Source organism: Scophthalmus maximus, chromosome 18 (assembly GCF_022379125.1).
Source record: "Scophthalmus maximus strain ysfricsl-2021 chromosome 18, ASM2237912v1, whole genome shotgun sequence".
In the NCBI taxonomy this organism is placed as follows: domain Eukaryota; kingdom Metazoa; phylum Chordata; class Actinopteri; order Pleuronectiformes; family Scophthalmidae; genus Scophthalmus; species Scophthalmus maximus.
In genome coordinates, this window is record NC_061532.1 from 4,542,898 (window position 1) to 4,651,945 (window position 109,048).

The window sequence follows — 109,048 nt, forward strand, 5'->3', positions numbered from 1 at the left end:
GTTGTGGATGTCGGCGGGTCAGGTAGATTCACCCACGGAAGGGGAATTTGACGTGGAAACATTTCATCAGGGTACAAACGATAACCTCAGTGTTTGACATGAAGCTTGGTGAGCCCCACTCGCTTCGGTTGTCAGAGGTCCAGTGTGCAGAATCTAGGGGAAGCTATTGTCAAAAATGAATTGTAATATAATGACTTTTAATTCGCACATGATCAGGTAGAATCATTGCATTTTCTTCACCATGAGCCCTTTATATCGGCAGGGAACGCAAAGCTGAATCATACTGCTGACATCAACGACTGTTTTTGCCCCTGATCATTGGTTTTGCTTGTTGGTTTGTTGTTTGCCGAGCAGGATTAAAACTACCAAACAGATTTCCATGGAACTTGGTGGCAGGATGGGACATGGGCCAAGAGAGAGCCCATTCAATGTTGGCGTGGATCTGGACGCGTCCCCACGTTTTTAGACATCTCCCCTCATTTCCCAGGGAACAATTCACGAATCTTCATGACAAAAACAATCTGGTATATTTAGGGGACTGATATCTGTATGTGCCCTTTGGTGCAGCTTGATTGAATGTATTTATCTTTACCTTGACCTAACCACTAACTTGCTGGCTATGTGTTAGTCAGTCACAACTCCATTAGCTTTTCTCTATCTCCCCTCCACTGTTTAACCATCTTACTCAACGTCATCCAATGAAATAATAGGAAATATAAATAAATCTCTAAGGTAACAAGCAATTAGCAAATGTATTAGTTCATTTGCTTGATCTCTAAGAGGACGCTACATTTACAGTTCAACTACTGTTTATTAACTGTCTAGCAATAACTGCTCTTTTGTGGAGAAGTCAATACGCAGTAAGAGGAGATGAATAATAGTGTCTGGTGCAACACAGATAATAAACTACAAAGGTTTCTCTCCAGCACTCCATCCCCCCCAAAGGCCGTCAGCGCAAAGACTGGCTGCTATTGGTGCGCGGCACAAACGGTCAAAGTTCACCAAAGCTTTGAGCAGATTTACTTTGGCCACGCGAGCACATCCACCACTGACACAAGTCCCTGGGAATTCACGGAAATCAGCGCCAACTTTGCCAGTGTAACAAGCCCTTCAACCCCGCCAGTCACCTAGAATTGACCGTGCCGAACACGAGAACGTCTACCAGAACCCTGGGCGTCCAAAAAGACCTCAGCCACTTCAGTTCTTTCACAGAAAAACGCACACTCAACGTGGGGCTACACACAAATTCAACTCAACTTGTGAAAAGAGAAAACATCGGAGCATTTTTGTGATGTCATTCATACCACTACACACCACCCCCCGCCATCTCTATCAGCTTCTGGGAGCAAAAGTCACCACTTCAGCTCCCAGTCGTACTGTTTTTGTATTTGTTTCATGACATGGGGGCCTTTTCCTCGGTTTCTTCAACACGGACCTTTTCTGTCCGGATCTAATTTTCCTCCACATGATGTCAGGTTCAGCCAAAGGCTCGGCGGCGCATCTTTGTGTCCATGTGTGTGAGTCAGTTCATTCGACACATGGTGGAGACCTGGGCACTGAGGACTGTGTGGCCATAGTAGCAATGCCTGTGGTTGAATGAGGAGTTTGACAATTTTTCTTATTTGTCAAACGATATCACAACTCCTGAGCCCTGTCAATCAATATTTCAAAACAACCTGGCTGACTTGCTAATATTAAATAGGCAGCTTGCTGATAAATGAAGCAGTGCTGGTGTCAGTTGGACAAACACGCACAGTAAATCAGCGGCGGGTCTGTTATTAACGTCACATTATGTAACTCAGAAAGTTCATAAAGACATTTCAAGCAGCCACTTTCATCGGTGTACGCTCAGAGCAGTACTTTATGATTGCAACACAATCATAAAGTAAAAGTAAAGGCTGTTTTATCGAAAGTATTGCACAATACTGATTACATTATAATCATTTTAAGATGCCTGTTGTACATCATGTCAATAACTTTTGACACATGGCTAGTTTATGTCTGTTGAGTAGTGTGAATATTGTGGGAAGCGATGATGGAAACGAAACCATCAGTAAAATAAAATCAAAAAAACTGCGCCGAGTTATTATTTACCATCATTACCAGTCAGTTTGAGAGTGACAGCAGGATTGAGTTTTAATAGCTGGGCTAACAATTCCATATATCAATTGGGCCTTTAGGTTTTCAATGTTTTTATTACGCTGCCTCTCGAGACTGGGTTGCACGAGTTGGAAACAAAAATCAAATTCATTTTGCAAATCAAACAAGGTTCCATTGAGATCTCATTGGATTTTTCTGTTAACAAAATACACGAAAAGAGTTGGACATATGGCCTTTTCACAAGAAGCAGGAAACCATCAAGGCCCACACACTTTCAGTCATCCGAGGCAGTTTAAACAGAGTCATGGAGCAATGTCAGAAATATCCGGTTAAAAAACAAAACGCTTTTGGACTGACGATGTTGTTCGTGGCACTGACGCCAGACGGCATCACGTGGTTTCACTGAGAAAACACGATGAACGCGATGACGGGAAAGAACAGGCTTTGATTCAGTGAGAAACAATTCAGGCACGCTTTCGGAGTCGGTGTGATCATTAAAAATCAAAACAAGAGAATAAAAAAAAGAAACCTACTGGAACCAGAATGTCCCGGATTTTCGTCGCTGACGCTTTGTTAGGATTACACATGAAAGTGTGTGTCACGGCACTGGACCACATCCATCATCCATGCCACCCGCCGGTGGGCGTCCCGGCAAAGGTCATAGTCTTCAAATTCAACATTCACTACCCAAATAAATACTGTGATTGCTGCAGCAGCGTGAAACAAAAGCTCACATCCCACTCCACCCCGTTCCCTTCCACCACACCCCTTTCAGGGGGAAACCGAGGAGGCACTGACACAGCGGTGAGCGACCCACCTCCGAGACTTGTCCACAGTTCCTCGCAGTGTCATAAATGTCCTGTGATCCCGGCGATAAGTCAGTTCATCAGGTCCCCACATCACAGCAACACAGTGACGTCCCTGTGAACATGTGTCGCGTCTCCCCGCTTCAACGGCTGAGTCACTCCTGCGTCACTCTGGGAGGGAATCAATCGGACGTGATCACATTCTTTGAAAACTGCTCAACCAGGACTCCATCTGGAAAAACGAAGCAGCTCAAAGAGTGAGAATACACACACACACACGCACGCACGGACGCACGCACGCACACACACACAACCGGTTCGGTTTACGTAATGTGAAGGCCCGGGTCCCGATTTGCCCCCCCTGCACCCTGCGGCTACAGGACGTCTGACCAGCTCTCCTCTTCTTCTTCCCACTTCCTCCTCTGCGTCCATTCCCCCCCAGAGGAAAGTGGAAGGCGGCTCCTCTTCCTCCACATGCCAGCCCATGCTAATGGAGAGACGAAGTTACAGTAAACTGTCTAAGAAGAGCGGCGACCAGAAAAGCCAGACAATTGTCTCTCTGCCTCTGGAGCTATTATTGTGCCTCGAGGAAGTCCGTCCACCCTCGAGAAGCTGTGAGTCAGTGGGTCGCTCTCGGAGCTGATTGTGAAGCACATTTTTAATCACGCATTGCAACGGGTCGTTGACTTATGCCTGATCATTTACATGAGGCTGTCTGAACACCACAGGCTGACGTCTTTTTTCATCTGGCTCCATTTACCCTTCGTGTCTTCAACACCGAAATAAATATGGACGCTGAACTGGGCTCTGCCTCTCTAAGACAGGTTCACCTACAGGTTCGTCCAGAGCACACACTATTTAGATATTATATGTGAACATCGCAGAGCAGTTTGTGATGAATGATCGGCTTAAAAACACTGAAGCACGTGTGACAGACTATTAATCGTGTCTGGAGGACATGCCCCCCCCCCCCCCCCCAAAAGAAATGAGAATAATATTAAAGATTATACATGTGTTCCTATTCTCGTGAGAGTCGGGTGTTTTTGGCAAACTTCTTTCTTCCCACTAGACTTTGACTTTCAACTTATTATGTGGTCAGAGAAAAGTCAAGATTCACTCATGGGATTTCGTTCGTCCCTCCTCTTATTGAAAATGCCAGTCTGTCTGTGTGCGTGTGTGTGTGTGTGTGTGTGTGTGTGTGTGCGTGCGTGCGTGCCTGTGTGTGTTTTGGTGGTCTCTCTCTCTCTGATAAGGCGGTTGGGCAGTGAGGGGGTTGAGCAATCAGAGCAGGGCTTAAACCACCGGCCAGCACGGAGCTTCCTTCCTCAAATGAAAATCAACAAACAGTTGGAGGCTTTTATAAATGGGGACTATGCTCCGTTCTCAGTCGTTGTATCAGTCTCGGAGCGTCGAACAGTGAGCTTTGAACCCTCGTTAGTGTTGGTTTCCTAACGTCGACATCATGTGCGCCACAGCGCACTCTCTGCTGGTCTGCGCGCTTTTCCTGTGCGGGCTGGAGGAAGCGCTGCTGTCCCAGCGCGGACACTGCGCCGGCAATCGGTGTTTCGTGCTCCTACGCGAGCCCGAGGACTTCGCCGGGGCGCAGAGGAGCTGCAGAGACTCGGGCGGACAGTTGCTCGCGATCGACTCGGAGCAAGAAGCGGAGACGCTGGCGAACGCGCTGGGCGAGCGCAGCGGTGGAAGTTACTGGCTCGAGCTGCTCGGCAGCGGCGCCGCGGCGGAGGGAGCCGCGGCAGGTCTCCAAAACTGCTCCTCCGTCTGCGCGTCGGCGGGAGGGAGCCCCGCGGTGTCGTGGAAGCGGTGCCGCGACCGACTGGACGGGTTCCTGTGCCAGTACACGTTCAGCGAGCCCTGCGGTCTCCTGCAGGCAGGCGGGAGCGCGCAGGTGGTGAGGTACACCACGGCCAGGGGCTTCGAGGTCAACGATTCGGAAACGTTCCCACCGGGAACCATCGCAGCGGCGGGAGAGGTTGCCGGAGAATATCCGGACTCGAAACACGTGTGTTTCGAAGGGAAGTGGCTGCGGGCTCCCTGGCGATGCGAGGTCCTGATGGGCGGCTGCGATCACGGCTGCAATTCAACAACAACGACGACACACACCTGCACCTGTCCCGCGGGACAAACGCTCCATCCCAACAGCTTCAGCTGCGCCAAAGGCCCGTGCGTCGACTGCGCCAAAGACCCGTGCGTCGACTGCGCCCAGGGGTGCCTTCCGGAGGGAGACTCCTACGCGTGCGTGTGCGCATCCGGCTACAGGTTGGCGCGGGACGGGAGGAGCTGCGTGGACGTGGACGAGTGCGAGGAGGCGGACCGGTGCCCGGCCGAGGGCGAGGAGTGTCTGAACACCGAGGGGGGGTTCGAGTGCGGGTGCAGGGAAGGCTTCGACTTGGAGGACGGAGCGTGCATGAACGTCTCGATCTGTGATGAGTGCGAGCACATGTGTGAGAATAGCGGCGGGGTTTTCGTGTGTGCGTGTCGAAAGGGCTCCAGGGTGTCGGCCAAGGACCCCACCAAGTGCGAGCAGCACTGCGCCGAGAGAGACTGTCTGGCCCGATGCGACAACAGCGTGCAGGACAAGACCATGCAGGATTGCTACTGTCCCACTGGCTACATCAAAGACGTGAGGAACAACACCGCCTTCTGCACCGACATCGACGAGTGCGAGGACAAGGGGCTGTGCGACCACGAGTGCGAGGACTTGTTCGGCGGGTACCGGTGCTTGTGCAACGGGGGCTTCGAGCTGCACGGCGGCAAGTGTGTGCCTGTCCAAGGGCCGGAGGAGGAGGGTGGGTCAGGCTCTCCTCCTCCTCCTCCTCCTCCTCCTCACACCACGCCGGCCGAGGCTCACCCGGCCGCGGTGCCCTCTTACATCAAGACCGGCAGCGTCCTGGGCATCGCCGTGTTCATGGCGCTGTGCGCGGTGCTGCTGTGCGTCGTGGTGCGGAACATGACCAAACGCTGCAGCAGGTTCGAGCTCTCCTCCTTCAGGCGGCCGGACATCGACGTCTTCTACCTGCAGCAGGTGACCACGGAGACCTACAAGAGGCTGTCCTTCGACAAACAGTTCAAAGGCGACCTGCAAAGACTGGGAAATGGAGACGCGTGAAGGAATTTGGCCTTAATGCTTCCTGAATGTGTGATATAGATTTCTATATGGAATTGGCTGTCTATTAGCCTCGTGGTTATCATTTACATGGAGCTGGGGGTTCACCATTTTAATTGCCCAAGATGGGAAAAAATGTTGGATTCGTCCTTCCCAAAGCAGACGTAAGAAGTAAAAAAAAGGTACTAAAACGTTAGTATAGTCATTTTTCTTAAACTTATATTGTAGTTCCCTCATGTGAAAAATGTTATAAAAAAACCCAACATCAATATGTGCTTCAGAGCCGCCCTAAGCACCGCCACTCATACTGTAAATCGAACGCACCTTCTGTAAATCGAACACACCGGTCATCAATTTAATTTGTTAGCCGTGTTGCGTTACATTATACCGATGTCCGCCTTCATGCTTCTTTTAAGATTTTTTGAATCTTAAAAGTAGCCACAACTCACAAAAGTGGTCCAGTGTTCAATTTGAACTTTCAATATTCCAAGTGACACAGCGCTGAGCGGAGTGTAGCTGTCGTCATGTTTTCTCGGCCGACGGTTCGACGGCACACGTTAGCCGAAGACACCTCGACTGAACCCAGAGGCTTGTTTGAGGGCTGGCTAGCCGGTGAATGTTTATGGCAAAATGTTGAAAATTAGTCATGCGTGTCCTTTTACTGTGACATTGCCTTTATCTTTGACTTTATGAGCTACTGCCTTGTCCATCAACTGTCTGACTGACTGTGGTTGTATCGTGCCTATATGGTTACCGCAGGGCCACCAGGGGGCCAGGGGGGGCCCTAAGCAGCCGCTCGGTTCGCCTATGCCTTGGACCGGCCCTGCACATGTTTAGTCACTGTCAGAGGAGTGCGTGGCTTCTCTTTCATTTCACCCAGTTTAAAGTGAACTAAACTGGAGACACACACTGCTGTTAAGTTCTTTAGCACAAAATGTGCCTTTTTTCTTCTTTTTTTTGCTCGACATATTTATTTCCCTCACAACAATGTAATATTCCGCGTAATATTGCCCGTAATGCTTCACTTAGATGTTTAAATGTTTTCACTTCTCTCCAGTCAAGAGCACACAGTGACATTGGACCACCCACTATTCGTTTTCGGGAGGCACGGGGCCAATGTTTGCTTTTTGGTTCGTCCAGATCGGGGACAGTGTCTTCTTTCAAAGAGCCATCCGTCATCAGGACATTGAAACAAACTGCTGGGTTTCCTCAAACTCGTCATATCTGCTATAGAGGAACAGCTCAAACAAAGCAGATAAAAAGAAGAAATGCAGAAATCCCCCCCGAATCTGCTTCATCACATTATACTCTTGCTCATAATGCGATGAGGTCACTTCAACAGTGAGAGCTGAACTGTCTGAGGGGGATCGCGAGTAGCTGAGTTTGACTATATGCATCAGTTATTGTCACCCTCATGGATAATGTGGCGGTGCCACAGGGGCTTACATTGCTCCCACTGGACATTACCATGAGGTTATTAATGGGTTGTTTTTTTTTCAACTTTGCCGTGTAACATGGCTGCTCCCTTGAATGGGGGAATGCTCGACATGAATGTAAACCATGTGCTGCTATAACGTCTATACTTCTGTAACCGAGCCTGGTCTGAAAAAAACACGTGCACCTCCTTCTGATACTCCAGGGTGTCTGTACTTGACAGGCTCATTGCAAGCTTCTTTGTTTATTGTCATTTTCTTTTTCTTTTGGTTAAACATGTCACTATTGAATGATTCTGTAAAATTCAAAAGAATAAACACTGGAGCTTAAGCCTGTACTCTGATTGTTCTCCATCACCAGAGTTGGTTTGTTTGTTGGGAGGGTTAGGATATCATTTATTTCATTTGGCCCAGTTTTTTCTCTTTATTTTCTGCACCCCAGAAAAGCAATTTATTACCTAAAATACGGGGTAATAGCAACAACTTTGCACTCACATTGCAGAGTTGCCTTGAGGTATACAACTAGTTGACTGCAATTTGCAACAAGTGCAGCATCAGAGCCAGAGTGCTGCAGTATTCACAACAGAACAGCGAGTGAGGGGAAAAAACCCCGGGGGAGATATGAAAACAAGCTAAATGCAGACCCTCATCTGTTTATCCTCATCTCTGTTTCATCCCCCTCCTTATGTCCTTACAAGTTGCAGGGCAGGACATGCAACATAATAAGGGAATGGAGTCGGTGTAAGCCCCAAAAAAATCAATTTATGTATTTCAGTACTTGTCTCTTGCTTGTCAATATATTTTAATATGTTAATTGCCTCTATCTCCTGTCCATATTTCGAGATATACTTACGCTCATGTATAGAAAATGTCTCTAACAATGTGAGTGATGCATGACGTCACCTATCACCACTTTAAACTCCACAAGAATCTCCGACTCGTCTCCACTGACATTTTGTTTGGAGTGGAGTTGGGAGGGGCCTCAATGGGGCTGGGTTTAGATGGCCCCCCTCTTGCGTGCGCGCTCTTCGCTGCGTAAGTGCGTAAGAAGCCGTGCGTAATTGGGGGATGTGGTCCGCAGTGCCGAGGAGAAAGTTTGCGGGGAGACATAGCGGGCCCAGCGGGCTGATTAACAGAGAGACTTCCTTCCTTCGCCGGCGCACTGGCGTGGAGCTGCGGGTTATAAATGCGAGCTAAGCCCGTTCCTCAGACAAACCATCCTCGTCCAGGACCGAGAGCTCGAACAGCGACCGAGGTTCAAACATGAGGGATGTGGCGGGACCGTTAGTTTCTCTGTTGGTTTTCCTGGTGGGAAGAGCCACCGGCGTGGAGCCGACCAGCGGCTACTGCATCGGGAACCAGTGTTTCGCGCTGGTCCAGAACCCCGGCGACTTCGCAGCGGCGCAGAAACAATGTCGAGACCTTCAAGGCCACTTGATGACGGTGCGCTCGTCTGTGTCCCATGATGTTCTCTTGATCCTGTTGGAGAACTCTACGGGGCGGTTCTGGATCGGTCTGCAGCTGACGACCGGCTGCCCGGACGCTGCCGCCGGGCTGAGAGGCTTCCAGTGGGTGACCAAAGACAGCCAGAGCGACTTCTTCGACTGGGCGCCAAGTTTTGACAGCAGCTGCTCTTCCCATCGCTGCGTCTCAGTTTCCAGGGAGAGCAACTTTAAGTGGGTTCAGGAGCCATGCGGCGAGGAGGCGGTCGGGTTTCTCTGCGAGTTCGGCTTCACCGAACCGTGCAAAGGTCTGACGGTTGCAGAGGGCGAGTCAGTCACCTACATGACCCTCATGGGATTCGGGGGCGAGAATCTGCTCTCGCTGCCCCCCGGCAGCATCGCCACCCGCATGCCATCCGAGCTCAAGTACGTCTGCTTCTCCCAGCAGTGGCTGCAGGCGCCCTGGAGCTGCGAGATCGGGGAGGGCGGCTGTGAGTACAAATGCGCAGTGGACCCGAGACAAGTGCCATCCTGTTACTGTCCCCCGGGACAGAGCGTCAACCCCGCGAACAAGGTCACCTGCGAGGTGGGCGTGGAAGACCCGTGCCTGGCCCTGGGCTGCCAGCATGTCTGTTACGCGAGCGGGGACTCCCACGCGTGCACGTGCGACCACGGCTACAAGCTGGCGGCGGACGGCAGGTCGTGCGCGGACTTCAACGACTGCACGGACCAGCGGCAGTGTCCCGGCGACAACTTCGTGTGCGTCAACACCGAGGGCGGCTTCGCGTGCGTCTGCAGGGATGGATACGCGACGGCCACCGGCGGCCTGTGCGTCGACGAGAACGAGTGCGTGTCCGCCCCGTGCGAGCACGAGTGCGCCAACACCGCCGGCAGCTACACGTGCTCGTGTTATGACGGGTACGAGGTCGACCCGGCGGCGCCTGACAGGTGCAAGCTTCACTGCGGGAAGGAGGAGTGCCCCGCGGAGTGCGACCCGAACGACGCGTACCAGTGCTACTGCCCCGAAGGCTATGTGTCGGAGCAGAGGGGCGACCATACGTTTTGCATAGACTTCGACGAGTGCGAGTACCTGTACTGTGCCCAGCACTGCGAAAACACATTCGGCGGCTACGTGTGCTCGTGCTCCCCGGGATACACGCTGGTTGGCGAGTACTCGTGCGTAAAAAGTGAGGAGGAAGAGGCGACCTCGCCCGCAAGCGTCCCCACATCGACGCCACATGTACCCCACCCCGACCCGACGAAGCGGCCCTCGGGGGTGCCAGCGGGGGGCCTCGTCGGCATCATAGTGTGCACTGCCCTCTCTATTGTGCTGCTAGTGTGTCTGGCTCATCACATCCTCAACCGCAGAGCCAGGGGGAAGATGGAGACGAGCGGTGCGCTCAAGGCGGAGGAGGACGAGGCGCACGGTTTGAGGTTGACGAGTGACATTTATTAGACTTAAAATAATAAAATGGAATCAGCATCTGAGAGAGAGAGAGAGAGAGAGAGACGTGTGAATGTACAGTGTGGGGAGAGAAGGATGCAGGCCTGACAGCAAAAGCAACCCAGAGGACAGGGGCGTGGTGACGTCACGGGGGCAAAAGGTCACTTCAAACTCAAGACAACCGAAATATTACGCAAACAGCTAAAGTTTTTCTTTGGAGGAAGGATTCACTGCCACGGAAGACTCTTTTATTTGTATTTTTAAATCTAGCTCTCTCTCTCACACACACACACACACACACACACACCACAGAGTCGACGTGAGAGGAGTTACACAGTTCTTTGCTTTTGAAGAAGTTTGTGATGGAAAAATTATTAAATTATACAAATGTGAATAGAAGAGAAGTGTGTCTGTGTGTGTGTGTATTTTTCCCTCTTGACTCTTGACCTCAGCGCCTCACACACACAGGCCGAGTGCCCCACCGCGTGGAGGAGAAGTGAATTACACGTCACCTGGGCAGAGAAACAGCTGCCAAATTGAGCCTCACACAGTCTAACGTCAGGTTTTTTATATTTTAAAGGACAGTTTTTACACGCGCGCACAATCCCTCGCCACACATGTAATCTCTTCGCCACACATTCGTTGTCAAACACTTTTGCGGGTCAAGATCATAAAATCACAGGGATGCATGTTCATGCTCAATACACCGATTAGAAATATAAATGTAAACTTCCCTAGATGCCAGAGGCTTTCTCACTTTCTTGATTCACCAAATTCTGCCATGGATTTCTGGAGACTATGTACAAATGTCACAACAAACAAAGCTTTGTCGTTACCATTTCATATTTACGGTTCCAGTGTAGCAGGTTGTAATGTGGTGGTAAAAGCAACATGTCCTTAATGTATCAAAGGAAACCACAAATTCTGCAGTAAACTGTCCCCTGTGCCTCATTTATTACCATTAATGACATTACTGGATTGTTAATACTGATGCATCAATATGGAACAGACATTTCCGTGTTGTAGCTGACCATGTAAACAACTTCATATGGAATTTAATGTACAGTTAAATGATGGTTAGACCTCCTACAAAGGGTCGCAAGTTAAATCTGGGTGGTCGTGATTTAAATAATGGGGTAGAAAGAAGAAAAAACAAATATACACAAATGTATTAATTCATTTATTATTAATTATTCACTTTAAAAATAGGTGTAGCGAATTAGATATTAGTTTTTCCCATCCCTGCAGTGCAGTAGATGTAGCAGAAACGTGAAAATACTAAAATAAAAAGTACAAATACCTCAAATTGTACTAAAACACTGTACGTATGCACATTAAAAACTGGAGTAAAGAAATAGATGCAGCAGTTGTAGCAGTATTGTTGTTGTACTTATACTTCTGATGCTAAAATGATTCTTCTCAGTGGTGAAATAAAACAAATTGTCAGAGGTACAAGAACTTCAGTGTAGTTTTCAGGTACTCGATCTTTATATGTCATAGTTTCCTTGTAATCTGCTGCAGTATAAAAGCAAATATTCAGCTTTTTTATTCCACTTCATTTATTTGATTTGATCTCTGATCGAGAATTTACATAACAACTAAGATAATATAATGCATTTCTATATGTTAAACTAAATCACGCAGACTAATTTCAATAAGCTCCATTATATTATGACCAACTACAACAATTAAAATGGTAATTCTACATTGCATGATTTATAATTCGGATCCAATGATTTAATGTTCCTGACGTGGTTCATTCAGTATATTGCATATATGTTTACTTTTGGTACATACATTGACTTTTAAATTGGGTACTTTTACATATATTGGACTATTTCATTTTGTCGTATTGAAAATTTTATGAAAGGAAAAAATCTGACTAATTCTCCCTCTACTGCCATCCAATAACTTCACGTTTTCTTTGGAAGGTCACTGGTAGAAATAGTGTTTTTTTCCTCCACCGTCATCACACCAAAGCATCATAAGACACCGTTTCCCATTTCATATAGTTCTAAATAACAGCAGAAGACATGTCCGAATGCTTTTTGGATGTTGACTTTTTCTGTATGTAGATTTGACTAATGTTTTATCACAAGTGTTGCCTTTAACTCAGATAACGTGTGTTTTTCTCAACCCATCTTGTTTTCTTTATTTGCTTTTTAGGGAGCCTATTGTAACATCTGGCCAGGGACTGCAGATGAAAACCAGCCTCTTGGCTAAATCTGGCATATTTACAGAAACGTATATTAATATGCACTGTCCCTGTCAAATACAATAAAGATAAAGATAAAGATGTAAGTTACTATAATGTCATAACCAACATAACACAAATAAATAAGGAATAATGTATTAGAAATACAAAATATAAAGTATAAAAAATATTGTACTAATGCTACAGTACAATATTAATCATGATATAGTAATTATATGGTAGACTGCCACTACCACTAGTAGTACAATAAATAAAACTAGTACCAGAGGTAAACGTGACAGCAGTAGGACGAGAAGAACACAGTACTTCTACTAGAGGTGGAAGAAGTACTCAGATCTTATACTCAAGTAAAAGTACCGATCAACAAGGTTTAGAAATACGTCACTCCTACTTAATGGAAAGTGGGAAATTATTATGATCAGAATATGCCGGGAGAAACAAGTACTCATCATGCAGAAAGCCATATTTCAGAATATGATATAATAATTAATGATGCATTAGTGTGAATGTGTTCATCACTTAAACGTTAAACGAAGCTGATGGTGTAGAGTTGATTCAACCAGGTGCTTTATTTGTTTGTGAATTTCCCACCCGGGATCAATATCATTTCGTGGTAATCTGTAATATATGGAATCACAATTTATGTGTTGATTATTTTTGGTATCATTAAACTAAATCTGCAAAAGTAGCTAAAGGTCATTAAAAATAAATGTAGAGGAGTCAGAGATCCTTTTTTTTTATCATACTCACAGCATCGTTGCATTTGCACCAGGACTACAAGTTGTGGCTACAGCAGGCAGAGTACTGGAGTACAGTAGCAGGCAGGAGTACTGGAGTACAGTAGGAGGCAGGAGTACTGGAGTACAGTAGGAGGCAGGAGTACTGGTGTACAGTAGGAGGCAGGAGTACTGAAGTACAGTAGGAGGCAGCAGTACTGGTGTACAGTAGGAGGCAGGAGTACTGAAGTACAGTAGGAGGCAGCAGTACTGGTGTACAGTAGGAGGCAGGAGTACTGGTGTACAGTAGGAGGCAGGAGTACTGGTGTACAGTAGGAGGCAGGAGTACTGAAGTACAGTAGGAGGCAGCAGTACTGGTGTACAGTAGGAGGCAGGAGTACTGGTGTACAGTAGGAGGCAGGAGTACTGAAGTACAGTAGGAGGCAGCAGTACTGGTGTACAGTAGGAGGCAGGAGTACTGGTGTACAGTAGGAGGCAGCAGTACTGGTGTACAGTAGGAGGCAGCAGTACTGGTGTACAGTAGGAGGCAGGAGTACTGAAGTACAGTAGGAGGCAGCAGTACTGGTGTACAGTAGGAGGCAGCAGTACTGGTGTACAGTAGGAGGCAGGAGTACTGAAGTACAGTAGGAGGCAGCAGTACTGGTGTACAGTAGGAGGCAGGAGTACTGGTGTACAGTAGGAGGCAGCAGTACTGGTGTACAGTAGGAGGCAGGAGTACTGAAGTACAGTAGGAGGCAGCAGTACTGGTGTACAGTAGGAGGCAGGAGTACTGAAGTACAGTAGGAGGCAGCAGTACTGGTGTACAGTAGGAGGCAGGAGTACTGAAGTACAGTAGGAGGCAGCAGTACTGGTGTACAGTAGGAGGCAGGAGTACTGAAGTACAGTAGGAGGCAGCAGTACTGGTGTACAGTAGGAGGCAGCAGTACTGAAGTACAGTAGGAGGCAGCAGTACTGGTGTACAGTAGGAGGCAGGAGTACTGAAGTACAGTAGGAGGCAGCAGTACTGGTGTACAGTAGGAGGCAGGAGGAAGTAGTAGTACTAGTGGGTCACACGCGGCCCACAGATCCAGCAGGCAGCGCGAGGAAGTGATTGGAGGAGAGAGGAGCGCGTGAAAGAGGAAGGAACCACCCAGAGTCAGCAACGGAAATTGTGACATTCCTCAGTTTCTGGCAGAGAAATCGATGGCAGGTATGTTCAGGGGTCGGAGAGCAGCGGGGCTTTATTAGACCGTTTGTTACCGTCGGTGGAGGGTTTGGGTCGCGGCGCGTCACCGCCTCGTCCCACAGGAGACCAGGGGCACTGCCCCCCCCCCCCGGCTCTGGACCGGACCGGCCCGGGTAAGACCTCCTCCTTTACTACCCGGTCGAAACCAACGCAACCTGCCGATAGGACGAGAAGAACAGGACTCGCTTTTCTTTCAACCAACACGTTTCTACAAAGTCGATTAATCAAAGTCGACCTTTTTCTTTTCGACTGGACGAATGCAGAAAAATGCTCTTTAAAAAAAAAATAGACTTCCTGCACTGTGCAACAAGTCCCCGCGAATCGACAGCACCCAGCAGACACAACCCCGAGGGATCATTTATTTATTTATCATGTGGAGAAAAGAAGACGAATCAGCTGATGGCTGCAGTGAACATTGGAGATACAGGGCCAAGTGCGCTTTATTAAAAAAAAAACCCATCTTCTGCACTTACAGTGAACCGCACACGACTTGGACAATGATGTCATATAGCTGCGATGTAGAATTCAGGTTTTTTTTTTGTTTTTTTAATGTACTGTAATATTATAGTGAACACACACGTGTGAAACCAAGATCTGATCTGTTCACCCTTGCCTTGCTGACCTGTCTGGCTCTCAGGTGTCACCCATGTGTTGTTACATAGGGATGTACCGATCCCAATATTCCATATCGGTATGGGGGCATTATTGGCCAAAATGACTGGATCAGATATCGGAAGAAATGAGAAGTAAAATCCGATCTGATGCATCACAGTAAACACACCAAATAAATGCCTATTGACATTATCTACTGAGCCTTGAAAATCATTCCGGCATGAGGTTTTAGATGGCTTGGTCAATCAAAGTGCATCCTGAACAATGCATCTTTAATATTTTATTAACGAGTGGGGTGAACTGGGCAGTGTGACAGTGGAGCTGCACTATAGTGAACTGCGAACCTGCTCAACGCAAACAGCCTGAAAACCAATTTCCTCCCCCCCCTTTTCATTTTATCCTTACCAATATTTGCGCTGCTGGGCCACTGCAGCAACTCTGCCCCCTTTAAGCCCTGTTAATCTTTGACTTCTCTCCCCGTGGACGTCTCGTTAGGGCGAGGACAGCATGTGGACGCTGGCCCTTCAGTTGGTGTCCATCGGTTTACGCCTGCAGGTACAGTATACACCACTGATCACTCACGCTCTGTCTTCCACAACCTGAACAGGTTGGAAACAACGGTGACCAGAAATGAGGAAATCTGAAACGGAATCGGAATTTCTGATTTGCAACCTTACAAGATTTGCAAGAGACAGTAAACAGTATTGTGGGGCAAATATGCTCAGCTCATTTCAAACCGCCGCTCTTTCACTTTCTTGCCGAGAGTCAGATGAGAAGTTCGATACCACTCTCATATTTATATGGTAATTATGAATAGGTGGGCTGAGGTTAGGAAGGGTGAGTTCATTTTCTTTTTAAACCCATTGAAACATAGACCTCCACGAGCCCCACCCATTTGGAAATGTAACGATACATTCGAGTAAAAATAAAGAAAATGAATAAGAAAAAAGTAATGACAATGATGATGATAATAATGAATGAATGGAATGACAGGATCGTATATGACCTGGGCCTCTCGGTGCCTCTTTCCTCCTGTTTTATGCAACTGGCTGGCGCCCCAAAGTCGCCGCGCAGACGCTAAGAGTGGCAACGATCATCTCACCTAACTCTCGGCAAGAGAGTGAACAGGCATATATATCCCAGATCCCTCAACTTGGAATTCAGTTCCTCTTCCATCCCGCAGGTGACCGCATGCGGCCCGTCGTGCACTCTATATGGCCTGCAAGCCGCCTGCTCCTCACAGGGCCACTACTGGCTTCCCGCTCTGCCCCCCGGCATCACCCACCTGTACCTGGACATGAACCGCATCGGCGAGATCAACAGCACCGCGCTCAGGCAGTATGAGCAGCTGCAGGCATTGGACCTCGGCATGCAGCACGCGCAGCTCGTCATCAGGAACAACGCTTTCCTCAGACAGGGGAAGCTGATCAGGTTGGTCCTCGGCCACAATCGCGGCCTTCGGCTGGAGTCGAGGGCCTTCGCGGGGCTGTTCGGCTTGAAGGAGCTGTTTTTGGATTACTGCGACCTGGACGACTCCATACTGGCGGGCAGCTACCTGCAGCCCCTCCTGTCCTTAGAGATGCTCGATCTCTTTGCGAACAGAATAGAGAGACCGCAGCCCGGACAGTTCTTCTCAAGACTCACAAAGTTCACCCAGTTGAACCTCAAGTTGAATAAGATCACACGCTTGTGCGAAGGGGATCTTGTTGGTTTCAGGGGGAAGCACTTCGCAGTCCTGAACTTGAAGTCCACCGGCTTAGGCAGCATGTATGGTGCAGACTTTGAAGGGGAGAGTTGCGGGAACCCCTTCAGGGGGATGGCATTTGACATCCTTGACGTATCAGGCAATGGGTTCGGCACTAACAACACAAGACGATTTTTAAAAGCAATACGGGGGACTCTGATCACTCAGCTTATATTTTCTCACAGTAACATGGGTAGGGGCTTCTCACACGACAACTTCCCCGATCCGGATGAATGCACGTTCGAAGGCCTCGTGGACAGCGCGGTCGACGCCTTCGATCTGTCGAAAGGCTTCATCTTTGCCCTGCAGACGGCCGTTTTCAGTCCTCTGAAGGTTGCAAGAATCATCGACGTTTCCAAAAACAAAATCAACGAGATCAACAGAAACGCCTTCGACGGCCTTCAGGGACACTTGCGGATGCTCAACCTGTCAAACAACCTGCTCGGAGAAGTATTCTCTCACACGTTCGGCAATCTGACGGACCTTAGGGTGCTGGACTTGTCCTTCAACCACATTGGCGCGTTGGGGTACCACGCCTTCAGTGGTCTTCCTAAATTGCGAGCGTTGTACCTGACAGGGAACTCACTGCGAGACCTGGGTTCTCCTGCATCGTTACCAAACTTAGATTGGCTCCTTTTGGGCGACAACAAGTTGACATCCCTGTACAGTATCACTGACCTGGGTACGAGCAGCATCCACTTGGATTTAAGGAGCAACCGGTTAACTAACTTGGAGGATTTTTATTTCGTAGCAACTAATTTCAAGCGTCTCCAGAATTTCTTCTACAATGGCAACTTCATCAAGTGGTGCACATTAAACAGGAATATTACAGTACCTTATAATAATACTTTGGAAGTGCTAGATCTTAGTGACAGTTTCCTGCAAACAATTTGGGCGCAGGGGAAATGCCTTCACCTGTTCGATCAACTGAACAATCTTCTCGGCCTCAGTATAAGCTCCAACTCGCTCACGACGCTCCCGCAAGGGATTTTCCGAGGTCTCAGCTCGATCATAGAGATCGACCTCTCGTCGAACTCCTTGACCTTCCTGCAGCCACATGTCCTTCCGGTCAGCCTGAAACGACTTGACCTCTCAAACAACTTCCTAGCCTCCCCGGATCCCACGGCGTTTCGGTCCCTCCTCTTCCTCAGCCTGGCGGATAATCGGTTCCACTGTGATTGTAGTCTGGAGCGATTCCTGCAGTGGCTGAATGTGAAAAATGTAACATTCCTGAGCCCAGCGGAGGATTTCACATGTGAGTTTCCCGCTGCTCTATATAAACTTCCTCTTCAGAATTACTCCATGATTGTGGAACCGTGTGAAAAGGACGACGAAGAGCTGGTCCGACATCTGAAGTTTGCCCTCTTCATCTTCTCTGCCCTGCTCATCACCACTGTCACCCTGGGCGGGGTCGCTTACGGCCACCTCCGAGGGCACATCTTCCTCATCTACAAAAAGATCGTACGCAGGGTTCTCGAGGGCCAAAAGGCGACGCCTCGCGTCGAGGAGGCGCAGTACGACGCCTTCCTCTGCTTCAGCAACAATGACTACGCGTGGGTGGAGGCTGCTCTGCTGCAGAAACTGGACGACCAGTTTTCAGAGGAGAACATGTTCCACTGTTGTTTCGAGGCCAGGGACTTCCTGCCAGGCGAGGATCACCTCTCCAACATCAGAGACGCCATCTGGGGCAGCAGGAAGACCGTGTGCGTCATCTCCAAGGAGTTCCTCAAAGGTACAGCTTCTCAGATGGTGCTACCAGTCACATGGTAACACTGTGTCTGCTTAAGTTCTGGCCCTTTGCTCCAAGGAATGGGAACAGATTCCCTTTCTTGCCAATTGGTCGATGAGGAGATTGATAGCATTTGACCAAATGTCCACCAAGCTTGACCCTTGACGCCTTGTTGATTTCTGAAAAGATGGCGTTGTAGCCAACACTGTGGCCAGTAAACCCCCAGACTAACCGAGATGTGCCTCTCTCTCTAGATGGCTGGTGCTTGGAGGCGTTCATGCTAGCCCAGGGCCGGATGCTGGAGGAGCTGACAAACGTCCTGGTCCTGCTGGTGGTGGGGAAGGTGTGTATTAGGCTGCTGAGTTAGTTACTAGATGTGCTTTATTCATTTTGGCCATTTGTACACAGGACATAATTATGATGGATGGTTCAGTACCCACTTTTCACCAGTAGATGGCAGGCGTCAAACACATTTAAATAAACATTGAATCCCTTAGGGCGGAAAGCTTTTTACTAATTTACAAATGGAAAAATGTTAACTTCCTCACCGTAAACTGCTTGACAAAAATTCCATTCTGACGCAATACAACCAAAGGTGGCCCACTACCAGCTGTTGAAGTTCAATGCGATCCGAAGGTTCGTTCAGAAGAGGGAATACCTCGTCTGGCCAGAGGACCCTCAGGACCTGGAGCAGTTTTATGAGCGGCTGATCTCGCGGATCCTCCAAAACACCAAGGTGGAAAAGGTGGCGGAGGACGACCCTAGGCCGGCGCCGCAGCCCGGCGGTCGGCCTCAGCGCAGGGACGACGTCGAGCTGGAGGACATCAGAGCGATGGCCATGTGACCTCTGACCTTTGAAGAAACCCTCCCTGCAACCTGTGTCTCCGGCAAGGTACGACTCAGGCTCCATGACCCAATCACATGTACAGTGCAAACACGTGATTGGAATTTACTCAATATAATATTACCTTTTTGTGCGATCAATGTAAATAACAGTGTTTGTAACCATTTACTTCTTGCGTTTAAATAAATAAAAAAAAATCAATGATTAGTCTTTTCAATTAATGAACTATGATTGACTGTAAGAATTGATTTTCAAAATGATTATGTTTTTCCTCACATTTCTCTGTAGATTGTTTTCATTATTTAACTGAAGGAGCCTTTAAAATAAAAATAAAGGTTGCTGCTTTTGGAGTGGTGTTTGATTCCTGAGGGCTTGTATTAAGCAGCAAGATGATATAGAATATATTTGTCAGTGGTTTGAGAAGTGTTGATCATCTCTCATCTACTGTTATGCTTCATTTTCACGGTGGCGGGATCATCATTTCAACGAAACACAAAACATTCACGTGAGTTTTGGCCTGGAAACGAGCGTAATCTCTGCCCTTGGGTTTGGTTCCACCGAAACTCAACCTCAGTTTGAATTAATCTAATAATGATAGTGGAAATAATTATAACATTTGGGAGTGGGGGGAAAACCCTCCTCTGTATTTTTATTCATTACTTTTACCACTAGATGGCGTGTGTTAGCCACTTCTTTACTGACTCTTCATGTGTGATCAGTGAGAACCCAGGGGTTAATAGGTGAGAGATTAGTCATCACCACACACACACTCACACACACAAAAACTGTGTCTAATAGCGCCGGGGCGTGTCGCACAACAGCGACTGCAAACGATACAATCTCCAAGAGCACTTTGGGTTCGTCCGACTGCAAGACGAGTGAGTCCGAGGTCAGTCGGTTTCCTTTCATTTGAGCTGTGTGTGTGTGTGTGTGTGTGTGTGTGTGTGTGCGTGTGTCTGAAAACAGGAAGCCACTGGGCAGAGGAGCGCTTCCGTCCTGTTGGCCCCAGCAGCCGGCGTCCTCCAGGCCTTTATGAGCCAGCTGTTCTGAACATTACAGACCTGTCTTCAGGCCCCTGCTGCTGATACACTGCGGACAGTCCATTAATATCTGTCCAGTATGCTTTAAAAAATTAATTAAAATACAGTATGTGGAATTTGTTTTTACCAGTGTCAGAAAAAAGCGTAGGTTAGTGCACCCATAATGAAGAAGGTTTTAGCTGAGGGCCACAAAAAGTATTGATCAAACAATACATTTTTAATTCACATTTTGTTATAGAGCTGGTTCCTTCACAACAATAACAGTGATTCAGCTGTGGCTCACGATATTTTTAATATATTCAAGTCATAATTTATCTTGAAGGGAACAAGAATGTCTGCACATGGAAAATGGATTCACTAGTTGTCGAGAAATTTTGCCCCCACAAGCACCAGATGAACCGTCGTCCTCAATGGGGTTCATCCACTGGGGAACATGAATTTCGGTGAAAAATGTCATAGATGTTTCGGTCTGGGCCAAAAGCCGTGCTGGTGGTACTGTATGACCAGAACCATAGACAGCGATAACGACAAGTAAGGTGAAGAGGTGAATTCATAAAGCAGGGGTGAGAAAAGAATGAATGTATATTAAAAAACTAAAAACCTCAGCTCCTCCACTGATCTAAAATAAATCGGAGGAAAAAACCTGATCCACTCCCTTGAATCTGGCCCAGTGCAGCAGCAGCAGCAGCAGCAGCAGCAGCAGCAGCGCCAACATCTAATTTGAAAAGTGGAAGCAAATGTTTACCTTGTAAACAAGCTCTCCAGCTCCGAGGCCTCTTCACAGTTATTTCAGGCCCGCGGAATATACTTAGAAACAGACGCACACATGCTTCTGAGATTCTCCGCTCGCAGGGAAACGTAACCAACCCCTGCCCCGTGGCCATAGTTAATATTTGACCTCTGTTTGAGTAAATATAATTACAGGGATGCTCACGCAGGCCCGAGGAGAGATCGTCTGAGGGGGAAGTGGACTCATCCTCAGTGCGGCAACTGAGCGTCGGAGGAGGAGAGCGAAACGCAGCCACGGGTGGGGGGGGGTCTGAGGCCGAGGGGAGAACATAAGTCTCAGGCTGTGTGAGTCAAAATAAAAATCTTTCCTTCAACACAGAAGCATCAAGCGAGCCCAGTGTGGGCGGTTAACTCGTGTCACGAGTTTTTAAATGGCTTGTTTGTTTGTGGGAGTTTGTTTTTTGGGGTTGCGGGGTGCGACGGGGTGACAGAGAAGCAGCAGCAGCAAAAGGCACTGTGGTACTTTTCCTCCCTCCTCCGTCACCGGTCGCTGAACACGCGAGCGTCATCCCTCCAGTTTCCAACTGCACTTCTGAGCCAAACTTTGTGGTGGAGAGCGGCTATTCATGTTATAACTAACGCCCTGTGATGGGTTAATTATGTCTCCACAGAAATCCCCCTCGACGCGAGGAGTGTCTGGGACGCGGAATTAAACACCACATTAGGGGCTTTTCAAAGCGGGCCTCGGGTACAGTCGGAAGAAGATTAGTGGTGAGACTCACACATCAAAAGACAATCAAGTAATGTGGGATCTCTGCAGTTGGACTGACGAACAAACAGAGATGACTAACTCAGGCCTGGCGTCCCAGAGTGTAAAAAAAAAACACAACCCCAGCCCTAACCCAGTGTGGAACTTACCATAAACTTATACTGGGAGCAGATCGGCCTTCACATTCCACAGCCGAGGACAGAGAGAGGATCTTTTCCCAGCTGACCTCTGGAGGAAACAGGTGTTTTCTGCACTTGGGTTAGGAATGGATATATGTTAGCAGAGAGAAAGTGAAGGGGTCACGAGGAAGAAAGGGGGGGGGGGGGGAAAACAAACATTTTATGTTTACGTCCGTCAGCTGTTTAGAGAGACGGATCAATCAGGGGACAGTTTGGACTCTCTGCTCTGACGGGAGCACTTCTCTTGGCCGTGTGGCTAGCAAAGAATTAAATCAATAAAATAAAAATATTATCAACCACACACAAAAACCCAATGGAGCTGAGACACTGACACGTTCGTGGGGAGCTGCAGATTCCCGATGACCGAATATGAAAAACTCTGTTCTTCCATAATATTCTCTCATTGTGAGGACAAAGAAAGAAAAAGAGGCAGCGGGCATTGTTCCAATGTAACAGAAGAGTAACTCATAATAAAAATACCTATCTTTTAGACAAGCTAAACCACCGGGGACAGACGGGCTGCTGCCGTCTGCCTCAGCAGGCCTGAACGTTCACGGCACTTCTTTCCCTTTATGTAATTGACACAGAAGTTTTCTCTGCGACAACACATTAAGCCTGTTCCAAAAATAATTTTACCATTTTTTTTTTGGGGGGGGGGGAGGAATTTCCAAAACCCACTTCTAAACAGTTCCCGAGGAGAAATCCTGATGATGTACTTTGCCTCATGGGGTTGAGAAGATGAGATCTGTATCACAAACCAGCAATAAAAATATGATCCATTACTCGTGTGTAAATGAAGCCTACACGAGCCCAGAGAGCAGGCGGTCCACTTTAAATCCAGCCAGTGACCCCGGGCCAGATGTAACGGATATCAGTGACGGCGCCGGCGGTTATGAGACAATGAAACGGGCGTACACTGTTATGATAGAAGATATTCCTCCTTTGAACTGAGCCTCGTCTCGAGTGTGTGCGTTCCTAGTGTGTACAAGACAGAAAGAACAGGCAAAAGCAGACAGCGTGACAATAGTGATAAAAAAGACATTTTAATCATACGATACATCTTATGTCTGAGGCATGTGGCGACTTGAACGCGATGGCACGCTGAGAATTGAACAATGGGTCCCACAAAAATACAACAACAACAAAAAAGTGTCAGGCGATGATTTGACGTCAGCTCATAAAATGTGGCGCTTTTTTTGTTAACGTGTATTTATAATTACACACAATATCACGACAATTTACTGTACGATTTTACCGTCGGTGCATACGGCTGCTGACCAACACTGGACACTTTAGTTTGCAACACTTCGTGGAGATGTCTTTGTGTAAACAAAACAACAACATTAATTTCCCATAGTGGTGTAGCTTTCTCAATGGTGTGTTTATGTGTTTCACTGTAAAAATCAAACACGTGAAGCAGAATGCAAACAGAATGTTTGCTGGGTCTGTGCTGTTTTATAAAACACGTGGAGGCACTTGGTCAGAAAACACATCCAGAACATCGTTGCTTTGCACTAAAAACATTGAAGGAGTCATTCCTTTTTTGATTTTTTTGGGCTATTTGTTTTGGATTGACATTTATCAAAATATCCATGTGTCATCAACACAAGCTTTCAGAGGAGGGATTAGTGTTTATTGCAATAGGAGGCACGCTGGTTTCACTTTTTGGCACGCTAAAGTCCGAAGCTGAATTGCACTTCACTTTCAACGTCCTGTTGAAACAGTAGAGCTTCTTTGGAGAGGCGGACGACGCGCGCTCACTTCTGGGGGTCCGTTCGCACTCTTTGACGCTCTGCTCCCGTGCGACGGGAATGCTGTCGGGCTTCTCCTGGTTGCCAGGGATTTGACAGCAAGTGTCCGTTAGCGTTGCTGTCGTCTCTGCGGTTGTGGCGGACGAGCGGTCGTCGCCACAACAGCGGACTCTGTCTCTTGCCTTCTGTCTCTCGTGACAGGCTGTGTGCGGCGAGTCCTGTGGGGGGGAGGGGCATCGAGTGTGATGTTGCGTCGGTGCCGCTTTGCTGGTGTTTTGGCTACGGTCCGGACTCGTCTGACTTACTTCAGGTTTCTGATATTCTTCTTGTCCCGCAGACTCTGGACACTGGGGTCTCTGTTCTCTGGCGGAACCAGTGTGGACGCAGTACTTCCTGAGATGGCAGCTGTGCACAGGTCCTTGTCTTGGGGCAACTCTGCCTTGGGAGCAGTGGTGGAAATGGGCGGGGTGACAGTGTATGTAGTGCATGCGGCACTCCATGTGTGTGTAGACCGGGTCCAGGTTGGGAGGTAAGAGAGACGTGTTTTGTTTGCACGGCGTGTTTCCTGAGTGAGGGGCGGGAGGGCAGGAAGTGGAGTCCTGGGGAGGCTGGGCGCAGGCGTGGGGGGTCAGCTGCTGAGGCAGGTGAGGAGAGGGGGGGTCCCCGCAGGTGCAGTTAGTGTTTTGAGAGTACTGGCACCTGGACGGTGCGCTCAGCGTGGCCACAAACCCGTTCTCAACGCCTGCTCGTCCAGTCTCAGCTTTGCTTTTATAATGGATGTGTGAATAAGGGGCCGCGTGGTGGTGCGGCGGTATTCCGTTATAGAGCTGAGGACAAACCTCATGCTCCTCTCGAGGTTTGTCCTCAGTCTTTAGACTGGACGCCAGTGGCTCTAACTCGTAATGCTCCACCTGCCCGTCTCTGCTGTCCAGCTGGTACTTCGCCTGGCCAGAGGCTTTCCCCTGAGCCGAGGGGTTTGTGGCTGTGGCCTCAGTGAAGGCCTGGCACTGCAGCTTTTTGGGCAGGGGTATTTGGCCACAGGTGCCCTGGGGTCCCATGCAGCGGCACATGCACTGAAAGAAGAAGGTGGCGAAGGCCCAGCTGATGCACATGATCAGCATCATGAATGTGCCCAGCTGCGTGTAGGCCAACACTGTCGAGGGCATCATCATGGCCCCGGCCACGAAGGTGGTCAGTGCCGCCATGGCAATCGCAGAGCCCATGCGGCTGAGGGAGAAAATCACCTTGCCCTCGCGGTCGGGCTCCGGGGCAAGCCGGTAGGCCACGCCGTAGTGGACCGCAAAGTCCACCGACAGCCCCACGGCCACAGATATGGTGACCGACTCCAGGACGTTGAGCTCCCAGCCCAGGAGCACCAGGGAGCCGACCGTGACGAAGATGGTGCCGGCAATCGACAGGATGGCGTACAGGCTGATGATGACGTTCCAGGTGGTCAGGAGCATGACACTGAAGGCCACAGCCACTGACAGTGCCATGGCGACCAGGGTGCCGTCCGACAGGCTGTCCTGCAGGTCGTAGAACTCCAGGTTGCTGATGAACCAGCCGTTACTAAGGCCCGCAGGGGCGTAGCGCAGCTCCTCCGCAATCCAGGCATCCACCTGAACCACAAAGCATTGACGTGAGGAGAATTAAAGCAAATATACAAAATGTGCATGTGTACGCAAAACGCTTTGGGCCTCACCTCGAGGTAGAATTGGTACATCTTCTCATAGGCCAGCGTGAAGAGGTATGTACTCTTGAACTCCAACACTATGGCCCTGATGGTGTCGTTGATGTCGAACCGAGGCCCGGGGGTCTTGCTGTCCAGATGGTAGTTGGTGCTCCGGTCCAGCTCCATGATGGCCCTCTTGATGCACAGCTCAAAGACGTCGGGCCTGTAGGGGAAGGTGGACTGACTGCAGCAGGGGTAGACGGAGCCCTCTGTGCAGTCCTGGTTCTCCATCCACTGTTAGAATCAGGTTAGAAAAAAGATTTTAAGAATTTCCAGCATTTAAGCAAGGAGTAAATGTGATTTCCCATTAGGTAACACTCGTGTGGAGTTTGCTTTATATTGGATAAGTCGGTAAGATGCCCTTTAAAGTCTACTAATATTAACACTATTACTTGGTGCACGTGTAGAACTGACCTGTTTGAATGTCTCGATGAAGCAGCTGGTAAAGTCCTGCTCCTCGGACTGAAAGACAAAACTCTGGTTCCTCAGCCTCTGGCAGAAGCTGAGGATCCACAGCTGAGACGCTGGACTGGAAATGTTGAAGCTGCTATCCAGCATCAGCTTCCCCTTGTTTTTTGGGTTCAGGGGGTCTCCGTTGTCCTCGGGGGTCACTCCCCAGATGATGGTTATCGGCATGTGGAGCTCCTCCCCGTGGTGGACCCTCTCGAACATGAAGAGCTTCTTGTACTCGGAGTCGTAGCGCTCAAACGGGTGGGAGGAGCGGAACACCTGAAACTCGGCCAGCTCCAGGGACGGGAGCTTCATCTTGGGGTTGACGCAAACCACGTAGGCCCCGCCCACAGTGATGGCCAGGAACCAGAAGAGCCAGAGGTAGCGCAGCTTGATGACAATGCAGGGCAGTACCTTCTCGAAGAAGATCCGTGACGCTTCGGAGACGGTGAACAGGCACTTGTTGGCCTTCTGACAAACCCCGGCCCAGAACGTGCGAGTGCAGTAGCCTCTTTGCTGCTGTTGAGGCTTGGAGCAGGACAACATGTTGGGCAGGTAGCGTTCATGGAGCACCACCACAGCTGGGAGCCACGTCACCATGAGGATGTAGTTAACCAAAATGGCGGTCCCAGCATAGACGCCGAAACAGCGTATGGCTGTGATGTTGCTGACGTAATTGGCATAGAAGGCCGCAGCGGTGGTGAAGCTGGTAACAAACATGGACAGGGCAGCGTGCTGCAGGGTCACACCCACCGTCTCTGCCAGCTCGGCATGCGGTTTGTCGAACTTGGTGTAGTTCCACACGTCGCAGAGCACGAAGGCGTCATCTGCGCCGATGCCCACAAGGATGATGAGAGCCGTGAGGTTCATGAAGGGGAAGAACTCGAAGTCGAAGACCATCCGGTAGAGGAAGTATGATACGATCAGTGAGCTGATGATGGCGATTATCGTCATCAGTGTGATGAAAACCGAGCGCGTGTACACGCACATGACCAGCAGGACGATCACGATGGCGATGGCGGGGTACACCGTGTCCGTGAGGAGATAGTCCTGAAAGAGGTCGTGCTTGATGCCGAACTCGATCCCTGTGACCGTGGTGACGCCGTCCGACGAGTTCCAGTTCTCGAAATTGTCCAGGTAAATGTTCATCATGGACTCTCCTTTCTCCGTGGGGGAGAAGAGCATGCTGTACTTGAGCACGAGTGGAGGGGAATCCAGGCTCTTGGGAGGGAGGAAGTCCTTGTCCACCAGGAAGTGGAGGATTTGGTAGACGGCGTTGTACTTGGTGCACTTGCGGGGAACACTGGCGCACTTGAGCTGGTCTTTTCGCCGCAGCGCCATGTCCCAGCAGTCGGGGGCCAGGGTGCCGTTGTGGTAGTACTTGGCGCACGAGCGCAGGATCTTAAGTGTGTGCGACACCTCGCGATCGGTGATCTTCTGGCAGGACGACATATTGGTGAGGATGGCGACGTAGTTACCGAGGGTCCAGCTGGGGCAGCAGGAGGCGTCGTTGGTGCGCTGACAGAGACTCCAGTAGTCACGGTGGGAACGTACCTGGAGACAGAGACAGACAATTAATACACGGGCGGATTCAAAGAAATGATCATTGCGATACGGTTTGTGCCGATTCGCGTACGTACCCTTGTGTTGTCCAGGTTGCACATCGACTTGATGGCCTCAGTACTCCACAGGCTCTTCCCCTCAGCTGAAGTGAACACTAGTCTAGAGTAGCTGTCACCTGCATGAACACAATTTTTCTTTTAATTACTTTAAGAAAACAAGCTCTCCTGAAATAACAAAAGAAGTTGAAATGTGAGCCAAATATGAACAGACCATCAGACTGGAAATGAACTGGTTGCTGACCACAAGTTCATACAAATTTTTGAATGACTGCTTATTTCCAATCAAAGCCGATTCCATATTTGAAGGGTATTACTTTCCCATTTTGTCATTAAGCTAGTTTCTAATATTTTTATTGAGTTATACTGAGATTAGTGTTATGGTGGCTTCCTCGCCTTGTGCACTGGCTCATGGAGATGTTACTTATTGTACAAATAGGGAGCAGATTTAAAAAAAAAAATACCTGGCAGCAGTAGTGGTTGTGTGGTATCTTAAATATTCCAGTCACTGTGTTACTTCCTTGCATTTAATCTTTACAGCATAGCAACATAAAAAAGATTGACAGAAATCTTTTGGGAGCTGTGTGCCACTTGATCATTATTTTTTTCACTTCAGTGTTACTCATAATCTGGCTGAATCTGTGTTGGTGTGATTCAGAAATGTACCTGGCACGTCACAGAAAAACTCTTTGCTGAAGTCCCACTCTGCTTGTCGCTTGTCCCTGTCGAAGTGGTCCTCGGGCCACCTTGGCTCCTGGTGACTGCAAGACAATAACGTTTTGCACTGTGAACGTAACTCGAGATGTACAGTATGCTTTGTTCAATCAACACAATGGAAACATTTAAAAAGTTTCAGTTTACTAGCTCATTAAAAATAAACTGTTGATAAGAGTTTGCTACTGCTTCCTACAAATGTACACAGTAGCAATACTTTGGATTATAACTGTATTGTTTTTTTTGTTCTTTGAGCTCTGCAGTACCTCATTACATTGTTGAAGTATATTTTAGAGGAATGATCATAAACTGTAAGATGTTAGAACCCCCCCCCCCCCCCCCCCCCCCCCCCCCCGAGAGAGGGATAAAAGACTGTAGCAACTAATCAGTATCCAGTTCCCAGGAAGAGCCAGTTTGGTGATTTATGAACCGTGAACAGAGACGTTGTTGTGTCCAAGGCCGCAGAACTCGGCGTGATATGAAATGAAGGAAGCTCGTGATGAAATAAGCAGCAGCAATTTTGTCCTCCCCCCCCACAAAATCAGATAAATGGTTCTCTACAGTACTGAGATACTCCTGTCATTATTATAATAATCCTAATAGTGGCTCTGATTAGGCCTGGAGTGTGTGTGTGTGTGTGTGTGTGTGTGTGTCTGTGTGCTTTTATTAGAGCACATCCTGAGCTACAAACAGGAAAGGCAGAGCAATCAGGTGGCTGTCAGAGAGAGAGACTGAGGGGCTGACAGACAGAGGGGATGAGGCAGGGAGGCTTGCTGACAGCAGCAGAGGCCTCTTGTACGGCGTGCGCGCACACACACACACACACACTAGTACACAATTACATCTGCAGAAAGACACGTGGAGCGCCACAGAGAGGAAGACAAAGGCGGCGGTGAAGGCGGAGAGGAGCAGGGTCCAGGCTGCGGCTGAGAGCATCCATTTTCCAATCAGCCGAGTGGAGCCGCAATTTTTTTTAGAGATTCTAATCTTAGACACGCGGATACAAAATCAGATTCGGAGGTTCGTGACCTCGAGTCAATGTCGTTCCTACTGTGACGTCAGTGTCACGGTGTGAGGGGAGAGATGGATTAATTCAGAGACCAAAGACAGAAATAACCCACACACGCTGGCATCAATATAGGATTTGCTTATTTGTGAGGAGTGGAATTTGAAAAACAAAGATCATCAGCAACGATAGGCTAAAAGTCTACAGAGTGAGCAATGTCATAGAGAAAGACAGACAGACAGACAGAGGGACAGACAAAGACAATCATGCAAAGACCTGCCCTTGGTTAGTGAACAGACTCCCGCTGACAGGAACCAGGACGACCTTGCGGACAGACAGATCTCTACATCGCGCCCCTCTTCTTTCACGAGGGGATTCAGACTTTTCAGTGTGTCTTTCAACAGTATCCTTCAACTCCTCTGGCCCCCCTCCTCCTCCCCCCTTCCCCATCTCGTACCCATCTCCCCCACTAACCCTCTGTCTCCCACCCTCGTCCCAGAGTCTTCAGCGGGAGAGGACTTTTGAGTTGGAGACTAAGTTTTAATATTTGAGGCGAGTGTGGCCGGTGTGAGAGAGGGAGAGGAGTGTGACGTTACTTTTTGGCCTGCTCGTCAGCATATTTGAAGGGGTAGTTGGCCAGCGTGGCTTTGTAGCCCGTGTTCTTCACCATGTTGTTCCACGTGACCAGCCGCTGACCAATGGCTGTCCCCCGCGGCTCAAAACCCTATGGGAGGAGAGAGACAACATTTTTTAAGAGAGTCTGTTTCAGCGTATGGAGGAGAAGTCAGTGTTTTTACAATCATGTTCAAGAGGAAACTCTGGTGTGAATGATGCCAATTTACCATTGTGGTATTTATATGGGAGCAATCCATACAGCTTACACATACACTAATGACTAATGGAGGAGAAATCCTAAATAGCATTGCAACATCACTCTCATTGTTCCACCAGAGACTGGACATCTTGTCAACATAACTCAGAACACCTATGCAGCACCACAATAATTCTGTATCCCTGGTAAACAAAAGGGAACTGATACAGTTCTTTAATACCTAAGAAAGTACTGGTAATCTATAGAAAATCTCTGCTTTATAGAAATTTATTTCTCTTTTCTTACACTGATATTTTTTAAAACACTGGTCAAAACACTAGGAGACGTTAGGTGAGAGGTGTGGGTCTGCACTAGAGCTGTAACAGTTAATCGATTAATCGATTTGTAATCCACTGCTAAATTAATCGTCAAATATTTGGGATAATTGATTAAACAGATCAAGTAGTTTTTACGAAAAATAAAAGTCAAAATTATCCGATTTTAGCTTCAAATGTGAATATATTCTGGTTTCTTTGCCATTGTGTGACAGTGAACTAAATGTCTTTGGTGTGTGGACAAAACAAAACATCATGTTGGGGTTCCGACATTTTTCACCATTTTATGGAACAAACAACTGATCGATTAATCGAGACAATGATCGACAAATTAATCAGTAATGAAAATGATCGTTGGTTGCAGCCCTAGTCTGCACTCACCAGCAGTGGATCAGAGAAGTCGGGGAGGTCCGGCACCAGGACGCCCACCAGGGCGCACACCACGATGAGCACCGTGCACACCCCAAGCACCACCACTGGCCAGTCGGCTATCAGCTCAGCGTAGCTGGAGCAAGAGGGAGACTCACAGTTAGTCAACACGCTGATGACAAGACAGCAAGACAAAAAAAAAAGTGAAAATATCAACTACAGTCTCTTCTACCTTGTTTTAGTCTTAGACGTTTGCTTGTTGAGCACCAGTGTAAGTGGCCATATCAGGTTGTTTACACAGAGAGTCTGCATCTGTATGCAAAAACTCTGCAAACTTGTGATTTAGTAAATCCCACACCTCTTCTGCCAAAAATCCTTAATCCTCCATTAAACAGTCTCTTGGATTAAGCACAATGAAGCGATGAGGAGATCTAAACTGCTGGTTAACAAAGGCCAGGTACACGGAGACACGCAACTCCCATCGATAACTCTCATGACTCACTGCAGAAGAATGATGGCTACTCGGCAGCAGTGATGGATGGGTGTCAGGAATGGGGGGGGGAGCTTTGCAATCCAGAACATCAACAGTGGAGAAACGGCTTTTGGCAGGTCTTACCTTTTGGGGAATCGAAAGGGCCTTGCAGGGCTGAAAGACAAAAAGCAGGAGATAAATCAGGTTTATTTTTCGAGTCAAAGCGAGAGTCAACAGAAAAGAGATTTTCGGAGAACCTTTTGAGCAAGAGCGGACATATTTCCTTCATGATCTGCTCTCTTTTCTCTCTCCAGCAGCAGCAGCATTATCACACACACACACACACACACACACACACACACACACACACACACACACACACACACACACACACACACACACACACACACACACACACACACACACACACACACACACACACACACACACACACACACACACACACCGTGGGTACTGGACCACCGAGGACCTTAAAACTGACATGGCTGTCAAAACCACTTTTCTGAGCTACTTTCCCATTTCCTTTCAAGACGTGACCGCCAATCTCACTTCTGTTTTTCTAGCGCACATGTGCCACACGCAGACAACTGAAGACATACGTAAGAAATAGACATTTACACGGCAGATGACACGGACTAGAAAATTCCTGCTTGGCTCAAAGTGATCCTGGAGGATTTGTGACTGAACCCGAACCAAATCCGAAGAAGATGTCTGCTTGAACCGAAACCAAACAACAAATGCTCCCAATAGCTGTTTAAAGCCAGTTTTCAATCTGAATCTACAGAAACTACATGAGAAGTGCATGGAAACCACACACAGATCTATCTGGACTTCTCATTAGCTCCTCCTGGGAGCGATGCAGTAGCGTCCGGTACGCTGTGAGCAGTGGACACGTCAGGTGGAGGCGAAGCAGAGGAAGTAGGACAATCAGATATGGCCACAGGATCACAGCAGGTCTGCAGGAGATAAATGATACAGGCTAAAGGGGCTGGGGTGGGGGGCGGGGGGCACTACTGTATGTGAGGGGCATACAGTGGGAGGAGGGAGACCCTAGGATATCCTCAAATCTGCAAAACTTCAAAAAAGTCAACTTCAAAAAAACAACTATTTCAATAAAAGTTTATTTATTTATGCAAGTGATTAAATCTCCCGTGTGCCGTGTTGTGTTCCGATTTCAATATGCACATTGGATAGGAGGGGCTAGCAGACTTATCAACAAACATGGGATGTCCCAGGGTCAAGGGAAGCAATGCTGCTGGAACTAGAAAGGGTTTGTCACAGTACGCATTAACAAAAGGTGGAGTTAACTGAACTTTCATGTGTATTTATTTTTATCACGAATGGGGTCACAATTGGTGGATGGCATTTATTTCTGGACTTAGAGCGGATCACAACACGAGCCTGATCTGAGTCCTCGGATCGTTTTTCCCCTATCTGGAGGGAATAAGAGAATAAGTCATTAGTGCCTCTTTACAACACTCTTCTTTTGGTCAAAATGTATCTAAATTTGATTTTGATTTAACTACGAATAATACACCCCACTGTTTACCCAAAGGGAATTGTAAGGGGAAGTGAGCAACCACCATTTATTTATTTCCTATTAAAAGTGTAGCTATTTATTTTTTTTACCTCTGCCAAAAGAGGTTATGTTTCCACCCGTGTCCATCTGTTTGTTTGTTAGTTATTCAGCATGATTACGCAAAAAATACTGAACAGATTTCCTTATACGGATGGGACTCGGGCCAAGAAAGAAGAACTCATTAAATTTTGCTGTGGATCTGGACAAAGGGGCAGATCCCGGTATTTGAAGGCAGAGGTTGGAAGGTTGATTAGGTCGGAGTGAAGTCTTTACTTCGCTGTTAAGTATTAATAACCAGCCGACTCCACCACAGACAGAGGGAGCAGATGGACCACTCCTCTAATCAGATTTTATCAGATAAACCTCATGTTGTCCTTTCATATACTTAATAACCAAACGCAATTTACTTCTATCAGAGCATCACAGACTGTATTCACAATCCCTACTGTAAAGAATGCTCCTTAATATATCCGACAAATAGCACCCAGGAGCAGGAAGTGAGCTCCGAGGGTCGCCCTCTGCCAAAGCCAATCAGGTCATTAGCACTGCGGACATTCACGGCGTGATTTAAGCAAATCTCGGCGCCCGAGAGGCCACAAAGAAAGGTTGTTGTCGTATTTTTGCCGTCAAAGTAAAATCTTCGGAATGCTGTAATTAGTGGCAATAGGAAGCGCAAATTAACTTGAGCAAGGGCAAGGAATTGGCAAGGAATTCTTCTCCGCGGGGGAGGTGATGTAGGGGGGGCGGTAAATCCCTTTTTAAAGTTTCACTGGACACATTTAACATGACAGCCAGATGTCAAATGGCACAGCTTTGGTTCAGCTCAGGATACACACGTGAAAAATATGAACGTTTTTCTTTTAGTGTTGTGCATTTTGGAATTCTAGCTTTGGGGAAACTTGTCCGTGCTATTAAATAATGAATTATTCATACGTGAGAGTTTTTCTGTGATGCGGATTTTTAAAAGTTGACCTTTAACCTGGTTTAAACCAACAATGCCTAATGAAAACCACATTTCCCCCCCCTGCCCCTTCTTTGAACTAGTGGCCAAGGGAAAACTCTGTATTGCTAATGTAATTCTTTTCACTGCGCTCTCTTTCTCTCTCTCTCTCAGCTTCCCATGTATGGGCCTCAGGACAGTGATGTGGCCCCGAAAACGGAGGAGCCGAGTTATTGGAAATAGTTGGAATGGATTCACAAAAGTGCTCTCAGGCATTTCTATTTGTCTACGAAGGGTCTGTTTTGAATTTTGTTCTGCGGCGCTCCGATCCGCAATATACTTTAGCCAACTGGAAAAGACGCGTGAGCATACCTGAGCCGGCCATTCGGCCCCTTGGACTTTTAAAACGACAAAGATTAACCGGATCAAAAATTCATGCGGTCGACAGCACCTCGCAAAACTCATCTTCGAGTTTCAGGATATGTTCCCCAAGACTTTTTTTTTAGCTTCAATCTGTCAGGTTGTCCACAAAAAACAAGGATTCAACACAATGTATCCACATTTCAAAAATGAATGACGGGGGTAAGGGAAAGGCCATGTGGTGGTGTGGCTGACGGTTAGCAACACAGAGACATAGTGTTGACTGACGATCACAGTGGATCTAAATTCTGCAGGATGACAACCCACCGCGTCGGGTTTCCTCCCCGACTCTGATCACCGCTGCTCATGACGGCTCAAAGGCAAACTTAAAATGCCGACACACTCTCGCTCTCTGTCTGTCTGTCTCCCCACTGCTCGCTCCTCCTTCCCCTGGCTCCTGCCCTCTCCTCTTATTTTCTTTACCCTCTCCTCCGGGGCCCGAGTAACCTTTCGGTGTTATTCTATTTACCAGAGGGAGAGTGTTTCTGGATCACTGGGCTAATTAATAAGGTAAACACAGACCACCAGCCGCTCACTCAGCACTGTGCTGACAGAGGAGAGGAGCAGAGCAGCGCTCGGGGGAACCGAGCGTGATCGAGAGTGAACCATGTGTATGAAGTGCGTCCGCACAAGCCCAAGGTGCTGGGCTGTCCTGGACGGTAGCTGACGGTCGGGACGGAAATGCTGGTGAAAGGAGTGTGTACAAACTAGTGTCAGACGATCTCTCAAGGTAAAAGTGTTTACAGCTCTTTTGAAAGGCCAGACTTGAAGGATGTGACTATAGGGAGGGGTGAGACAAAACATGGATGTCTCCTCACTCAGATTCAGTGTAACACTTGTTGGGGCGTCGTTGAGGAAGATTGAGACCTACTGTACCTAGAAAGAGAAAATAACTCATCAAACTATCAAATTTTTGGCCACGCATCTGTCTGTGTTGCGTGCGTGGCAAAGAGATTGCACATTGGGACAGAGCTACACACTCAAGATCACATTTTCTAAAAGAGAACATTGTGTAATTACAGCAGAAGAAAGAAGAAAAAACTAAAAGTGCCAGTGTTTTGGCCAAATAATTGTTCATTTTAAAAACAGGGGTCTCTCCTTGTATGTTTTCGGGGGGGGGGGGGGGGGATTAACTGCTTGTACACACACACATTAGAGTAGTACTGTAGTTATGTTCAGAGAACGTCTACTACATTCACTCCGTCTCATGGTCTACTTAAAAATTCTGATTTCTTCAAATAAATGAAAAAGTCAATAATTTGGAACTAGAATAATAATAATAAAAAAAATACATGTACATAAATATAAATAATAAATGTGACCGTTCCTGTCCATGAATGAGCATGGCTGTCTATACTGTATGTGTATTATTGAACATGAGCGTCTATATCTGTGTGTGTGTGTGTGTGTGTGTGTGTGTGTGTGTGTGTGTGTGTGTGTGGGGGGGGTTAACTGTCAACAGATGGGTGGGTAAATATTTCGCGAACAAGGCCTTCAGGTCGGAGCAAGAGCAATTAGTGTCAAGAGTCGGGCTGCTGAGCCCGCCTCGCCCTGATTAGTGCCTCGCTGGAACGCTGCACACAATTAGAGGCTGGACCTAGCCGTGAAATAGGCCCCGGCTACCAGCGCTCCCATCCAGATGACATCATGAGACTGGTTAGGCAGTGCGGCCTGTGTGTGTGTATGTTTACACAAAGTCTCTTATGGCTAAAGCAGAACACAGAGGGATACGAACAATCCTCCACAGGGAGCCTGTGTGTACGGTGGGATGACATTAATAGAACTGTCAATATTAAGTAGGCACATAGAGGTCAAGGATGAAACGACATCAGAGCTAATGACGTTTGAACTGTTAATGTTTGAATATAATTATTTAAAGATATGGATATTCTAAATACAGCTGAGGCTAATAGTAACAATTCAAAATGTATCTGCCTTTTAAGTAGCAGGGCCAATACATTTTGTGAAATATATGTATATGAGTATGAAAGGGAGAAAACTCCAACAGCCTTCAACATTTTCTCCTATACACTTCCCCAGACTCTTCTAACCTCAAATATGTGAAAGATAAAAAACTATGAAAGAAAAACTGCAACAGGGCCACTGCTGCATCACAAATCAGGGATCAGCATTGATTAGAAGTCACAGGAAGCCCAGATGCACCGGCCTCGGCCGGGGACACGGTGCGATTCACAGGGCGTCATGTTTCTAACAGGCCTCCAATAAACACTGGATCAGGCCTGTGCTGTTTAAACACCAAGTTTAAACTGAGGTCAGCAGAGGACCCATGGAGGGAAACACGACCCGGGGGATGTGTTCTGTTACCCGTTACCCATCTCCGCGAACACACAACGTCACGTGCGAACGTGTGCACGTAGTAGTACATCAGCCGGGTCTGGAGTGCTGCATGTTACTGTGAAGGGAAAACCGCAGGCTTCTGTGTATGTTTCCATAATCAAACGCACGCCTCCAGTAGTACATGAGTGAAGAAATATGATTTGCAAGCGGGGCATCAGCAGAAAACTCACTTTTATGTCCAGCTGCTGAAATGTTCTTTTGGTAACTGATTGATGCTCAAGTTAGGGATCAGTGTTGATTATACTTTACAGGAAGCAGAGATGCATTACAAAAGGCTGTGCTCAATACACTATAGTATAAAAAATAGTGCTGTCAGTTAAACGTGTTATTAACGGCGTTAACGCAAACCCATTTTAACGGCGTCAATTTTTTTATCGCGAGATTAACGTTCTTTTTGGCCTAGCAAACTTTGTAGTTTTTTCACATGCCTTTGCAACAACTAGTAACGTTAGAAAAACTACAACAGCACACCGGATCTAGCTGGACCGGAAACAAAAGAACAGGCACGCCGCACACACTTGTTTGGGCTTGCGAGGCAGCCAAAGGGTAGGCGAGCGCGAGACGCCACAATGGATGCCAATAAGATTCTGAATCTGTCTGGAGCAATGTCTGGAGCGCTACAAGGCAGAGCCTCTTACTGGCATGGATGACTGTCACAAAGAATGGTGGTCCACACATGAAGGGGCACACAGTAAAATGGCCCGCCTTGCACGCAAGTACTTAGCAACACCGGCCACATCAGTACCTTCTGAAAGGCTGTTTTCATTGTCTGGGCATGTTGTACAGAAGAAGCGGGCTTCCCTGTTGTCTGAAAATGTCAACAGGCTCGCCTGTTTGAGTAACTGGCTCAAAGCAAAGAAGTAGTAGGCTCACCTCTTATTGGTAACCGTTACTGTTCATTCTTTCTGGAGAGAAATAAGAGGCTGGGTTGATGAGCCTCTGGCGAATAAAGAGCAGTAGCCTGACTGCTCTGTTCAAAGCAAACTTGAGAAAAAGAAAGTATTAAGCCATGGTTTAACTGCACTATAGGCTGAGTCCTAGTTTACCTTACATGTGCACTTTGTAATTTTATTTTGTATCGCCCTGTTTTGATCCCTTAGAAAGGGCTGTTGAAGGGGCTGTTTGTGTGACAAAGTATTTTTTTTTTCACCCTTTTATTGATGGTCACTGTTACATTGTGTGAGAGATTATTTACTCCAGGTGTGAATGTTAGTGTGAAATTGAACACTACAGTATATGCCAATGTTGTTTTCAATAAAAAAAAACATTTGCACAAAGCAAGCCGATCCACTTTTCCATGTTGATAAGAGCATTAATATGAAAAAAAATAATGGGACAAAAAGAAATCAAGGGACATTAAGAATAGACAAAAATGTGCGATTAATTGCGAGTAAACTATGACATTAATGTGATTAATTGCAATTAAATATTTTAATCGTTTGACAGCACTAATAAAAAAGGCCAAATATTTGTTGTTCCCAGATCATTTTTTCAACAAATGAGTCAATTGTTTGATTTTTAAAATGTCAGAAATTGAAATAGAAAAAAAAACATTTTACTGAAACCCAAGATGACGACATCAAATAGTAACATCAGCTCAAAAAAAAGAGCTTATCTGGATAATTAAGTGACTAAAACTAGGTAATGTTTGTTTGTTTGTGTGAGAAAGTAGTTGCAGATTAATTTCACAGCATCTAATCTATATATATATTCCTCAGCAGTGAAAAAAGGTTGTCAGTGTAATCATTATCTACAATTGTTTGGATGTCTGCATCAGTGGTGAGTGAGCATGGCCTTTTCTGGTTTCACCTGCCATTCCCCTGAATTCTGGGAGGTGAAACACCGGCGCGCACAAATTCCAGACGTACAGGCAGGACCCTGAGCAGTGTAGCCAATAGTTACAAGCTGTCACTCAGCGTGACGTCTTTATTAGGGCCGTTCCACGTCTTCATCTTTATGACTGAAACCTCACACACCCAGTGCTGTGCACAGGCAAGGCTTCTTCTTCTTCTTTGCTATATCCATAGTTATAGCGAAGAAGAAGAAGAAAAAGAAAGACAAGTCTGTAATTGGAGGGGGGGGGGGGGGTTGCCAGCAGGGATCTTCGTTCCAGATGAATGGAAGTGCCTGGGCAGAAAATCAGAATCCAGAAATCCTTCTTAACCTGCCAACCTCAGACTGCACGGTTCAGCGCAACTGTAAGCGAGCCAGCCAGGAGCGGTTACGTGTGGTCAGCGAGAGCGGCAGGCTTTTTTTTTCCCCCAACAAGACCTCCAGAGGCGGAACCGATGGTTTACACCTGTTGCCGCAACCAACGACCCTTCAACTTCCTCCCGCTGGGCGTTTGTTGGCCAAAGCGCAACAGGACCTGCATGGTCATGACTACGGAGCGGGAACTTTGATCTAACATGGTGACTGTGAAAGAAACAAGAGATAGAACCCCACCTCATTTTGGCAAAATATCTCATGTGAGACGATTAAGCCAGTGACCAGTGTAATAAGTCTTACCCATACAAAGAATAAGTCACGAAGCAATGAACCCTGTAAAGCTGTGGCACTATTAAAAGACTGTCCCAAAAGGCAAAAAAAAAAAAAAAAAAAGGATATGAATCCTCACTTAAACTTGAACGCCCCAGTCATCCTTTCATTTGAAATAAAGTATCTAGAAGCCAAAGTAATACACTCATCACTGTCATCACACTTGGGATTGCGTTGCCATAAATTCTCTTCCATTGCTCCATCCTATGCTGACGTACGAGCTCGGGCCAACTCAGACGTGGCCCGTAGCTTCAGTCCGACTGCTACTTTGATGTCGTTTTCGCGAAGAGACAAAGTAGGGAGAGCAAAGGGTGGGTTTTTTCCAGCTCCATTATTACCTCATCGCACATCACCGCGCGAGGGCGTGATAGCTGCGGGGGTCAACGTTTCTTCTCTTCCCTTTGCTCCGGCACTCCCTCCTCCGATCCTTTGCTAACATGTTGTGTGGGAGCAAATTCTTCTTTTTTTTGTGCTTCTCTGCTTTTGGAGCCGTGACATCTCAGGTACGTCTGGTGATATGAAGGCGCCTGGTGCAGCCGACAGGGGCTCCGGCCTCATTTATCATTGTTGACGTAAAAAGATTAACCGTATCTCGGGAAGATGAAACGGAACAAAGATGATATTAAGACGCTGTTTTGACCGAGATGATTTCAGGGAGACCTGGCGACAGCTGAGGCCCTGAGGCCAGCATCCTTAATGATGACGGCTGAGTCAAAACCTGTCCTCCCTACTCCCCCTGAGTGTGTGTGTGTGTGTGTGTGTGTGTGTGTGTGTGTGTGTGTGTGTGTGTGTGTGTGTGTGTGTGGGGGGGGGGGGGGGGGGGGTTGGGAGGGGTCTGGAAAATTCCAAGCACAAGTTCACAAAGTGTTGTTTATCTAACATGAAGCGGTGCTGCCTGCGTGTTAGTTTCAAACAAACATTAATATGACTGTGATTGTGGAGGTGAAATAAAACCTTATTATATAAACACACACACACACACACACACACACACACACACACACACACACACACACACACACACACACACACACACACACACACACACACACACACACACACACACACAAAATATGATATATACTATAGTAATAGTTGTAGTTCTGTAATGAAAACTGTTAATCTACTGTGGAGCTGTCACTTTTCGTTAGGTTGATGAGCGAATCAGATCAAGAAGTTCACCTTGTGGTCCAGAAGAGGGTAAAAATGATGATGATCACTAGTGAACTAAAGAAATCAAGGAGGGGAAACAAGTGGAGCAACAGTAGCTGGACAACCTCCTCAGACTGCACACGTTATGGACTGTAATATTAAAAATTAGTTCGAATGAATTATGTGCCAGTTCGAAATGTTCAAACTTCTGTCCTCTGCATATATACCAAATACCAGTCCATTCCAGTGAAGCAATGCTGATTTAGAACACGTTTGACCGAAATACCAAGAGCCAAACTATTGGCAAGTGAACTCTAGCTGAACTTAATGTTCCCTTTAAAGCAATATTTCACCCTGAGCCACTTTAATTGTCCTGCGAGTCTATAATGACCCCCCACCCACACACTTTGTTTTAACCCTTTAACAAGCCCTCCTTTTATTGTGCACAAGCCGGAGAATAATGTGCCTAACTTTCAAGTCATGACACTGATCTTCTTTAAAAAGCATGCATTTTAATTCAACAACCAAAAGATTTAGAGTGAGCATAAGATACAGATTTTATCCTTCTCCTCGCCTGTTTTTCTTGGCAAAACAAAAGGGATATAAAAAGTTGGAGCTTTTGTGTGGAAAACAGTTTGGAGCCACAGCTACAAGTCCGAACTTAGTCTGTCAACAGCTGATGCAGTGATGTGGAGATGATCAAAACCTTTGCACCGATAGAATCGGACGACGCGCAGCTTTCAAACGAATAATGACGTTTGCCAAGGACGTGTGACTATGTGGAGTTATGCACAGACATCGAGAGCTACGAAGACCAAAGTATCCCATGGGTGAACCTTTTTAAACAAATTGAACTATGGGAAACTAGGGTGCATGATCTTATTTTTGTTCTGACATTTTAATGAGCGAACGATTAGTCGAGCATATAATTTTTACAACATACAGTTTGCACCCTCTGAGGCACTCTTAGACGTACAGGGATTTCCCACGGCGGCATTACAAGAAGCGGTAATTCACTAAACTGACTGCTGCAGTTGCACTCACTAATTGATTTACACGTGGATATTTTGGATATTTCGGTGAGATGCTTTTGGTCAGTTCCATTTGGAAGAAGAGTAAAAGCTTGTTTTTGCGCCAGGTCACTTTTTTCTTCATCCCCAAATAGCCACCGCCCTTTTCATCTGGGAGCCCGCTGCCGCCGCGGTGACAAGCGGCTCCTGTTAAGGACAAATGCAACAAGCCTCGCCTCTCTTAAAGGGAAAGCACAACACTTTGGAACTCTTGATAAACACATTGTTATTTTACTGATTAACTTTGGTTGTATAACTGATCAACTGTAAAATGAACGTCAAAGTTTTTGCAATCAACCAGTTAGAGAAGTTTCAGAATCTTGGAACTTCCTGCTTAAATGCCAAAGGTTTCATTTATAATGTATTTTCTATGCATACAACCTGAAAAATGATTTGTTGCATTACAAAGCCACGAAAAACAAACACCTAATATTTACTGATAATGTCCAATAATTACAACTCAGCACAAACAGTCAGTAAAACATTGATTTGGCGAGTTTACATTGTGCACCCCAAATACATGAAAGAGTCCTAAGTCCCACAAAGCCAAAGACATGTTGCCACAGTCTGGACACATGTGGTAGTTAATCCCCCTTTTCAAAGTGTGATAATAATCTTAACCAGGCAGCAGCAGCAAGTCATCTTTATCCAGCAGATCCTGGCTAGCTGCTCGGGCCAGCTTATGAGAAGTTATGACAACGCCGCGCTCGATTCGGGGCTTTGATCCTGCTTTATGGGACGGCATGGGACTTTGATCTGGGGCGGCCATCTTTATGGGCTTTTGCTCCGTGCTCGGGGGAACTGTGCCATACGGCTGCGTGGGGTTGCTGCCGGAGAGCTACACAGAGAGAAATGGAAATGGGCGAAAGAAAGAAGGAACATAGAAGAGGTGGAGAAACGTAGAAAGGACACATAGTGAGTCCAGAAAATATTTAGACGCCATCACGTTATGGGGAATTACTTCTGAGTCTTGTTGAGTTAAGTGTGTACAAGCGTTGCTCTGTCAAATTGGATGGAGAGCGTCCGTGATCTTTATGTCTCTCCACAGACGATCTATGGGGCTGAAGTCTGGGCTTTGGCTGGGACACTCGAAGACAGTCAAAGACTTGTACCAAAGTCACACCGGTGTTGTCTGGGCTTTATGCCTCAGGTCATCGCTGTGCTAAAAGATCTCACTTCATCACTTCAGTCTTCTTCTTTTCTAAAAGGATCTCTCTGTATTTAGCTGCATCCGTCGTTCCCTCAAATCTTACCGGTCTCCCTGTCCCTGCTGCCGAGAAGATCGCCCTGCAGAATGTCGACCAAAAAAAATTCATATCCCATGACCATTCACATACACTGGTCATGTGTGCGCCCACAGTATTATGAAATGCTGAATTTATTAATCAACCGTATCGCATTCATCACCGGAAGTCGAGGCGGATGTCGCTTTTATTTTTCATGACAAATCAAGGACCCGATCAGGAAGTAAACCTAGTTTCCTGCAAAACATTATTTCCAGAAGTCTTCATCTCTGCCTGTCCCGACTAAAACTCCACCCCCTAGTTTTCAAACTAAACTTGGGCCAGTTCATTTTGTTTTCAGTGTGGATGTAGCCTAAGTGACTTTCGGGTTCTCGGTCACCTCCTTGATGAATACTTCTTACTGGACAGCCAACACTAGGAAGAGACCTGATGGCTTCAATCTCCTTCCATTTCGGGAATTATTGAGACCACTTTTCACCTTGAGAAACTCAAAGCTTTAGAAATGATCTATGTCTGATCTATGTGTCATCAAAATGTTACCGCAGAGGTCTAGAGAGAGTTCCTTTTTTTTGTGATAATATACCGAGTGAATTGTGGGACCGTAGATATTTCTCTCACTGATTGAATTTGCCACAGGTGGACTCCGGTCAAGTTTACGATACATCTCAGGGACGATTTAAGCAAACAGGATGAAGGTGACCATCCACTGGAGAAACTCAAACAAAGGCTTTGAAAACCTTGGTAAAACTACATATTAAATATCTTGTTAAAAACACGCAACGTACATCACTGTTGTGTGTACTTGGTTGAGTACTGAAATTGTTTGCATGCATCACACATTCATCCCGGGCTAACCTTGTAGCGGCATGTGTTCTGCTGCGGCGCAGACGGGATTAGACGCACACAGGATGTCAAAGTTCAATCTCTCTTATCCGTCACAGAGAATTCTCACAAAACCCCAGGAGCCACACACTGTATACATACATACGTACTCTGTCCAAATGCAGTCTCATCTTTTCAGTTATGCATACCTTGGGATATACGATAACTATTTTCTGCCTATAAGCCTACCAGCTTTTAACACACCCAGATTGCTAGTTTCTCTCACTGCAGAAGGTAACGGAGCCCTCAGAGTCACATGTTATCATCATTTTACAACCAGCAGAGGTGACTCTTTAAAAAAAATACCCCATCGCCTCCTGCTCCTCCACCTTCTTTTCCTGTACTTCAATATGATCTTATTTTTAATCAACAGAATGATAAATATGTCCCCTTTTCTTGTAATTCACTCGGGAAAACCCCGTTCAACACAGAAGAAGTTTCAGTGTCGGAGGAGATTCCGAACATACGCGAAGCAGTTTGTGTGTGTGTGTGTGTGTGTGTGTGTGTGTGTGTACTGCATCTTTTTTAAACCTGCAGGTTTGTCTGCTCATATCATGATAAACTACTTTACTTTGTGTGCCAACGCTCACTCTACAGTACTAAAAAGTTACATATCTTTCCTTCTCTTTTTCGGACAGTAAAACGTGTTTGTCGCACCGTTACGTCATTTCTTTTTACATTTTTCTTTAAAAACTACTGAAATTGTGAAAATAACTAATGGCATTCTATCAAGCTGCACAAACACTCATAGATATCAGTCCTTAAGATTATTTTCAGTCCCATTATTATTATTCCCTGGAAAATCAGTGAAAATATTTAAAAAATGCCCTAACTCGCAATGAGTAGCAAAAGGAAGAAGAATCATCCGGATCCGTGCCAAAATGTAATGGGTTCTTTCTTGGCCCATGTCCCAAGCCTTCCACCAAGTTGCATGGAAATCCATTTTTTAAATTTTTGCAACAACAAACAAACAGACAAACGTACAGGGGTGAAAACATGGCCTCATTCGCAGAGGTAAATTGAAACAAGACAGGAAAGTGACATTGACATTTTCCCCTTATTTTTGGGAAAATAACACTTTAAGACTCAACAATGGACTCACTTCTCATCTTAAAACCTGAAGGTTTTTGAACCCAGGTGGGCTAAATGCTGAGCCGCAATCCTCGCACAGGTCTACAACAGAAATGTTATTCTGAGGAGAGGCAACGTAGAATTGTCGGGAAGCAACAAAAGGCCTCATTTGGTCCGGATAATTGAAAATACCAGCAACTACACGCGATCCAGAGGCTTCGCAAACAGTTGGTAATCTTGATAATGTGCAAAGCCTCGTCAAGATGACACCCAAACACACAGAGGACACAGATCTGGTTCAGAAGGCCCTCACCACAGAGAGCAAGGCACACAGAAGACGAGAGGCGCAAGAGCACAAAGAAAGAATATAAGAAACAATGTGTGAGAAAAAAAATATCTTGAGATTCGAATTTTGGCGAAAACTACAAATATATAAGAATTAAATAAAAAATGCTGTGCAGGAAGGTCAACACAGTGCAGACACGCATGCCCCACTGAAAATATTTGGCCAGTTCCAACTGATAAAAAGTTGCTAAATTACACGTGATGAACTGCTCAGCAGTTTGCGGTTGTCATGTTTCCCTCTCCCGTGCGTCATAGCAACCAAACCACCTGCCGCCCGCAAACAACACTACTCTGGTAGTCGGAAAAAGATAATAAAAAGCTGACCTTTCCCGAGGCAGCGTCGGAGGGTGCGAGACACAGGAATGCTCGCTATCTGACAAGACGTGAATTAAAACCAAAAACGCGCCGGTTGCCATAAACAACTAGCACCGTTGCGAGAGGCATCGGCAAAGAGGGGCAGAAACATTTGGCTCAGGGAGAGAGCAGAGAGGGAGGTTAAATACTCCATGTGACCCCCGGATGGTTGAGTGGCAGTGAGCTTTTTGCTGGCTGTTGCAGGGGCCATCTGTGCAGGTACGAGCAGGTTGGCTGAACCTCGCATAGCCCGAAGCTCCACATAACCTCACTCTGGACTGCGTCTACCAAGAGTGTGAACTTAAATCCCCCCCCCCCAAGTACAGTCTTGAAACTGTAGCTCTGGTCCGAGTGTGCGTACTTAACTCCAGATAAACACGTCTGGATTGCAAACTCTTGAGCTTTTTGCTCAACAGCAGTGATTGGTTGACTTCCAAAAAAGTCCAATCAGAAAAACTAAATCCCATTGTTGGGTGCTCAATACCTAAATTTAACATTTTTTCTCAAAGCTTACGAGTGGCGACACATTCGCTGGTACAACTGAACTGAGGTGCAGCCATTTCCACACTGGCTTAAAGGCTTTTGACCTGAGGCCTTTAAAATCAGACAAACAGCTGACCCCCCCTTCCAATCTCAAATAATACACATGAAATGGCCTTGAGAGCTAATCTTACAGCAGAGACACAGACGTGGTCCTGATGCTTTTAACAGACTCGGTGAGAGAGAGATAAAAAAAAAGAAAAAGAGACAGATATACAATGGCTGAATCTGTTTTTTTCTTCATTCTTTAGACCCCTAGCAGAAACTGCTGAGTTGTGCCTCACCCCTTTCAGGGGCCAAGAGGCTTTTGATCGTGCTCAAAATAGAAACTTTAGGAAGCAAAAGTATGAGCTAATCTTGGTAAATGGATTAATGTTTTGTGAAGCTGAGAACAGAGGCATGAAAAATCCCCCCTGTTGTGAAACACATGAAAAGGTCTCCCCAAAAAGCTAATGTTACGACTTATCACCTTGCGTGTGCGTGAGTGCGTGTGTGTGTGCGTGTGTGTGTGTGTGAGAGAGTGTGTGATAGAGTGTGTGATCACAGATGTAATCCCTCGGCTAATCTGGCAAATCACAGCCCTGAGGCAGATCAAACTGATATCTGACACCATCTTGTCTGACTCCATACCCTCAAATTATCAGGGGTATTAGGAATATATAAGACCTTGGTTTATGTCTGTGTGTGTGTGTGTGTGTGTGTTATATTTAACTAGCAAACTCCCGCAGCCATCAGAACAGGGAGTACAAAGGAGACGCGGTCTAGAGGTTTGTGTGAACGTCTGGGTTCAGGGCAAAACTGAGGCAGGTATATTGTTTCCTATGGCCAGTCTCACCATCTGACGTGTGCACACACACACACACACACACACAGAGAACAGGAAAGGGGGAAGTTGCGGATGCCGACTTGGAGGAAACCCAGGCCCTGTAATTCAAACCTGTCATCGAACAAGAGCGACCTGTTTGGTAAATAAGAGAGCGGTTCAGCGTAAGAGACACATGCGTCCCACGCCACATCTGCTCTCCATTCTGATGTGGAACAAGAGACGGACTGAGAGAGAGAGATGGGGGGGGGGGGGAATTAAAAAAAGAATGAGTGTTAATGGAGTGGGAAAAAAAACTGAGAAAGGGGGGAAAAAGGAATGAGACTAGTAGTGGAGTGCAGGGAGAAGACGTTTGCAACACAATACTGGCCTGCGTCCCTGTGCCCACCCAGGGTTTCATGTGTGCACACCAGGTTCGGCGTGCATACCCACCGTGGCTACACAGACCTCATCTTTCAGCGCCACCCACAACGCCTCTCTTTCTAATGAAATGGTTATGAGGGGAGATCCGACTTAATTTGGGTCGGGGGGGGGGGGGGAATTCCACGTCGAGAAGAAACAAGGAATAAGGTCTCTTCTCTCAGGTTCCTGCCCCCCACAAACGAGCCGCTACCGTTAAAGTAGGAGCCGACATGAGTAAATAATTACCACTGCAAAGCTTTTCGCCTCCTGCCTCCCCTTCTCCGCGGAGATGGTAAATACGGGATTATGCAAATGACTGTGCGAGGCATTAAACGGTTCCAGTTTCAAATGTGGTGGAAAGGCCTGTGGTTTTGTAGTCGAAGAGAAACTCACTAAATATGGATCAGCGGAGGGAAGAGAGAGAGTGAGTTGGCCAACCGGCGAGTTCAATGCCCAACGCCCTGTTTTTTCGACCGGAGGAGGGCATGGTCGCCACATGTGTGCACATGTGCGTGTTTGCACGCAGGTTTCGTGTAATTTGGAGAAAAACTTTTGCAAAACTCACTCTCTCAATTGGTGGATAAACTTTGCTTTGGCTGTTTGTGTCCCGACAGCCAGGAGGGTCGAGCAAACAGGCCATAAAAAACCCAACAACCACACAGCTGACTTTTAAACACCAGCGTCCGTCATCTGTACGGGTCAAAAACCGAGCTCCCCTGTAACGCGCTGTTGGTGACATAAGGTGTCAGGACTCTATTTGGGAAAAACTGTTGGTAAAATCAAATCATATCAACCTTTATTGCTCCAAAATATTGCGTCCCAACAGCCTTGACCACGCCCTCCTGAATCCCGGGCCGAACATGATCCCTATGCACGGATGTGACGTGTCATTAAGCACGGTGGCACCGGGGAGCGGGTTATGGAAGCCTGGAGGGCCGCCAGAGACCCTTCCGTATGCTGTCGCTAAATAACAATTATCCACACATACACACACACAGTCAAGCAACTGATTTGTACGCTTAGTGCAAGCCACTATACACTCTCTGGAAGACAAAAACTGTCCTACAAGACACACACACACACACACACACACACACAATAATAGTCTAATATATTGAGAAAAAAATGTCAAAATCGCAAAAACCTGCCCCTCCCCCTTTCCCGTACCTGATTCCAGCGGCGTGCGTGTGACTCTGGAGGTGCTCCTGCCAGCGCTGGTGGTGGTGGTGGTGATGGAGACAGAGAAGGGAGGCCGAGTGCGGAGGATGGGGGTGGGAGTACGTGCAAGCCGAGAGGCAGCATGGGCAGGAGGAAGTGGTGCCGGGGTGGGGGACCGGACCGGGCCCAACGCCTGCCCCCGGATTCTGAAAGAGTGGGCACTCCTGCTGTCCACAGGGGCAGCAGAGGGCGGAGTGGAAGTGACAGTGCTGGCAGCAAAGTGGCGGGGGCTGGAGAGGAGGAGGAGGGGAGGAAGAGGAGGAGGAGGCGGAGGACGGGGTATGGGTGGAGGGGAGGTGGCGGCCGGCCAGCCTCTGGGAGTCTGTGGCAGCGGCGAAGGAGGAGGAGGAGGCAGTGGAGGACAGGGGAAGGTTCCTCAGGGAGCCGTTCTGTTTGACCACACCACCGTTTTGGTTCGGCCTGTTCGCTCTCTGGACAACGTGTGACGACGTCTGCTGCTTCTGCTGCTCTTTAGACACTACGTCCTTAGCGGCAACCTCTTCGTCCCCATCTGCGCTGAGATGGTCACTACTGCAGGCGGCTGTGAGAGGGTCCTGGCTGCTGCTCACGAGTGTGCTGGCGTCTGAAGGGGTGCTCCCACTGGCGTCGAGGAGAGGGTGCCCTCCGTTACCGAGGGCCAGAGGGTCTCCGCTCGCGTCGCTCAGGGCCATGGTCCTCTCCCAGCGGGCCTGGCAGGGACACTGTCACTCCTCTGGGAGAGAAGAAGACAAGAGGAGAGGAAAACGGTTAGGCGGTCACACAACTCACCCTGTCAAGAGCATGAGGGTCGAGGGCTGTGACCTGTAATGCAGTGAACATTCATCATCAATGTGAGCTGTTTTTAAACAAAATACTTTTTGAAAGTACTTTTCTTTTTAGAGGGAAGTGTCACTGTCTTGCAGGCTTTCATATTAAAGGACTAGTTCAAGTATTGTATCAAGATTATATCAATCTCTTGTCTGTCCAATAAATATGACGCTACAGTGGGACCGGATTTATGGTGTTATGGTCTTGATTATTTTCTTCACTAGGTCCAGTGACCTTTTTTTGGCGACCTGTTGCACTCTGATTTTACCAAGTACCTTGCAGGGACTAAAGGAAATCACTGCTCGTGGAGCAAGAAAAGCTTTCACAAATAAAGAGAAAAAAGTAATGTTGCTCATCTGGTCACAGATTCTCGTCCCACGTATAACTGTACACTCAGCAAAAATAACTGAGAATACGCACTAAAGGCATTATAGATGTAAATACATCTATATAAACAGGGGCCTTCTCACGTAGCATTTCCAACAACGATTTGTCAACTCATAAATTAGACATAAATTAGGAGCACAACATTTGATGCCAAGTCTCCCCTTTGGCCCCAATTTGACAAACTTAATGAAAGTCTGTTCTCAAGAGTGAAACATATGCACCTCAACAACTGAGATTAACACATCAACAAGATTTGTTTTAAAACTGTGTCCTCTGTGATGACCAGAGTTACTTGCACTACTCGGCACAGAGAGAACATTTCTACCTCTCTCCTCATCTGTATTTCATTCAAATTTTTCTGGTATAGGAAAACTAATGGTGATAATGTCATCTGCAAGAAAAACAAAAAACGACGCCCGCCCAGTTTTATTTCAGAAACGTATCTTTCCAGTTTCACATAAATATGATTGACAGAGCGTTAAAATAGGCCCAACATCAACCTGCAGCGTTCATATACTGTACATTGCACAGTCTCCCAGCATCAGGGGGGCGAGAAATGGTTCCAGGGTGAGAAAAGGTTCATGTTGTGTTACAGTTTCGGCCCCGATTCTTTGGCTTGAGCTACAAAATGCTCACAGGAGACCGCAATGTGAAAACCAGATTCTGTGGGCTAGAAGAGAGTTATCTGCAGCTTTGAGTTGTGATATGCTTCATGCATATCAAAAGCAGCTGAGTTTTGTTTCACAGGTGATGTGCGGGTCGAGGCGGACCATGCTGGGAAGGAGCCCGAACTACACAGCCACCGTGGAGGACTACACTAGATGGGACAAGCATCGCGTAGAGGCCCTGCAGAAGGCTGTGGCTCCACATGAAACACCCAAAAGAAAAACAACGGCCAGTTAATGCAGGACAGATTTATGCCGTTAGCCTATTAAATTTTTTTCAAACTGAGCCCCGAAGACACATTGAGATTTTAGGCACATCAAACAAACCCCAGACCTGATCACCCAGTATTGATCAGCCTCGGAGCAGCGCTGCTTTCCCACCCACTGAACAGAGAAAACCAAACTATTAAATGAACAAAATATGTATTTTTCTGTGACACTGAATGAAGCCAAAACTAACTCAATTGCAATATGGCCTTAAAAACCATGATAACAGGCCTTTTCTTTACTGTGAATGATACAAAGCAGACGCACTCTGAGCCCCAGAGAAAGGACGACACGACACGACGAGTCATGGCACCGACAGAGGAAAGAATCTTAAGCCTTGTTTGCCACTTTGTTCTTTTTATCCATTTATTTATTTAACATGATTAGTTTATTTTTAAACTCATTTACTGTATGTTCGGCCCATCATCAGCATCAACAAAATTTGATAACAATTTGCAAAAATCTTCAGAAAACACTGTCACATTTGAGAAGCAGATCTCCTGTGATAGTAACCTGTAGTGCAGCACAGATTTTAACTGTTGGTTGGACAAATAGAACATTTAAATACGTCACACTGGGAACACGTGCTTTGGTCTCCACTAGTGAAAACAATTCTCACTATTTGACTGAATAATTGGAAGATGAATCGCTAATGAAAAATAATAAGCCGTTAAACCCTCCAAAATATGTGAGCTCAAGTTGGAGTGGGTTGGTTGAGAAAGGCGTGATCGGATAATTGTGGTGGAAAAGTGGTTTGGATCTATACGGCACACAACTGCAACGACCTTTGTTTAATGTCGACCACCATCACTCCTGTTTCCTTTCAGGCTCCACTGACACAATCAATAAGAGCTAAAATCACCTATTGCAAGGAAAACGTATGCATAGAGAATGTGCCAATCAATTTTTTTCTGCCAGTTTCTGCTTTGTATTGAATTTTAAACCTGAACGTAGAACTGCAAACAATGTTGTGGATGTCTGAAAACAGATACTGCAGTTATCAGTGAGCTGAAAAGTGCAGGGCTGCAACTGATGACTGTTTTTCATTATCATTCAATGTCTTCCTTTTTTATTAATTAGTCTATAAATACTGTGTAATGAACAGTTTAAAAGTTATGAGAGTCCAAGGAGACGTCTCCAAATGAAAATGTATTTCATTAGTGGTAGATGTTTACAGCAAAAGTGACTAAAGGTTATTAAAATTGTTGGAAGTTTTCAATGGATAAACTCACCAGTTATTTTGGCTCTGATATGATGACGAGAATGGACCCGGTGAAAACAACTACTAAGTTTCTCATGAGGATCACAGCTGCGACAGCTGGTGTCTGACATTATAAACGTGTAGTTAATTAATTAATACTGCATTTCCATTTCCACAGTGTGGAACTCATAAACATCACATTTTTGCCTCAGGGTTTATTGTGAATAACTCACTTCTGATGCATGAAGACAGAGCCAGGACTCCGCTCTATCTGCGATGCCATCGAGAGATAACACCCCCAACAGGGGGCCGGGTGACGTGGATCACGTTTCAGGTGCCGCGGACCTTAACTGATTACTGTAGTCATTCGCGTCCTTATCCTATCAAAATATGATTCCTTTGTACCGCCACAATATACCCACTTAAAGTAAGCGTCACTGAAAGAGCCTCTTCAGAATAACCTAAGACGTCACAACATTTACCTTCACTATATTCTTGATTGGATTGCTACCGTGAGCCCTACAAACGTCAATGTCTGCGACTGACAAAGTCACACCACTGGTCTGCGGGCCGAGAGTTGGACTTTTCCAATTGGGTGTTGCTCTTTCAACATGATCAGCCACGAACAATTTCTTCTGCATCATCGGGGAGCGTGGCTCCTTACTGTTGGCCACTCCAACGCTCCCAGATCAGATGTCAGGTGTTACGCCGAGAACTACATCCCCGTTGTTGGAACAGTGTTGTGCCAAATGACAACACTGTCAGCAGCCCAGCAGGAGAGATACAGTATAAATATACACAAAACTTTATGTGTCAATTGGAAAAAAAAAGAGGAACTAACAGACATGGTCCAGAAGATTCCGGGTTTTGACCTAGTCTTGTTAAAGAACTTGAATTCTTATATTCCCCCAGGAGGAGCAGGGAAGTGTTTCTGGGGAGACGGACATCTGGAATACCCTGATTATCCTGCTGCCACCCTGACCTCGGATGGGATGAAGAAGAAAATGGATGGATGGAATTCTTAAGAATCAGATTGAATTTACTTGCATTCTAAAAGTAACATAGGCAACTTGGGTTTAACCTTAGCTACTCACTTTATCCTTCCAAGAAACCGATGAACACACACACACACAGGTTTTCATTTCACCTCTGTGACCCCTTGAAAAATTATTTTGCCGCAAAATGGATGTGCTTGCTTGCGTTCGAAGCACCAAAGCGATACATCACACTCGCCTGTTTTTCACCATCCCGCCCGAGCGCAAAGACATGCGGCGTATGCGATCAAGCCGCTCTGTGACACCTCCACATGAGTGAGCGGTGAAACATGAGCATGACAGCACCGTCGGGTCAGGGGTGCCTGGGAGGAGGAGGGGGGGGGGGGGTGGGGGGGGAGAGGAAGAATAGCTACCAGAGCCTGGAGAGCTCAGAATAGCAGAGTGCTGAGGGAAATCCAGATGAAGTCATTAGTGTGGCTCCCACAGCTGTCAGGAGCCTGCAGTGACTGAAGGAGGCTGGATGGAAACAAGTTTGGTGGAGATAAAGAATTTAAACAATGGTATAGGAATTAGGTTTGTAGCATGAATGTGCAAGTGTTTCTGTTGTCTGGATCTAAAGGAATTTGTGTGTGTGTGTGGTGTGTGTGTGTGTGTGTGTGTGTGTGTGTGTGTGTGTGTGTGTGTGTGTGTGTGTGTGTGTGTGTGTGTGTGTGTGTACACTAATGCCGAGGGCTGACAGGCAGGTGAGACATCTAGGAAGGTCTGTGCAGACACAAGCAGGGTCTTGTGTCTCCCTTCAAAATAAAAGCTGACAGCCGGACCGAGCTGCACCGCGAAAGACTTGAGCTGCTGCTTAAAAAAAAACACAAAAAAACCCAACGTCCTTCGATCTATTTATGCAAGCTTGATTACAGAGCCAGAATAACTGAATTAAAGCGCATTAGCTGTGCGGCCTGGGAGCAATCAGCGGTAACAAAAGGAGAAGGTAATGCCGGCTACCAAGGGACGGATAAAGGAGCGGTGGAATTAAGATTTCCTCCTTTGAGTTGCTTTACCTCATCTTCGCATTTGTCTTGAGCGTATTACATCTGGTTTGCAGTCCTTTAATCAGGCAACAATTAACTCATTTCATTAAGGCTGGAAAAAACGTTTGTAGGGGGTGCGGAAGGAAAGTCAGGGGGGACAGCTAGAGGGACTGTCAAAACTCAACGTCACGTCGCAACAAACCAAACCATTTTTTTAAATTACCAAGAAAGTGGATAAAAAAGAAAACCCCATATGTGTAATGATTCCAAGGGCAAGTGGGTTTGGGTAGAACACAGGTGATGACAAAGAAGCTTCTCCCGCCGTCTTTCAAGTGAACTTCATGATTACGGGGTGCGAGAGGAGATGGGAGAGACCTTTGGGCGACAGGCAGCCATACGCGGCGCGAGGCGAGGCATCCCGCGTCCCTTTAATTAAAACTAATAGGCGGCAATTACCAGGAATCAGTCAAGAGACGGTTAATAACCGCACACTGCCTCTAATAACAATAATAACATATACACAACAACAGGCGGTTGGCCCCATGCCAGGTAACGCGTACGCTTGACGTCCTCTTTGACACCTCTCTGGTTGTCAGGGGAGATATGGGACGTATTTCACCCCCTGAGGACACTTCTTTTTTTCCCTTTTCTCCCACACAGCTGGGCTGTTAAACGTACCAGTCTGACGGCGCCGGCTCAGGGCTACAGCGCCGAGGCTCAAAAGTAAACGAGGGTAAACACACTTTGAGTCAACCTGCCGTCTGCATCACTCCATCAACCCACATACATGTCCAACAATCACCGGGGATGACATCTGGATCGTGAACAAGTCAAATTGAGGGGAGTTCATTTCATCCCCTATAGCTATGTTGATGAACAGTGTGCATGTAGAAACATAATTATCTTTTTGAAGACTAACAGTTAATAGTAGAAAATCTTTCAAGGCAAATACCTTCCTTGCCCATTATTTACAGCAGCGTCATTCAGGCTGGAGACAAAATCATGGAAACGCGACAAAATGCATTTATTCTATCCATCAGATTTAAAGATGGAGTGGACCGTAAACTCACTTAGATTTAGTCTGGCTGCTTTTTAAGGACTGACATTAATCTGGACGATAGTAAGGCACCGTGGTAACTATATGCCAGGTTGTATTAATGTTGGGTTATTCAATGGAGCAAGGGTGATGAGCAGAAACGAGCTCATGAAGCTGTCGGGTTTATTATTTATTGAAGAAATTAAAGTTTTCTCAGAGTTTTCTTTCAGTCTCCTGGTGAATTTCTAGAGAGGAAAACGATCATAACGATCTTTTTTTTTTTTTTTAATGAATCTACTCTGTGGTGCTCCTACTTCTCTGACGCAAACGGGGTGAGAGAGAGAGAGAGAGAGAGAGAGAGAGAGAGAGAGAGAGAGAGAGAGAGAGAGAGAGAGAAAAAAAATCACGGCTCGGACCAGACACACTGACGCTCAACCACCGGAGGCGCGTGGACTGCGAAGTGCACGAAAAAACTCCCGATCCGTGGGTTTTGGTTTCTCCTCGCGACTTCTGCACACATGGCCCCCGCACTCGCACAAACAAAAACAGAAGTGGACACGTAGAGAGAAACGAGCGCGAGCAGCAGCCGGTAAGTGGGACCCTACCGTGTTGTGCGTGTGCGCGCGCGCGCGTGTCCGCCGGTGCTCTGCGCTCGTTATCGCCGGTGGGATCTGCAACACGCGGCGCTTCTTCGTGTCCACCACGAAGAAGGAGAAGACGGGGAACAGAAGCAAAACACAGACACGGGACTCCTCCGGCTTTAGCTCCGATATCCGCGAGGCTCTTAAACAAACAGTGCAGCCCGAGGAGGAGGAGGAGGAGGAGGCAGCAACACGTCCCAGAGAGAGAGAGAGAGAGAGAGAGAGAGAGAGAGAGAGGGCTGCTTCTCATGGAGTGTGTCCTGCCAGGATGACAAACAGCCCTGACACACACACACACACACACACACACACGCAGGCTCTCTCTCTCCGGAGGGACGGAGGCAGGAGGCGGTGGGCTGGGACTGCACCGAGGGGCACTGATAGGACGGTCCCACTGTCAGCGTTAACCCGTTCACTGCTACACCGGGGGACCAAACATGAAATATATAAATACAAATAAGCTATAACGAGTATCAAGATAACGCCGGACTGGTAACAACTAAAGGGCAAGGAAACATGAACGATGAATGCATGAAGGAAAACAATCACAAGATTTTCTGTTGACCATCAATTCACGGGTCACACTGCTGATTTCAGATGTGTGGAAATGAAGGATCCATAGTCAGATATTCGAATATCCGATTTACACATGTTGACATTCCAATATGTGCATAGCATGTCATATAGATTGTATATAAGAATTTGCCTGAAGCCTGTATTCTCTGGCGCGACCAGCAGAGGGCGACTCCGCTGGTCACAAAAAGAAGTCATTTTCTATAGAAGTCTACGAGAAAATGACTCTACTTCTCACCTGATTTAGGACGTCAGTAAACATTTTCCTGAGGAGTTTATGATAAAGTCTCTGGTTTCAAGTCTTCTCCAATACAGCATGATGTTTATTTTGTAAATTGTGGTCTCCTTTAGAGTCAAACGGACGATAAAACATTGAAGCGTGGCTACATCGTGATTGACAGCTGGTCTGTCCAATCGGTGCATGGCTGTAGAGTTCTCAGTCAGACCCACCCCCCAATTCTACGTCTGGTTGCAAAAAAAAAAAGCGAAACTCAAGCGAGCTTTAAAACTACACTTATGCCTTGGTGCATGTACAAGTGGGGAGGGTTCCATTTAGTTTCAGCACTCATACAGTGCTGCAGGAATGATTCCTTAACCCCAGGTAATAAGTTAGCATAGTTTTTTTTCTCAGTTTAGATGCCTAGAAAAAGGTCTATGGTTATTTTCACGTTTTATTCAGTTACATTAATACATCAGTAACTACTTAGGTTGTGACTTTTTCTTAATTTATTTTTCAGCTTTTTTTAAGTGTCATAAAATGGCAATTGTCTACCACGGCTGTCAGGGATTTTAAATGTCATCTGGCCGAACACTCAACAACACATTCACTAGTCCAACTTTACAGCCCTGTTGTGTTTATACATGCGTCTTTCAACGTATTACCAACTTTCTAAGGCTTCTGTAGTAGGGGCAAGCGCACAAAAATCAAATTAAGAGTGTGAAGCTTAGTGGTGGTGAAGCTGAGGTGGTTTATAGCCCATCATTGGCAATTTTTCCATACCCCAGTACAGGACACTCAAAATCACACGCAACATAATGTTATTTCATTAGACAGTTATCAAATACTACAATGTGGTGATTAGAAAACAGATAACAGACTGAAGGTGCACCATTAATTCTATTAGGTAGATTTAAATGGAATGAGCCACAGTTGGCTTCCAACAACCACACGCAGACACACTAAACATCCTCTAATCATCTGAGATTCAACCACATAATTCCTTAATATGGCCGCACCCGTTCTTCACACACCAGTTTATTTAAATTATAGATCACTGTTCCGATGTGTTGGCTGCTCTTCTAGGTTTAGTTTAATAACTACTTGAACATGCTTTCTTTCGTCTCTCAATCCCCACCCGAGGCAACAAAAGCTCCAGATAACTGGTTTCATTCAAACCTCAGAGAGGGTGGAACTGTCCAAGTCAATAAATCCTGAACCATAATATTTTTTTTTCCACTTTAGAACGTACGACTACCTCCGTTATCCAGGTTCAGGACACAGCTCACACTCGCAGTTGTGATATTTCATGTACAATAGAAACAAAAACATGGATACAAAAATAAAGGCATCAGTTAAATGCACAGAAAGTGTGCAAATGAGTGTTAAATGAAAAACGATGCCTCCATACAGGGCATGTGATGTATGTTATACATGAGGTCAGAAAGGTGTCTGTTCATTTCATGTCCTATTGTTCACTTTGTCATAAATGGCTTAGAGCAAAATGACTTCTCTTATGTCTTTGGTTAAGGGATTATGAAAGAGATCATTTAGGAGTCTACACGGCGTATGTGTGTGCAAAGCGGAGAAAGAGGCACAGCAAGACACCTGATTTAGGACAAAGTTTACCGTACGCAAGAAGTTGTGAGTTTGGGCTGAAAACAAAGGCAAAAATATTCATTTTAATCTTTCAGTTTCATCTGTGGTCCCTGATTTGCCAACAACCAAAAAACAAAAAAAAACCTGGAGACTCCTCTGGAAATGCGTTTTGCTCGCAAAACAACTGGTTCCTCTCAGCAGGGGAGGAGGTTCGTCACAGGGAATGCTGGCAAGGCAACGGGCCGTACCTGGCTTTAATTTCAGCTGTCCACCAGGATTAGGACATGGTTCATGGCGAGCTGTAATCATCTGCAGTGGTGAGGTACTCACAGCTGGCCCCAAGGCCGAGTCAAAGCCCCAGCTATTCCGTGCTTTGTAGTTTTCCTCTAATGATAATAACCTTGTATTGATAAAGTTGTGTGGAGTTCATTGTATTGTACTCCCCTTCTCTTTTTTTCTATTTAGATTTTAATTTACAACATAATGTGTTCATGCACTAGTCAAAAAATATTTTTACCATTGGCCAAGAATCAATAACACAGAAAAGTAGATCTGTACCAAATCATGCAGCCTCTTAGAAACAGAAATAGTTCTATTCAGGTCCCAAACATACTTCGTATGACACCGCTGAGGCTCAGAGCCAAGCTCCTTGCGGGCGCAGCAGTGAGGGAGCTGCCTGTGAATTATTGCACCGCCCAACACCGGCCCACTGGTGGTGGCCATGCCGCCGGTCAGCTCAGGTCCTTTGAAATTACTGGACCTAAAGTTTTTCAGCGCTACCAACACTTTCCAGCTTCTTATACCTCCACTGGGCTCAACGCTAAGTTGATACATGGCGCTGAACAACATTAGAGAAACTGGGTTTGGGTTTAGCCGGCCTGGGCCAGGGTCCGCCCGCTAAAGAAGGAGCCACATCAAAGGCCGTACTGTACCAGGAAGAGCGGAGGCCCCCGGTGGAAGCCCAACAGGCCTCTGGGGTGATTGCACACAACTCATCAAAGTGACAGGTTTAGCCGACAACAAAAAAAGGGTTAGGAGGGAACGGTAAAAGTAGGAGGTAGAGAAAGATAGAGGAGGACAAGATGTGTCTTAAGAATTTAAAGCTTTGGCATGGCATTTCAAAAATAACTCCAAATGCATGTTTAAACTTACTTTTAAATCATCTCTCCAAGGGCAATTCAAAATTTCAGGGTTGGAACAACTATCAGTGCCTTTTTATTTTTGGATTGGTTAACTGAAACTGATGTGACACATGAAGCAGACGTGCCCAAACAGAAGAGAAGCAAAAATAGATGAAAACCATTTAAAGGAGAGAAGAAGAAAAAAACCCAAGTACAAAAGCCTTCATCCTGTAAGATTAACGATCCAACTCGTGTGAATCAAAAGAACGTTAGCAGCGTTCTAACGGCGGAGCCTTCAGGTGCTGGATGGTCATGTGCTTTGACAGATGCAGGAAGGCGGCAGGTAATCCTAGAAGCCCTCTGAGCATTTCACCTATGCCTGCATGTGATAATGTCTGCCTCGCACAGAGGAGAAGGGGAGGCAGTGAAAGAAAAAGTGAGAGGTGACAGACTGCGTTTGAAAAGGCGAGAGTATGTGAATAATTGAACGAACAAAGAGGAAAAAGAAAAAGAGGTGCGACTGTAATTGACCGGATGAATGAGAGACCGAGACAAACAGCAGACAGACGCTGCGCCGGCAGCGCCGATCGCACTGCTTCTCGGGCTTCTGTAGGTCAGAGATTTCGGAAAACAGGGAAACCCTATCCCTTCGACACCTTGGCAGCGTGGACGGACATCTCCGACCCAATTAGCGCTGAGCTCCCTGACGTCTGCCCAGAAGGACCCAAGGGAGCCGAGGAATGGCTGAAACGTGAATGAGAGCTAATGTTCGAGTTAGCCTGCATTCAGCGAACAGGAGGCCCTTATGTATCAGTTGGGTTTCTTTTATGCCTCTACCGCTTTATAATGTGAATCCCATGGAAAAACGGTTGACTACATTTAAACATTTATTGTACATAAAAGTCGCGAGCAAAGCTTGACTTGACCATTCAAGCTGTGTCGTAAGAGTCCTGGTGCTACACTGACCTTCAGCACCTACAGACCCACCATACAGTCACATGTCGTCCAAGTTTAGGCAGATATCACAATAATAATGTTGATTTATGTCTTAAAACATTTCTAGGTTAGGTTTGTAAGTGATGGAATCTAACTAGAACTAAAACTAGACTATAGTCAGGGACTGACTAGCAACTGGCATATTCGAGGCCACGTGTTAGTGGTTAGCTAGCCATTGCTCACCGACTAGCCCTCAGAGTGGTCTCCGTGCCACAAAGCCTCTATCACATAATTCACAAAGACCAGTGGAGGGATTTTGGTGTGACCAGCCTTAAGTCCAGGTCTAAATGAAGTGTTTAGACTTTCTTTCATAATCGATTTTGATAGTTCACATTTCTGTCAAGAGATTTAATATGGTTATGAAAAAAAATTGGTTTAAGCTTGTACTTTAAGTCTTAGTCAATAACCAGACAGAATGATAACACAGTTTATTGTATTTGCACTAATAGCTGATATAATAGCTAATAGCCTTTTGGGCGCTGATGTTCTCTCAAAGGTCAGAACTACCAAGATGGTTTCCAATTGGTCAACAACACATTCAGTATTTGCATGGTCAACAGTTTCCAAAATCCCAAAGCTCTAATGGGATTTATTTTGCGTAAAATAAATGCTTTGTACTTTATTTTCCAAGAATCAACCCAGTGACTCTATTGAAAAGAAGACATTTTGGTTAAAACTTTTTTTTTTTTACATCAACTGGTAAGGCCTAGCCCTTGTTCTGGTTTATGGTACAGGCTGTTCAGGTTTATGACACAGCTGTTATATACAGTACAGCTGCACTGTATAGATTTCTGATGATTATAAAAATGAATTGCAGCTCACTGACATGACACGGACCGTGTAGTCTGTGGGTCGACACCTGACTCGTAACAATGAGAGGGCGTGTATACTGGATTATGATGTGGAAGGCGGATGCAGAACGAATGAGTCAGGGCGGCCATGTTGTTGTGGTCGTGCAGAGACATGCTGTGTCCAGATGATCCTTCTGTCTGTTTCTTATCATTTCCTCTCATACGCAGGACGGAGATAAAAGAAAATGACAGATACATGGGTGAGAGGAAAGAAGGGGAAAAAAGGGGGGAAGCGGTTGGCTCTAACTTAAAGAGATTGGCAGAGCGGATCAGCTCCACTTCTAGTCGACATTCTTCTCCGAGGTGTTGGCAACGCAAAGGTGTGAATGACATCACGTGCACATGTTTGACTCAAATGGGTTGGCAGGTGCGAAAGCCACAGGCGAGAATACTTGTTGATTTGTGGACGATGAAATGATTTTAATGTGCTATGATTTTAAGGCAATTTGAGATAATAAACCAAAGCGGAGCCAAAGTGCTGTTCCTTACATCACTCAACTCACAGTTTATTAAAAGCTTCGAACCCACAGAGCTGCTTGGCTGTACAGAGAAAAAAAGTACCCAAACACGTTATTGGGAGAGGTCCAGCCCAAGAATAAAGAAATGATCTGTCTAAAAAGAAAACAATTAATAGATAATTATAGATTTCCAGATTCCTTTTTTGTCTGCCTCGAGTGTCAAGGTCTTTTTATATCAGAATGTTTCAACTCTTCTAAACAGAAAGGAAAAACCCTTTCCTTTCTGTCTAGTTGCACAAGAAAATCTTCTGCGATCACAGCTGACTTGTGCAAATGACAATGTAACTCAAATGCAAACAGAGCACCAAGAAATATTTCCATGAAGCATTAGGGCTGTCCAAACAATACCATAAACAAAGCAAACAATGTGAGGAGGTGACTGAGGCGGTCACATTCCATCTGAACAAATGATATGGTGCCATTCAAAGCTGTTGACAATGTGGCATGTAAGACACTGATGCCCACTTCAGATGTACAAACTCGACATTCCATTTTAAAATGGGAATTAAGAACATGATTCACATACTCACGCGAGTTAAGCGACGCAAAAATTTGCGTCGAACAGCGACATACATTAACTACGTCTAACCTTTAACGTTTTGTCACGATGACTTGTGTTTTGATCCATAAATTCGCTCCCGTTAGCTACCACAAAATTGTCACTTTGAGATGATACCGTGAAACCTACCGTCCCTGGCTGCTTTGACGTCATTACGCAGCACAAAGAGGGTTTGTAGTGAGAGATAAATACATGTCTTTATACTGTTGTATTTAGATGGAATAAATACTTAAAGAGATTAAAAGAAATTGAATGAGTTTTAAAGTGAGAAACCTCAAATGGAACAGCTGACCATGTCCATTTCAAGCCTGTAACTTTGCTCTGCTTCACTTTATCAGCATGAAATTTTGTTTGGAGAGAATGTTCAGATGTTGTGCTATGGATTGTATGGAAGTTACTTTCTTTCAAAAAAATAATCGTTAGATTAATCGACTAATCAAAAATAATCAATAATAATCAATAAAAAAATAATCATACTCGTAATAATTATGTTACTCTGTATTTTATTGTTGTTGTTTCAAATTTCCAAACAGGAGTAGGTCACTTTGTTTGCATTTAAACAATTAAAAGGATAGGAGCGGAATTTTCGTAAATTATTATTTTCTCTGTGAATCAATGGATAATTTTGCCTAAAATTATTTAAGTAGCAATCCCAGAAGGAAGAATCAGTCTTTGCTCGAAATGGTCACAAGCTGTTAAAATGTGAAACCAGTGACTGAGAGAAACCAAGCCAACGCAAGGTGCATGGCGAAATGTTTTTGAAGAACTTCCCAAATGCAAAAAGATCAGGGATACATTTCTAACTTTTTCTGAGGGAAATGTGATGAGAAGAGGATCACCATCCTCACAGATTAGTATTTGGGTGTTAGGGTGGAGGACCACAGATTTCAGTAATCAGTAATAACTAAATTAAAAACCCAAGGGTATTCCATTATGATTCGTGACGCGTAGTAACTGGAAAGAAAACAGGCCTCACTTTGATGACAAATCCAAACCATACCTTCAGGTTTTCAAATTGCACGCAGAATCAGTATCGGCCAGCTGCTTTTATTTGGCAGACGAACAGGACGGTGTAAAGAAATGAGAAACAGAGGCCTGTTGTTTCACTGCTGTTGCTTTAACGTATTAAAAATATGCACACTTTTGGCACAGAACTAGGCTCAGCTTTCTAATTACATCTGTTTTTCCAAAGGATTTCTTGTGGTGTCAGGGGCTTTGGAACAGCTCAACCAGGCCTTTGTTGTTCTTTAACACAGATCACCGGCCCCCCTCCTCTCTACCTCTCCCTCTTTCATTTTTCAAGTTCCTGAGCAACTCTCTCGTCTGGGAAAAGACACAGCTCCATCAGAACTCCTCTTTCGATTGTCTTTGAGAGGGAGAGAAGTGGGGAGGGGATGGGACAGGCCGAGCCGAGGAGAAAGTAACGAAGGGAGAGCGATGGCATGCGAGCACAGGGTTCTTATCGGGCTGAAGAGAGGAAGCAGCGGTGGAAGAAGGGTCCACCAAACGAGAAGTGTCTGCAGCCCACATAGCTGAGAGGGAGGAGAAGAGGTCTCCGTTTGTTTGAACAGAGTCCTGGTTTGATCTGGGACACAAACAGGACAACAGGGAAGTTATGCGGAGTGGGGAGAGAGAGAGGGAAAGTCGGAAGGAGAGACGGATAAGAGGCTTTGAGGGGACCAAAGTTAGCGTTTGCTCATCAAAAAGAGAACAGCCTTTTGAGGAATTGCTCAAACACACACACAGCCAGCAGCCCTTTTACACTCCCCCCCAGCCTCTACTCAACAAACACAATGTGTGTGTGTGTGTGTGTGTGTGTGTGTGTGTGTGTGTGTGTGTGTGTGTGTGTGTGTGTGTGTGTCTGTTTTGTCCACCCTTTGGGAAAGGAGCAGGGGTATTTAAGCGCAACTGTGTCCGTGTGTTTATGCCGACATATTTTCACTGTCCGAAAAATATTTTCTTTTTGCACGAGTATGAAAGAATGAAAAGGGCCCAATTTCGTATGCTGATCAAACTTGAAAGATTGCATGCATGTGTCAAATTTCTCTGGGGGCCACAGGGAGTCTCTGAAAGGTCGGGTAGGAACTGAAAAAACGGAAAAGAAAATCATGACATTTTTTTTTGTGTGTGTGGTTGAAAAAGCCGAAGGAGGTGTGAGATCACATCCTGCTGTCATAAACCTTTTGGCTACCAGAAACGCAGAGACGGAGGTGAATGTGTGCAGGGGAGGGCGACGGGACGAAACGGAGGCGAGTTTAATGGAAAGGAAGGTGCAGAGAAAGAAGGATGGAAAGGGCATTAGGGTGAGAGGAAGGGAACTGCAATGAGAGGTGGGAATAAAACACATACTGGAAATGCTGAAGCTCGAGTGTCACTGAAGTGTCACAGCAGACGGCAGCTGGAATACAGACAGAGTCAGTCTCGAAACGTCTCCTCCACTTCCAGGCCACTTCAAAACTCTTTTCTCCAGCTAACTCCTCTCCGAGGACTTGTGTGCGAGGCCAACTTCATTGTGGACAGATGAGCTTGATATAGGAGGTAAACTTTGTTTGACAGGATGCTCATAACACGCTCATTTTTCCAGGACTGTTTTCCATCACATGGCCAGATTTTATCCACGGCTGCGTCTCTCAAAAAAACAGTAGATTGCGTTATTTGCGACTGACCACAAGACAAGGACAAAAGGTTGCCACGAAAACACATTTGCTATTGCCGACTGTCTGGTTTTGTTGCTTTTCAGTGTCTTATTCCCCCCAGATGCCGCCGCCGCCACAAATGACTGAAAGACCCGTGTCGCTGCAAGATTTCACGCTGTGAGACGAGTCGTAGCATTTTTGTTCGCTCTGTTCTCTTATTGTTTCTACAATGTGTGGAGAAAGTTTCCAGCTAATATGACACCATTAGAAAATCACCAGCACGCAGTATAGAGTGTGACCAATGGCAGCTCTGTGACTGCTCAGCAAATATCATAGGGCCGGTCAGAGTTCAAGTCTTGTGTTCAAGTACAAAAGCATTTTATTGAATCTGATAATATGATGAATCTAACTGATCAGATCGGAATTGTTTGCAAATACTTACTGAGTTTTTACATTTAGATTTCAACAACTTTTACACAGGGGTGTATAAAAGATTCTGTCTTGTACACACTCCGCCCTCTAATGAACTGGCTGTCAGTTAAACCCCCCTTGTGACCCCCCATGTCTGCAAATCCCGCTAAAAGGCTGCGCGTGTACTCGTTGAACCGCATTGGATTGCATGAGATTTCCCCCCTTTTGGTCTTCATATCCCCACCTCTGCTGAATTATTTTACCCCCCCCCCCGCCCTCAAAGTGATAAATGCTAATTCACCAATAGGCCATATGAAATACCTAAAATAGAAAATGTTAACATTGGAAAAGGGCTGTAATGTGAACAGTCTATAGTGCCATAGAGAGATAAAATCAGAAATGGACAACCCGTTGTCAGCACCCGCATTCGTGAGACGATAAATGATTCACCGAACGATCCTGGTTCCGTCAGCCTCGATCACTGCACGGCTTTTCAGAATGTCACAGAGCTCGAACATTTGGAATTTGGGGATTAAATTCTTTCATGTTTTGTTTTGTTCTGCATATGAAATGATGGTCCAGCCAGTCGAGTGCAGTGCAGTGTGTGTAGACCTTACTGGCTGACACGTTAAGAGACCTGTTGGCGGCTCTAGCTAGTGCTTGCGACTTTTAGCTCCCTTGGTAGAGCACCCGTCTCCAATGCAGAGCTCGGTGGTTCGAAAGCCACCCTGTGACGCATGATAGTTATCCCCCTCTGCTTTTTTCACAAGTACCCATGCAGTTGAAATGTCCAAAGAGAGACACAACGCATCGCACAAGGCGATGCTTTGGGTTTTATGGGCCTTGTCCCTCTCGTGGGGGAACTGGGCAGAACACACTCTGCTATGAGAACATGGCCCTTGGCACGTCACCGCAGTGCCTGAAACAAAGGTGCTGGTGCCAAGGCAAATGGAGTGACTTCATCCCGTGTCATCTCACTCAAGGACTAGTGGGCTCTCGGAGGGTCCCTGGGAGGGTTCACGGGGTGCGAAGCCGAATTAGATTGACTAAAAGGGCTCTTTGGCTCCAGATTGCCGCTCTGCGTGCATGTGAGAGATAATATACATTCATCATATATTCTATTGTTATGCTAAATCCTGCCCCTTTGGTCAATTGTTCCTGGGTGCTGTTGAAACACTCCTCATTCCGGTAAACTTTGCTGAACTGTGAAAAATTCAGTTTGCGCCAAAAATACTTAATCACAGAGGACGTAAGGTAGAAAACAAGTATGTGGTGGACCCAATGAGTGGATGAGGTATGTGTACATGTAATGTGGAGTATGTAAGCTTGTGTGTGAGAGAGAGAGAGAGAGGGTTGTCTCCGGCTCTGGAGGCGGTTAGAGCTGAGCTCAGGGCACTTGGACCCCTTCTCGCTCCCTGTGGAGAGGTGTGCGCCAGCGAGAAGGGAACCAGGGCCTCAGCAGCTGCTCTCCTCTCCCCTACACACACACACCTCATTGCCTCGTCTCTGCATCCCTGCATCCGTCTCACATGTTCTGCCTTGAGTTATGTCGCTCTTCATTTTCTCTACAATCTGAGTCGAGGAGATAAAAAAAACCCCGGAGAAGTTGTGTTGCAGGATGCATTAACTATCAGAAACAAGAAAACAAAAAACAACAACAATGTGATAAGCTGCACAAAAAAGCAACATGAAAGAACATAGGATCATATTAAACACATCCTATGAGCAGAGAATGTACGTGAACTACCTTTTTTCCATCCTACTGGCAGATAAGTATCCAGAATTACTGGCATTCTAAAAAAAACTGACACTCAGGTGCAAAGGCGGCTTTAGAAATTAGCTTTTTTCCCCAAACCCCCTGTGCAGTGAAGTGATTCTTGCAAAGTGGCCCCCACAATATATTTCAACTTTCCTGTTCATCACGTGACGCACACTGGCCCAAAAAGGCATCCCCGCTACACATACGATCATTTGAAAAGTATCATTGTGAAAACCGTGACTGCATTCTTTGAGTAACGGAAATTATGACTCTCAGAATTTCGCCCATTCTGTCCTTTCAAATTTGGAAAATCTAAAAGGAGCTGTATGATTATATCTAATTGTTTTATCCCATTCATGTGGTGCCAACAGGTAGTCAGGCCGTTCGGCCAGAAGAATGGAAATAAGCCTCGTCTCGTTATTTTCTAACAGCTACTAAAAGACAGTTTCACGTTTCACTTTAGTGTTGGCCATCGACCAGCGTCCTTAACAGCTCTGACTATTCTTTGGTTGGATTCGGATTGTCCTTCCTGTCGTCTTTTCCTATCTACTACTCCTTGACCTCAATGAAAAAAGGTCATAAGGTCAAGGACAGGAGTAAAGGAGGACTCATAGGACAAAAGCTGTCAGCGCTGCTCAGAGAAATACGATTCTCACTTTCACTATACCACGTCATCATGTGACGGTGGATGTTATTGACGTGCGTCTGCCGTGGTGAGACTACACATTTCCAAAGATGGACTATAAAAAAGCAGCGGCTCCACACAGCATTTTTTTGTGTTTTGTGTGACATGAGATGTAAATTATTCAAATGCAACAGTCACATACATGAGGATGTGCGTCACTTCTCGGCCATTCATGCACTTCTTCTTCGGAATTAATCATTTACGTTCGTGCATAGCGCGACATGTTAAATATCACTGCCGCGATGAATTGTGGCGCGTCTATTTCTCCTTTCCTTTCCCATAGGAAAATCCAGTGTACCCTATGCTAAAGGAGACAGGAAAGGAAGCACTGAAGCACCTTTCCAAAGCATTTAGAGAATTCGAACAGCTCTCATCATACTTCTGGGTCATTTCAAGATTTAGGAAACTTCCTAAGCCAATTTGACAATTCGGCAATACCCTTTATTTTCTATTCAGGCTATTTGACAAACAATTTGATTATCAAAAAAACGAATTGACAAAATACTTAAAAATAAGGAGGGGACGGAAAAACAACAGCATACAGTGCTTTCACTGGCAGGTTAGAGACAGGATCTTTTTACCGCTCTGCGGGGACAATGAGTTGCTCGAGGACACTTACGCAGAGCAGATGCTGCTCTCAGGACAGCTGCCAGCTGCCGGCCCTTTTACTTAAGGAGCAGCTGAAGGATGCTATCTGAGTTCATGGTTCCAGTTCATGACAATTTGAACACAAAGTGAATGGCACAAAAAAATAATCAGGGTGGAATCCGGTGTCATTACTGAAAATGCACTGCGGGGTCTGGATGCAAAATAAAGCCTGTGATGCATTTAGAATCCAGATGAATTACACTGAATCACATTGATCCTGGCAAACACAAAAATGGAAATGATTCAATTACTTAAAAAAAATCTTTCCAAAATCTTTCCAGTTATTTTTTGAATCCATTTATGTTTAGTTTATATTTTTTCCCCCATCTTTTATCTTAGCAACGGTCTTGTGTAGTAGAGAACCAGTTGTGGTGTGCAAATGTGTGTTTGCGTGCATTTTTCTGTGCAGGAGTGTGAGTGTGTATGACTAACTGTGTGTGTCGGGGTCAGGTGTAGAGTGTCTGAGGGAGTACCAGCAGAGCGTAATGGAGATGTGGTGGGAAAGCAGCAGGTCTTACATCAGTGGGCACCATGATAAATGTGCACTTTGACAAATGGACCCCTCGAAATAATCACACACGCACACACACAGACAGAGAGAGTTGGCTCTAATACAGTGGACAGAGTGCAGTAAATACAGAGAGAGTTTGTGTTGTAGACAAAAAGGAGAAAGACAGTATGAAAGAAAATGGGAGTGGTGGGTGTTTTCTCTCAACTCGAACCGGATGTAATCCCTGAACTCATCAAAGATGCCATTTTAAAGAATAAACAAACTGTACCGAGACAATGGCGGCACCCCTTTCTCCTCCTGACAGCTCATCCCCTTCACACAACATCTGACTCCGCTGTGGGCACTGAGCCTCGACGACAAAAACACATTCTACATCAAACAGAAAACTGATACTGTAAAACAAGGAAGGAGAGGGCCTACAGGTGTCTCTGTGTGTGTATACAGGTGATGTGTGTGTGTGTGTGTGTGTGTGTGTGTGTGTGTCAGTCTGTGAAAATGTGCGGGCATGTACAGGTGTGTGTGTGTATGTTTTTCTGCGCGACATCCATCAGCCCCGTCCCTCCATGCAGACATGAGGGCATGTTTGTCTCCAGCCAGCATGTAGATGCTTACTCATGGGGCTGTTAGCAATTTTTTCTTCTTTTTTGTGCGTGTGTGTGTGTGTGTGAGAAAACAAGTTGTTATTATTATGACTCTAATGGTGGGTAAAGCTTTTTGGCACCAGGAAGCGGGGCGGCAGAGGGGGAACAAGTAATGCACAAAAAATGAAAATAAGTGGAAAGTTGTCCAGTCTCCCTTTAGCCGATCCCGACTTTATTTGCTGTCTGCATATGTCCATTAATATTTAGAAACTGTGTAAAAATAACTATAAAACCAGACGAGGAGAGGAATAAAAAAAACTCCACACCCTGAAAATGACGGAGGCCCCGTCTCGGTCTGGCATTAATCTCATAGTCATTAAAAATGAGTGGGAAATTATTAGTGACAGGCTTTTGGAATTACATCATGCTAAGGGTCAACGCCTGAAAAGCATCGGAGGGGCGACGCATATCCTGCACACGTGCTATATTTACCCAATGCATGCATTATATTGTAGTTATGCCATTTCATTTTTACACAATTTACACTATATAATAACAAACAAAGATAACAAAGTGTTTCTAATCTTGTTGGTTGCTAAAGGGAATGCATTACTTCACTATATAACGCCATTTTGTGTCTTCACACAAATCGTTGATTTGTGTTATTAATAATAATTATTATTCATGACATCATTTTCTGACTTTATGGTGACTTATTAATAACATAACTCATCATATGAAATCATATTAGGGGACAAATTTTCTGATTTGTATAACTTTTAGATTGGACAACTTTAAAAATGTGATTTTGGACCATATTTTTCTTGACATTGACCTTTGACCAATCAGCTCCAGAAGTGAATCATCTAGAGATACACTCCCAAGTAATAATCCCACCAAGTTTGATAAAGAAAAAAAAAGTTGGCAATAGAGTGAAAATGTAGAATATAGAAATTAGTTTCACAAACAATGTGGCAAGTTTGATATAAGAAGTTGGTGAGAAATATTGTCTTCAATGCACCATCGCCTGCAATCGGTTACCAAGATCGGATTGTGCATGTGAGCTTTGGATGCATAATTACAGTTTCACTGTTCTATGTAGGATTTCCGCATTAGGTAGGCAGACCTACTGTGAAACAAGAGATGAATCAATTCCAGCAGCTCTGGAAAGAAACGCGTCTTCCGGACGTGATCTCTGAATGCACGAGCTCCTGCCAAAGACTGTTGATGTTTTCCACATTGTACAGCTGCAGTTTCAGCGCTAACTGCAAACAATCTTCTACAAAAGGTACCTGTGACTTTTTTTCTTCTTCAAGCAAATGGGGAGAGATGACTTCTCACGCCTGATTTATCGTGTCTGTACCGCCACTGACTCAAGTCCTGCACAATAAAAGAAGGCACCTGGTATATAGCAGGTTTCCATTCCAACTTCTGGTATAATTTAGGACACATACTCTCTGGAGACACTGACGAGAAAAACTCTTGTTTCTAAAAGAAAAAGGTTAAAATGATATCATGCATCTGTATAAGCTTACAGTTTTATCTAAATATAATTTTGACAAACTTTGCAAGTAGCTTATTCATCCGGTTTATGGCTAAAATGTGCATACAAAGAAAAAAATCTAACCACATAAATGCTCAGACCCTTCAAACCAGTGTTTCTGGCAGGTCATGAGCCTTGTACTAACCCTGCCCTTTCTCACCACAGCTGAAATATTTGTGTCTGGTTGTGGATCCATCTAAAGGGCTAATTAGCTGCTCATGTCTTCCAACTGATTTGGTTGGCTTTGTAAAGACTGAAGACTATGGATTGTATCTGTCCAAGAATATCCAAATGTGTATGTTTGTTTCAGACAGTCAGAGATAAGGGTTAACAGATAACAGCCTAAAGACGGCAGAGGAAAATGTACCTCTACTGGAAGCGTTGTGTGTCGGCCCAATCTATCTAGTGAAGTGTGACCACAGCAATCCCTTGAATGTTCCCTACACCTCTGCTTATGAATTAGATTCACGAGTCCTTAACAAAAAAAATTCCTTACATCTTTTAGAATAGTTGCGTTCTGGACAAATGTTTACATTAGTTCAGTTTTTTTTATTGAGCATAACGGTCTCTGAGCCACAGCAGCCACAATGTGTAGCAACTAAGTGTGTCCAACATCTATATAAGTGACCATAAGGAATGTTACACGGATTCACTATCCTTCATACTGAACATGTGTGGAAGCACCTGTTTGTAATATACTCAATGGTAGTCATTTAGGCAGGTGTTTCCTTAATTGTATAGTACATGACATTGTGTGCCGAGTATATTCAAGGAATGTGTACTTTGTCCTCCTGCAGCTGCAACGATACTGCTTTAATTCTGCTAAAGTTATATAGTAAATCTTTTTGAAATGCTACACTGTACGGCTGGATAACAACGGCAAATTGTTTTTGGTTGCATCCATTTTTTACCAGATCCACACCAGATGCCGAGACGTTGGACCACCAATGTGGATTGGTAGCATGTGAATCATAGAACAAAGATCATCTTCAGCGCTGTCAGTGTCCGCGCAGATACAGCCAGGTCCCTGTCCTCAACACGTGGCTATTAATTGTGATGAACTTTAAGTGAGGTTTTATGCACATTAATCATACAGCCGAGGGGAGGAGGGGGAGGGAAAAGAGACCGATTGTGTCAAAAGGGCAGGGAAAAGAGACGGTCCTTGTTTTCCATACGGTTTTACAAATAAGCTGTCACCAATCAATGATCGAATTTTACATCTTATCCATTTTACAAAACAACAAATATAACAAAATGTAATTATTTTTATCTTAATGAAAATGTACAGAATGGCAAATTGTATTCCCCTATGAACTGAATAACTCTATAGTGAACATATGCAACTGTGCTTACTAACATCATAAGTATCAGCATAGATATTAACATTCTGTTTGCTCACAATGACAATGCCAACATGCTAATGCATAACTGGTATAATATTTTCCATGTGCACCATCTTAGTGTAGCAAACTAACACTAGCTTCTAATTAGCACTAAACACACACAAGTACAGTTGAGGCTAGAGGGAATAGGGTTATTTTAGCAAGTTTTTGGTTTAAAAAAGTACTTGTTTCATCTTGACCTTATGATTGCATTGATAAATAGTTATGGAATTAACAAAGTGGAATGGAAAAATTAATGTCTGGACCAAAGTTCATGACAACCAATCCAGTAAGACACTAAAAAACTACAAATGTCAAACTCATGCTGGCCCGAGAGGAAAAGTCATAAATGTCGAGAAACTTTAATGGATAAGTGAAACATTTTAAACTGCTTCTGGCACTAGATGAAAAGTCAGGGGATCACCAAAGTCATGAGCATTAATCTGCTCATAATCAAAAATATATTCGACCAAATTTGAGAGGAATACATGCAAAGCTGTGGAGACGTTTCGAGAAAGAAATGTCAACCTCACGGACGTGCCAAAGGAAAGGTAATGGTCTTGCCAACCTCATTGGGACATATCATCTGGGAACCAAGAACTTCTGAACAATATTCCATGGCAATCCATCGAATACTTGAGATAGATATATTTATATATAATATATGACATCTATATTATATCATTATAATTTTCCAACATTGTTTTTAAGATCCTGGTTTGAGCTGATATTCACTCAATGTGAGTGTCAGAACAGTTCTAGCATTGTAACCAGTGTAACCACTAATTTATGGGATTTATTTCGTCAAATAACTCAGACGCTCCATTTTAATCTTCCTGCAGCGCATGTTTAGGCCCCAACAGAGACAAGCATTGCCTACGGGCCCTTCGCATGAGCTCTGGTCAAAGTCTTTCTCTCCTCCAAGCTGGCCATTGTTGTGAGGCCTGATAAATATTTACTCTTCCCAGCTTGGCAGGGGAACGAGTGGGAGGGGAGAGGGACCCATTGTGACAGAGGGGTCAGAGACGCTGACAAGCCAGCAGGGTTCTTCCTACCCCACTGGCACCGAAAAACCCCAATACACTGTTCGGTCTGTACTGGGACAGATCCACTGCCAGTGAGTGTGGGAGCAGGGACGTTTTATTTGAGTGGGTGTGTGTGATGGAGATGGACGAAAGGAGATATAGAAAGGCAGACAGTCAAGCAGACGACCACAGAAAGAAAAACAGACCCAAATCAAAAAGAGAGAGAGAGAGTTTTTGAAAAAAGGGGAATGGGGAAGGTTCCCTTCTGAGAACTGACACACCACCAGTTGAAATCACAAGACAATAGAACAAAGAGGATCCACAACACCAGACAATACAGACATAACTTAAGAGGCTCTGGTGTTATGAATACACATCATTTCCCCACTTTACGACAACAGCAACCCAATAGTCATCTTTTTTGAGGTTAAACGATAAGGGGCTTTCCAGGGCGAGCCAAATCTTAATTCTTTATGTCAAGTAACAATAGTTTTTCAGTTACTAAATCTAGAACGTACAAGAATTGCTGCTGGTTAAGGTCTGTGGGAAGTCCTGAAGTGAGAACTAGACTGAGCCCTGAAAAGAGGTGTGGGGAACCGGTTTCCTATCAAGGGTGATTTAAGTTTTATGACATCCTTTAATGGTCGTATTGAATTACTGAAAACATATCATGCAAACCTCTCTAATGTGATAGCTGGAAGTTTCTCATTGGTGACGAATCTGATGTCAGATGGCAGTGATGATGGCGCTACTCGCAGAGGGTTTTGGACTTGAGCAGAATAGTGTCTCCGTAAGAGTTGGTTTTGAAAAGAACTGCTCAAGGCGGCCAACGTAAAAGGGGCAGTGAGCAATTCTAAAGCAACATGCGCTTCGTAAAAATCAGCGACTATTTCCTCACGGTCCGCTAGCTGTCGGTTCTGTGTTTTCGCTGGGAAAAAAATCTGGGTTTTCGGCTCAGCCCTTGCTCTGTAAATCGAAAACAAAAAAATGGTGAGGACCACACCACACAATACTGTGAGTGCAGTTTGTAATCATCACTCGTCGACACCTTAAGAGACATGCTAGGGGGTAGCGCTGCAACGCAGTGGTTTTAGCTTAGTGGTCTCCCATACCCCAGTGGTTTTAGCCTAGTGGTCTCCCATACCCCAGTGGTTTTAGCCTAGTGGTCTCCCATACCCCAGTGGTTTTGGCCTAGCGGTCTCCCATACCCAAGGTCGCGGGTTTGCGGCCCTGCCAGTGCAGTCAAATCACAACAACAACAAAGAGAGTGACGAGCAAGTGCATGTCTCCTCAAACTGGAAAATCTTTAGGATGTAGATACAGACTTTGAGATAAGGGAGGTTGTTGTCCCTAGCTATGAGTGGCAGTCTGTACGGCACATCGGCTGGTTTCTACACTGAAAGGCGTAGCAAATATGTTTTGTTCCTTTTATCTACTTTTCATGGGCTCAATCCTCTCGCCAAATGCCTGGAGGAGTTTTGCAAACTCACCAGCATGCTCAGATGTACGGCCCAGAGGCCGGACGTTCTCCACCCCTGTTCTGGACGAACACACCCAATACTCCCAATCCTCTTGTTGCTGACAAAATGATCTTTCATGCGCATGCATACATGACCGAGCGAGTCAACTAAGTGTCAAACACACATGTATAGGTGAAGCTTGCCACTACTGCGATCAAAGGCTGTCTTTCCTTAGCAAAACCTCAGTGCCGCCGCCTACAACAATAAACGCTGCTCAGATTTGCGCTGATGTGAAGCGGTGTATCCGTGCTTTTCCCTCATTTATCATTTCCTCTCCCGTTCCCTGGGTTATAAGGTTTGTTTCCTGTCTGAGAGAGGCTTGGAATGAGGAGAGACAGAGAGAGTCTGTGAATTCAAAGCAAACATTTCTCAAGACTATGCGCTGAATTATACATGAGACTGGTGAAACATACTGTGGATCTATGACAGGAGACTGCGCAACCGACACTACACAACATTGAGATACAATTGGGTCTGACACTCTTGATGACCTGTGGAGGGAGGGAGTGTGAGTGCTTTTGTGCTACTCTATCAGAAGACTGTAACGTGAATGTCTGCAAAGAGAAACAGAACAGGACTAAAGACTATGTTTACGCTGCAGGTATCCCAAATCAAACGTTGGCCCAAAAAACGATTTGTCAGATGAATCTGCATATACAGGAATAGGCATTTTGTAATGATCAATTAATTTGCTGATAAAATATCATGAAAGCAGACACTGAGGTCACATTTTCAAATGACTTCTGTTGTCTGAATAGTGGTCCACAACCTATAGTTTTAACTTTATGAACTGGAGAAAATGATTCCACATTAAATTGAATTATCAATTCTGATTGGACCACTTTTATATTTAAGAAATTTCAGTGCATCATCTTACTAGAGCAGTTTATTACAGCTCATTAAGTGGAATCACCTAATCTTTTCACGTTACCTTAATGTTTAATACAAATTAAGTCAACTCATAATCCTCATTGTAATGTACTGATCACTTAGTCATGTGTACAAGTAAGTCAGCTGGAAATTCATTATCAATTAGTTTTTTTAATATATTTTTATTGATAGAGCTCTATTTTATTACCCAGGGTTTATCATTTGTGTTTTTAAAGGAGCCACTGTGTTTCGTTGTCTTGATACAATGGCAATAAAGATCTATTCTATTCTATGTTCGGAATTTCGTTCCGTCCCGCTTTACATATTTTTTACTGAATGACAATACAAGGAATCCTGAATCTTTTGTTTGACAGATACAAAGTTCATCTTTTTAGTTTAGTGCATTAGCGAGCCACAGCTAGCAGTCAGGTGATCCTTACGGGTCAGCATGATTCATCCTCTGGAGACCATGAATGTTTGCATAAAATTTCTAGGAAATCAATCCGATTGTTGTTGAGATAAAGATTTAAGTCTGGACCAATGAAACACTACTATCCAATGCCACGAAATAGTTCATAAAAAAGTTTTGGTTTAACTTATTTGGCAACCACATTAAAAAAAAAAAAAAAACTTCAATCAATATGGAGACTTGTTCATATGTGCTTAGAAATCTCATTCTGAACATGTCTGTCTTGGTATTGGAGTTCATGCTACTTTTACGTTTTTTAGTGCTGTAATTTTCAAAACACAACACTAGTGCTTCAGGAAAGATACAAAAGAGGCACAATCAAGGAGTTCAGTGGAGGGACATCGAGTTCGTAGAGGCCGACAAACCCTACTGCACCTGCCCCCTGCACCCTGAGCACTGATACCATCTCAGAGAGACAAGTAAAACAAATAATACAAAATTACAATGCGCATTATATAACCATCATTGTGCACAGTAACTCACTGCAACGACATGGCTGGACACTACATCTGGTACGAGTACAACGTCCAGCAACAGAACAAGCATCTGTATTGGAGACACAGATGATTCAATGTGCATCATTACAATTCCACTGAGCGTACTGTATATTTTTTCCTCTTCATGAGAGTCGAGCCATATTTTTTACATCTCCCATTTTTTATTTTATTGCATAACGCGCAGGAAGTGCTCCAGTATGCTTGTAACACTTTTCCTTTCAGACCCATTGTCCATCTGTTGCGATGACCAATTGCATGCGAATTGTGCTTTCGTTTCTCTTTATGCCTGGAACACTGATTAGGCAGAAATATAAAATCATATAATTTGTGGAAATAAAGTACCTGTTAACTGATGTGTTTGTCCAACTGTAACTGCTTGAAATTCATTTCAACGAGTTCAAAATATTTGGAAAATCTAGACCGAGAGTTTAAAAGGCATCTGTTGTCAATAACCAACCAGGACATTCCTAAATATTTCAATATTAGCAGTTTTCCATCACATTTATTGCCCCTAATGTGTGGTTACATTGCACCGAGCCATATTTGTCATAAACTGTGGACATGTTCCAAGTCAAATCATATTTTGGCTGCAGAGACACCTCCAGCTCAGCTTATACACTGATGTCACTTCAAGACACCTGCGCCGTGTTATATAGAGTCGTCGTGTTTTCCTAATGCCCCCTTTAACAATCACACCAAGAAACACAACAGATTCTTAAAATCAACAAATCATAAATTTTAATGAAGATACCGTCCCGAGCCATCACAGCTGAGGCTTCTAATGAAGCAAAGCAAAAAAAGCATGCAGCTATCTGCCAACATAAGGTAATTGGACATGAAACAGCTGCCAAAAGCATCTTTAGACAGGCGTACTGTAGAATAGATAAACATCCCAAACCATTCATGAGGCCTATAAAGTCTCGCTGGATCCCCCGAGGCACTGGGCGATGACGCAGAAGTCATTTACAACTTTCCAGGATCAAAGTGAAGAAGTATATGTTTTGTGTGTGTGTGCGCGCGCTGGAGAGGGAGGCACAATAAGATGCCAGGTTCAGCCCAAACGAACACTCGACCTAGTAATCAAGGGTTCCTATGAACAAGACAGTCAACACAGCTGCGGGGAACAGGGAGGGTGGATTAATTGCTGGTTACGGGGGCAGATTTGTTTGAGTCAGCAAGCTAAGAAACATTAGGGTTAATCACGCAAAAAAAACGTTTTACTTTCCCCTCTAACAACCTTCCTGTGGCTTTTCAATCAGTCACTTGGCACGTGTTGCCTACATCAGGCCAGTCCATTGTTCAGTGATTTTAATGAATCCATCTGAGAATGCTTTCACCCTGCGGGGCTGTGTGACAGGACCGAAATCTCAAATGACAATAGAGGTCTCTTCATAGCCAGGTAGCTGTACGTTTAATTATTTGTTACTCATGCCTTTATTCGACGTGCAATCTTTTGGGGCAGGTCAGTGCAGATACCTCCTTCCATCTTCAGGATTCGTCACCAGATTAAAAGCCTCTTTGCAACATCTTTGTTTTGAGCACTCGACTGCGCTTTAGTGGCTCTAATCAGTAGACTGTCTCTGTTCTGTTTAACATGAATGTTGCATAGGTTGTTACAGAGGTTAGTGAAGTTTTGGTACTGTTGTGTGGCATAATTTGCAAAGTACGGTTCTCTTGTCCATGCCAGAATTTTTATACCCAAATGATTCAACAGAAGTAGCCTCAGTAGTTTCAGGTACAAGCTCTTTGTTTTTTGTCTTAGCTGGTCACAGTCCTCTTGTTGTGAATTACCTTGATCTGTGTCACCTTCACTCTCCTCCATGTTTGTTTGTGTTCCCTTCATGTAAATTTCTCTGTCTCTGTGCCACATTTGCCATAAGGAGTGACACAATGAAATAACCAGCAAGCATAATATGAAATGAGGAGGGCTGCCTCGCCGAAAAATATGGACGACCCCACTAACATGAAAAAAGAAATCATGGCAGCAGAAGCTCCAGTCGCATTCTGTCTACACAGGATGCATTAAGGGACAGTATTGAGTGATAGATTGCCTGCTTTTGGCAGCATTCAGAGTCCGATACACAATCACTTTAATTGCACATGTAAAATGGAAGAAAACTGATTTGAAGCATAAAAATGTGCCTTTAAAAAACAGCCCAACTACTCAATCAAAACGTGCATGAGGGCGGATGAACCAAAACCACGATTGAAACAAAGATGTTGTGAAGATGGAAAAATAAAAGCAACCCACTGTATCAGTTACAATTAGGAAAAGTTCAGCCCGATATAACAGAGGAGCACAAGCAGCACTGCTGCAGCACTGTTGGCAGAAGTTACAGTTTGAAGTTTGATAATCAACAGATGGAAAGCCTTGGTACAGTATGTAAAGGAGTCCTACTTTTTTGTTGGGGGGGGGGGTTGATTGTTGATTGTTTTTCCATAAACAGTTCAACCTGCTCACTGAATGAAACATTGTGATTCAGGAGGAGCATTTTACATTTCATTTCACTTGAGTTTGTGTAATTTGTCTTGTATAATTTGTTGATCACATGTATTTTTAGCTCCTTTACCCGCTTCTTTAAATGACTTCCCTCGTGCAAACCACTACTACCTCACTCACCGTAATTTCGGTCTGCTTAATTATGCCCACAATTTGCTTCACAATTTGCTGACGCTCCAACTGGGAGAACACATGCGGAGCCGGAGGGAAATGATTCAAGTTGATGTACTGCGAATAAACTACTGAGCACGTCGTCACCAACCCCCCCCCCCCAAAAAGAAATAACTATCACTATTTGCAGATTTAAACTTTATAACCTGATAAAAGAGGTCCATGTTTACTTGCTCTAGCTCTTCAATTGATGGCAGAGTCCGAGAGCCCGGCACTGAAAGCTCACTTCGTGCAGAATCAACAACAGACGCTGTCATTGTTGTGAAGCAGCCTCAGCTGCTTTTTTTCTAACTGATCTGCAAATTCACTCATGAAGATACACAGTAATAAATGGATCCAGGCACGCACACATTACACAGTCAAACCTTTAAACACGTGTGTATACACTCACAAACCTATTCGCGTACATGTCGCCAGCACTAATCTCTTAACACTGAAGCGCCCATTTTATGCACGCACGCACGCACGCACGCACACCAGTTTGTGTTCCCTACATCTTAACATGACAAGGCGGCCAATGTGAACGAAGGAGGAGGGAGAACGGGCTGGCGTCCAACTTGAACCTGCTGAGAGTCTGAACAGAGAGAGTTGTTGGCTGAGTGACACGGGCCCTGAAAGCCTTTCAGCAGGTCAGGGCAGAACGAACCAGAAAGACAGAATGAGTGACTATGTGTGCGTGTGTGTGTGTGTGTGTAGATAGTCAAGATAAATTAGGTTAGTGAGAGAAGTGTGTTTGTGCTGGTGATTACCTGTACATGTACGGCTGCTCTGCTGCCCGACTCAAGATATATACTAAGACATGAAGTCATGTGTTGGACAAAGTAAGAGGACACACTTCGTCCTGAGCTTTTGATACCGCTTTCTCTATACCGTGGGAATAATTTAAGCGCACTGCTATAACCACGAATCCACAAATCATCCAACAGGCTTGTTTCCAGAGGAAAAACAACCCTGAAACCACAAATTTGAATGAGCAGTAAGTCATTCAAACTGTAAAACGCCTAATTAAAAAAGGGTTAAGAGATGTATGTTTTCCTGATAACATACTACTATCCATCTTAAAGGGTCAGTGAGGGCACCATGAGCTACGAGTTGGAGGTAAACACCTTCACCTTGCTCACCGACCCAGTTGTAGCGAAGGTGAGGAGCAAACATCCTCACCTTTTACCACAGACTTGTCTGGACTCGCCCAGGGAGGCACGGGGTGAGAGGAAGGGGACCGTCAATAGGTGCTTTACTCTTTTATACTGACAAATGCATTTTTCTTTGTTAGGCTGTTTGCGATTAAGACACTGATTGAGGGATAGGACTTTCCATTCAAAGGGTTCTGATCTTAGTCCACGCAACGCTTTCTCTATTTGGGTTGTTATTGGAGGTTCTTTTCAAAGAGTAGGCGCAGCAACACAAAAATCTGGACAGTGAGGTTTTGAAAAGTTAAGTGATGGTGCCGCTAGCATGGCTAGCAGACATTATTAAAATGGGCAATCAACTAGCAAGTACATCAAATATTTATTGAAAGGGCGACATGTACAGTTACCTCAACTGTTCTCACGGATCGAAAAATAGCCACATAATATTTCTCAGACTGATCAACACAGCTATTTAACCCCAGAGTTGTCGACAAAACAACAGGAATCAGTCCACAGGTGGGATATCACTCTACTCGAGACAAATGACAAACTATTGAAGTGCTGCTCGGGTCAAATTGTGTTAGGGGAAATGGAAGATTCATAGTAGGGGTCAACCGATATGGCTTTTTCCTGGGCCAAGACTGATTATTGCTATTCTCAAAGACCGATAAAACCGGTAAAAAGCACGGACGGGACATTGCAAAGGTTCAGAGAGTAGAGACCGCGGCTGCATCAGAGCCAAATTATCACATTTTAAAATGAAATTATCTCGTCGGCTTACAAAATGGCTGATACCGATAATCATAAAAATGTTGAATATCGGTCGACATTTGATGTGTGGTGTGTCTTACCTGTAGGATGACAACGGACCATGCCCTGCATCTATTCATGCGTTCAGACTCTTGAACTCCTCGACAAAACAAGTCAATCTGTGGACACAAAGGCAATATTCATTTGTTGCTGTTCTTTTGTTTAGCATCACAATTCAGACCATGACTTGGCAAGAAGCTCCACGTGACTGCAGAGCTGGGTGGCTGCAAAACCCAGACTAACTCATATAATCACCAACATCAAAATGGCTGCCTCCTTCTTCCCTGGTTTGTTTAGACTCTGCAACTTCAGTGTGTTATAAAATGAAGACCAAAGAACTTAAGTCTTATGTGAATTGAGCTCTTCTATAGACAACCGGTTGCTGCCTGCAATATTGCTGTTGTGCCCAGGCTGAAGCAAGCTGAATGGATGGAAAGTATACGAATTGGCCGAGAAGCACTTTCCACCACCGACCTCAAAGGTTGCAGCTCCAGCTAGGGGACGCTCAGCAGGCTCCTCTTCCACACCATGCCCAAAGGAGCCTGAGTGCAAATGGGTCATTGACAGAGGCATGGGGGAAAAACAAGCAGTGAATCCTCCACCCACTAGCATCTCACCCAAAGCTCAGGCTAGAAAAGCATCTGACAGGGGTGAACTCATACTCGACCCATGATTGTCATAAACCAGCTGCACCCACTGCTCGCTGACACCACCATACGCCGCAGTTTACCCTGCTTCCAGTGGACCAGGGCAGCTGTCCACGTTTCCCTGGAGCTTTGTGGTGGACTTGAACACACAGCTTACATCTGTGCTTTGGAAACACTCACGAGCATTGAAGCGGCACACATTAGCAAAAATGACAATTCTCTTTGAGAGTCTGAAAATGTTTTTGGGTCTGCCCTGCCATCTTTTAGCATGACGGACTGCACTCAACCACCGCTAATCTCAGATACTCACCCACAAAATAGAACAGACTATAGAATATAGGAATGTATCCCGCCATGACATCTCTCTTAGACACTGCCAAAAGAGTTATAACCTCACCGTGGTTCCCATAGACAGAAACTAATTTTTATGGCAGAGGGATCAGAAAAGAACACTGACCTTTAGAATATCATGGTATTATCAAACAAGTCCTTCTGTATCAATTACTTTATCTGTGATCAGAACATTGACTGAACATTTTCCTACCAAATTCTGGCTTGGTGTATTTTTTTTCCTGTTTGTTCAAAGAGGGGAGAGAAGGGTGGAGCACCAGCTGCAACTCATCGAGAGATGCCGAAAGGCAGGGATGTGGATTTAGGAAGATTTTGTGCCTTTGAATAAAGTGCCACTCTCAAATTCTCACGCTCTTTTGCTTACAGTAAAATGGGTGTTAGGCTTGTCACATAACTACTTTTTGTCAACGATATATTGCCTTGGGAAATGATTGCGATTAATGATATTATTGTCATTTTAAGACAATTTTTGGCTCCTGAATTATGTGAGCTTGCAGTATAGGGCCTATTGGTTGTCACTGCACTCTTCGTCTACCCATTTTGTGTCAAACTGGGGACTTTCAAGATCTTTAGATCAACCCCAGGTTGTGGAGAAAAAAGTAATATAATATTTATTATTAAAATGACATATGCCCCTCCGACACAGAAAGCAGAGGTGATGATAGAATGATGGAATTTTGGATGAATGGAATGTTATTGTCAATCATTCTTATGTCAATAAACACAAAGGTAAATAGCATATCGAGATCGGTAACGTAATTATCGTGACAGGTCTAATGGGTACAGACTTTAATTATCTGTTCCCACTTTTCTGAAAGACTCCAGAAATCAGACCTTCATTCAGTTATTTATATAATCTATGATAACTTTATTTTGTTTATGGATTTCAACAAAAATCCCAATAATCTGACAGATACGAGTCCAAAAGAGTTTTTGGAATCGTTGGAATGCGTGTCTTTTAGACAGGATGTTAACATAGCAACTCACAAACATGGACACACCCTAGATTTGATTATATCATATGGTCTTAATGTTCACAAATCCTCTCGTATTTATATGGCTCTGTCCGGTCACTACTGTGTTTTTAACAGTTTCAGCTATTCACTAAAAAACAAAAACATGTTGTCAAAAAACATTACATTACCCTCGGAAGTATGTGGCTATGTCTATGTGGTGCTATGTGACTGGCTCAGTCACTTTCTAACTGTATTTTAGTTATAAATGCCTAGATGTCACTCAGCTCAGTCAGGATAAAAAATAACTGCTGACCATTGGTTTAAAGGCTCAGAGAGAAACTAAACTCCAAACGAAATACACTTGGGAATCACCTTAAGAAAAGAAGCAAGAAAGATTGAAAGTCACGTCAAGTTTGACTTTAATTTCAAAGCTCTTGCTAAGGTCTCACAAAAACAGCATTTTCAAGAACATTTCTCAAGCGGCAGGCCAGACTACCAACAGGCTCTCAGCTTCTACCAAACAGTATGATAAATCAGCTACTAATAATCCAGGATTCTATTGCACAAGACTGAGACCAGAAGCAAAGCACATATTATGATTTGCTCAAAGTCTTCGTACTTGTTGCCTGTTGACTATTGTACAGGTTATGAAATTATTTCATAAGTCTACAGGTCCTCGGATCCTCTGTTTCCTCTATTTTAGCTGGAACAGCCTTCCATAGGATATGAGAGCAAAAAATATTGATATTTTTAATATGCTGTTTTCAAATGTGGCATCCTGTGCTTTTTTCAATCACTTGTAAAAAAGCTTTATGGCGGACTTGAAAAACAGGTGGTGTATAGATTAAGTTTGATTGATTAATAAACCTACAAGTCATTTCTTCCTACCTTCCTATGACCCTCCAGCTGAGAGGTCACACCACTGCCATCTGTTAATAAGGCCCGAGAAGGTCACTTAATAATGAAGATTACACACACTGACAGCACGTCACCGAGTTACACATGTGAGGGACTGTAGGTGATGATTTGACAGGTGATAAGAGAAGATAATAATGTTTTAAAAGGAGGTGAAAAGACTGGGAAACTATATCCTCCAGCCTGTGACGCCTGTCCCGGAAAGGGCAGGTAGCCTAATGACAAGGTTCTGATATGTCCTTGAGTAAGTCTGAAGGCCCTGCATAACAAGGGGCCATTCAAACTCAACATATGGACCACATCACCAATTACCAAGGTGTGCGTCGATGGGGAGAAGATGAAGAGAGTGGTAGCCACAGAGGGAGTTTCAATATGGACAGATGAGGAGGGGAGGGACTTTCAGCCAATTTAGAGTAACAACCTCAAGTCGGAGGCACGTGTTTAACCCAGCACAATGGCTCAATGTTCGTCCCAGCCTCAGACACTGATAGTGTCACAACAACATTTCCCAAAGCAATGCTATAAAGAATAGTCTTGGGAGAAACAACAGCTCAAATCTATACAATTCGTACTTCTTGGAATACAAAATGTATGTTGGTAATGGTAGCTTGTATCAAAATTAGTTTTTAATGAAGAACATATTCCCTGTTTTTTGCTCCGTGTATATCCTGTGTTTACTTTGTCCCATGTGGTCTGTTGTACAAGAAATGTAAAGGAATTTCGTTAATTTCTGCAGAGTAATAAATCGAGTTCAACATTAAGGTACAAGAAAACAATATATTACCTTGACTAGTCACCTGCAAGCTGCTGTCTCCTCCAAGACGGTTGCTGCATGTTTTTACTTTAAATAGTTTTGCATGGAATCTAATAGAAAAGAAAACAGCAGTATGTTTAGTAGAGTAGAAGAGATAAGACAAAAGCGTAACCCATTAAGTTTTGGAGATGAGGAGGGGGCAAGAGGAGTAGGAGATAACTAAGATGAAGGTAGGCGATAGGTGGGATAAGGTAAAATTAAAAGTACAAAGCGTAAAATTAGTTTACAAGTTTCTTGATAATGTAGAAGTGCGATAACATGTACTTCTGTCATGTACTTCTAACATAAAGTATACACTCTTCTTTGAGGTAATCCCTCAAATTTCTCAAGTGTTGCGTACTACAGCAATGTGAAAACAGTGTGTTGCAGTGTAAAAGCAAAGGGGCTCTCTTACTGATTTCATCACCAGAAAGCCCCAGACTGACCCCAATTATTAGGCATACAATGATTTTGCAGACAATATCCATCAAACCCAGGTCAGTGGTAGGCCCGGGCCAAACATGGATAAACCAATTAATCCAATGGCATCCGAATGAGACGGTCGGCTCTCATTTCCAAAAGAGTCACTCAAGTTCTGAAGAGTCAAGACAAGGAATCTCCCTTCCAATGCTAAACTCCCTTCAAACCTTTAAAGACACTAAACTTTAGCACTGTTCCACAAGGCAGAATAAGAGGGTTTGGGCTTAAAAGGAACAACCTCCCAAATTCCTATCTTTCCACAATTCTGTAAAATGTTCCCTTTGAGCCGGTGAAGACACAAACAATCTGTTGATTCAGTGGCAGAATCCTTTTCCCTAAGCCGCTATTTGCTTTAGCGGCGATGACACAAGGGGAGGAATTTGAGCAATGCCTGTGTAACATAGACTCATTTCCTCTGAGCGAGAGCCATCTCCAGACAGAAAAGACATTACTGAAGTCTGGTTTATTCCTGCGCCTCTGGCTCCAGGTTAGCAAGTGTCCAGACATGTTATACATGGATGTCTCCGTCATGGGGCACGCTGTCATATGCATACACTAGCATGCATACAGCTGGGCTATTCCCATTCATTCGTTCAACTCTTCATAACCAGTAGCAAACATGTAATGACACGAAGCATTCACAAACACAAAACACTTTGAATCAGTCATTAAACTACCTCATCAGACTCGACGAGGATGAAAGCCCTTCACTCATCACTCATTTGTTTAGACTGAATAATGAGGGGAACCGATCATTGTCTATTAGGGTTATCAGTTCATCGGACTTGTTCTGTTGGAAGACATCAACTGTCTTTGAGCATGTTCTATTCACTCTTCTTTTAGTATTTACAAAGATTATTTTTGCACTTTGAAGGAATGTCTTCAAACTACCTAAAGGATTCCAAAAGGCTTACTGTCTCTTTCTGTACAAAATGGAAAGCTCTTCAGATTGTAAGGGATCAAAGTAGCCTCATAACTGCACCACTTTGTGTGTGACTGCAATGGGATCAACTCGAACTCAAGCAGCTTTGAGAAAATGTTGCCTGTTCAGAGGATCAATGCCAAGAATCGCGGCACTTTGCCATTAACACTCATTCTTCCTTTGGTGTTCCATCATATTTTCCACTGGCAGGTCAATGATATGTCAAGAATTTACATGCGAGTAAAATACTATACGAGTAGTTTAAAGAGCACTGAAGGATGCCCTTTTCCTCAAGTACTCCAAAGTCAAGGAAAAGATGAATGGAACGGACTGTACAAGCAGATTAGCAATCTTTGCACGTCATGGATGCCAGCCAAGAACTATGTACCCTGCTCCCGCTCTCCACTTGTCCTTTTTCCGCTCTTCGATTTTATGCCAGATATGTGAAGTACACAGGAGCTCGTACGGGGCAAGTCAGTTTTTAAAAGCCAAAAAATTAAACCTGTATCAAATGACATGGGGATATCAACAAGTGAGATCTCCAGTGATGAAAACAGTGGCGCAGGGGGGAGAGAGAGAGAGAGAGAGAGAGAGAGAGAGAGAGAGAGAGAGAGAGATAGAGAGAGTCGGGAGAGGCAACAAGCAAGAGCAAGACAGGCTATGGTAATGAGGACAAAACAAGTCAAACGATCATAGGATGAAGGAGTTGGGGTTAAAAGGGATGAATGAGTTTAAAAAGTAAAGTCAGCCCTCAGAGTTAATCCAATACAGACTATACAATAGTCTGTATTGGATTAACTCTGAGGGCTGACATGACTGAACCTACCTTTACAGACTTTTGGAATACTTCCCAAAAAAACACACCGATGACTGACTCACCTGTCACCTCATTCTTGTGTGGGTGGATCCCTCGCTCAAGTTCTTCTTCAACATTTTAACCCACATTAAGAGAAGAGCGAGTCGGTAGAAGTAAATCACAAAAAGAGCTGGTTCTCTGGAACCAGCTCTCTCAAAAACACACTGGCTCGAGGCCTTAGTCACAAGGAAATGTGTCATATTATCAGTAAATTAATTATTAACATGCAACTGTTTGAGAAGTAAACAATAAATGATCTTAGCCTAAATGAGTAGACAGAAAAATTACAGAGTCTGTAAAGTTGAGAAGAAAGTGCTCTGACACCTTGAGAGAATCAGTCAAGGAGATTTGTCTTTTGTTTATATTTCTGTTTTCTTTTTTGCCAGTGAAATGACAAATGGGCATCAGATCAGGCCAGAGCACACAAGCCGGCAGCCGTGCAGCTGTTCCTGTGTGCCTTACCATCGTCACTGTTTGTGTTCCCAGGAGAGGCAGACAAAGCGCTTCCAGGTCGCCCGCTAACCTGCCTTCTCATTACCAAAGGTCACCCTGCTGGGACACAATGCTGACCTCTCCTGCCAAAGGTTACTTGGAGAAGTGGGGGGAGGTTTAGAAGGAAAGAAAGGAGTGGGGAAGATGAGCAAGAGTTAAGACCAACAACAATCCTCCTACCTCACATTCACTCTCAACCTCATCATCCATCTTGGGAACTAGTTTTTCCTGGGTTCACACTTGCATGTCACAAATAATCCTGACTTTCTTGAGGCACTTCCTTTGGGCCAAGACAAGCAAATAATTAGATTCAAATTCTAAAAATGAAGCCCCTTTTCGGGCTCTAATGTTTTCCTCTATCACTCCCACTTGTTTCCAGGTTAAGTGTTTTGCATTTGGCACAGGCTGGGGTGAATGCCTATAGATGGCATTGCTCTTAGATCCCAGCAAGCTCATTAGCTCTGGCCCGCTGTTGCATTCACTCAAACCAGACCAAAGACGTGATCGGGTGGAAATTCAAAGCGCGCCGGAGGAGGGGGGGGGTTGAAGAAACAGATATGTTTCCTTGGATAAGGCAGAGCCTAAAAATGACTTCCTGTATTTAGCCTGGAAAACAAAACAGAGAGGCACCGCGAACAATGGTGTGAGCACAAGTGCTATCCGAGAGGACACGATGTAATCCATCGTTATGGTTACATACAGTAGACATGGGGGTGACGGGGTCGGGCAAATGTTGGGGGTAACAACATCTGGATCTCATAGTGCATGCCTCTGGAGTTTCTGACAGTCTCTCTCTCTGAGACTGAGAACCAACCCCCCCTTGGCCCATCGACGCTGCTCCCCCTCTTGTTTGCGTCTTCCTCCCTCCGTTTTCCTCCATCCTCCATCCTTTAACCCTCTCCTTCAGGGCCATGTGAAAAATCCCAATTACCAGAAACACGAGAACCGCTAACGACTGAACACAAAGTCCGAATATGCAAAACACAGGAGCCCTCAGCAAGGGGCCATGCTGAAATGTGATTGAATGCGTCAGCAGGTCATAAAAGCCCCCCTCCTCGAGATCAATGTAATTATGAACGCTTCACGTCGAGGACTTTCCGGACTGGGTAGCGAACGGCGACAGGAGGAGGAGGGTGCTGCCAACATTATGTTCCACCAACAGAGACCCCTTTTAACCCAACAAGTGGAGAACAAGCAAGGTCTTCCAGCTGCCTTCCATCAGCAGCTACAGGAGACGAGGGGAAAGAAAGAGGGGAAGGAAAGAAAAGAGGTTTGTAACACCTGCAGCAGGGTGTTAGCAAACATTCCTTGGTCCTCCGGCCTCTTGGTGATGCACTCTATAAATCCTTGTGAGTAGCTACAGTAGCGGGCTAAGTGCCACTTACATCAAACCCCAGTGGGGAAGTTGTTGTGACCTCCAAGCTTTGGAAATGTAATTTAGAACCCAAGTGATTTTTACAAAAACAAAGCAACTTTTGTTTCTCTAATAAGAGAGGATACAAGAAGGAAGGGTGTGATGGACGTGAGCGTGACAGCAGGTTTACAAATAAGTAATTATTTGAAGGACTCATGAGTATTAGGAGAAATAACTCCCGGTTATTAAAGCTATTAAGTAAACCTAAACTAATTATCCATTGTGCTTTATTATTCTGGGAAGACTACACACCAAAACAAGACACAGATGTGTGTACAGGAGCTGAGCCAATGTTTTCATATAGTTGCATTTGTGGCGTCTGCTTTTGCTCTGAAGTCAAAATCGGCACCTATTCATTAATCATGACTTCAAAGTATCTCCCACATGGACAGCATCTCCGAAAAAGAGGCAGCAAAGATGGTAAGGTTGTTGGTTTTTTGGGGGTTTTAAATCAGACTCAAAGCACATCACAGAAACATCCACTCATCCATGACATGCTGGGGTAATCACAACATTCACCTGAACCACAGCGAGTCACTAAATGAGAAGGTGATTGAAGCCAGGCACCGAAAAAAACTCCACAAATCACAATTAAGTACACCAAACGAAGCAGGAGGCCTGAGGGGGGCGCAAAGTTGACAGAGGCCTATAAACCGGTCGTGCTTACGGTAACAGAAGGGATGGCACCGCTCGGGGCAAAGCTGCCAGAGGACTGTTGACAGCCAACAGAGACCAGACCCCAGTGCACTCTGGGACTCGTAAGAGTGGGAGCGGTATATTTCTACATATAATCTGTCATTGTGACTCAATGCATAAGTAACAAAACACTACTACTTTTAGACTCTTGCAAAGAATTTTCCTTTTAACTTTCCTGGAATAACAGATAAACCAGGTGAAAGTTATAAAACAGCAGATTTTGTCTGGACATCTCATTTTGTGTTTTCCACCTCAATCCACAAACATATCACGACAATGGCAGTTATAATGAGCGCGCAGAGAGGCCCAACGACCTTTTTCTATTTGTGCATGTACAACTTCAATCGAGGGTTTTGGCAAAGCTATTTCAGCCACTGTTATAGCAAAGTTTAGTCAGTTGGTCAGACCACTTGGGGCCACTTGGTCTACGGCCACTATGAGGGCCTCCATGCTCTTAAAGAGTGTGTTCCAATTACATACTGCCTAGCATGCTAAATTTGACCATGTTTTAGGGTTAGAATTATATTTTATAAATGTATGGTGTACAGTATATGGATTGGTGAAAATACTTATCCCACAAGACCTCACAAAATGGAAATGAAGAAGCTAGATTTGCCTCAGTAAGCTCAATACAGTGTTAAATCACTGAAAAATCCTTGCTAATATAGCTTAAATTTAAGATCTCAAGTTTAACTTTGAAATCAGTGTCTATAATCAGATTGAATCTTTGTAAATATACAAAGTCATCACTTTTTCTACTGTATGAATGTTTGATTTGACATCAACCTCGACCCTTCATCTCAAACGTACCAAAAAAACATACAGAACAATATGCATTTACATACAACGACTTCAACGGGAGGCACCCAAAAACACACACACACACACAAACACACACACGCACACGCACACGCACACGCACGCACGCACACACACACACACGCACGCACGCACGCACACGCACACGCACACACACACACGCGCTCTTGAGTTGGCCTTGACAGCTGAGGACATCGTGTGAGGGTGCTCATCTCTGCAGCGGCAGCCAGGGATGATCAAGAGCAGAGGCCTACGGGATGATGTAAGACTTGAGACACCCTTGCCAAAAAAAAGTTGTGTGCATTCATCACCCTTTGTCCTTAAAGGCCTCTGTGTCTAAAGAAGACAGGAAACAACTGACTGGTCCAAAGTTCCATATCTTATGTGTAATAAACATTTAACACCAGTCAACTTTAAGTTATTTCTTTGATGAAGTATGTTGGTTACTCTAAATACTAGTGACACAGCAGTCGAATCCAAGTCTTTTTCATTAAAATGTATATTTGCGATCCAAACTTTTTTGTCTGGTAGGTTGGTATCCTTGTAAAAAACACAGGAAATAATATGTTTCATTCTTCCAGTAAAAGCAGCTTGTTTGGAATTAATGAGAGAACAAGGTGTTCAGCATGAGCAGAGAAATTACCTTGAGATAACCTACAGTAAAACGGGCAGTAATGGACACAGGTGATCTCTGGAAAGTGTAGGGCAATGTTATACAGCAACACTTTGTAGTCAAATATTGTCATTTCTGCAGAGTCAATAACATACATCACATATTGGTGCCTTAAGAATTCAATCCAAGCACTAACCGCATAGCTTAATAGCAAACCTATGGTGCATTTAAACAGGCCCAGTTTTAAAATGTTCTTTAATGATATCCTCAGTTATATATTCAACACAGAAACCCTCAAGTCTCCTCGATAATGTTGTTATTCTTCTATTAAAGTAAACTCAGTTGGGTTTTGGACTGCTGGTTGCAGAGGACAGAAATCAAAAATAATTCAAATTACAATTAAGATAATTTTCAGTTACAGATCTATTGTAAAACAAAGAATTGGGAGGATAATTAATCGGAGAAGTTGAAATTGCTTTTTAAAAAGAGGGCTGCTTGGTTGTGTGCTTAAAATTCAGGCCTGTGTTTAAAGCAGTTCCGAACATCCTGCCTCCACACAATCATGTCGTGCAGACCACGGAGACCATATAGTGGGGACTGAGGAGTTGCCAACAACCCCAGTGAGCGCCATTAGTAAATATACCCCGCACGCTGGAGCCAGGCGTGGGTGGCCCTGCCAGAACCCTTGGCTCACCACAGCCGTGAGCCTGAGACTGGCCAGGGTCACAGTCAGCCGCACACAACTCTGCTCTGCTCACAGAGCTGCTGTGTCCACCACCAGGAATCCAAAACATACACAAAAAGTAAAAACCAACAGAGGAACTCTAACTAAAAAAAGAGTGCTTTGAAGTGTGTCCCTTATGGGTTCCTATTCCATCGACACCGCCGCACCGCTACAAAAGACGGGGCCAGGAAAATCCAAGCCAAATGTAGCTGTAGTTCATTTATGTTGACATGTATGGGTGTGCGTATGAGTGTGTGTACATCCATGTGTGTGTGCACATGCATGTATATACCATATGTTCTGTTTTGCATGCAGGTGTGTCCGTATAACTTTATCAAATAGGCATGCAGCTGAGTGAGCATGCTCTTTATCAACTTTCATCCACATGGCAGAAGGGAAAAAGTTTTAACTTTTATGTTAACAACTTTTGACGCAATCACATCATAATTTACGCACTGAAATTCTACAGGAATGCCCTTCGCTGTCTAAAGGGGGAGGAATGGGAAAAATAAGGTGAAGATAAGATGTTTGACAAGGAGGACATAGAAAGGAAGAGAGCAATGTAAAGGATAAGATAAAAAGGTAGAGGAGGAAGGCGGTCTTAAATTGCTCTGCTCGGCAGCTCCACATTCTGCCTTTTTGTCCAATTGATGATTTGGGCTCGAGCTACACCGAGGTCTATAACAAGTGAAACAAAGGAATGAATTGGCCCCTCCTCCTCATACATCACGTCATCTGTACATATTCATCCACCTCTGTGCTGTGACCCCGACGACATGCCCTCCAGGGTCAGTGGCTTAGGCCCAGGCCTAGATTGCTGTCCCTCTCCGTCCCTGCCTTCCTCCACTCCGCCCCCTCCCTCCCTGGGAGCACCGTCCCACCCTACGAAAAAACCCCTCCCTGGTTTGTGTCAGTCTAATGAACAGAGTCTTCACTGCAGTACTGTGAGGGAGCAGACGTACTCTGGGACGATTTACAGCACAGCGTGAGAGAGAGAGAGAGAGAAGATGAAGGAGGGAAAAGGGCAGTTAAGTTGCGAAAGGGAGTAAAAAAAAAATCTCTCAAAATGTTCTTCTGGCCGGGGAACCCAAAATATGCCTTACATTTGCACATTTTTCCAATTTATCGCTTATTGAATTAAGGCCTCAGACTGCTGGACGCCTTGGAGGAGAATATAGTGGACGACGAGGAGAAAAGGCAAAGTGAGAGTGATACACATGTCAAAAGAGGCACTAAACCTGTGCTTTTCCTCCAGCTGCCTTGTGGGGATCATTGGTCACATGTGATGATGATGGTGGTGGGAGCACAGCCTACTATGAAGACCCCATTAAATATTCATGCTTTTCATGATACAATAACGGAGAGCTTAGGCTAACAGGAAAACGTGTTACTGATCTTGTACAGTGGCTACATTTTGTTTCCATGAGGTATTCATCAACAATGGTTTCAAATGTATATTTATAATTCGGTTATGACCTCTGATACCAGCAGACCAACCCACAGGGAAGGAACAGGGGCCCTCCCCAAGCGATGGGCTCATAAAATCAACAGGGATGGATGAGACCGTTGGTCTGATTATTTGTAGAGTCAAAGACTCAGTCCATAATAATAAGTATTTTGATCTTTCATTCAAGCAAAACTAATAACACTAAAATAGACCAAACAAAATATATAAACTTTAACTACAGTTGGTTGAATGAATTTCTTGCACCATTTTATTCTGAAGCTGCAAAAAACAAAGTGTCAGAGGATGCAGTTGAATCACAACGTTTCCCTCAAATTGATAGGAGTGAATCCCTCCACGAACAACGAGACTAGAGTCGCATAAAATGTAAATATTCAGGTGAAGCACAAGTACCTCATAACTGTAATCAAGTATATGATTTTTTTTTTTTTTACTCCATCACATTTGGATAAAAAAGCAAAGGTACATGAGTGTGTACAGAATTATTTTAAGAATGAAGGAACTACTCACCCACCATGACCCATTGAGAATGCCTTTCCTTCTTCTTGAATTTAATCTTCATCATGAATAGTGTTTATATTGTCGATAACAGTGGTAGCTTGTATCTATGATCGTAGAGTTCAGTGGTGGTAGCAGTAACTCGGTGGCACCACCAATCAGAGACACAACGATGTTACACTTTAGGATTGTGGGTAATGTAGTACTTCTCAATGACATGGCGAATAAAACATGTTTTTCTTAGAACCAGGTTGGTATCATAAGCACTTGTGGTTTCTATAGGTGCATATAACCTCGCTTCAAAGCCTCTTGGCTAGTTGCCCTTGGATGGTTACGACATTACGGCTACTAATCAAAATGCTTGATTTAGATTTTCCACTTCCGGAACCTCACTGTTGAGCACTAATCCAATAACTTTCCTGTGAATGTAGTGCCATGGAACAGCCATAAAGACAAAAGCAGTCCACTGAAGCAAAAGGAGTTCATGGCAAACCACTTGTTGAATGTACCAATGTTATTGGCAGTGGTGAGAGAAGCCGGAGGAGGGAAAAAACTGTTTGCTCTGTAGGGGCTGGGATAAGCCAGTTCACCATCTGTGATCATTAACTTTGAGTTTTCCATCCACGGTGCCTCTCAGCTCTGTCGCAGCGCCACATTCTCAGGTATTATGGGTCTCTACAGTGTCCACACGTCGCCACATTTAACTGAGGGGCTCGAAAGCTAGGCCTCTCACGATAACTACTATTTGCTGCACAGCATATTGTCCAAGAAATGATCTCCATAAACAATATTATCATAATTTTTACGACTGAGCTTGAGCTCGCAGTATATTGGTCCTACACGATTTGTGTTGCTGCTGAGAGAAATGTTATCCAAAGTTTTGACTTTGCATTTAGGTCTCAAAAAAAGCAATTTGAAGACATGGTGCATTTAGAAAAATACTAAGAAATCCATGTTATCTGACATTTTATAGACCAAACCAGTAATTGATTAATCATATGACGAGAACAGATGAGAGGACAGAAGCAGCAAGACTTGCTGTACTGTTGTTGACATTCATTCTTATGTCGACAAACATGCATGTATACACAACTGAGGTCAATAAAAATCATGGAGTTCATATTCATGTATCATACGGTAAGTCGATTACGTAATTATCGTGACAGGCCTACTCGAAGCAAAGGGTTTCGGCAATATAATGCAGACATTGTGCAAGGATACAAAAGCTTCATAGAGTGGGATGGGGAGTTACATTTTCAGAAGAGTAAGAAAATGTCAAAATATGTCTTTTGCAGTTTTCCAAAATATACTGTGCCACTGTGCAGCAAAGAGGGTACAGGGGAGTGGCTGATCTTTTAAATTCCTACTTTTAAAACATTTATTTTCCTCAGTATTTTGCCAATATACTGTCAGTGGTAACACAATTTCTTTCACCTGCATTAGTTTAATGTTTTTGGGTGAATTACCACCAATATTGAGTTGGCGGGATGGCGCAGTCAGGGGCATGTCAGTAATGATTAAGTGGTGTGGTGCAATTTGGTGTGAAATATGAAGGGAATTTGAACTTGTCCTGTCCATCAGCTTACAGAAGGTCGACAGTATACTCAGTGAGGCGCAACTGTATTTTGTTTCAATATTTGACTTGACCAAACCACAGCAAATTCAACTTGTTATCGAACATATCAGAGTATGAAAAAGCACATGTAGAAAGCAGGTAAATGTGTGTATGAAAGGGGTAGGCATTCAACGCCACTCTGTCATTGTGGGCCACAATAGAAAGACTTGGGGTTGTGGAACCAGTCCTACAGTATATAGATTTTAAGAGACTGGCTGGTGAATCATTTATCATTCCCATGAGCTTCTCTGCCAACTTCAGTACCAATTATTACTGAAGACTTAGCAGCGGTTGGTAGAGGAAATCCCAGTACCAGAGCAAAACGCTGTCTCCTTAGTCTAACTGGTGCCACGCTTTCATTTCTTTGATTATTTATTTGAAGGATCCATTCAGGTGCAGTTGCCAGAACACCACCAAGTCACCATTTGATTGGTCATGAAAACTGCCACCACACCCACTGATAATTCACTCATGTAATCCTATACAACACCCAACTATTCCAAATGTGTGATGCATGTTTCTGGACACAGAACTATTAAATATCTATTGAAGGGGGCAGTAAGCGATTCTAAACTAATACACTTTTTGTAAAAATCCGCTAATATTTCCTCACAGTCAGTTAGCTGCCGTTTTGTGCACGCGGCAAAAGAAAATCCGGGTTTTCGGCTCAGGCCAGGGTCTCTAAATATATGGTGCAGACCACACCACACAACACTGCGATCGCAGTTTGTAAACAACACTCGTCGACATCTTAGGATACTTGCTGGCACTGCAACTCTGGTCTAGGGGTTAGTTAGTCGTACTCCCACGACGAGGACCCGGTTTGCCGGCCCTTTAACACTGTATGTGCACCTTCACTGTGAATTTGACATTGAGCCACAAAACAGGAAAACTCAACCATTAACAAGTAGCAACAGATAAATTCAGCAACAGAGTCATATTCCTCAATCATCTCAAAACTACACAATAAAGGATTGTAGTGGGAGAAAAAAAACAATTACAGCCACAAAGTATAGACTATATGTTCTTTTTCTTGAGTAGCAGCTGAACACACCCTGTATAACTCCCGCAGGCAGATCCAGAGATGCTCAGACAAGGTCTGGCCTGTATGTTACAACCCAGCATAAAAGAAAATGAACTGGTGACATTGATCCAATTTTAAGTGCCAAAGTCAACTAAACTCTCGATGCAGCCAGTAAGACCTGTCATCACTTGATTTTTTTTGAGTGAATTCTCTGCGACATCTTTTTCCCCCCTCTTCTTTCTCGTTTCTTTGCACGCATCTCGCAGGCTCGCTGCATCTGAACCGTGCCAGCAGGACAACAGCAGAGCTCTCAAGGTTATTGATTTGCATGGTGTCTCGAGTTTGTCCGACAGGAAATTACTTTCTTTGTAAAGGGGGGGGGGGGTTTAAATGTTTTTAACTTTAGTGGAGGAAATATGTGCTACGTTAAATAACTGAGACAAAGTCTGCTGGAAAATCAGAGGTTATGTGTTGAGGAGTCGCCGAGACTCGGCGTCGAGTTACATATTCCACATGTCCAGCGTTACTCAGCGTTGGCTCACGGCAGTTCCTGTGGGAGCGAGCACTTTTAGCCATCCTATACGCTAATGGGCTGAAAGAGGGCAAGACTTCAGGGGCACCTTTGCGGTTTCTTCTGTGAAAAGAGCAGGGAGGTGGTGGGAGCAAGAGACAGACATGGAAATAGGTGAGGAGACAGAAAAGCTGAAGAGAGCCGACAGGGATGGGGATGATTCTGGGAAGTCGACAATCAACATCTAATCTGTCTGTTTTTATATAATCCTTTACTAATCTAGTTGACTACCAAAAGTGCTTTACAGGACTAGTCACATACACCGATTCACACATCTCTGTTCCTATAGTTTTTTTTCAGGATGTTGTCTATGGTGTCCCTCCACATCAGTCTTTGGTTTTCTCCATTTGCTAGCTAGTGCAAGGTGAAGGTGACCTTGTCTATCTAAATCGCCCCAGGAGAACTGCATTCTGACACTTCATTAACTATCCACCTCTTATAATCAGAGCTCTGACTGTCAATGCCACAAATGACTGACACCGACATTACACTAAAGCTGAGAGGGTTGAGGGGAGATGAAGCGATGAAGAGAACACCCCCTATAAGGTAGACTGAGGTGACCCGCCTACTTTACCAATGACGCATCATGACATGAGTAACACATCTGAAATCTAACCTTGAAAAATATGTGCGATGCAGAACGTCATATTTCCAGTCCTTTAATATCACAGAAATGGTTAACCAATACACTTTGTGAAAAAGGGGGCGGGGAGTGATGTTTTTACAAACTGCACTCAGTGTTGTCATGTTTTTGTTTTCAATTTACAAAGCCAGGACTGCGCCAAAAGCACAGATTTTTTTCCCCCAGTGCACACACAGAACCAACAGTTAGCGGACAAAAAGTGTATTGGATTAAAATCGCTTACTGCTCCTTTAATTTGCATTTGCAAAGTTACACAATTAAGATCAACAAGGGGTGGAAACAACAATATACTCAAACCGTGGACCAACGGAAAGCAAGACAGATCATAAAAATACATAAGAATATCCACAACTATTTGCGGATCATAGTTTCAGTACAGGTAAGTTCATGCACCCACATGAATGCTTCAGCAGACATATCTTCCCAGCACTGACTTAACTGATGATTTATCTACAGAAGATATACCTACCAAGTCATGGCCACCAGCAAAACATAAAAATCCTGTTTTGTTTAATTCAAACTTGCACAATGTCAATTGCAAATGTGGCTATTTTGTGTATCATTGTGCATTATTCTCGACAGACAACGGGTTGTTTATGAAGTCACACAGAATTCTATCCGATGAGGCTCTGAACATAGTTGATACAGTGACTAGTAAGTGAATAAAACTGTGCAGGATTCTTCGATTTCATCAAATTTTGTTTGCATCTGCAAAAAAACTCCTCCTGCGATCAGTCATGCTTATTACTAGAATAAAGGTTACTATGATAATTCCAAATGCCAACCTGGGTGTTCTTTGCACCTCCGGCCCCATCATGCCACCGGACTCCACCACACCTTGATTTTAAACAGAATCACTCAACTCCACTCCTCGTGATAGCAACGTCAGCCCTCGGGTGTTGCCTCAACAAGCTTCTCTATCTATTAAAACCTTAAACTCAGTTTTGCATACAGGCCTCAGTGAGGGGGCCATGAGGCTGGCCCCCGGGGGTAACCGAGCCCCCTGACCGGGATGCATATGAGCCAAATGTGATTCGACAAGGCCCAGAGCTCCGGGGTCATGCCGCAGTGAGGAACATGTGTCCCTGGGAGGGAAAGGCCTCGTTGCTCCCTCGGCCAGTCAACATTCTCCAGTTTGTGCAACAAATCCTAATGAGGCTGCTCTCTGTGGGGGGAGCCAGGCTCCTGTCGGTGGGGATTTGTCTGCGGAGCTAAACAACCGAGGAAAGATGCAGCGAAGCGACCCGCTCGCTCGCTCTCTCACTCCCGACTCGCACTCACACACACACAAACCGAGACTAATGAGGTGAGGGGAAGCCAAACTTGTGTTGTGCAGGCCGGAGCAAGGCAGCGGATTAAACAAATGCATTCGCGCAAAAGAATCAAGGCATGTTAAAGCAGCCGATTCAGGCGGATGTGTGAATGATGGCCCGTGACTAAACACAGTACCTGTTGGTTAAGCTGCCGGCGCTATGTGTCGACTCAAAACCCCCGTGTAAGGTAAGACGCTCACGGTTTGGGCAGTCTCGAGACAAGTGTTGAGTTTTACGTTCAGTTTCACATAACTGTTTGATTTTTATCGCTTTGAGGCTTAACGCTGAAATAATCAGATAGGCCTGTGGAATAATAATCACCTTTGACAAACATATGGGACATAAATGTCCAAACCCAAATATGGCAAAGTTTCCATCTGTGGTTGGTATTCGGACAAACTCAATGCAGGCCGACAGAACTTACTGGGAGAGAAGACAGCGGGACAGAAGAGGGGTCGACGTTCAAAGACATTCCCTGGTTTCTGATCTTTGTCTGTGGGGTCAGTCCACCTGAACCACATTAATTCCATTTCCCTTTTCTGTGCCTCTTCCTTTTCCTTAGGCACAACTGTAAAGGTAATGTTGAAAAGTTGAAAAGTCAGGCTGCCATGTGTTACTATGATACACTCTGACAACTCTATTGACTGCACTCCGGTTTCCTTTTTTTTCCTCCTCCAGAGGGGTGTAGAATAAAATAGGAGGCACTAACACTCAACACCTGCTCCTTTCCGGCATCCGTCACTATATCAAATATGTAAACAATGACAGCTGGGGTGATACAGTGCAAATCTGGGCCGGGCCCGCGTAAAAGACAGAGCCGGGGTAGGGGTGTAGGGGGGTTGTTTCTGCGAGAACTTCCTCCCACCGCCGGGTCAGAGAGCTGAGAGCAAGAGCGCAGTGGCCTGAGCCTGTAATATTTCACATATGCTTTGTGAGGAGCAGCAGGCACTATCGATTGCTTTAATCTCAAGCCGGGGACCCGAGAGAAAAAAGGGCCCAGAGGGCCGCCTGCTTTCAATTACGAGGTTCATAAAGACGCCCAGATAGGGGGCTGGTGTGATGGATGGATGGTCCGGTGAGATGCCGTGATGGGGTCCATGCCTCTGTCTGCTGAGGCTCCGGCTCAGCCTGGTGGGATAATCCACATGCCAGAGACACACCCAGAGCGTCAATCCAGGGGTGTAATCAAAAAGTCAAAGGGATCAGGTCAGAGCACCGAGTTTTTGCCTCAGTGGCTCTTCACAGCTGAGTGGCAGTTAAAATATCTTGTCTATGAGGTAATCAGAACTGATAATAGCAAGAAAAAAAAGTGCAATGGAAGCGATATCCCCCAAAAAAAGAAGCGCGGTTATTTCAAGGTATAATGAGGACAGACAGAAAGAACAAGGAGAGACCTGTGGCTCTGATCGAGGGATTAATTCTATCAGAAGGGATCAAAATGAACGGTGTGGCAACCGGAGCCTGCACTACTGAACTTCACCTTAATCATTTCCACTAAATTACACAGCGTGTGTGTGTGTGTGTGTGTGTGTGTGTGTGTGTGGTGTGGTGTGGTGTGGTGTGGTGTGGTGTGTGTGTGTGTGTGTGTGTGTGTGTGTGTGTGAGTCAGAAGTCATCTGGTGATTCAGACACTCGGTTTGGAATAGAAACATCTATTTTCAGCTCACGCAGAACACACGAAACTCAATTATACGCCACATGTTTCCCCTGTTTGTCATCTCTTTATTTGTCCTCCCTACCTCCGCAGCTTTGAGACAAACATGACATGCAAAAGAGAACAAACAAGGTGTAAATATTAATAGGATATTGACTGGTTTTTGGCATATCCACCAAAACTCTGGTTGTTTATCCTTCACTTCCTGACTGGAGCGAACGCACAGAACTTGGAACAGCAATAATAAGTAACATTTTGAGTTATGATACCTTATTCCCCGTGAAATTAAATTTCAGTTTCATTACATTGGGTGTATTATATATCATAATTTACATTTTCAAGTGCACTGAGCATCTAAGTTTAAATAAGAATGCCTTTTCACAGCAGCTGTCTTTACGTATGAAACTTTATTAAAAGTTGAACATGAGTTTGTTTCAATACATCACAGTTATTTCTTCATTTAATCCTATGGGGGTGAAATTAAACGTATTCAGATTGTGACTGAAAACTACAACGTTTTGAACAAACTAAATGGACATTTTGCAAGATAATTACATTTGTGAGTTGCATTGATCCAATCATTTTTAATTCATGGTTACATAGTGACCATTAATAGCCTCCTCATTCATTGCTTTTAGCCATGGCAATGAATATTTCTTTTCATCTTGCCCGTCTGACATTAAAAACTGGACGTCTTCTAACTTTTTATCGTTGGTGGTATTATCGTGTTATTGTTGGTGTCCAATCTCAGTGTTGATCCTTCCTTGTCCCTTGAATCCCACAAAATAACCAGAATACAATCTCAATAATTTGCTCTCATCTCATCCGGACTTGATTACGTTTATTTTCCTCGTCTCTTGACCAAACCCCAGTCATCTATCAACTGTCTGTCACTTGTCCAGAACACTGGTGCAATGATCCGAACCTGGACCAGACAACTTGATCATATCACTACGATCCTGGTCGCTCTGCTTTGGCAACACGTACATATCAGAACGGACAAGCCCCTGCTTATCTCTATGACTGCATTCTACCATGATATACACCAAAGTACCTGCTACACTCCCGTGGTTCTGCACATTTATATACATTCCAAGAATTCACACGAAAAAAAAAAATTGCAATCAGTGTCTCTTCCTGTGGAACAGTTTTTCTTCACTTGAAACCTCAAAAATCTAAAATACAATCAGTTCAACACACATTTCTTTTCATCCTTTATCAACCATCTGTTGGCTTTATTGTTAGTGTTTTCAATGTTTTATCTCTACCTTTTAATTGTTTAACTTTCTTAATAATCTAGCATTATTATTTTTGCTGTTGCCTTTATTCTGAATTTCTGTTAATTAATGAGAGTTAAGATACTTTTATCTTAAGATAAGAGGAATTCTCAACTGATCCATCTCTGAGCAACAGGTTTTTTTTGTTTTTTTTAAAACTGTTTAGTTTGGTTTAGCACTTCAAAAAATACACAAATTTAATAAAGGAAGTTCCATTTTAATCTATTATCCAAACAAAGTATAGACACACTGTTGAGGAATTAGACTAAACTAACATAGCCTAATGTGCAAATCTCAACATGTTTAGATTGCTTCAGATATGGACTTGGACACCAGACTGGTTGGTGTAGCCTATTTCCCATCCACTGAATCTTCTCACAGAGTTTGACCGTCCTCTCAGACCCGGACTAAAACTTTGAAATCTGAGCCCTGGATTGGATTTCATTCGTACTGACAGCAAAATATTTATCTCAGGCTGATCTAAATCCATGTCCCTGACAGGCTTGATGGTGAAAGGGCTTTGTCTCCTCAGAGCTGGGAGGACATCACACACACACACACACACACACACACACACACACACACACACACACACACACACACACACACACACACACACACACACACACACACACACACACACACACACACACACACACACACACACACACACACACACACACACACACACACACACACACACACACACACACACACACACACACACACACACACACACACACACACACACACACACACACACACACACACACACACAGGATGTGGCCGGCCGGCCTGTCAGCACCAAGAGGCCACAAATCCAAACTGTGTAGCAGATTGAAGTCTCTACAGAGACAGACAGAGATTAGGCATGCCGGTGCCACGGCTTCACAAGATCCACCCGCTACTCCTTGCTTCAGCTCCACATCAAAAAGTGCAGCGCAACAGTTTGAATTATAGACGGCAAGTGTGCCGTCATGCCTCCAGCGGAAAAAACAAAGTCCCGGCCCCGATTAACCTCGGTGCCGCCCCCGAGGAGGGAAAGCAGAGGATACAGCTCGAAGCGGGGGCGGGATGAATTACAGTACCAACAACTGCACATCAGTGGCCGGACAAAGGGTCACTCGGGTCCTGCAGACACATGATGGCTCAATCTTTCAACTGCGACTCCAGATTGAAGCAAACTACTGCAAAAGTTACACTAGGTTTGACCTCTGCCAATCATATTATTCTTAACTAATATGGAACCAAATGCGTTTTCACACTGTCTCCTCGCCTCACTCTCTCTCTGTCTTCACTTTACTGTTGTAATTAGGGCTGGAAAAATGTTGATCATGTTTCCTAAACCCTAAGATGATGTTTTGTTTTGTACGCACACCAAAGATATTTAGTTTACTGTCAAAGACGAGCAAAGAAACCTGAAATAATTCACATTCATTGACTTTTTTCTTACATAAAAACTACTTGAACCGATTAATCAATGATCAAAATAGTTGCCAATTAATTTAGTTAACCTTTTGCAGCTCTAGTTGTAATTAAAGCAGTAGTTTACAATTGGCTGCCATGGTTTCGTAAAATGATAGTAACATGACTTATGGGTCTCATACCTTCTTCATTCTACCATTTATTCATCCATGAGGCTGATCACATTGATATCCAAAGTCCTATGAGTACAGATACAAGTGCAGGTTTACGCCCATGTTATTCCATTTTTTCCAAGTGATAGAAAAATTCAATTTTCAGCTTATTCGTGAATTACCTCACTGTCTTTCACTGCCACTAGGGTCGGGGGAACGTTTCCCTCGACTAATTGCCAGCAGTTACAATCAGGAAACATTACGGTGCGTTAAAAGCAGACGGACAAAAGGCAATTCAGACCGGGGGAGTTATAGCACAGGCGACAACCTGGGATTCGTTCTGAGGCTGTGGGGATGAATACTGGTGTCGTCAGCAATGGTGGCAAGTGGAACAAAGGGAAACAAAGAAGCACAATAGCTGTTGATGAGGACGACAACAATTTTGTTACTATCTTCCAGGAGGATGTATTCTACTGACGGTGGCAGATTTTGCAGACAGATCTAGGCCACAGAAGCTTCCGACATCACAACGTATAATAATAAAAATCACTGGAGTTTGGCTTTAGCAACCCTTTTTGCCGAACGGCGACACAAATATAGCAGAAAGACTGATATAGAAAGAAAAATGACTGGCATACAAAAGGGGGACAGCTCTATGGGAAAAAAGTTGTCCAGATGGAGACGGGCCAAAAGTGAGATGGCAGGCAGCTGTTGGAGCCAGCTGTCCTGGCCAGTTGTTCGTAAAGAGCTGGGAGGCCAGGATGGAAGGATTCAGAGACATTTGGAATGGAGGGAGGGGGGGCAAAGATATAACAAGCAGATAAAGATGGTGAGGGCTGACAGGGAGGGAGGAACAATGGGAGAAAAAAGCAAAAGCGATTTGAAAAGAAAAGAAAAAGCAGCGCGTTAACCGGGGTTCGCTCAAAGCCGTAGATTTTAGAACACGACACGTTTCTCTGTAGAAACCGGCGGGGCCCAGACTTGGCTCTGTTCTACGGTGCAGTTGTTTTTTTTAAATTGCAGAAAGTGGACAAATGACTGCTCTGTGAATAATCTCCAGTTCCTCACTGTTGGATTAGAGAGAGAAAAAAAAACGCCCAACAAATCGCAACAGATCAATTTTACATAAATAACTGAACCGTTTCCTTGAACAACAGCTGAATAATTGCGGCAATAAAAACAGCATGCTGTACAAGCCATTGGTATCTAAGCAATAACACTTTCATGGCTAATTGAGTTTATTGATTTCTTTTGATTTATTACGAAGCTATTTTTCCCCCTTCTCAGTCTGTATAAGTAACTCTAAATATACATGGTGGTGCTGCTAATTGCTACGTGAAAGCCTTTAGCATGGCAGTGACCAATTAGTGATCAGGAGTCTAACACTGCTCATGGTGCATGACAACATAATAATTAGAGGTACGACCATGCTCGATTCCTCTCTTTACTATAATCACAGCATAAAAAAACCCCACCTCTGACTACATTGTAATATTAAACCTTACATAATGGCAATATGGGCATCGTGGATAAAATAAAGATATTAAATAAAATGCATCAAAGAAAACAAAGTTGCCACCATGTTTTAAGATTGTGGTCGGTTACTTTGTGTTGAAGGATGCAACCAGAAGTCAGCACTGGGCTGAAAATGATTGTAATCGTGGCGATGTAGAATCTTTTTTCCCCCCAAACATCATGAGATCTCGAAAGGGCGCCTCGATAGGAATGCATCTGGTCCTGAGTGGACCACTTGGGCTGATGTCGGGGAATAACAAGCCTAGGAGCGCCCCCTGGTGGCCTTTCCTGAGGTGGATGAGCAACTTCAAGACGGTACAGAGGCATCATTAAGTGAGGAAAGCCAAACTTACTTGGAGTGGTTTGCAGCAAGTAATCTCTAAAAAAAAGACCATGTTTTCAAATTCCCAAGCTCACCATGGAGCTCCCAGAATATGGCTAAAAGCGGCAATTTTTTTAAACGTCTGCTGCTCCAACGCTTAAACACTCATTTTGGAGAATGATGCGAGACATCCATCGTGGTCGCGGGGGTGTATGTTCTCTGAGCCTCACGTATTCATTTGAAGTGTGGGTGTGAGTGTGGGGAAATGTTTGCTCCAGACACTTACTTTGAATTCTTCAGGATGAGTTATTGTGTGCGTCCGACGTGTTTCCTTGCGTTTCCAGCAGAAACGCGATGATCACACCCGGCAGCCCCCTCCGAGAAACTCTGATAAGAGAAAAAAAACATTAAGAAATCACGTTGTGCAACAAATCCCAGCGCAGAATGTGTTAGTCTTACTAATGTGCGGATCAACAGAAAACTTGCTATCAAATGTGTTTCGAACATGTTGCATTGTACAACGGAGCAAAATACTTGTTTAAAGACCTAAACATATAGAAACTTCTGAAACTGAAGACTGAATGTTGTTAGACTGTAGCATCTTCATGAATGAAACTGTGGAAGAGGGGAACAGATATTTACTATGATGTATTTACAGCAAAAATTGTAAATCTTAATTAAAAAAATGAAAGGAAGCGCCATTTCGCTGTGGATCAGAGAAAGACACTGATCCACAGAGGAAGAAATTTATTTTTTTCTTGCACCGAATGACCCCGGTGGCTCTTTGGCTTTAATTTTCCACTTGGGTTTCTGGGCGGTTTTTCTTTTTGCTTGAGAGCTGCCGGTCACGTTCATATGACGCCAAAAAGCTATAAGCAGAGAGGATTAGTTTGCTAATGCTCGTGAGAGAAACACTTCATTGGCAAAGCAACGACATAAAGTGCAAAGTCCAGACGCACGGGGGGGGGATTTAAGCTCTCCATACCTTTTTCCATAAACATGTCGGTGCTCCTGAAGCTATCTCCACTGGTGCTATACTACTGCGCCTGAACGGGATGAGGGATTTGTTTAGAGCTGCAAAAGTTAATCAATTCGTAATCGACTACAAAATACGCCAACTATTTTGATGATACTTTTTTCTCGAGTTTTTATGAAAAACAAAGTCAAAATACTTTGATTTCAGCTTCTTTAATGTAAATAATTTGTGGTTTCTTTGCTCCTCTATGACAGTAAACAAAATATCTTTTGAGTGTGGACAAAACAAAACATCCTCTTGGGGTTTGGGAAACACAATCGTCATTCTTCGCCATTTTATGAGATTTTATGGATCGGTTAATCAAGAAAATAATTGACAGATTAATCTGTAATGAAAATAACCATTGGTTGCAGCCTTAGATTCGTGTGATGGAGCCATACATTACAGCTTTAAAAAGTCAAAGTAATGGGTTAGGGGTTTTTCTTCCTGATTTCGCACACCAATCATTTCAAATCACATGGTTCACCGCTTCGATCGTGATTTCCACATTTGCAGTGTGGCATCTCTCAGGAGGCCCAGTCTGAATATGTAAATAAATCTGATGAAGGCTTTGAAAAATTTATGGAAATTAAAATAAGACTTTTGTAGATTATGGGTGATTTAAAAAAGAAGAAAAAAAGATGGAGGGCAAGGAGTCGAGGTAGTCGTTCAGAGGCCTGCGAGACAATAACACGTGACAATTAATCAGGCTGTTGCCCTAGTAACATAGAGTTGTCTCACCCCCCCTGCAAACACAACTTCCGCTCCCACCGGCAGATGTGCACATGCATGAGTTGAGTAACTTCTCTGGAAAAAAAGAGAAAAAAAGAAGCTAAAACACAAACAAACGACTGACCTGACGACGCTGGTGCTGTTTGAGACAAAGTTTGCGCAAAAAGGAAGGCAAAACCGACACACGTTCGCCGGGAAACCGAGTTCACGTAGCGAACAAGCTAAAAAACACACACACACACACATTCGATGAAGCCGTTACCTCTGTTGTCTCGACTGTTATTCTTTTTTTCTTTTCTTTTTTTTTAAAGGGCTGCATCACGCTCGGTCCTTCGCGGCGAAAGATGGCGTTGTCGTCACGGCGTCGGCCCTTAACGTCAAATCACAGCTGACCCCTGTCGCTTTTAACGAGCTAGCGTTCACCGTTAGCGCCACCGGACAACCGACACCCCCCCAAGCCCCCCACCCCCAGGACAGCCTCCCGGGTCGCAGAGTCTTGCCCCCCACCCCCCCCACCTCAACACTACGGACATTCCGCCTCCTTTCGGCAACTACAACGCGCCAGCCGCCGCCGCCGCCGCCGGGGAATGCTGCTGTTTGCTCTCGCCGAGCTATGGCTAAGTTCACGTTAGCCGCTGCTAGCCGCGGCTAGCCTCCCCCGCCCCCCCACCACCACTGGCCGAAACAGCTGGCTAAAGAATAGCGCGCCACAATATCGTTCCTGCTGCGACCGAGCTTGCGCGTGTCCTCGCGCGGGCACACACCCGGCACGAGAGAGGGTAGAAAACACTTACGGCAGAAAGGACAAGTATTCCCTGCTCCTCCACTGTAGTAGGTTTTTTTTTTTTTTTTTTTTGACCGGATGCTGATGTATCCAACGCTAAACAAGCATCAAACCAGTAGGGAACTTCGAAGGGCCCTAACCTCTTCTTCTCTCCTAGTCGTGGTAAAGTGGGGTTTTTTTTTGGGGGGGGGGGGGGTTTATTTAAAAAAAATAAATTATTGTTTCAGTTGTTTTTCATTTTAGAGAGTTAAGTAGCCTTTGTGTTATTTCTTGTTTAGTAAGTGGCCTTGGTGCGTTGGCGGCTGAAAGCCGCTCAATTCAAGTGCTATATATTCTGTCGTATTTTTTTCTTCTTTTTGTTCATGGTTATTTAGGATAAAGTTTTATGGTTGAACTAAAATATCAAGCCTCAATTACATTTCTTTGTCATAATGGTTTAATAACAACATCTTAGGAATAATTGACAAATTAATATATATATATATATATAGCGAGAGAGAGAGAGAGAGAGAGAGAGAGAGAGAGTCTTTATTGTCATTCTCCATGTACAACGAAATTGGATGCAGTCCTATCAGTGCAAACGTCAGAAAAAGTGCAAAACAGGTATATATATATATATATATATATCGGTATTGGAAATCTTATACCCCCCAATATCTGTATCTGCATTGGCCCAGACAGGGCTCTAGTTTAGACAGACGGCTACATCTGATGCTATGTGATAGTATTTTTCAGCACAAATAATATTCCAGACATAATTTTTCAGTTTGCCAACCAAAGTCGTCCTTAATATTTATGACAGTAATGTGCCTGACAGGAACATTTTGCAAGCCACAACAAATCAGCGGAAGATAGGACAAGATGAAAGCCGTGATTGATGACTGAATGAGGAGAGGAGTGGTAAAACAAATGTCGCCTACTCTGCTGAGTACTTTCCCTCTACTGTTCAGTGCATGAAAGTACATCATGGTACTTTTTACCATGAGCCCAGTCTGCTGTGACCAAAGAATGATTAGGTTTGCCTTTGTCTTTTCTTTAAACGATGGAGACTCACATCATCATTTGGGATACGATAGTTTAGTTTACAATAGTTTACAATATTAACTCCATTGTGCTGTTAACCTTCGTCCACATAACTCAAGTTTATGTCCACTATAAAGTGCATTCTCAGTCCACAGACGCAGCTCTGTGCTGCTGCACTTGAAAATATTCAGCGATCATAGTTTCCTGGTATACCACAGAGAAAAGCTCTTTATTCCTGTGAGAATTTAGAGCCTCACTCTACCAGCCCAAGGCCAAAAAAAGCCTATATAATTCCTTCACACAGCAGCAATAATGTTTGCATAGATGAAACCACATAAAAGCGCTGCA

The 109,048-nt window shown here is 44.7% G+C and overlaps 4 protein-coding genes across 14 annotated transcripts; 3 read left to right on the forward strand and 1 right to left on the reverse strand.

Annotated features, from left to right (window-relative positions):
• The first annotated feature begins 4,145 nt into the window (after positions 1 to 4,145).
• LOC118290122 (thrombomodulin) lies at positions 4,146 to 7,801 on the forward strand. Its single transcript, XM_035617521.2, has one exon. It carries the CDS (start codon positions 4,369 to 4,371, stop codon positions 6,031 to 6,033), a length of 1,665 nt encoding a protein of 554 aa, XP_035473414.2. The 5' UTR covers positions 4,146 to 4,368; the 3' UTR covers positions 6,034 to 7,801.
• Positions 7,802 to 8,249: 448 nt separating this feature from the next.
• On the forward strand, positions 8,250 to 10,748 carry thbd (thrombomodulin). The gene has a single exon (XM_035617522.2). It carries the CDS (start codon positions 8,727 to 8,729, stop codon positions 10,359 to 10,361), a length of 1,635 nt encoding a protein of 544 aa, XP_035473415.1. The 5' UTR covers positions 8,250 to 8,726; the 3' UTR covers positions 10,362 to 10,748.
• Positions 10,749 to 14,403: 3,655 nt separating this feature from the next.
• LOC118290534 (toll-like receptor 5) lies at positions 14,404 to 19,805 on the forward strand. 2 transcript variants are annotated; one of them, XM_035618303.2, is made up of 5 exons: positions 14,404 to 14,490; positions 15,634 to 15,693; positions 16,322 to 18,614; positions 18,866 to 18,954; positions 19,207 to 19,805. In XM_035618303.2, exons 2-5 carry the CDS (start codon positions 15,646 to 15,648, stop codon positions 19,453 to 19,455), a joined length of 2,679 nt encoding a protein of 892 aa, XP_035474196.2. In that variant the 5' UTR covers positions 14,404 to 14,490; positions 15,634 to 15,645; the 3' UTR covers positions 19,456 to 19,805. The 2 variants fall into 2 exon arrangements, with proteins under 2 accessions (XP_035474196.2, XP_035474197.2); XM_035618304.2 differs by having other exon boundaries at positions 14,427 to 14,639.
• Positions 19,806 to 23,190: 3,385 nt separating this feature from the next.
• disp1 (dispatched homolog 1 (Drosophila)) lies at positions 23,191 to 107,790 on the reverse strand. 10 transcript variants are annotated; one of them, XM_047328662.1, is made up of 13 exons: positions 107,688 to 107,790; positions 105,433 to 105,533; positions 84,648 to 84,727; positions 81,036 to 81,113; positions 48,338 to 49,100; positions 31,576 to 31,605; positions 30,972 to 31,095; positions 30,041 to 30,168; positions 28,391 to 28,485; positions 27,746 to 27,843; positions 26,070 to 27,659; positions 25,626 to 25,889; positions 23,191 to 25,542 (listed from the first exon to the last, which is right to left on the reverse strand). In XM_047328662.1, exons 5-13 carry the CDS (start codon positions 49,057 to 49,059, stop codon positions 23,773 to 23,775), a joined length of 4,821 nt encoding a protein of 1,606 aa, XP_047184618.1. In that variant the 5' UTR covers positions 49,060 to 49,100; positions 81,036 to 81,113; positions 84,648 to 84,727; positions 105,433 to 105,533; positions 107,688 to 107,790; the 3' UTR covers positions 23,191 to 23,772. The 10 variants fall into 10 exon arrangements, with proteins under 10 accessions (XP_047184618.1, XP_047184617.1, XP_047184614.1 ...); XM_047328661.1 differs by lacking the exon at positions 107,688 to 107,790 and adding an exon at positions 107,156 to 107,344; XM_047328658.1 differs by lacking the exons at positions 84,648 to 84,727; positions 107,688 to 107,790 and adding exons at positions 106,903 to 106,968; positions 107,156 to 107,344.
• Positions 107,791 to 109,048: the final 1,258 nt, after the last annotated feature.

Bases quoted from the DNA above. Each gene is read 5' to 3' on its own strand.
- LOC118290122 (XM_035617521.2), top strand. From the start codon at position 4,369: ATGTGCGCCACAGCGCACTCTCTGCTGGTCTGCGCGCTTTTCCTGTGC.
- thbd (XM_035617522.2), top strand. From the start codon at position 8,727: ATGAGGGATGTGGCGGGACCGTTAGTTTCTCTGTTGGTTTTCCTGGTG.
- LOC118290534 (XM_035618303.2), top strand. From the start codon at position 15,646: ATGTGGACGCTGGCCCTTCAGTTGGTGTCCATCGGTTTACGCCTGCAG. The intron at 18,615-18,865 runs GTACAGCTTCTC...CTCTCTCTCTAG, and splicing joins CTCCAAGGAGTTCCTCAAAG to ATGGCTGGTGCTTGGAGGCG. The intron at 18,955-19,206 runs GTGTGTATTAGG...ATACAACCAAAG, and splicing joins TCCTGCTGGTGGTGGGGAAG to GTGGCCCACTACCAGCTGTT.
- disp1 (XM_035617905.2), bottom strand. From the start codon at position 49,059: ATGGCCCTGAGCGACGCGAGCGGAGACCCTCTGGCCCTCGGTAACGGA. The intron at 30,169-30,971 runs GTGAGTGCAGAC...CTCCTCCCATAG, and splicing joins ACTTCTCTGATCCACTGCTG to GGTTTTGAGCCGCGGGGGAC. The intron at 27,660-27,745 runs GTACGTACGCGA...CTCTGTCTCCAG, and splicing joins GCAACCTGGACAACACAAGG to GTACGTTCCCACCGTGACTA.